A 144,179-nucleotide genomic window follows, 5' to 3' on the forward strand; every position below is an offset into this window, starting at 1 on the left:
TGTATGATTCGATGTAAGCAATAATGAACAAGATATACTTGGTTAAATAAAAGAAAATACGAAATCACTTTTTCCCCAACTTAAAATATTAAATAAATTCCAAACCGAATAATGATCCGGACCGTACCTATCATTCTTTCAAAAGGACAAAAGTTATATAAAAATGAAGTAAATCAATCATTTGGAAGAAAGGCCTTTTATATGTCATCAAACATTTGTTGTAATTGTCTTTTGAGGAATAATTAACATCTGTTTGAGAGTATGTAGTTTCCTTTGTATGCTATTTGTAATCTGTTTGTGTGCTTTATTGTAGTTTTTGTTTCTATTTTTAGAGTTTTTTTCCTCATAGTTTGAACATCATATCCTTCCTCCATCTAATGCAATACATTTACTATGTTTGTAAGTAAATATTTCCTTTATTCATTTTATAATATGGCTCTAGAAAATTGTACAGATGTACTTACACTATCTAAATCAATAGAAAAGTCTATGAAGGAAAGCAAATAAATAAAAGTTTGTTAGTGCAATATGATCAATAGACATAGATAATAGGCAACCTATTGTTGGCTAAGGACACATTTAATTATCTAGGAAATAAGTAATATTTAAAAAATACTAAAGATATTGATAAAATAATCGAATAACAATTTTAAATTGTCAAGAAGTACAATGTACATTTTATGACGTTGATATCCTTAGCCTTTTTAGTGTTCTGAGTGTTGATTTGTTAAAGTTGTAGGAAATCTTAAAAAATTGTGTACATCCTTAGTAATAAATAATGACTAGTCCAGCAGTTGATGATGTATACGTAATTGATAACTGTTAAATTTGAGCATTTTTTGTTCTTGGAAAAAAGTTTGAGAAAGTCAATGAACTTGCTGATAGAGTTATTTCCAGTCCAAATCTCACCTGGGTACCATTCCAAGTCACGCATCCATTAAGAGATGCGTTTATGAAAGAGTCTTTGAAAACAACCCCAGATATTTAATAAAAATACGTTTGGATCTTGTATTACCCCCGATCACCCTATTTTAAATAATGCAAAGTGTATTCAGGAAAATCCCTTCACAAAATCAAAATACAAGTGACTTCGCTATAAACTAGCTACACCCTCCTTATTTACAAATAATAAGACTTCGAATCCGCTAGGGAAATATTGTATCTTTTGTAAAATCGAAGTTGAGTCCTTTCGCCATCTATTCTATAGTTACCCTCCGTAGGGCAGAAGAAGGTTTAGGTTGTTTACGCTTTTAGGGTGATAATCTCGGAGAGCGACTGGCTCATAACGATGGATCGGGTAGTGGATGGAAATATGAAGTGGCATTGCATAATAACAGATTTTATGTTATCAGTTTATCAACATAAACAGAGCAGTAGTAGTCCTACGCCTTCGTTAGTGAAAACATTGAAAAAAAAGTATGAATTCAGACTCCTCGTGCAGATCCAGCTTTGCAATTGTAGGGGTAATGGACTTCTTCAGGGGCTCTACAGACGAATGATACTTGGCACAGGCTTCATGCTCAACCATCTCCTAGAGATATAAATCGCATGGGTCCAAGGCCAGACTGTTTGCAGGCCAAATCATCAAATCATTTTTTGCCCTTTCAGGCCGGTGGATTGTCTTCCTGGAAATTGGAATTTTTTACTTATGCTACTCCATCCATTCAAAAGTGCAGAACCGGAACCAGTACAATGACAAAGTTGGATCCACACAAGGCTGCCAAAGATCTTGGCGGCGTGTGTCCGAGGTTATCAAGAGAGGTAGATCTCATTATGAATAATTGAATAACTTTAGCTTTCAACTAAAATAAAATATAGTTCTATACTATCTAGTACGTTTGATGTAAGCCTTTAAATATTTTTCCAATTTATCTGAACCAGCCTGTACATCATACTTATGTTGAAAGTGACAGAATAGTGTACATTTCTAACAAAATATCCTATTTAAAATGAGAACCATTCAAAATCAACTAAGGAGCCAAAAGTCCCAGGACTGCACTTTTGAGTTCATATGATTCTGACTCTAAATCCAGTACGAGTTCTCATAATACAAAATCTATAAAAAAATGACTAGCACAGGGTGAGGAATCAAAAATTAGAATCCTTTTTGAGGTCGTCTAGGCTTAGTTCCAAAGTCTGACAATTTTGCTCTTGGTACCAATGGAAAGAACTGACAAAAAGCTACAATTTAATGTTTATTTTGTTTTGGTTTTTCGATCAAAAGTGAACAAGTAACAAGTAAATTAATAAAGGGAGTGAGATCTCCTCTTTACACAAGTCGATCTCTGACAAGAAGATCTTCGCATTGGACGCTGTTCTAAACAAGAGAAATGGTCGTTTCCTGGCTGAATCAAGATCTTAGATCTAGGGAACCTTCAGGACCAAATATCCAGCTCAGGTCATGGTCGTCGCTGTCTTGGCATCTGACGGCAGCAAGATGTCTCTTACTACTTCAAGGCCATCAAAAAAGTCAACACTGACGTCTACTAAAGGTCCTTAGATACAATGTCTTGCCATGGTTGAAGAACACGTTCTACAGGGAAAACTATGTGTTCACCCTAGACGGCGCCCGGTACACATGTCCAAGAAGGTGCAGCATTTCTGTGGGGAGAACATGGCTACCTTTTGGACGACAACGTGATCACTGAGGAGTGAAACAACTTTTCCACGGAGTCATCAAGGCCAGTTGTGCTCATGTTGCTTGTAGATGGTATAATAAAAAGCCATTACAGCTAAGTTCCTCTCCTCCTAAATATTATTCAAATTATTGGGAGTACCATGTGAATTTTCGGTTTCTTTTATTTTTACATACCGACAGGATTTATTTTATGCATCACTGAACATATATCGGATATTAGACAAAGAGTTGGCAAGCAGTTGATGAGAGTGTTGTCATTGGTTAACTAACAAATATGTTTGTTCTCTTATGGGAGGAAAGGTTGAGAGATACTAAACAAATCAGTAAACCTCTTTGACAATCAACATTATTAAATAAAAAAATAATTCATTAAGAGAAACTTCCCTCATAAGCTGGGAACACACTTCTTGAGATTCTTATCCATTATAAACAACTCCACCTTGGGAAGAAATAAATCGTGGATAAGATATTTAAGGAATTGATATACTATCATTCCTTCCAAAGCCCCAGAGTTTGTAGTACAAATAATGTATAAGAATCTGGAGATCTGTATTCCCCGCTTATGAGAGAGGTTTCTCTTTCTAATTTATTTTTATATTATAATAAGATAACGGGGGGGATTGATATATAAATGTTCAAGGTGTGGTTTGTCAAGCTACAATTATGTAAACAAAGCTCATCCCGAAATTGGCTAACTTTTTGTTGTATAATTTCCCTGTACCACTCTTTGAAGCCTCCATTACAAATTAATATAAGTAAAGAACGCTCATGCCCTATTTTTGAACTACCAGTTAACTTCTGACCCTTTTTCCTTCGTTTTTTTTTTTTTTTTGAAAAAAAAGTTGAGAGAGCCAACGAAAAAGATCTGATTGTGTTATTTTTGAAAGGAAAAATATCTCAGAAGAGCATTATCCTCGTAGATTAGTATAGAAACTACATATATAAACTGCATAGACTCTTGTTTCTAAATATAGACATGCATATCATATATGTACAGCGTACACAATACTTACAGCCATGACTCACAGGAACTTTTTATAATCAAATATCTAATAAAAGCTATTTGTCGAATAAAATGCCTCAGCATTCCTCATTTTGTGCAAGAGTATCTATTTCTGCATAGCTATATACAAATAATGTAACATATTCCCCTTTGTACAAAATAATGTGCTATTTACTTTTGTATGCTAAGCACAAAGGTATCATGTTGGAAAGGGAATGGGGAAGACCAAGGTACGCGAAGGAAATCCTCCAAATATCATCTTCGATCGTCCCGGGGACCTCTTTAGGGAGCGTAACGCCTGCCCAACAGGACTATTTATATATATAAGAAAATACCATCTATAATAGACCACCTCACTATAATAGAAACTCCTAAAAAAGCCTTTTCTCTCTATACCCCCTCTCACTCCCTTTCTTCCACAGCCTAAAAAAGAGACATTATTTGGAATACAGCGCACACTCTTTACCGCATTTTCATAAAATATAAAAGGACTATTACATATATATAACTCGAGGAATAATATATAAAATATTATAACGTAGCAGTAGTTGTGTCGAACTTTTCTGTATCAAAAATTGAATTCTTAACTTATATATAAAGAAGAAAAATTGGAAAAAATAAGCATAACTTTTCCCATCATCATTATTTGTATCAGCAGCAGAACGATCAACAGCACCAACAGGCCGTAGCAAGTGATATGTTTTAAAAGACAAGCATTAAAAAAATGGCAAAGGAGGTATGTCATTGCATTTATTAACAAATTATTTATGTAGATTTTGTAGACATTTCTTTTCTTTTTCTGTACGACAAATAAATATTTCTTTGGTTTTTTGGATTGTATTCTGATGTTGTATATAGATGCACATTTTTTCAAACAAACTGCAAAAAATATTATGTTATTGTGGTTTCTTTTTTTTCAAGAAAAAAAGAATGAAACACCATATTATCACATATTAAATTTCTTGTGTACATAAGCCTCTCTAATAAAAAATAACATTTTTTTCTTTTTTGGACTACATTCTAGATAATATAAGACCTTATTGACCATATGAAATCTGTTTTTTTATATCTTAAAAGGCTCAACAGGTTATTTGTTAATGTATGTATATAGTTTTATGTTTATTTTGAAGGCAAACTCTTTCGAAAATGAAAGCACAAATATAAACGATTATATTGCTTTTCATCTTATACGAGTTGAAACAATGTTATTACATACTCAATGACGGTATTTGTCACAATATTGCTTTGAAAGAGCGGCACAAAAAGTTGTGATATCGAAAGAAAATAACCTATCCAAAATTTCATTTTTCTACGATGTCATTTTTAGGGAGGACATCTTTTTCAAAGTTTGAAAGGAGACACAAGTTCTTTATTTTACCAATAAGGATAAAAATACAGCATTAATCATTATTTTGTATAAATTAATTATGATATACATTTTTCTAATCTATCAAAAACAGTAAACAAGTTTTTTTCTAAACCTACCAAATGGCGCAAAAACAGAAAATAAGGCCAAAAATTTATGAAATCGGTAAAAAGGATGTGCGTTATATGCGGATCATCAAATTTACCTAACTTTTTCTGTTTTGTTCCATTGACAATTATGGAAAACAACTTTTGTACACTTTTTTAGTTTAATCAATGTCTATTAATGTTATTTTATGCAAAAATAACTATCAAAAACCCTTCCAGTATCTTTATTGACCAGGTAAAAAGTTTTTTGGTTTTTTTTTCGAATTTTGATAGTGATGTACCTCACAGGGCAATGCAATTTTGCACATCTCATTTTTATATCATATGACAACTTTTCTGCACTAGGCCTAATCAATATTCAAAAAAAGTTGGAAATCAAACCGCTCTTTTACATATACTTTGGTAGCTTTAGAACTCAAAATAAGCACAAATATCTTAGCACAAAAATATTTTTGAACTTTGATATAGTAAATCTATAAAACTCTGTTGATGGATCATTCCAAGTGGAATTGTTACCTAAATTATCATTATTATAATTTGTTTTATTATTTCAAAAATGACATAAATGGGAAAGATTAATGCAGCATAAATATATTTTTTTACACTCTATAACTTTGCTAATTAATACTACGAAATATGTTTATTGTTGTAAAACAAACAAAAAAAGGTACTATTTTTGAACAATTTTCTAGCTCGTATTGAAGTTATAAAATATTAATCATTATTTTGTGGTAGTTATTTCGCAAATCTCCATTTTCATCACTTATCACTCACCACCGGATGATTAATTTTTATCTTTATAAATCTTGAAATATTATGAAGAGTTAATATTATTATATAAATTAATACATTGCCATAATAGTTTGAATTCTGTGGTTCAATGTATGTATATTTATACATACATACAAAGGTACTATTTATACAATCCTTAAGAATGACCACATGTTTAACAAAATACAACATTATTGTTTAAAGCTTGCAAATTCCTTTATTAATTATTAAAGTGGAACGACGTAGCTCAATGAACAACGTGTGATCGTGAGAAATTATTCTAGTCGCTCCTAGAGAGATATATATATATATACATTATATATATGGACTTCAAATACAACTTTTTGATCTCCCATTGGTCAGATGGAGTTTCATTGATTTTTGTATAATTAGGGATTTTTAGTAAATATCATCATCATATTTATTTATATCTAATTAATCTCAGTAAAAACGCCATTTGACGAATAGAAAAAAATTCAAAAATAATTATTAAGAGCATACTTTAAGGTACTGATTTTTTAATTTCAGTACGTAGAGTTGCGTTTATTTCTGTTATTAATATTCAATTGATATTAAATACCACCTGCAAAGGTTATATTATGTATTAAAGCATAAGGATTTCCAATCACCTGTGAACATTTGTCGAATCCATAAAATTAAGTATTCAATCGGCTTATTACGTTTTTTACAAAATATTAACTTGAATGGGCACTTTGTAGAGCGCAAAACCTCCATTTAAAATCAGATTGAGTTATATATATCAATTTGCTCCAAAGTTATAGTCGATTATGCATTTTTTACGTTTTGCAATGTATTGATCTCTCAAAATTGTTATACTGCTTATACTAAATTTGATCAAAATCAATATGTAACTTTTTATGTAATCGTGTTAACTAAACAAACAAAAAAAAAACAAAAAAACAGGGGTAAAAATTCAACTTCGTTTCATACCATTGTCATGATTGCAATCCAAGTATTTGATATGACTATAGTTAAAAGTAATTATTGAGCCCTTGCATAAATTTGAATTCTTTGTATTATTTATTATAACGTGAATTATAAATTAAATTTGATTTTGTAGTATTCAAGCATCATTGATCAAATATACTTCCACTTTATTTCCGGTATTTGACAGAGTTTCTTAATCCTTTTAAAAATAATTTTATATAAAGTGTGGTTTATTTAAACATTCACAAGCCGAGGAACAAAAAACAAAAAAAACATTGCTGCAACATTATTTCTTAACTGATTTGATTAAGATTTTAACGAAAATTAACTTTATAACATAAACTTGTAATTCAATAATGAAATCGCTTTTAGCTCAGACCAGACGCTGACAATGTTCTTAAAAAATACCTCTGCCTTCTTGACATTCCCACTGGGTAAAGCCCAGAATGTCCTTCTTATCCTATCTCAAGGATGTTATGCTGCTGTGGGGACCTTTCTTGGAAATCCCCAGAAAAAAATATTCTAAAGGGTTCAATTCCAGTTAGTTAGGAGCCCAAAAACTCGATGGGACGTGCATCACATTCTCAGAATCAAAAATCGAGTGTTCTTTTGTTGATGTGACGGGGTGCCCCGTCTTGTTGCCAGATCCAAAGTAAGTTTTTTATGATGCTGAGAATCCAAGGAAGACTTTGGTGCGCAGAATACTGATTTATAACTTGGAATTGACGTCCAGGCCCTGGTTGAATATGAAGGGTGGGATAAAGTAACCGTCGCTGCTAACAAATCCAATAACAATAACTTGGCGAGGGTACTTGCCTTTCATGATCCTAGGGACGTTAAAAGTATTTTTTGCCAAAATTATATTGTTCTTTAAGTTATTCTTCTGGGTTTGGCAGATATTTGTAGATACTTCATGAGAGGCTTCTGTTTTAGCTTGATCAAATTCTTGGTTAGGGTGACCCTTTTCTCCTTGTCATATGGGGTTAGAAGCTGCCCCTTACGAAGTGCATTGCTACTGGACCGTTTTGAAAGGTGATGCGACGAGGGCAGATAAAATTACAAACGACTCAAATAACTACTTTTTATGTAAGGGCTTGGACCACTTTTCAGTAAAGTACGAATCCTGTTTTTATTTCTAAGCATATCTTGCATAATAAATGTTTGATGACTTGTTACAAACATTTATGAGGAAAATGATACATAGAATACATATAGGCAGAAGATCAAAGAACAATGACTTTTTTTGTCTAACATTATTTGACTCCATCTCTTCTCATTATGTCTAAAACAAAAGAAAAAGGCGTTACGGACTACCGAATATCTTGAATTAGTCAGAAAGCTTAATAAAAAGCTAATTAAAAAAGATAAAACGTCATGCATGTTAATTTTAAGGCATATTAAATAATTATTATCTCTGAATTGAAGAATCAGTTTTTGTTCTCTTTCATAATGGAGTTGCTCGACATTAACATTATTAATCAAATGTTTCATGTTTTAAGCACCAATTCCATATATGGACACACATATAAATTACAGTAGGGAGACTGTGTTTATGAAAAACGTGATTTGTATGGAATTAAGAAAAGAAAACTCAAAGCTATACTTTTGAGATATATATGAATAATATTTAGCTATATTTCATAGGCCGTCCTTCACGTTCAACAATATCATGTACACATCAGTAAACCGAATATCAGGTTTTGACGATGAACACCATGTCCATTGCTTACCATGTTCTCATGATGGCAGCTCAGAGAAGTTCCAAATTTGGATGAGAGGTATAGCGTATACTTTTCTCCAAGGATACCAATACTGCAAAACCCGGGGGGTTGAGGACTGGAGGAGGCTCACATGAAGACAGGCAAGAAGTCAGCCAAAACTGTTGATCCAGATGTTTTGGTTCTTATTGACTTTAATGAGGTCTGGAATGGATTTCTTGATTATGTAGGTAATCCAAATGGAAATGCCAACAGTCTCTCTAGCATTCTCGGTACTGACACCGGCATAGAGAAGATCACACATTCGTTGGTTTTTTTGTTGTTGCTCTACAATTGTACACTTAGAGACATAGGAAAAAAGAAAACTTATTTATTTTTGTTTCAGCCGTCGTTTGGTTGCGTAACGAAAAGTCACAATTAAAAAAAGGAAGAATAAAATTTTAACAAAATGCTTCCCCAAGTTTTAAGTCCCCACTCTGAAAAAAAGGGACAAATCAATGCCAAATGTGTATTTGGCATGCAATGACTATGAATTGTGAAAATTAGTCAACAACATTGTCATTTAAAATTATGCCTTCAGCAGCGATGATTATTGCCATTTTGTTAAATATGTTATTCCATTATGACTACAACTTTATGAATCAAATAAATTTTATAAATTTTTTCAATACGAAAAAACCCCTGTTTTTTTTCCTTTTCCCCCTTTCCTAAAAAAGATTTTACTTTGAAATTAATCGACCTTATAAAAGTACGTTTAAATATATATTTATATGAATATATAATAAAATGTTCATAAAAGGTTTTATATTATATCCAGCCATACATCCTTATATAAAACTCTATAAAACTAAATTGCTCTTCATATATAATAGGGGATAAAATATAACTTCTACGACTTAAAATTATAAAAAGTATCAAAGTTAATAATATGCAGTGTATAATTAGCAGTTTGCTAATATATGTATTTATATGAGGAACATATATAAAAATGGAGTTTTAAATTTTCCGATAATACTGAGAACTCTACGGTAGTGTTGTGTCGACTCGACTCAAATTGTGAGTCGACTTTCTTATTGTAAAAACGTTGAAGGTTACTCTTTTTTCCTTTTTTTAACGATCCGACCCCATTTCTTTTTTTTTTACTTGTATAATGCATTAAATGATAATATGCATTGGTAATGGCTATGGAAATTAGGACACGCTTGCGAATGGTTAAAAATCGAGGTTGTGTGAACCAAATTCAAGGTTTGAAATTGAGTCAGAAACTGCTGAGTTTATCCTCAAGGTACGTCACCCTTACGGTAAAATGAGTACATAAATAGATGTGCAGATCAAGATCTCTGCCCTTCTCTACGCGAGAATAATCCTTTGGAAATTTCTGACAAATTCAAATGTGTCCCAAAAACTAGTCTACGCCTTTAAAGTCCGTTAACTTGTTCTCCAGCAAGATGCCGCTCTTTCCATTCGGCAAAAAAGATGTTCCTCTCTGAAAACATCAACATAAATATACGTTCAATTCCAGATATCTGCCCGTCTCCATGGAAAAATAACTCCTACAGAGATTTCTGACCAACTTAAGGTTTTCCAAAAACCTAGTTTACATCTTCAGAGATAATTTGATGTTCTTCTGTGAAAACAGCAACAGAAAGAGACATTAGAATCAAGATCTCTGTTCCTTTCCTGGCAATGATAACTCGCACTGAGATATCTGTCCAGCTCACGAGTCTACCTTGTCAAGCTGCGACTTGCAAGTAGTAAGAATGAAAAGGAAGCAAGCTCTTCGACGCAACACTCACTGACAGTGGGATTCCAGATTGACGTTTTCCCGGTTAGATGGGGCTCCTCTACAACCCAGACTTGAACTAGTTTGATTTTATTTTCTGACTGCACGTATGGTCAAGGTCCTGCACCATCTTCCACCAGAACATCTTCGCCCTTAAGACCTCTATCAATGAGCACTGGGAGGGCATGAAGGAGGACACTATTTGCAACGGGTGTGCAGATATCTGATATCGGGTCTGAAGGTCATTATTAACAACAAGGGGGATTGCATTGAGAAGTAATGGTTTTCAAGAAGAATGTTGAAGGAAATGGGAAAAAAATTATCTCTATCTCTTACTATTTATTATAGAAATTCCCCACTAATAGGGACTACCAAGATTAAATCTTTTTGCATCTCAACCCAAGCGAGTCCAATCAAGTTTTTATTGACCATGGTTCCTAAACTTTACAACAGATTTTATGTATATTATGAACTAAGTATAAGAGTATAAAGAAATACTATGTAGAAATTGGTTTATCATATTTGAATATCTCATTAAAACCAAACATCCTTCCTATTTGGAGTTAAAATATGCATACACCCGGGTTATTAAAACTAGGGGCACAAAAAATTCTGATGCATATCTTGTAAAAACTGCTGACGTGGCACCCTTTTGTGAATCTCCCTAACTCACAAGACTACGATAAATAGAAAAATTAAGAAATTTCTTCTCAAAAAAACAAAATCATAAAAACTGTAATTTATATTTTTTTCTCAACAAAAAAATCCCAAGGATTTTCAATTTCTTTTCTAACCAAATAAACAATTGACAACTACTTATTAATGCACGCATAATACTATTACTATTTTTACCTATCGTTCTGACTCTGTTGGTGAAAACTACACATCCATATTGTTCTTAAATTGGCAGTGGATCTATATGGCTCTTTTTTTTCTGGTTTATTAGATTGAGTTGACTTTAACGACTTGACTCGATTTACTTTAATTGACACAACTCTTCAACTAATGCTCTTTATTTTTTATTTGAGTTATTTGTAGACTCTCGTACTCTGGAGTCCAATAAATAAGTTACTTAAAATATATTTATTAAAGGAATTAATCAATGGAATTACTGTCCCATTTAAAGCAAAATTACGCATTAAATTTAAAAGCAAGATATTTTCAATAAAGTATGTCCCATGTGTATTTTTTTTTTGAAATTTGATCCAATGTAAAATAAGTATTTTTGTATTCAGTTTTTATAATGTAGAACACAAAATAATTTTCTTTTATAATTATTTTTATACTTATTCTTCATAAATATATATATATTAATTTATTAGTCTATTAAATTATATCCATTAGAAAGATGAAAAACAACTATTCTATTAAGTTCATATTAGAAAGTCTACTTCATATATTTTATAAGTAGTAGTTTCCATGATTTTATTTTGTAATAAAAAAAGTATATAAAATTAGATGGAATACATAATGAACTATTCTTATATACTCATTAACTAAGTAACAACCATCAGTTTAGTCATTCAGCCTGTTTAAATAAAATGTATGTTCATTTATTTTTGAATAAGATTCGTTGATTGGATAAATTTGTCAGACACAACCTAATCAAAGTAAAACACTTTCAATTCAGTATTTTATTAACTTTTTTATGTATTTACAAAACTGAATTTGTAAAAAAGACCATTTGATTTTCTTGTAACAAAATATGTATAGTTTTAATGATTTAAAAAAATTGCATTTGTTGCGTTTTTAATTTTTTTTTAAGGAATATTTTGGTGCATTTTTAAGAATATTACTTTTGAAATCATCCTTAATAAATGAAAGCAACAAAATATATTCATAATGAAGATTAGTCATATATTAAGTGTGCTTTTTAAATATTTCTACCAAAAGTGCATTTAACTCTGAAAAATTAAGGTATATAGAGTGACGCTTTGAAGTTTTTCCTTTTCCTTTTGTTATTAAAAATTTAATGGATTTAGGGTGTCAAATAAAAATAATGGAAAAATTTAAAAATAAAGTAGATATATCAGTTAATCAAGAATAATTATTCAAATTTGTAACCTTCGACAAGGACGCCTTTCTCTTGGCATGGACAGAAGTTCGATTCCGAATTAACTCAACGGAGGCCTTGAAGGTGTGAAATAAGTGGGAAGGGGTGGACTAAACAAGAATTCAGCTTGCTTATGCCCAAAAATAATTTAAAATAAAACAAATGTAAAGTTATCAACTACCAAAATATGTCCTTTTTCGCTACTTTTGACTATTGTTTAATTCGAGGATTACTTCATTACATAAATACAGATATAATGAGAAGCATTTCAGATTAAATTTTTAGCTTCAGGGAATAACTAACATCAGAATTCGATGTTTGTACATTTAAAAGTAAAATTTGGATAAAAATATGGAAGTCTATTAATTTGGAAAAATAGAATAAAATTCATATCACAATATAAAATTAAAATTTCAGTGACACATAAAAAAAGTAACCCTGAGGATTTGTTGTGGAGTCATAATCGTAAGTAATTGTTAGACTCAGAGTAGAATTGGGGATCGACATCGGATTAATTCTAGCAAATGCCCTTGTTTATATCTTTTTCTCCTTCTTCCCTTGTCACCGCTGATTGTAGCTGATTTAATGAGGAGTCATGCTCATTATTCTTTCTTCTCTCCAAAGCATTCTTCAAATTGTCAGGGTTACCATACTGATATTCGGTTTTTTTTTTTTTACATGTCCATTATACAAAGGATATAAGTATCCCATTCTCATCAAAACTCTCCATCATTAATATTGATCTTTTGATCTTCTTCTTCCTCCCTTGAGGTATTACCTTTATATTAGTTCTTGCTGCTTACATAACTGTCTCTATTTTCGCTATCAAGGTTTCTATTATGAAATTTTCTGGGTGATTTGACACCGTTGACACCAGCCAATCACTTTTCGTGAGTCTGCAGTTGCACCTTCCCCTCCATTCAAAGAATTAATCCCGCACGGACAAACCTAGAAATAAGATGTGCTCTGAATTTTCAATTGCCGAAAGTCGAGTATTTATTTTTCACAGCTGACTTGTGAGTGTAGAGTGATATCGGAATCACTTTTTTTTTCATAGGAAGACAAAGGTTTTTCTTTACTATTTTAGGATCCTCGTTAAAACCTTAAATATCTGGTCTACTGTAACAATTAATATACCACTGTCCAAGCTCTGCGCTTTTCCTATCTTCCATCCATCCCTAATTGTTTTTGAGGTCATTGTCTCAATTAGAAAAAGAGCTGGTGTGTAGATGAATGTTTTGCCATCATTCTATTAGTTCCCTCTCACCTTGAAATTGAGAATATAAGTTTTGATGGGACGATTCTCATATCACAAATTATATTTCCTATTGTCGTCGACTATTTTTTCAAAAAAGAAAAAGGTGGATCTTTTTACTATTTTTTCAGATTTTTATTGCCTATGTGGTACTCATGCCGCCGTCTTGGAAATTTATTCAGATCTCCGTTGTTTAAGTTGACTACCCCCAACTATAATCCAACATAACTTGTGACTTAAGATACTATATGGAAAGAGGCAACAATACGTTTGGAATAAAAATTAAAGAAAAAACGCCATCCATCAAAAAATGATTAAGGATTTGAATTTTGAAGAGTGCAAGAGAATAAAACTATTGTTCTTCTAGAATAGTTCTGACCATAATACTGACACGAGACAAAAGATGAACTTAGCGCGGTAAGCTCAAATTTTCTAAAGCCCATCAAAAATTCTACCAAATTTTTATTCTTTTCTGATGAAAAAAATTTCACCGTTGATATTAAGTTGAATAAGCAGAACAGCTGCTATATCATAACAAAACATTCAGACAATGTCTCAACTTCAGTGAGAAATGTCTTCAAAACAAAAAATCCAGCCGGAACCATAGTTTTGGGCTTTCTGGAGTCTGCCCTATTATTTATTATTTGGAGTAGATGGAGTGGCTCATTGCAAAAGTTTTACTTTGGGTCAGAAAAAATGTTTATGGACAACTTTGTATTCACTCAAGACGGACCTACGTACCATTACGCCGCTAAGATTCCGCCCTTCCTGACAGACTACTTTCTGGACTTTTGGTAACTCGACATGTTACCACTCTCCTCTCCAGCCACAAACCCTTTGGAGTACTCATTCTGGGCGTGCCTGTAGAAGTGGATGTGTGCCATTCCTCACAGGAGTGTTCAGTCTCTGAAGGCTTCTATCAAGAAGGAGTGGACGTAGCTCGAGTCTGGCTACATAGTCAAGGTCTGCATGGGAAACAGAATATAATATTAGTTTAACTTTTATACATACTAGTCAGGCCTATTTGAATCCAGCAAACCAAATTGAGCAAAATATATACTTTGTAATTCATTCCCATATTTAACTATGGTCTAACGCTATGGTTAGTAATAATCCAGTGTCTAATATATATCCATATGAGTATGCAAAAATAGAACAAAACAAAACAACGTCTTTTTATTACTTATCTTCTGTTATCTCTTTCAAGTAATGCATGATTTTGAAGTAAATCTGCCTGAGTTAAAGAAGAATAAATTGTATCATATTTATATAAATAATCTACAGTACACTATATTCATAATTTAAAATTGGTATCACGGGAACTAAAAAATGAGCTTTCACATGTTTAGGTAACACAAAAATTGCCCATGTAAATGTAAATCATTGTATTAAAATGAATTTACAAACACTTCTCATAATGTTAACGGAAACAATCAAAGATACGTATACATTTTATCAACTTTATAACTAGAGTATAGATAAGGCAATTTACAACAAATTCTTAGTATCAAATTTGAAATATATCGTAGATTTAGAAATAGTAATAATGATAGATTAAGGAAAAATTATGAAGACTTAATATTTATGCAGTCCACATTATTATGTATTATATAGAATTAAAAATACCATTTTAGCTTAATTTTTTCCTTTTCATGAGTTATTTTTAAATTTTTTCGTCTATTTTTTTATTAAATACAGGGGCACATAACGTTCATAGTGCTCTAAAAGTGACATATTTAACTTTAGGAATTCGTTACATAAACAGCAAAGTCATTTTTTTTTAAATAAATAAAAACTTTCTAATTTATGACAAAAAAAGTTTACTTTATAAGGATATATTCTTTATTTCATACATAAATTTACAAATGACAGCTTTTGAGATGCCTAAATACGTGAAAGCTGTCATTCCCCTTTTTTCTTTGCTAAATATCGTTCAATGGGACTAGTGTTTATTATCTTCCTCCCATAGCAGTTTGCAGATAATCCAATTATACGTCCTTCCAATAATTATTTAAATTGCAGGTTTTCCAACTCATTTATGGGTTCCTTAGAATATACAATTTCATTGAGATAAGGTAGACATTTATTCGAAAAATCCTGCTGTATAATTGGGGAATAAAAGTTTTCTATAAAAGTTTTATATTTCTCTGAATACAAAGTTACTTTTTGAATTCGCATATTTTTATACGGGGCTGTCCAGATAAATTGGAAATTTTTTTAAAGCCTTATAACGAAAGAACTAGATGGCGTAAAACCATAAATTTATTATTATTTGAAGGCTGCATTGCATAATTTATAATAGGATAAGCCTTTCTACATAACCTCGTCAACATGGTGCCGGAAGCCTTGGCAGGGCAGTGGGATCTCGTGTGTTTCTTGTTCTTAATTTAAATTTACATTTACTGTATGAATGGAGTAGCCAAAGGAAGAAATTACACTTTCCAAACATGACAGTGCGCTGCTCATAAGGTCAGAAGCGTGCATGGTGTCTTGGCTGCAAAATGTCCTCACTTTTGTAACCTGTATTTTTGGCCTGAAAACAGCATAAATCTGAAACCATGCAATTTCTATCTCTAGGGGAGGGTAGAGCACCAGACCATTGCTTGGTAGCCTTGAAGCAATACCCTTACAATATCAAAGCTGGATCTGCACGAGGTGGAGAACCTGCCAAAGCATCAGGCGCTGTGTGGCCGAGGTTATCAAGAAAGTCGGATTTTATTATTAATTATCAAATGCCATTAAATTTAGCTTATAAATAATCAAAAAAATATGGTTCTACCATATCGAGTTTGTTCGTTATAAGCTTTTAAATATTTTACCAATTTATCTGGATCACTCTGTAGGTAAAGAAAGCCTATCAAATTAAGGTATACTTTAGTATACATTTACTTATATGTAATATACAAATATATTTTGATGTTGTCTCGAAAGGCTTTTAATATCAAAAGAAACAAATACATTCACTCTAATATAAGCAAAGGCTTTGTATTTATTCCAACATGTTTAATGGTGTGTGAAAAAAGGACATGACCACTTTTTCTTACATGAATATTCTTTAGATTTACATGTAATGGTTTTATATATAAAAAACCATAAAATATACAACATCATGAATGGGCGGATTTAAGTGCTGAGGGACCTTGAATCTTTTCTATCCATTTTCTAACTTATGCATAGATATTTTGTAAGGGATGTGCTGGATGCCAAACCTACCTACGTGAGTATTTAAAAAATTATGGAAGGAAAGCAAGACAAATCGTTTTATCACGAGTTTTACTATGTATATGTTTACTGAAAAAATAGTTTGTAGAAATTTTCCCAATTAACCCTCCGTTAGTGAAGTGGCTAAAAAAAAACCCAACATAAAACGTTTAATTAAATGATACACACAATTAAACCACCAAAATAATTACGTCATTTCAAATATGTCTAATTTTTTTAGCTATTCCATCCATTTAGCACTTGTAAAAATCAATTCGGTACAATATAAAAATATTTGTATAAATACAAAAAATCGAGAAAAAATATGTCTTGTCTTAAAATAATCTAAACATGATTTTGGAATTTTAGCAAGATATAATTTGTTATTCTTATAGTAAAAAACATTAAATTTTTGAAAAAAAAAGAATCTACAAGCCAAAGGGAAAAACAAAGGAACGGCTTTTTTGTAATTCCAAAATAGGGAGGGGAAAAAAGTTTCAGGTTGCCAAACAATATATGTATATATTTTTTAAATTACGCTCGACGAGGTTTCGCCCCTTTTAACATCTCTAAATATGATATGATTTGATTAAATTAAAAACTTGTCATTTGAACATCATTCCCATAATTGAATAACCTCTGCGCTATAGATCCAATTATACTTTTTTATTTATCGTTGAAAGAGAGGGATAAAGTTTATAAATAATTTCACTCGACACTTCAACCTTCCGTAGTGACATCTTTGTCTAGTTCGATCATACCCAACAAATCTCTCCTGAGTTTATTAAACTCATACTCTCAAAGGAGCTCTTAAGGGCATCAAATTAAGGTGATGGACTAAAAAATAATTCAATTTGATTTTTCCTCGAAAATTATATATAAAATGTAACAAAGCATAAATTTTCAAATAAAAATGATTTCATTTTTAACTACATGTAATTAGTGTTAGATTCGAGTATTACTGAAACTTGAATAAAAATAAACACACAACTTACCTAAAGGCAACAATTTCCTAAAAAATTAATACTTAAACTCACCTCAAATATATATATATATATATATATTTAATTTGACTGATCTTCAACTCGAAACTTTCATGTAATGATTAGGGATCGGTCATAAGACACGTGTTTTTTGTTTTACTTGATTTTGAAATCTGACTTGGAACTGAAATAAATAAGGTAAAAGAGTGTTTAAATTTGCAATGGTTTCTTGAAATACATATTTTTTACACTTTTTGTATAAATGAAATTAAAAAATGAACTTAATCTCACACAATTAGCTTAACTACAAACTTTTAGAGTTCCTACAACTTACTTGTCCGTGTCTGTTATAATTGAAATGTAAAAGAGTATTTGCTTTCAAAAAAATCCATTAAACTTGGATTCGGTTTCTGAAAATGTATTTTATAGCTTAAATGAAACCCTTTAATTAGACTCGAAGAAAATATTTTAGTACTTGAACATAGAAAGATTATTTATAGACTATATAGTAACAACCATATATATATATAAAGTGCTATTGGTAGAGAGGCCTATACGAAACAAAACAAAACCTACATAGTTACGGTATAATAAAATTTATTGCACATATAGTTCAAAAGATAATCTTTAATAAAGTACCACTAAATACTCAATAAAATACGTAACCAATGTTTTGCAATGTTTACTTATCCATTTTCCCTTCAATTATCATCATTTATGACACATACTTATTTGTTTCTTAAATAACATGGATTTTCCAATAGCTTGTGCCCTAAAAAAGGGTAAAAATCATCGTTATCGAGTTTACATACGAAAGTAATACCCAGTTAAATTTTAAATTTCATATATGCATAATTTAATTTAAAGAATTCCTGGAAAAATTGATGTGTGGCTTTTAATCATCCGCATAAAAAGCACCTCTCACTTGTCTCTAATAAACTTGGCTCCCACTTCAAGAGTTCCAGAAAGTTCTCCATATATGAACTATTTCTCTGCCAACACTAACAACATACCTAAGACTCTTCTTAAACTTCCAATAAAGAAGCTTTCTCTTACACCCTTAAGTAAACAATTGTAGTTAATAGTTTTTTAATATAAAATGAAGTATGATATTCAATCTGATCAAATACATTTTTAAATTGATTATAATCGATATGACTTCTAACGAATTATAATAATACATCTCTCTATATAATTATTAAAATGATCAGAATATAATCCAAAACCAAGAATATATTTTTATATTAATTTCTTATGTGTATATATATATATATAAATAAAATCACTCCAATAAAAAGGATTTGTGAATAATGCTTTATCTCTAAACATATTTCAGCTCAGAATAATCGCACAAAAACTTTAATTCTAGTAGTGTATGTATAAATATCACTAAAATAAATTAATGTATACAGAATTCAGGACACGACTAATTACTTAAAATTTAATACAAAGAATCAGAGCATCTATAGCTTTAACCGCGCTGACATCTTCTTCTTCGTCAATAATTAAATTTTCAAGGAAACATTAAGTAAAAAAAATTGGAATTCATGGCGAAGGTAAAGATTATTTATTTATAAGTCATTAGTTTCATTTATTGCATGTTTATATATGTATATGTTGGTCTAATCATTATGTTATAAAGGGCCTTTAATATGAAATAAATCAAAATAAATATTAATTTAATAAATAACTTTTTTCTTACTAAATTCCTTGATAACATTACATTATAATATTAGTATAATGGGTTATTCCACAAATAAATTGCTTCAATTCAAAGGCTAGTTGCTAGATATGAAACTAAAATTTATTTAAAATACTTTAGCAGCTCTCTAAGAGCAGAGTAAACAGAAGCTGTATCTCTTTCTGAACTACAGAAATAACGATAAGGATTAACCTGATAAACCTGTAACCTGATAGCTTTAGTGTTTCTGTCACAACTCGATACACGAAATATTTCTTATACATCAAACATCTCTAAATTAAGAAGTAATTTGTTTACATTCAAATGGACGGATTGAGAATATATATAAAATCTAACCCTAGGGAAACACTGTCAAATTGCAGATCAAATCTACAAGTCATAAATAATTGAATAGTCTGGGACAATGAAAATATTTCTTTAAAACAATTAACATAATTGATTAAACATATAGTTATTTGCAAAAGTTTAAGACCCCCCCTGTGATATTTCCTTATTTTTAGGAGAATAGGTCTGTATTTCAGAAATTTATTTTTAAGTTGAATTCTTTGATCAAACGACATGAAATAGTGCTGACACTTACATTGCAGCCTGTTCGAGTCAAATTAACTAATTTTTGTAAAGGAACTATTCGGAGATCTTGAAATACTCAACTTCATCATGGCGTGATTGCTCGTGGACGTTTTCCTTGGACGGCCTGTTCTCTTTTTGTCCTTATAAATCCCAAATTTTGAAAAAAGAAAAGAAGAGATGGCAGTCTAAACAGCTGTCTGGCTACAGCAAATCTTTACGGCAATTTCGCTCTCTTCTTCGTTGTCATTATTTTAGCCCTTTGAACATCAAAAAAGGTAGCTTTTATGGGCAATTTTTGAAGAAAATCAGTTAAAGCTAATATGCATAATTAGCTACATGATGATAAACACACTCACTACATACCCCGTACCATACTTGTATAATACGAGTTCATAAACGTCAAGAACACGATTATTATTGAATGAGGTGAAATATCACATAATGATTTTGTACTTTTGAAAATTACTGTTTATTGCCATTTAAAAAAACAGTTAATTAGCACGGTGAGTCAAACGATAATTAAAAAATTCTGTAGTAGTTTATCACGTTTCATAAAAATCTTCAATAAAATTAGTAAAATGATCAGGTAGAAAACAAATGCATAAAAATTATCATAATCATACAACTAAAAAAAAAAAAGTAGGATGGAGACAAAAAGACAACAGTTAAGCATTTGATGCACTAAACCTTTTTAAACCGTTTGTGGATGCGTATTAGACGGCGAAGAAACGTCATATTGTCTTTCGAGCCATTTGGGTAGTAGCGTATCAAATCCCCCGTGTACTTCCACGTTAGATTAAAAGAATCCGGAATTTTAATGGCAAAGACAGAGTATCTTGCAGCAGTTGAAATAAAAATAGCTCTAAATTCTTCATTTTGGAGAGTGACACCTTCTGTCAGCTTCTTTGCTATCCTACTTCTACAGCTCGAGAGAGCTAACTTTATGGCGCGAGTTTTTGTAGGATCACTCGACATATTTGAAGTGAGCCCGAATAAAAGAATAGCAGTCACGAATTTATCACTTATTCCTCCTATGTTAAGCAATATGAATTTTTTCAGTATATGTAGTGAAGGGCAGTACGCAAAAGCATGAATAATTGTATTAAACAATTCTCCACAGTCCTTGCAAGGAGCATTGAAGAATATACATCCTGAAGATATTTGAAGTTGCGTAGTGAATCCCTTTCCATTTTTTACTTTTAAAATTGATCCCATGATTTTCTTCTTCCACGTCATCGGCAGGCCAAAGATTTTCAAAAACTTGTCACAAATTTTGTCAGCTTCCTCCTTATAATTAAATTCAAAAGACATTCTCAAATGCCATGGATTAGTCATCATGTGAATGTCTGCAGCTCTCTTTAGTGGATAAAAACATTTTCCACACTTGAACATTGAGTCGTTGCTCAAATCGTGATAGGAGATAATGCCCCTTGATAAGGCTAAATATTCTAACTGTTTTGGTTCCACGAGGTTTTTAAAATAAAATTTCTTTTTAGAATTCTGTTGCACCACATTAATGGTGGAAGTGGATGAAAAGGACGGTGTACCTTCCCAAATAATCTTATGTGCTGCCGCTAAAGATGGAGATAATTCCCCCAAGTGATCATTTATAAAATTCTTTCCCAGCATAACCCATGTGTACATCGGGTGAGAGGACATAGTGGCTCACCACTCAGTCTCTGGATGTCTTGAAAGGTCAATTAGAACTGTTTGATAGACTTTAGGTAGTATTCTTGAGAGCAAAGATGATCTCCCACCCATAAGGGATCTAGGTCGTTTGATTGAGGGTAAATAGATCCTATGAAGAACATATTAAGCCAGGAGTCTTCTTCTTCAATTGCTCTCTCAGCGAGCCAGGGAATAGCTGTTGCCTTTTTATAGGACATTAGGAATAATTAAGAAATCATATAGGTCAATCCTCTTTTGAAGATTGAAACTTCTCCATTGGTAAATGGAAGAACGCACATACTTTTTTTAGGAATGTCCAGTTTGAATAAGAGGCACCTTTTGAATCCCATAAAATTCCCAATATCTCCACTATGCTCTTAATTGAACAGTTGACAATTTGAATAGCCTTACTTGGGCTCCATTTACCAATAGGAAGAACAACCGTCTTTTTATAGTTGATTTTCAAACCGGACCTCATTTTATACTTCTTGAAATAGTTCAGAACTACTTCAATTCGTCTAGTTAATTGAGCCTCAGAGTTTTTTTTTAAAACTAATTGTGTATGCATTAATATAAAGAAATATGAACTAATTTCAATCACACAAACTTCATTAATTATTGAATTAGTAAATGTTCAGATTTCGATAGACCATGCGTGAATATATATTTATATTTTATTTTTTAAATTTTCAATAACTTTATTCATGATTTTTTTCCCATAGGCAGTTGTATGTTTTTGTAAAGAAAATACACTTTTTTTAATGAATAATTTCTCTTCATCAATTAATTTCATTTGATCATAAATATCCAATATTAAGTAAAAGGTTAAGAACTCCTTCTGTAATGCAGTTAAATAGAAATTGACTGCTCTTGAAACAATAGAATATAACTTAATACAATGCATTTATATGTTTAATTGGTTAAAAGGTTATAAAAATAATGTTATTATAACTAAAAGGGAGCAGCTAAAGGCATTTATGCGTATCTAAAGTTTTATGATTAATATATATTTTATAAAAATGTAAGAATATACATACATATATTTTACATGATTAATATGTCAAATAAGAAAATATAAATTCTACATTCAATAAAGTTTTTTATGTAAAAATGAAATGAGGGAAATGTTGTAGTAAAAGTATGGTTGAATAAATTATATGTATACATACCTCAAGTATTATTTATGATGATGATAAATTTGAATTACTTGTTTACAAGATATATAGACATGTATGCATATTTCATAAGTTAAATCAATTCAAAAAAAAAAAAAAACCTTTCAAAACACTCAATTTTAAACTTCAAGTCGTAATATATATATTTCAAAGAAACTTCTTCAATGTTCACTAATGTTGTTTACAATGTTTAAATGTAAAAAAATGGAATTATTGCGACGGTATGTGACAATAGATGGAACATAGATCGATTACTTCACTCCAGAACCAAATGGATCATCATTTGAGTGGGCAGCAACTGCTGAACCTCGTTCAAAGCGTCCGAAGGCACAACAATTAGCTGGAAAGGTTATGGCCTCAATACTTCGGGATGCGCTTGTCATAATATTCATAGACTATCTTTAGCAGGAAAATACTATCAACAGTCAAAATTATATAGTATTATTAGACCGTTAGAAGGACGAAATCACGGGAAAACGACCCCATTTTATGAAGAAAAAAGTGATGTTTTAGCAGAATAACTCACAGTGTCAAAAGTAAATAAAAACAAAATAGTAAAACTACATGAATTGAATTCGAATTGTTTCTTCATCCCCCTCCCTTTACAGATTTGGCTCCCAGTGACAATTGCCTATTTGCAAACATTATTTTTTGACATTGAACGATGAAATTTAAAAAAAAAAGAACAAAAGAAACAGATGAATATTGAATGATATACACAAAACCTCTTAACCAATTGTGAATTTCTATTCAATTCAGAAATTATTAATGGGTAATAGAATTATTAATAGAAGATTAGCATAAAATATATAAGATACAGAGTAAAAAAATGGACAAAGTGTCGATATTCATAAATTATCTGGAATATCCTCGATATATTTTTTTAAAAATCGGCCATACTTTAGAAGAATGGAAAATAAGAAAAAGGGACATATTTCCCTCATTAGTAGTTAACTTTTTAGGCTAACAAAGTCTCCTCCAATTAATAAATTACTTTTTTATTTTTGTTAGTTAACCTCCTAGATAAACCCTACCACATCAGAACTCAATCTGGTATCAGCCAGTAGATGCTCAGATATGAGTTTCCAACTTCATTATTATGAAATAACTCATAATTATAGAACATAATAAAAATACTCAAAAGTTGCTTCTCCATTGATCTTTTTTTTTCCACAGACTCCATAGCAAGCTCAGTCATTTCCTGGATTATATACCCACAGTCATGAATAAGATAAGTTCCTCATGTTTTTCACAAATTTGAGAAATCAGGCTCAGGGGTTACCCAGTTTAAAAGATTTGTATTAAGTTATATGTCTAACCATGGCCACTATACTTGAAATTTTATGCCCCTTGTGTTTGTAAACTTTTATTCCTATGTACGACTCAACGATAAACTACTTAGATTGTTGCAAGACAGTACGTTCCTCATTCCAAGGTGTTTTTCTTAGAGGTTTCTTATCCTGACACATGCAATTAGGGACTGGTGCACCTACTTCTGCACCCTCCTTAGCTAAATCATCGGCAAACTCGTTCCCTGTGCTATTATTAGGACCCTTGATTCATCCAACTGTGATATCGTACTTTGAATTATCGAGAGAATATTTACAATAATAAATTTCTTCTTCTAAGAGGGTCCCTGGTTTTACATTTAAATTATTTATAGCGGATAGGCTATGAGATATAGTAATATCCTCCTGCCATTCGTTTTTTCACATGACAGATTACTTGCTAGATTTCTGATAGCTTCGAATTCAGCTTCGAATACTATGCTTGGATCATCAAGTCTTAATGAACATTCCCTAATAACGGTGCCATGTTCTGTTAATGCCCATCCAACACCTTTATAACCATTTAATCTTGATCCGTCAGTATATCCAACAAGATCTTATTCTTTTATACTTCATATACTTGTCATTTTGTGCACTCGTCTATATGACAAGACCGGTGTACATTGACTCAGGGTTCGGTCTGTACCTCGCTAGGTAGCCATCAAGTTTTTATAGATGCCCTTTACCTGAATGATCCAACCATTTCAGTGGGCTACCTACTTTTTTTTCGTAGTCTTGTTAGGCTGGCACGTTCCATTTCATAAAGATGTAAAGGAATAAATACACATTAAACTTCCATGGTTAGGAGAGACCGGTGAGGGTTGGACGAGTGGGAGAGTTGGGCCATGTGCTGTTTACAGTAATTAGTTAATCACATGACTTTTGTTTACAGTCAATTATGTAAAATATATATTCCTTTCTTTCTGGTTAGCCAAGTATGAGAGACAAAGATAAGCTGCGCAATCTACAAAATTCTAAAATTCTTGATGAAAAGTAAATTTTGTAACAGAGCAACAAAATTTGACATACAGTTGAATTGGTATGGTGATAATTTTATTAGCTTGAAACAAAACTGGTTGCCTTAAGATTAAAATCTAAGCCATACATTGTTTTTAATGATCTGTGTTTAATATTATACTTTCAAACAGGAAATAGGGAGAGTTGGGCCATTTAAAATAGGAGAGTTGGGCTAGATATGTAAGCATGTCATTTATATGTCACATATAAATAATCTCTTCTATATCTCTATATATAAATACAAGTTTTCTCCACAAGATGTATATAATGTAGATGAAACAGGCATTACAACTGTCCAGGCTCCATCTACAGTGGTTAGTCAGGTTGGAAGTAACAAGTTGGGCTGTTTCTTCTGGGGAGAGAGGACAACTGGTCATTGTTTTGTTCGCCATCAATGCTGGTGGTTAAGCTCTTCCTCCGTTCTATGTGTTTCAACGCGTAAAAGTCAACCCAGCCTTCCTAAATGGAGCCTTGCCCTGAGTAGAGGTTGTAGTTAACAAATCTACTTGGATGAACAGCGACATATAAACTACATTAAATATAATTTTGAGAGTAATAAAGCTTTTTTTATTACTGTGTATCAGCACGTACTCAAAAGGTTTGTTGGGAGGGGAATAACTTTAAACTAAAAATTTTATTTATGTTATCTATAACTCAATTTCTCTCCCTACATATTTTATATAATAAAATAAGGATTGGTGAGCTTTAATAGAAAATTGGAGCCAAAAGTCGGCGAGATGAATTCGTCAAAATTATTTTGGAGCTATTTCAGCTTTTTTTTTTTTCGAAGTGCAACACGGAACCAAGTCCTGCTGCACATGTAAGGTCTCCCTTTGCCAACCATGTCGATCCAGGGCTTCACCTTTGTCTCCAAAATGTCCAAGTTGCCATAGGTGTTGAATTTAAAGCCTTTCGGGAACACTTGAAAAGTCAGTTCGACCTTTCACCTCAATCCGTAATACCGATGCTTCAAAATCCCCTTTAGAGACCTAAAATTTCCTGATAAACTTATGAACAAATATCTCACTGAGTCCCAGAATTCCAGCAATTTGTTATGTTGTCGCTCTCAGTGTAGATTCCAAAGAGGGTTCCATGCCTTTTACAACTATTTGAAAAAACTAGGCCATCAATTGATTCCATTTTTTCCAACTGCGTGCAAGTTTGAACAAACTATATAAAAAACAAAAATAATCTCTCTAAGCTCCCGTTTTTACCCAAGACAGTGCACTAAAATGGTGGTACATATAGCTTGCGTACCCTGAATATATATTTTGGATAATACCCCCCCCCCCTACCCCCAAAATTGGGAGGGAGTCCCAATTATCAATGGTAGCAAGTTATTGCTCCATTTAATTTCTATTGATTGTAAAAAGTGTATTACCACCTCCCTTGCTTTTTCGATAAATCAATACTAATCAATGCACCAAACAATGTACATATATATGTAAATCAAAATGAAAGCCCTGTTTTATTATTTATGAAGGCCTATTATGGATTTACTTTCAATGCTCAAACAAATTTGCATTATAAAATAAAGTGTAAATCATATAAATATTTTTTCAATTTCAATTCTAATACGAGGGTTTCAATCAATGCAGAATACACATATATTTAATACACACTCCTATAGATAGATATACACACATAAAACAGCGGAAATCAAAATGGGATGGCATATATTAGGTTGGGGAAAAAGTAATTTCGTATTTTTAATTCAGCATATATTATTTATTATTGGCCACATTGGATTATACGATATAGCGTAGTAAATGTGTTACTGTATACTTAGAAACACTTTTTGGACAGTATTGCGCTTGGGAAGCTCATTTCTGAATTGTCGTGCTTCGAGTATGGAGGTCTCAAAGGAAGGAAAGGATCTTTATTTTTCATTTTTACTTCCTGAAAGGGAGAAATGCGTCATTTCTGAAGTGGATTGTGACTGGTGACGAAGAATGATTATTTACATCAATGTCAAGTGACAGAGATTGTGTTCAAAAGCCAACGAAGCACTCCGGACCCTGGCCAAGCCAATAAGGTGTTACTGTGTGTTTGGTGGGATTGACACGAGATAATCTAGTGTAAGCTGCTCCCCTATGATCAAACGCTCAATTCTGCCAATAAATGTGAACAACTCAACCTTTTGAAACGGACAATATTGGTGTACAGCAGAGGAATTGTGTTTGATCACGACAGCACCAGGACGTACACATCTTTGATGACGCGCCAGAAGCTCCGGGAGCTTGGATGGGAAGTTATTATGCATCCACCCAACAGTCCCAGACCTAGGACCTTGTGATTACCACCTTTTTCTATCTATGACTTACGCGCTTGGGGTTACAAATTTGTCCTCCATAGAGGCGTCTGAAAATTGGTTTCCAAGTTTTTTGACAATGGGGTAATGGCTTTTACGAAAAGAGCATTATGAAGTTGTGTTTCTGATGGCAAAAAGTTATGGAACAGAACAGGGCATGCTTGGATTAAATGAGATGATTGTAACATTTATTAAGAAACATTGAAATAAAGCGAAAAATACGAAATGACTTTTTCTCCAACCTATTATATGTTACTATCTATGTATACGATGGAAAAATGAGATCAAAATGGGGGAAATATAAATTAATGGGCCGTAAATATCTTCGTTATTCATACCAAACACACTCATCCTTTCACAACATGAAAGTATACAGAGTGGTTATGAATTATATTTCCAAAAAAAAAAAAAAAATTAAGTGACTCATGGACGATAGTTTGTGATAATTTAAAGAATTTTTGGTAGAAGAACAGTATAGCTGTCACGACATTTCATTTAATCAATTGCAAGCAGGGTATGAGATGAAGGAAATAAACACAAAATCCACTCTGTATCTATCAGTAATATAGCTACGAAGCACTCGAATGCCGAACCTCAATTCTACTTCAAGTTCAACGAGGACTTACTCTTATAACTCTGTCAAAATTTATGAGTGGGACTCTTTGTCTTTCATCAACTATTGATTACCGTTTACTTATATGTTCTCTTTTCAAAAAGAAAAGAAAAATGATTGCAGTTTTGGAAAAGAAAAACATATATTCAGGTAGAAACTATACAAAGCTACATCCTCTTCTATTATCATATTTTTCTGAATCTCTTGTCATGTTTTTTCTTGTTTATTGGTCTGCCGTACGTCAAAGTTTAAAGACGTGTTGATACATCTAATCGTCCTTGATTTCCAGGTGATTAAACACAGTGTAGATTGCCTTCGAAAAGGGGTACAATTTAGTCAAAATTCTCCTTTCTTGGCAACCCTATGCGGAGGAGTGGAAATGAAAAAAAAAAATTTATTGCATTGCCATTTCTGGATAAATTATGCAATTTTAGCGCAATACAGATACCTAAATATTAGTTCTACTAGTTTTTTTTTAAACTCATTTTATGCAAAAGAACTAGAAATGTATTTTCAGTATCTATATTTACTAAGTAAAGAGCTTTCGTTTTTTTAAACGATATATGCGACCTAAAGATGACCTCAAAGGAAAATTTATTTTTGCATGGTAATTTTCATACGATATCACAACTTTATCGCAAAATCCGTAATTGAAATTCGAAAAAACAGTTTATAACTCAAATAAATTAGTTAGAAGCAAAATAATGATTTAAGAAATCCAAAACGCTAGTTAATTAAAACTTCTAAATAATTTCTTGTTATACTTAAAATATATGCAGTCATTTAGGTTTTATTTCCTTTGACTGCATACAAATAATACAATAGTTTTACGACCACTGCAAGGTGGTTTAGTTTACTTTTTGATGTGATGACAAAGAAATCCTCCCTTTCCGATGGGTTTCCAACACTTATCCCGAAATCTGCTCCCAGTGTATGATATATTGGCCATATTTTTTTACAATAAGTTAATAGGTGTAATATTGCTTTCTTTTCTGTATTCAAAAATAGCAAATTTTGAGTCATGTTGGTATAATCTTGATTTTTATGTTCTCAATAAATTAAAAGCACCAAGAAGTTATATTGAATTAATAACTTGTATTAAAAAAGAATGAGGTTTTTTTGTTCTTCCAGCTCTCTAATGGCTTTCTCCAATTATTTTAAGTAAAACCATATCCTAAATAGGACCATGTACCAAATTATTGGGAGACCATTAAATTTGTTGATGTGAGAATAAATGGTCAATAATTTTACATAATTAAGTTTGGTTTACCTGTTAAATCTTAATTTATAGCTGCAGAAAATATGATATTTTGTTGACGGTAGGGAATATATTATTTCTAAACGAATAAATTATTAAAATATCAATAGTTAGTTAATTCCATAAGTTATTAATGACTTAGAAACTAATAAAGAGTATCCTAAAATATAGAATTTGAGGCACAGAAACACCTTAGGGAAGTAGTAGAAGGTCAATGGACAAATTTTCTTTAATCTGAAGAAAACTTCATCAAATGTCCTCAAACAAAAAAAAAACAAAAAACAAGCTTTTACAAAGAGAATCCATAAATAACTTTAGATCTCTAAAAAATTTTTATTGAAAATTTATGTTACATCAGTATTAGTACAGTGCTACATTTTTGATTGACTAAAAATTTCTCAAACTTTGAGATGTTGTTGACTTATTAAAAGCTCAAAGATTTTTTTTGAGTTATTAATAAAAAAAGAAAAATAATTCAACATAAAATATTGATTTCCTCAAAAGAGGCAGATAATATTTTTTAAAACACTGAAAATTGGTAAATATAGACCAGGGGTGTCCACATGGGGTGAGCTTTAGAAATAGTAGCTCCTCCCCCCGAAAAATAATAATAATTAGGAACTTTTGCTTTTTTCTACAAAATTTAGTATTTTAATTTTCTTTTCAAGAAATTTAATTTTCTGTGAATAACTATAACCCATAACTTTTTTGTTTTTGTAAGAACAAAAAAAACTTGGTAGGTTTGTGTCTCTCTTTACAATTCCAATAAATGCTATTTACCTTTTTTTTTTGCAAATTTACTGCCAGAAAGTTTTTTGCAATTATATTCGTGAATTTTGATTTAAAACTTTTTGCAAAAAATAAAAAATGAACTTCTCATCATATGTTGCATACACATATATTTTGGTATGTTATTTAAAGTTAACAACACAATTTTTTTTCTTCATAATAATACATGTATTATAATGTTGACCCAACCGAACGGGTCTAAACATTAAGAAGAAATAATATTGACCTTTAACATGTGATTTTCCACTCTCTTCCTATCACAAGCAACGCTGGGTAACCCTTTGCTAGTATATTTATCTATACCTTATATGCTCAGCGTATAAACATTACTATATTTTAAAAGGGTTTAAGTAATATTTTAATTTATGCAAATTGAAGATTAATTTATAAGGGATTCTAAATATATTATGTAGATTCTTTGAAAATAAAGAAATAAATCAAGATTAATAATATCTCCCGTTTAGGATATTTGAATAATATGTAATTTATAGAATTTCTTTTGTTTTAATTTTAAACTTACTAAATATTTTGGTATAATATTTCAGTTAGACAGAGTTCTATTATTTTCAAGATAGGTTTATTTGCAACAAAGTATATCCTGACGTCACAGATTTCTTAAATAACCAAAAGCAACGCCATGATGGAAACGAAACGTTAAGGAACAATAGAGAAAGAAAACCCAAAAATGTTATGAACATTTATTCTTCAAAGATTCATTTAATTTATATCTTTAAAAGGCCCTACCTGAAGAATATAATTGGTACTCTAATTTAATATTTAAATAATATTTATTTCTAATGTGGACATTAATATATTCATTAATTGAATGATAGGAAATAGGAGTTAAAATACAAAATTGATCTTATCTAGTGGTACATATTTTTTTTCCAATTTTTCAAGATTAAAATTTAAATGGGAGGTTTTGAGAGGACATTTAGTTAACCAATCGTACAAAAATAGTACTTGACACAACTTTTATTCCATATGTGATATGTCCCTTGCAGAACTTGACTATGTAGATCAACCCTGTGTTATTTTATGAACTAAGTTATTCATAATTATTTATATTTCATATTAAATATATTATTAGTGATGAATTATTCCTTAGAACTTTCATATTTATAGTCTAGTATGTAATTTTGCTTGTATTTTCTCCATGCTATCAAATATTATGTGTATTTAGTAATGGGGTGTATATCCATTAGAAAATGTGCGCATTACTTTCTATGTCTGACAGTTCAACACTTTTAACATTGATTGGTGAGTACAAGTTGCAGACATTTAAGAATATATACGCAGTACACTTCTGGCTATATTTCTTTTGAACAATTTTTAAAGTGATTCATGAAATTACTTAAACTAATGGAAAAGTCAGGGGATGGATAAACTTTAAACTATTGAATCCCTAAACATTAAAATACCCTATGTATTTTGTTTTCAACTTTCGAATAACTCATCTCACTTCATGGATATTTCATAATCTATTCTTTTTGATTTATAAACGAAGTAATAATTTATACATTACTTATTCTCCATTTCAAAAAGGACTGTAGTATAATTTTCTGCTGATCCCTCGCAGTCGTTGTATGTATATTAGTCATTTTATTATTTCTATGAATAAATTTTGGCTATCATATAGAATTACAAATTTATAGCTACGCTTTTAATAAAATACTACAAAGAAATATTATATAAAGTAACGAATAAATATCATGTAGGGTATTAATATTAATAGGAGTAATTATCTTCTGGGAGTACTCAGGGGATAATTAGCAGTTGGTGTGATTCACTTATTTGGCTATCTACCAGATGATCTTGGGCCTTTCCCCCTCGTTCTTTTTGAATGAAAGGTTGCGTGATACATTAAAGGTAACGACATGATAAATATTTACAATTCTTTCGATTGGTATATTATATATACGTCAGTGATTTGAAAATTAAAAGACGAGTCTTGTGAGACTAAAAATAACTCAAAGCTTTCTTGTTCCATGTTTACACCATTTTTGTCCAATTTGAGCATTTAATTAAGCCTTGTAGGCTTGTTAAAACATTATACGTATAAGCTCTTGGAAAATGATTGTCTGGCGAGGACTTTTAGTCATAGTTGATGTAGTGAAAGAGTTCGTTTTGGAGAATGAGAAGGAGATGTTATCTTTATAATTAACTATTACATAAAAGTACAATTTAGATTTTCTCAATTAATAGTTAAATAAATAACTAGAGGAATTACATTATAAAAATATAAATGAACATTTTATTTTAAAGTTAGACCTCCAGAGATAGAGCAGTTCTTCCTTGCTCTTGTTTTATCTCAATTTTAGAAAATGAAAAAAAAAGTATGTACTATTTGCATAGCAATATTAAAAAAAAAGTAATAATAAATAACATAATCCATAACTTTTATGGAAAAACATTCATATAAATGTTTAAAAAATGGATACAAATATAATGAAAACGTAAATAGTTCTAATTAAAATACAGTAATAAAATCTTCACAAAGGAAAATAATGTTTTCTAAAAATAATCACAATATTAAATTTTTCAAATGACATACTGATTCTGAGGGTATGAACCTCACAATCTCAGAGGCAAAATCTCATAACTGCCCATAAAGTCTTGGTATTTTTGATACTAAAAGCACGTATCTTGATGTTGTATCTATTAAAATGGCTCTAAAGTTTTGTAATCTGATCGGCTCATTCTTAGGGAGTTTCTTTGTAATATATGTCATTGAATTTAGGAGTACAAAGTAAAGTACCTTGCTTTTTGGAGGCAAATTCCTCCTCACATGTAACCCATAAAAATTTGATCTTTTCAAGACCCTCTTTATAGGGGTTGTAACAGAAATTGCATCCTGATGTAATCTATAACTGAGTTTTAAATTTACGATCTTCTAATATACCGTATGTTGATCTTAATATTTGTTGGATCTATATTTTGGGTAATTTTATTTTTTATGGGCACCCAAATGAGTTCTTTTATTATAACTTCTCCGAATTTTAATTTCACTAGGAAATGTGTAGGGACTGGGTAGTGCTTGATGCTTCTTACGGATAAATTAACTTTCCCTTTGATCAGCTATTGTCCAAGACAGCATCAAAGACAAAGAGAATAGTTTTCTTTACCACTTCTCACTCCAAAACCGCTGCATCTTCCTGTTGCTTGAAAAGTCTTTCTTTTTGTAATTTTGGTGAAAGATGTTCACTTTAGAACTCGATTAATAAGCTGGGGAAACTATTTATCATTTCAAGCCTATCCTTGCTTAGTATTCTGAAAATAATCCTTTGTTCATTTAGTGTTACTATTTAATAATACTTATATGAAATTTAAGATATTAGTTGTAACTTATGAACTTTGAATTATCATTCTTCTAGAAGTAAATTATTAGTATGTCAAACTTTTGTGTTATTAAAGACTCAAATATCAAAAAGGAAAGAAAAACAAAGTATTACCTAGTGCATAAAAATGTATACTTAGGGATTGCATGTTAGATATCTTAGGGACAACGCTATAAATAAAGCTACAAAACGCTTCAGTTAGCCTTGAGCATATTTCTTTCGCTACAATAAAACCTTGTCCTTTCTATAATCAACAACAACTACTGGTGTTTCATAATTTATCCTTGGAATTAAAGCTTTAAAACAAAATGGTCAAATACACCTGTTAGCTCAAATAGGTTCATGGTCTTTGAGAAATCATTTCTTCGGCGCAAGGTTTCGCTTTTATGATATCGCAGATGAAGTCAATATGCCATTTTTCATTATGTTGTATACAACTTTTTTCTCATTTGCAGAATGAAACCTGTTTATTTAGCTAAAAGGCTGAGATTATGGAGGTAGTTATGTTAGTTATAGAATATAGGGTAATATTCAGGGCTATTAGCGAACAAAAAAATATTTAGTACAAATAGTGATCACGTGGACTTTATTTATAGCTTTAAAAAAAGGTTATTTTAAATTTTCAAATCTGTTTTAGTTTAAATGTATTTCTGACATAATTTTTATCAAATTACATTTTAAATCTCTAGAGATCAACCATTATGAATGAATTTCAACTTTCCATTGTTGCCGTCTCCAATTTTGTTGAGATAGAAAGGGAAAGTATGGCGTGTGGGTAAACTTATACAGTATACCTTACATATTGTGTAAAGAAAACACAATGGGAGTTGTGTAAGTAATCTAACATGCGTTTCAGTCAACTCATATTTTATACAACGCTATACTCTATGAGTCGAGACTTATTTTTAACAACACGTGTGTATGTAGTTAATTCCCATTTTAAAAAGCAAAAAAAAAAAAAAAAAGAGAAGTACATTGTATAAAATAAAAAAATGATGAAAGTAACTTTACATGAGCCTTACCAACCAATGTGTGCACCTTCTGCCCCTCATGTTCAGGTAGAAAAGAAAAAGACTAGAAGTTATATGTTGGGTTGTAAATCCGAAACATTTTTTTGCTGGCTGGTTTTGTTGCTACTGTCAACTTGAACAATGATTGTTCATTGTCTCAAGCTGTTATGATTATTATTTCACTCTTGAAGAGATAATATCTCATTTTGAAATAACTACGTATAATTTCTGCATACACAAAACGTAGAGTAACACTAAAAATTTCTTGGGAGTTATTTTCAGTATTAATAAAGCAACATTTGTCTGTGAGTCAACGCTTAATAACTCGGGGTAATGTGGAGTACTACTGCTAGTTATTTTGATTTGGGGAAATAGTTGTCTAATTATCTTTTTGTTATAAAATTATTATGATCCAATTTGAGTTTTAGTTGAATTTTTTGAATCGAAAAGTTTCGACAATTTTGAAAGAGTAATCGTTACAAAAAATATTCGTCTTGTGGCAAAAGTAATATATACTCATTTGTAGGTTTAATGATTTTACATAATGCATTATGTTCAAATGATAAATATGAAATATTGATAGTAATTCTAATTACTTCTGGAATTGAACTGCGATTTGTGAAAATTAGGAAGGTAATCAATGAGATGAGCAACGCCTTTTGGGTCTTTTATTATTATTATATGAACGTTCTTTAAATCTAGTTTTTTAGTTGTGTATGTTACTCGGTTATATGTGTATTTTTGATATTAGAAAGTAATTTTAACCATTACATGTTTGTTTTTAGCTATTTCAATGTTTGCATATTTTTTATAAAAATTGTTTTTCCGTCTTTAATGTTCCAAAGAAATACGAATGGGATGGTAGGCTATGATTGTGGGGAGAATTTTAAACTAGAATGTTTTTTATGATTTTTATGTTTGTATTCCCTCTTCATTTTTGTATGATGTCATGTATGTTTGACATATATTTTTGTCAACTAAAGCCCATAAAAATTATTTAAAAAAACCTCCTTTTCACATGTTCAAAAGATTTGTGAAAAATTTCCGGAGAAATGTTATTATATCAATGGTAAAAACATATGTATTTTATATGATATATACTAAATATTGTTTTCTTCATCTCCATCTATGTTTGAAAAAATATATTTTTTTATCTGCTCAACAATGGGAGAAGAAAAATGATTATTTGACCATTAAATCTAAGACTGTGGTATTAGAAGATATGGCATTAAAAAGAACGTGATAAAATATAGTATCTTCGTATGTTATTTATTAGTATTTTCAGAAGATGCTTTCATGCTCATTATTGTGAGGCGTAGAAAATCTATATACAACACATATAATAAGCATACAAATGTTTGTCCAAAGCCTTTTTTATGCCTTTTTTTAATAAATAAGTATTAAAAACAGTTAGTAAACATCCTTTTTATAGCGCAGTTAGTAAACTGGGTAAAAAATAACCAAAAACTAATGATAAACAGTTGAACAATTATAATAATTACGTGATATAAATGTTTTATCAATTATTTTATTATTTCATTCTTTTTGTAATTAAGATGCTTAAAATAGTTATATTAATATATGCTATAAATACTAAAACAATATGGAAGGGAAGGCTGTCGAGGAGAACTACATTAAGAAATCTGAGTAGAAGCAAGAAATAAAAACGAGGAGAAAAGATAGAAGCTTGAATAATGTATCTGTAGATAGTGTGTAAAGTGTAAATAAATATCTCGGCAGTTTGGTCCTCTAACTTATTGACTAATTCGATGGATCTCCTGGTATATGGACTTGAATCAACCCATTCCTCCTTTGAATCTATATATTTTCATTTGGATCTCCAAGACACACCCCTCAAGCCTAAAACTTGATGTTCAAGGATATCATCTTTTCATGAAGAGAATCACACGTCTTATTATAGTGATGACTTTTAGGATCAAGGTCTGTGACAATGACTTCTAACTTAGTGGAACATTACTCAGTACTCATTAAAAATTATCAATAACATCAGTCAGAGTTCATCCTCTATCCACATCTCGTTAATGAAAAATCAGAGTGATTTCTCCTTCTGTCAATTCCTCTTCGTCTCCCATTATGAGGAATATATTATTGATTCGAGTTCTTTAGTGTCCTTGACAAACAAATGTATCATTTCAAGCAATCGCTGATTGTAATTCCATTTATGATAATGAACTCGTGCTGTAAACTCCGTACGGACTATTAATTACTCCACATCCTAGATCTTTAAGTCTTACTCTCGAGTTCCTTACTATTTGCAAGATCTTTCTGCCATTGGACAATATGATTACTAAATTGTTTATCACCATATTGAAATGTTACCATTGTCAAGACTAAATTCTCCACACAAATAAATTGATAACATATTTTAATAAATGTTTATCACAATATTTTACTTCTATTAAGAGGCATTTATGGTGACGGCGGTGATCATCATCACATTCTGATTCCAGAATGTCAAAAGCATGCTAATATTATTTTTTTTTTTACATATTTTGAAGAATTGATATCTTTTAAAATAACACATTTTTGCACCTAAAATGAAAAAATCCTAAATTCTTAAGCGCAAAAGTAATTTTAATTGTTAAATCCCTTACCAAATTTGAATCGAAAATTTAAAATCGACTTTGATACTAAATCCCACAAATACAATAGTGCTCTTGCATCTTTTTCTGACTATGTTAGGATTTTTACTTTGAAATTTGTTTGTATCCTGAGATTCAAGTTTATAAACAGACAATAAAAAATGGATTTCACAAAAGGCAGAATATTTTGAAGGTTCCTAATTTTGTCAAAGTCTGGCTTGAGTCCAAAGTTTTATTAGTGAATCATCCTTAAGAAACATTTGAAAAGGAGGTTTTATTATGTTTCCGGGCCCAGTTTCGATACTTTTGGACTTAGTTACTCTGTAGTCACTTCAGCAACTTGGTTCAATATATAACTTTCCCATGGTTAAATATTAAAATAAACCGAACTCTGTAGTTTTTTTTAAATTATCACGCTTCCTTCTTACTACTGTGTTACTCATTATAATTAGATATTTATTTAATCATATATATTATTACTTGTGTTTTGAATCTTTTTGAGTCATTGAGGGAGGAGAGGTTGAGTTCTTAGGTTTTTAGTTTTTAAGTTATTAATGATATGAGACATCGAAAAAAATAATCCTTATTTTAAAATGATCTTACCAAAATAAATTTGGTGCAGAAACACTATAAATAACTTATTATTCTTATTGTAAAAACATTTAACATTTAAATATTGATTAGTATATGTAAATTTCGGGAATTAAATGATTACGCTTCTTTTTTAGATGAGATTGTGTGTATTATACCCCTCAGCCTCAATAAAGGCCTCCACCCTCTTAATGAAGGCTGGACAATTTTTTTGGCTGTATTCTTCTAACAACTCAGCCCATTTGGCCTTGTCGGCGGACTCCAAAGATCTCACTTACCCGTGAGCCTTGTTTCTGTAATCTATTTCGACCTTTGCATAAAAGGGAATAATTCAAAAGATTAAGAACTGAGGGGGGCACCCTTTTTGTGCATATTCAAAAGAAGGTTGGCTCTAGACCACATCTTCTCTTTCATCTTTAATGATCATTTAGAGTGTAAACTCGCTAAAATTCATTTTCTGGGCTATTCCCCGAATAGTCCTCAGTGTATTTATAGCAAGGATTTTGACAGGCATAATCATAGCTCTTGTTCTTACTATTCGTTTCCGACCTTGCTAAGGCATTTTTTGAACTGTTTCTTGGATTTCAAACCAATTTTAATTCATATACGGCCGTTCAGTTGACTTTATCTTCTTGGCAATCTCTGTTGGTGTCTTCTGACGCACGAGCATTTCCAGCACGATAATTCTTTTGGATTCCACTTTGCCGTCTTTGAAGATACATCCAATATTTATAATTATAAATAATTGCAAATCACTTTTAGTATACAAAGCAACTTCATTTTAAAAAAAATCCAATCAAAAGGTGAGGTCTAAGCATTCCTTTAAGTGTAAGTTTTTATATAACGCATGACCTACATCAAATAATAGCTACAAAATTATAACTACCGTTGTACGCCTCAGTCCAAAGATTGAAAAAAAAAAAATCGAAAGTAGAAACATAAGAACAAATTTTAAGCTAAATATGTCTAAATATACGAATAAATCCTAATCAATATAAATAAATAATTGTAAATATTATTAAATTTGATATTTCAGCACCATACAGAGAAGTATTGCAAAAAAAAAAAAAAATGTAGATTGAAAGAAATAAGATATTTTCAACATGTTCCCACTTAACTACAGACATAAAAAGTATTGTTTGTGTAACGTGACAATAATACAAACAAAGTCCTTGAAAACAATATTTTTTTGTTTTGTTTAATAGACTTTATAGTCCTACGTAATTCATTTATTGCTATTACTTGTAAAAATTAATATTCTAAATACATGTTATATACAGTGTACATATATGTGCAAACAGCAAAGTTATCTAATATATTTTATAATAGTTTTATTTCTTTGAATCAAAGTCTAAAAAGCCCTATAAAAAAGGAAAAAAAGTTTCTTAAAAATTGCAAATACCACATATATATAGTCATATTCTCGAGTGGTCCATTAAAGTCTAACACTTTGAATTTTAAACTTCAACAAGATATAATTAATTAATTAATAATAGAATTTAAAAAAAATTAATACTATAAATAGATGTGTGTCTGAGCTCTCCAGATGACGGAAGACCTGGAACCCGCTGTGAAAGTAGTGCTCTGTCATGGCGTCCCAGTGCTAGCTGACAGTGGCTTTGAGATCTTCGATGTTGGATGAAAGACACTGGAAACCTTCCCCTTGACATGTATCCAAAAGTTGTAGTCAAGTAGGTTGCCATCAGGGATGTACGGGGCCAAAAGTGTCGTAAAAGAGTTCAAAAGAATCTTGTAACGGAGGAGTTGGGGTTCTTTCATTGTTGGTGTCCAAAATTCCTTGTAGACCCTCACAAGGCTATTTTCATCCTCATTTTTGATAGCTTTCTGGACAGTTTGGAATGAAATCCCGAAATCTCTTGTATGGGCCATCATGGACTTGAGGGGATAGGCCTGGCAATTTTTTTTACTCCTCCAGATACATTTTGGCCTTTTTGAAGAGCACTTCTTCCTCTCCGACATTTGGACTTGCTGACGGCGTAAATGCTTGTTCTGGAGACGCCCAATTACTCGGAGTCTGCTAATGGAAATGTGTCGACCACGTTTAAGTGTCATTTTATCTTCTTGTACGTAAGCTAGAGACCTTTTGTTTTGTAACTAATTGTTTTTGCTTTAATATATCGAAATAAGAATTAATTTAAGTCACTCAACCTTCAACAATGATAGAATTAGTAGGTGTTCAGATTTCAATGGACCACTCAGTATATAAAACAAAATCACAGCTGAACAAAAAGTGTTTGCTTATAAAAAAAGATAACTTCATTGTTAGTCAAATTTTAGTATAAATTTTATTCCATTGTCACATGAATAGGAATTGCCTCTATTAGAATACTTTATAAGGCTATTTGAAAACGGAACTACAAATTATGTACGACATGAGTCTAACTTATAACTCTTATTTTTTTTGTTATGTATGCCTTTCCAACATACAATTCAAGGGCTTTTATATATATTACTAAAGCAAATACGACGTATTTTATTCATTGTGTTTGCTTATTACTATAAAAATAGTTAGGAAGTATATTTTATAGTACGACCTACTAGATAATAATTAATTATTAATATAAATTAGCACTTTATGTGAAGTAGAAAAACAAGAATTATAATAGTTTCTAGGTGTTTTTAGATTAACAAAATTTAGGTATTAATAAATCTATGTATATTTTATTAATGTATGCCTAAATTTTATGCTAAGGTTAGCCTTTAAACTGTTGTTTTGTTACTGAACATTGTCTGATTGACCGTGTGGACAGTCTTGAAGATCAGGGTGGCCGAGGAGAATGGAAAAGGAGTCAAAAGGAAAGCAGGATGTACAGGAAATGGTTTGAAGAGAGATGAAAAGATTCTCCAGTCTCTGGGGTCTAAGCTCTTGGAAAATTCGACAGAATCAATGCACCGCTTCGCTGAAGAGTTCACCATCAGGAGGGCAGTTCATTATGAACTAAGCCTTAAGAGCTTTGTTGGGACCCCAAGACATCTCCTTAACGATACAATGAAGGCCTTGAGGCTTGAGAGATGCAAAAAATAATTAATTACTTGAAGTGTCATCTGTCGACTGGGAAGGTATTCACAGTCGTCCAGGTTTTGAACCACAGACACAACAGATTTATAGCAGCATCACTCGAAGAATTCCAGAGCACTTTCATGACAAAACATACGGGCCAAAAATGTGCTGATACCTACTATTAGGTCCTGAGGGGGAAACTCTTTCCCTGGCTGAAGGTTAACTATCCTGAGAAAAAATTATACGTATACCCAAGACGGCACAGCCTTGAAGACACAGAACTTTTGCAAATAGTAATTATGTAACTTCAGGAACAAGACCTTCGAGCCCTCTTCCAGTCCTGATTTCAATCCCCTCGACTTCTGTGTGTGGAGAGTCTTATAGAGCAAGGTTGAGAAGATATCACATAGAAATGTGCAGTTACTCAAGGCCAGCATCAAGAAGTAATTGGGCAACATGTCCACCAATTATATTGTTGCAACCTGTGGCAAGTTCCAACTTTGTTTGGAGGGTGTGATAGAGGCTGGAGGGGGCCATATTAAATAATTCTTACCAAGATTGATAGCTAAAAAAATTTCATTCACATTTTTCATTATAATTTTCTAATAAAAAGTTATTAAGGTTTTGGTTTTGCTTCTTGATTGAGGAAAATTTCCCTGTCAAACCATTTAGATGGTATTTTAAGACAAAATTTATTGTAATTAGGTCTGGTATCATTCACTATAATTACCCTTGGTATTGATCACCAACTGTGCCATAAAGGCTAAAAATCATATGTTTCAAGGTCAGGGCAGTTGAAATGCCACTTATCAGCTTTGATAACGATGTGGAACTGGCTGTCAAGGTAATGCATGCCAGTTTTGGAAAGATGACTAGGATATTAGTCTTAAATCCACATGAACCTTGTATCTGGAGCTTCAAGGCATGGCATGCCAACATTCTAAAGAAAGTCCAAGTACACTAAGGAAATCAATATAAGACTGTTATCAAAAATGTAAGCCAACATGACATTCCTATCAATATTGATGAATCCAAACACAAATATCACAGAAAGAACATTAGTTATATCCTTTGCCAGCAAGCAGTCATTCTTTGGGTTGAAGTCCAAGGTGAAGTTTGACTCGTCACTAATATCTTAATAATGTCTGGATTAGATTTATAAATTAGGCTGAGTTTCTTGCCTCTTTCCAACCTGATGTCCTTCACCTTCTTTGTAGCCATTCTTAATGGTCTGGACGCCATCCTCCTACTGATTACCAATTCTGAGTAAGAGCAGTCCAGGGATGCCAGGATTTGCTTTGATGGACCTCTTGAGCGCAGTCAGGAATTGGTAGTATTCTTTTTAGCTTTGTGTGAATCACACGAGGAATTGGAAAGCCCCTTATCCACCTTCAGTCGCTTGCAGACGTTATGGACAGTGCTTTTGACATATTTTGTTACTTTTATTGTTACCTTAGCACGATTACCGACCTCAAACAATGACTTAACGTTTGTTCTCTTTGTCCCTCTTCTCTTGGTGAAACTGAACGGATTAAGAATAAAAACAAAAGTTGGTGTATAAGGAGAGTAATTTTACGTGAAGTTAGAGCTAATCAAATTAAACTAACTAGATTAAAAACAAAAGAATGACAATATGTCCAATACTTCTATTAGGACCTGTAAAAGGAAATTTTGAAAAATCGAATTTTCGATAATGTTCAATGAAAGAAAAACCAAACAAAATATACAATTTTGACGTATATACCAAATTTTAAGTTATATAATAGTGTTGTCACGAAATCTATTTTGTATCAAAATTAGTATATGTATTTAGGAAACTTACTTTAACGTCCACAAGATTTTTGTTCGAGGTAGTGGGAGGGGGCCAGCTCAGAAATTTGAAGACATTATTAAGAACCGTTTTCATGCTTACTTTCATTGTTTTTAAAGGACAATCTATACCTAAAAATTTCGACGATTGAAACAACTTTTCATAACATAATGGGATTGCAACAACCGTTTCTAATATCAATTTAGTATTGTACCAATTTAAATGTGTTAGTACAAAATATGAAAGGCTTAATTGGGGATTTTTACTAAAAAAATAGAAAAACATATTTAGTTATAACTTAGATGATTAATTACAGATTAATAAGCATTCTTCAATTCAATTACATGTACATATTTGATAACGAAGAAATAGGGCAAACTTTTGCAAGAATGAAAAGGAGCACAAAATCGAGGCTTTATCACAGACTTCTTTATTAATATATCTTTCTATTCTTCAGAATGATTTTCTTTGGCTGCTACCATGCCCTACAATGTGGTCAAAAAGCGCCACAGCACTTCTTGATGAAAACCTCGGACATGCTTACCCACTAGTACTCGATAGAGGTCCTGAATCTATCCAAATTTTGGTAAGGGGTAGGACAGGCTCTCTTCTCGCCCACATCATAAATGACATAGCCAAGGAGGGTGGCCTGTTTACCCATAATGCTTTATCCAAGTAAACAATTTCCACCTCTTTTGACCTGGTTAGCCTTGGGTACTATTTAAAGCAGTTGCCAATGGCGTCGTACATAAGAAGCCTTCCCCAAATCCTTTACACATCTCTTCACAGTCCAATCACTAACATTAAGATCCTTGGCATGCTGATTCATCGACTTGGCAGTGTCCACATCCTCTATGATCCTGATTTTTCGGCGTATACCACTGCCAGGGTACCTCTCAAGGCTCTGACTTGAAGCCACCACTATTTTAATCTTGTAAACAAGACTCTGGGATCCCCTTACGATCCTCATGATTTCCTCGACACTCACTTGGGCGTGGAATGCCTTTTAACTTCTATGGTGACAACTGTTGATTTTTGAAAGTTTTTTTCTCAGTGTTTATCAACCGGAATAGTCACTACATTAAATAATGCAACCTAATATTTTCAAATATTCATCCTTAAGTAATCCTCATTGATTGCTTAAGTCAAGTCCACAATTTTACCTTGCAGACTGTACACTTATCAATTGTTTATCAATCCAATATTCATTTTGGGTTTCTAGTCTTTAAACCTCCGTATAAGTTTACCTTATACATGATATTATTTTTTGTATATCATTACAATGAATATTCTGATGTGCATATGTATAAATATATACTCATTGTGTATATATACATAGGCATAGTACATGTTTATATGTAAGCCCTGACTGAAATGAATAATTACTTCCCTTATAAATTATGCATTACTGTTTCATCACTACTATTAAGGAGAACGGCATAACCATTTGATTATAACTATGTAATATCATCAAAGGAACTGAAACTTGCCTTGGTACGTTTGCTATACCCTATGTTAATGATATATATATATATATGTTCTGTACAAGTTGCAACTTGTATAAGAAAATTGGATATGTTTTAACTTAAAATCCATTAATTAAATACAACATTGATAATTCTGCTTACCAATTATTAATTGATACTATCATTTCATTTTTTCTATTAAAATGAAAGGATTATTAATACTTAAAATACTACAACTGTGGACATTTGAACTTTATAATTTTGCCATAGAATACTTATATTTGTATTAAAATAGTCAAAAAATTACCATTCATACTTCAATCATGTATGGAGTATTCAATTATTGCATTATCTTCATTCTAAGAAGTGAAAATTCTTCTTCTAATTTGCAGGTTGAAACTTGTACTTTGTACTTGTTCTGATACGAATTGCCTTCTTTTCTTGAAATAATTTATTTTTTTCTATGATACCCCTCCCTTTTCATAAACGTTTGTATGCATTTGTGTATAAAATCCCTATAGTGTATTCTAAAGCTTTAAAACAAAGTAACTAAACGTTACCCATTAGCTTGGGAAATACATGGTCGCGGAGTTATCCTTTTTCCTTATTCCAGATGTCCCTTTTTATGATACTATAGATAATATGACTAAATAATTTTTTATCATTTTACATTTTTAACTCATTAAAAGCCTTAATTCACGGAGGTAGGCTGTGTAGTTACTTAGTTATGCCGTTGTACTCAAGTATAATTGACCCCCCTAGCAGACAAATAAGAATTCGCTGCCGCCATGCCATACGTGTACAAATATTGCTCACGTGATCTTACAAACAAAAATATTTGTTTAAATGTGTTAGTGATATACAAAAGCAATACCAGGCAAGCACTGTATGGTCCATTGAAATCTGAACACTTACTAATTCAATAAATTATGAACCTTGAGTGCTTGAAATTAATTCATATTTTAATATATATTAAATCATAATCAATAGTTACAAAACAAAACATACATGAGCTCTCAGGCTTATGTACAAGTCGAAAAAATGACACTTGAATATCATCGACAAATTTCCATTCGCGCACTCCAAGGAGTTAGGAGTCTCCAGGACACCCGTCTAAGCCGTCAAGAAGTCCAAAACGTTAGAGAGAAAGACGGGCTCCCTCAAAAAGGGAAAACTGGATCCGAAGGAGTTAAAGAAAACATCCCGGGCCAATCCCCTCAAGTCCATTAGGGTACATACAAGAGATCTCGGGGTTTCACACCAGATATCCATTATTTTTAATGGATTTAAATTGAGTGTAAACCGATTGCACTTACACCACTCATTCATTATATCTCATTAATAAATCCATCTATTGAAAAAATGATGGATTTTTTTACTAAATTTATGCTATAGGCGCGTATAGACTATTTGTGGTTTTTATGCAAATGAGGCGGAACGTTTATAAAAATGGGTGTGTGGTCAAAAGGAAAAGGACTAACTACGTCATTTTAGTTATTGAAATTTCATCATTAAAACTTTCTAAGGACAAGATGCCTTAAGCTTAAAGTAGGAGGTGTGGGACTAGAACCTACGATTACACGTTTTAGTTAATCTTCATAAATTTTTTTCATTTTTATATTTTTCAATCCTAGCTCAGAGGAAAAAAAAATAAAAAGATAGCTAGGCCGGTAGGTCCAAAGAACCAATCAATCGGTCCTTAGGACCGTTGAATGGTAAAAATGATCGGACCAATAAAAAGTAAGACTGAAAGGGGTTTACTGTGACTGGTTAAAAAATCAGTTCCAGGACCGATCCAAACTAAGTAGGACACAGCAAATTTAAATAATAATAAAAATTATCAATCCCTAACCAAAAACTCAAAAATTTATAATCTTTAACTTTGACCGATTTAAAAAAAAAAATCAAAAACATTGTTTATTCGAAAATTATGAGGACACATTAACATAGTTGGAGTGATGGGTTTAGCAGGATCACTGATCATTAGGTAATGTTACATAGAACAAAATAGTTGCAACTTGAAATATAAAAATCAAAGACGTTTTATGATTGCTTTTGCTTTCCCTTAGTAAATCCGGTTTTTTTGTTTTTTTTTGTTAAAAGGGTGCCTTATAAATCATTTTGAGTTAAACTAAATCCATGTTAAATACAATAACGTCAAAAGAGAATGGGATAACCTCTGCAGTAAAAAGAAATAAAACCCATTAATGTAAATGGGGAGAAAATCCGTCTTTAGTCAGTACATTTTCTTTCAACATTTTGTCCATTCAAGAACTAATAAATAGATGTACTAGCATATGCGTTGCGTCAACATAAACACAATCTTAAACAAAAATCAAGACAAAAGAAGAGAAAATCATTAGACAGGGCAAGGCTAAGATAAATAAAATGTTATACCATAATGCGTGTACGACTGATATGTGACTTCCATCACGCTTTTTAATATTTACGTCATAGTGTATAGGTGGCTACGAGTTTTGCCAAAATCTGTCTTTCTTTCCTAGCAGTCGGTACGATACATCAAGCAATAGATACGTGATGGCGTGTTCTGTCAAAATCTGTCTATCTTGTCGAGCAGTTTGGTATGCTAAATCAAATTTAAAGTTTTAACATGCCCTATTACATGAAAGTCTAACCTTGTATTTCTATTGTCCTTGAGACAGTGCTATTATTCATATTTGCGGGAAAATATTCAATGCCGAAGCATTTTATCTATGGTTTAGTGCCCTTTATGATTATTCCCTTATTATTTAAAATTTTAAATCAATGAAGCACATCAATAATAATAATAATAAAAACATCATTAATTCAAACACATCCATAATTGTTACTATATAAAATTTAAAAAAATAGTTATAAAACCAAAATGAACAGAATCAATGAAGAGTTCGGGTTAGAAAATCTAAAACTTCTGAGGATTGACTTTAGTAGCTTCTTATGTTGGAGCCTTAATTTGATTTGGCTCCAACAGTTTGCTCGAATATTGGGTTTCCAATAAAATATATCATTTGCTAATTATTTTATTTTGAAAATCAACTTGAGTTAGTTTAAGTTCAATTTGCAACGAATCCAATGGTTAAATAGATATAAAATGTTCATTGAAATTGAGGATTTGTTGCCAAAAAATACAAATGATATCCACTTTCAATTTTGAGAAAATCATTCTAGCTTGCTTTTGTATTGACGAGCCACAATTAAATGATATTTCATATTAAGTAGGGTTGTGTAAGTCCTTATTTAGGACTGAAGACTCCACTCCTCTCCAGTTCACACTCACTCTGGTCCAGTTAATTTTGGAAAATCTGACATAAAAATGTAAAAAGTTGGGTCCTTGATGACGTCATTCAAACTAATTTCTTCTTTTTTAAATCAATTATAATACAGACTTCAGGGGAGTGTACATGGTTATATCTTGGGGAGGGCTTGGTTGTTGGAATTGTTTTGAAAAAAATTTCAAAAAAAAAAAATTTATTAAAAAAATTTCAAAAATAAAAATAAAAAATTTATTAAAAAAATTTCAAAAATCCATAGGTATTCACAGAAAATTACACTTTTTCTTATTTTTTTGTTTGGAAAAAAAAATCAAAAATCTATAGTTACACACAAAAATTACATTTTTTGGAAATTAAAAATTAAGCTTTTTGAAAAAAAAATCAATTTGATCATTTTCAATATTAAATTTTTTGAAAAAAATTTCAAAAAATCAACAGTTATTTCTTAAAAAATTGTAAACATTAAATTTTTGTGAAAATTTTCAAAAATCTATATTTATTTCTCGGAAAATTAAATTTTTTGTCATAAAAAATTTGAAAAATTTAATTTTTAGGAAAAAAAAATTCTAGAAACAGGCAAAAATTCCATTATTATTTTATTTTTTTTGGGGGGGGGTGCTACAGCTTTCCCCTGTGGACACCCTTCGTGAGTCCAAATGACTGACAGTCTTAAGGATTTGTCCCAAGTACTGATTAGACTGATTCTAAGACTCGACTGAACCAAATATAATAAATTATATTACATTTTTTGTATGCATAGCCATTTCTATACAAGTAACCTTCCTTTTTATGAGATTTATTAACGTATTAATATATATTATCTCTATATAATTCCTTTCAGCTAACAAAATCCACTTCTAATTTAAATGATGTTATACATACTGGAAGACCTCGAAACGAAGAGCCTCATGTTAAAAGAACTACGAAGAAAAAAGCCGACAAAATTGAATATATCGTGAGAGTGAACTTGGTAAATATGATAATATGCTAAGATATGTTAAAGTGGTCCAAATCCTAATGAACTTACATTTTATAAATGTAGGACTGCAATTCAACTTAGAGGACTGAGATTTTGTGATTCTGATTTAAACATGAAAATATCCTTAGAGCCCAAAGTCTCTGTTTTTCTTTTTTAAGGAGAGCAATATTGAATATATGTTAATGAACTATCAATGAGCCTTGATACCTTAATACCTACACAAAAATATTTTTTCAAGCAACACACCATAAACAACTTTTAAAATAATATTTTTTTAAGATGCTTTTTTTTATTATGAAGTTCTATATCGTTTCTTCATGACAAAATTATGATTTATGTCATTGTAATAACAAATGAGGAGTTTATTAGACTTTCAAAGAAATGGGCCTACTTTTGTCATTCTTTTTTCTGGACTCGCAAGGCATTTTCTTCTATTCAGAATAATATACAATCATAATCAAAATATTTTTTGAGCCTTTAAACATGTAGCTATAAACTACATTCTAATATATTTTCATCTATTTAAATTGTGAAAAGCGAATAATATACTTAATCATGTAGATGTTGGGGGAAAATAATTTTTCAAAAAACACTAGTTAGGCCACAATACCAGAAATTTGGGGTTATATAAATCATGTTCACATTTTTTGGAATAAAAAAGTCAGACGGAATCCATTTCTATCTCTTCACAATTTTTAAAATGAATTACTTATATATGTATATTTTCTTTTTGTAAGAATATAAATCCTATATAGTTTATTATTCGATACTGTAATATACTATTGTATAGTAATATTTTATATTAAGCATAGCTATACATTTGTATTTGTGTATGATTGCCAAAAAATAATAAAACGTCCAATATAAACATTTTGGGGTATCAATTTAGACCTATTCAAAAATATACTTTTTTGAATTTTGAAATGTTTCTGCATTTTTTTCAATGCAAAGGTGCTCGAAAATTATTTTGAAGGATCTAAGTATATCCTGTCTCATCGGCCTTGAAGTTTTTCCAAATGCCTTTTTGATGATTTTGTGTAGCTTTTGGACAAAAATTATAGATAAAAAACACTATTGAATGCCGAAAAAGATATTAAACTAAAATATAACCCTTTTTGAATTATACCTTTTATCATCCAAGTATCAAGATTACCCAGTACAATGAAGGTAAAAAGAAACATTTTCTAAAATTGTAAAATCTTTCGAAAATATTGATATGCTTTCCCCCCAAAAAATGGCTAAACATAAAAGAAAATAACATGCGGTGCGTGCACTTGAATATTTCTTTACCTTTATTGTACTGGGTAATCTTTGCTGAAAGACATAAATTTGCTTACACCGAAAAACACCCCTCGATAGACAAAAAATTAGACGAGAAAGAGAGAGAGTAAGAAAAATTCATGTGAAATCTCCTAAGTCAGTTTCATACAAATTTAATGTATCGGCTTCTATTCAAGGATTGATTCAACAAATGTAATTAAATATATAGATGTGTGTTAAAAAGAAACGGGAGCTGTTCAAAGACTAAAAAAATGTATTATCTACTGAAAAAGAAGAATATGTCGTTATTATTCAAGGTAGACTGACATAATTTGTTGCATTATAATTCTTCTCAAAAGTTAAAAAAGATCAAAGTTCGAAATCAATAAATAATTGCTTAATTTTATTATTTTAATGTAAGTCTTGACAGTCTACCTATTAAGAGCCAGACCATATATACATCGACCATGTTTCACCGAAAAGTGAAAAGCTGAATATCAATCAAGAGAAATACTTTCAGTAATAGAAGAACATGAAAGCTTTTAGTCGTTAATTGCAGTTGTATGTGATGATTGCAATAAAAACGTTGGCACTTTGTCGAGAATCATTCGAAGATTGGAGCTCTCGATTGGAAGACCAGTACAATGGTTCATATGCAAACTTGTGCCCGGTTCAGGTTCAACAGTTCTATCGGTCCAAGTCTCGGTTCTTTAATTTCAATTGTTTCGGTCTAGGTTCGGCTTTATTGATCTCAGTTCCAGTCTTTGGTCTCGGTTCTTTTTTATAAATGCTCAGTTTGGTAACAGGCACATAAAAAAGGGGTGTTACTAGAAAATTCCGGCCCGCAATATTATATTAGATACACACAGGGCCGTAGCTACCTTATACGCAGAGTGCATAGTGCCTTAAGTTCCAGCAAGGGCCTTAAAAACTAAGATTACTTAAAACAATGGTTTTCTATGTGTGGCCGTGAGGGGAGGCTAGGGGAGGGGATGCAGGAAGATGGAGAATTAAGGATGTTTTCAGTCGTATTAAGGGGCCTCAGCTAAAAATGAATTAGTGTAGGGGGTCCTTGGTATATTAAAGTTTGGGAACCCCTGGCTTAAGAAATATTATAGTTATCATATTGTAGGGCCCCGACAAGCTTAGAAGCGGACCTGGATCCATAATCTACATCACACTTTCCCTCTTTTATTTCCATCGTCTGGTGCTTAAACCCACTCTTCCAGATCCATAAGAAGCCCTTATCAATTTGAAACTCAGATACAACTGTATCACCCTAGCGACGTAAAAAACACATTGTAAAACGCTGCAATTGCACAAAAAAACAACTCAAAAAATTGACTTATCTATTAAAGTTAATTATTTAGTATATTGTATTTTCTTTTTATATTATATATAAGAACAGAAGCCCAAGAACCGAGACCGATAAGCAATATATTGCAGTCTCAGTTCGACTTTGTCAGTTCCGGTTCAATTGGTTCTTAAACCGATAAACGCACAACCTTGTTCATATGCCTTCGACATATGAACGAATTACCCTTCAGATAAATATTGAAATACTTACATGGACCATAGAAAGGACCAGGAACTTATAAGGGACCAATGGGAAAGGCCATCTACAATGATGTATCAAAAAGACCAATAGTTGGATTCAATCCCATTCAAGGAAAACAAATTTTAATTTCTATTGATTTACAGAAAAATTTAAGTTCAGATCAGCAATACCTTTATGTAATCGATTTAGCTATTCAATCTGGAAAGACTTCCTCAAATTCTTATATACTCCACAAGTCATCTGGAAAATTACATGAAGCAAGGTAGGTTACTAAAGCAAATAGAGTAAGATTTGACATATCTGAGTCAAGTCCAGCTAATAAACTTTTGAAAATTGTAAGAACTATTTTAAACTTCTATGCTTGGATGTGGTTTAAGATAAAATTTAATCCAACATATAGTGAAAGTATAATGCATTTACAAAATGCGATAACTTTATTGAAATATTTATACAAGGATCTCATTCCGATTGTCCAAAAAGTTCATAGAAGAAAATCCTGAAAATATATTAATAACTGATTTGGCTGATAGTGATTCCACAGTTAGAAAATATATGTTGGAAAAAGTTTTAACTGGAAGGATAATATATGAGTCCACATAGAAAATTTAAAGTTCCTGATTAAATAAACTTACAGTACAATAGTTTTTTTAAATATGATTTATTCGTCAAAATCAAGTATTTCTGTTCCCCCATTTTGCAATAATGGTAGGTTGAAGATATTAAAAAAGCTGTAAATGAACCTTTACAGTTTAATAATTTCCTTGTTATTCTCAGTTCGTAGAAAGAGCTGTAAGGCTAGTTTTTGACGCTTCTGTTTAAGTTTACAGATACAATTACAGTCATGGATATATTTTGACGACTCTAGAATAATAATAAAATACAACGAATCAATATGTAGTATAAATGCTGTTTTATGAATTTATTGTAAAAAATAATTGTGTCCTTAAAAAGTTTATATTCTTGAAAATTACACTATCCTACCAAATCTCACTTTTCTTATGCACAAGAACAGCATATTAAGAAGAGATAAAAACAAAGAGAGAGAAAAATAAAAAGGAGAAAAAGAAAAAATATATATTATGCAATTTATTATAAAATCAAGCCCCATGTCTCAAACTGTATAAATAAGTTATTTCAAGCTTCATGAACACAAGATGACTCGTAGCATACCCGTAGTGAGTGAGGGATTTAAAAAACCGTACATTCAAAGGAGTCTTCCGAGCAAATTCTTTTTTTCTTTCTCTCTCTTTGTTTCTATCTCTTTTCTTCTTCTCTCACTTTGTTTCTATGTATTCTACCTGGGGCATACGAATACTTATACACTTTCATTATGAGATCAATTCAAAAATGAGTTTTGTCCTTGAAATGATGTCGTGGCCTTATCTCAAATTGACAACGATATAGAGTGCTTTTGGAGAGGCTCTTTTTAAAAAAAATATTAAAGATCACATTTTTAGCTATCCAATGCAATACTTTTAAACTTTTTGAATCTATTCGTCTTGAATCTAGGAGCCTCTGAATAAAAATCATCTATTTTATATTAATATAATTATCCCTATCTTCAACATTGAGGGCTTAAAACAGCTTCGAACCTTAAAAATACCCAAAAATAGTAATAAATGTAAATGTTGGAAAATTTCATTTATTTGCAAGAGTTCCTTTTATCAATATACAACTTTTGAGAAAAAAGGAATGACGTATCTCACTTTTGTATTCTTATAATAAATATACATTGAATATTATATAAACGACCAGGGATCAGCAAGAAATTGTTTTCCTGTCCTTTTGGTGTATCAAGGAAAACAAAGGAATCAACAGCTAACACAAAAATACTTAGGATATTTTTGTGTTAGCGAGGTAACGCTGGGCCGTTTATTAATCTTCCCTAATCTTATGAGTGTTTTGCCTCGAAGATATTTAAGTGCATGACATATTTGCTGCCTTTTCCTTTTTTATACTATGTGTATCAGTTCGAACTTTACTGTTCAAGAACAAAAAGGGAAAATACAATCATATTATTTATTAACCATTAATTAATAAGTTTTATATTCAGCCTTATTCTTCTTTGATTTTGAACTGTATAAATTCAGTCAATCCAACGTTTCTTGGGATTTCACATATTATCGAAAAATGGAAGAGCTGCTTAAAAAATCCCATGATGTTTATATAAAATGACAACTGCGAAAAAATGGTATAGCTTTATAATTGTAGGAAGTTTCTACAAGTTGACCAACATGGATTTTTCAGCTGAACTGATGTTTTTCATCACAGGAGGTTGTGTGATTGGAGCATGTGCTCCTCCAGATAGTATTAGATCTCAATGACTTTTTATAAATATATATTAATTATTTCATCAAGATTTCCTTTTTTCTTCTTTTCCAAAGCTAAAAAATATTGTAATCGAGATATAACCTTTATTATGTCACGCAAACTTTCTTACAAAAAGAAACAGGAAATAAGGCCCGAAATCATCTGGTAGATAGTCAAATATATCAATCATACCAACTGCTATATATCTCTTATTACTCCTAGACTATCACCATCATATTACTTCTTCACCATTTTTTAAATGAATTATATATATATTTTGTAATATTAAAATATACTTAGTAGATTATTCGATACTGTGTTATAATATTGCTTAGTAATATTCTATTAAAAGCGTTGCTGTAAATTTGTATTTCTATGTGATAGCCAACATTTCTTCATATAAATAATAAAATGACCAATATGTCTTCTATCGATAATAAATTCTTTTTGTATAATTTACACTCGCGTGGCTTTCGACCATTTTACATCTCTATTAATATATATATATATATACCCTAAAATTTGTTATCTTTTTTAGGACAAACTAAAGATTGATGATGATGAATTCGATGATTTGCAAAGCCTGTACATGCTGTTTGATCTAGATCGAGATGGATGTTTGAACTTTAAAGAATTTGAAAAGCTCCTTCGATGTCTTGGATACCGTTGTACAGGTATATACATAATATAATATATTGTACATACATAAATACAATGAATATTTTTCCAAGTAGGTACATTCATACTTTATGAGTTTGAGCACGCATGAAAATTTATGCTCTTATGATAGATAACCTGCATTGCTATAAATAATTATGAAAGACTTGGCTTAGGAGGTTTTTTTTCTTTTTGTAATTTATGGTTGTATATTATATATACAATGTGATATCATGTTTTATTAGTTCATAATGTTGTATATTAGTGATAGGACGATTCCAAAAAAAACAAACCACGGGCGATTCCGATGTGATTCGCATAAATATTCAAATTCTTTAATATTTTAAATTATAGTTAAATAATAAAATTTTGCTATCAGGGGTGTCCACAGGATTATTTTAGGGGAAGCTTGGTTTTTGGAATTTTTTTGAAAGAATTTTGAAAAACTAGAACTTTTGTACAAAAATTCAAATATTTAATTTTTTGCAAAAAAAAAATCAAATATACAATTTGATGTTTAAAATTTCTTCAAAATCCACAAGTGTTCACAAAAAATAAAATTTTGTTGAAAAAAATTTCTAATATAAAATTTTGTTGAAAAAAATTTCAAATATAAAATTTTTGGGTATAAAAATTCAAAGTTGTCCAAAAAAACCAAAGTCAAATTTTTAATATAAAATTTTTTGAAAAAAATCAAATATTAAATTTTTTGGTGAAAAGTTTCAAAAATACATCGTTATTCACATAGTAATATTAATTCACATACATTTTTTGGAAAAAAATTGGAAAATAAAATCTTTTGAAAAAAAAAATTGAAAAGAAAATTCTTTTGGGAAAAAAAATTGAAAAAATAAAATAATTTTAAAGTATTAAATTTTTTGAAAAAATATTTAAATATTTTATTTTCTAGTAAAAAGCAAATATTATTTAATTTTTTTTCATCTCTTAAAAAAATAATAAACATTTAAATACCAATAATAATTAAGAATTGGAATCACAAATTAAACATTATTTTCCCAAATCTGATTCCGATTAATCGTCCCATCACTATTGTATATATCAACTTTATATGTAAGACATTTTTCAAGGATATTCCTAAATGAGGCATATAATTACTCACATCTTCTTTTTTCTTACAATTAATTATACGTCAAAAAACAATTGGCATTCATCCCCGACTTTCATTTTCAATGAAAGACTAATATAAAATGTTAATGTTAAATATACTTTTTTGTATTTTTAGAGGAACAGGCCCAAGAGATGGCCACAACAGTTTCTGTGGACACAACAATGTTCAGTGTATCTTTCAACGAATTCCTCACGTTCATGTCCAAACAACAAGAGACCGAACCAGATGAAGAGACTCTGATCGATATTTTCACGTAACTTTTTCCTATAATTACCTGATTAAAGTGAGGGGAAGCAAATCCTGTAAATTTTCAACCGTGATATACTTTTTCTAGTATCCCAAAAGTACAGACGTTAAACTTTGAAACTTCTTACATTTATTTATACACATTTAAGTTTAGAATAATTATTTGAAATTGTCTTTATCGGCTCTAATCAAAGTCTCAATCTGCCTTACACGTATTTTTGACGAAGTCTACTGAAATATCCACCCATTCCTTTTCAAGTTTTCAACACTTTTGTATGTAGTCCCACAGGCCTTCTTCTCGATGGCATCATAGATTCTCTAGTCCAAGTGCTTACGGTCAGGGATGGAGGGTGGCAACATTGTTCGAGACCAAAAATTGGCCAAGTTGTTGATAATCCGTGTCTGGGTTGTCTTGGCTTTGTGTCCAAGTGCCAAGACCTGCTGACAAGCGTAGTTGCCCTGGGGATAGTTTGACTTCAACTAAGTCAATACCAACATTATGAAGACTCCAAGTACTCTTTAGCGCCGATATTGATGCCTTAGGAAACAAATATTGCGGGATTCTTTATCTATAAAATGAATCGTCCCCGAGTATCATGACAAATGTTTTGTGACATTGATAGGAGGCACCTCATTTGGTGTTTCTGGACAGATCCATAGTCCAGAGCAATTTCAGAGTATCCCAATGTGGTCACAAGAATAGGAGATACCTTACTTCTTTTGACTTCCATTTTGGAAATGGTTTTTCAAATTAATTGATTTTTACTAAAGTTTTAATTTTTTAAATAACTCCTGATCAAAATTATTTTTCGGAGTGTTTTAATTACTCATTCTAGAAAACTTTACTAACTAATTTTGAACTTTTGTCTCCTCCCACTGTAATCCTCAATTTTATTAGCAAAACTTTATTTTGACACCATTCATAGATCCTTGGATAAAGATAATACTGGGAAAATATCAGAGTCCTCTTTTCGACAAATTATGAAAGGGAAGGATGACTGTAGTGAAGAGGATATTGATGATATGTTAAAGGAATTCTATCGTCTTTTGGATCTTAAAGGCTTGACTGACAGTATGAGTGCTCCTCCAACTCCTGCCAAGTCTATAAAACAAGAAGAAGAGGAAAATGAAGAGCCAAAAACACCATCCAAAAAAAAGAAAGGTGGCAAAACTCCATTGACACCTGAACCAGAGCCAGAAATTGACGTGAATGAACGTTGGATAGACTATAGAGGTGGGTAGAAATAACCAATAATGTATTTCCAAATTATTCTGTCAAAATTAATTGTATGTTTATAATTTCAGAATTTGCCGCTATGCTACAAAACTAATTTGTGCTACCCTCAAATGGTAAATGTTGATTAAAGTAAATGTCAGGTAAAATAAATGTTGCGTAAAGTTGCAACTTGTATAAAGAAGATGTACAAGTTGCAACCAAAAAATGAGATGAACAATTTTAAATGAAGGATTTAGAGTACTTGGGATGAGGATAGTGCAGTAATTGAATATTATGTACATGGATGATCGAAATATTAATAGTGTGAATTTCAACTATTTTAATACGAATTACTAAAATATAAGCATTCCGTAGCACATAAGAAGTTCAAATGTTCACAGTTACATTACTCCTAAATACATAATAACCATTTAAATTTATTTAATCAAAATGAAAGGATTGTATTGATTAATAGTTGGTTATTAGAATGACCAATGTTTTAATTGAATAATGCATTTAAGAGAAAGAAGTTGTAAATTGTACAATTTCCTTATACAAGTTATAACTTTTACAGACATAGCAAAATTTTACACAAGAATTACACCCCTATTTCTAATTATATTCAAAATACCTACTATAAGATTTAAATTTCCCCTCACAAAGATAGCAAATGCTCACATTGTACCTTGCCTTTAGCATTTTAAAGAGAAAATTTCCTATACATCAAAAGTGCGGGGAGGGGGAAGTTGATGATCATATGAAGCTTTTAGGGATCCCATAAATATGGACAAAAAGGAAATTAAATTATTTGAGAGGAGTAAAAGATGTCCGAAGGTGAATTGATTAATTACAGGGTGAGGACTCAAAAATTTAAAAGCCATTTTCACTTTTACATATTTTTATTTTGTGCCATTATTATGATAAACTTTTGAAGCAAAAGTTAGTAATTCAACAATTTTGTACACTTTTTTTTCCATTCTGAATTATGGCTTCAATAACGATAAGAAGGACAACTGGCCTTGATGAAGTCCGAGGACAAGTTATTTCACTTCTCTGTAATCAAGGCCTTCAGGGAATTGAAATTCGAGTGAGAAGTCTTGTTCGCCTTGCCCTCCAAGACAAACGTAACAGCAAAGTCCACGGGGTTCACATCGGATGAGAACGGAGGCAAGAAGTCTGCAGTTCAGAAGGCAGCCATGTTCTCCCTGCAGAAATGTTGCACCTGCTTGGATGTGTATACTGGAGAGACGTCTTGGGTAAACACATAGTTGCCACTAGAGAACGTGTTCTTTTTCCGTGGCAATACATGGTACCTGAAGACTTTGTAATAGACGTCTGTCTTGACTTTCTCGTTGCCCTTGAAGAAGTAGGGAGGCATCTTAAAGCCCTCGGGCACCACGACGCCTCAGCTTTTAATTCAGTCAAGAAGCGATCCTTTCTTCTGTTCAGAAGAGCGTCCACTGTTAAGGTCTTCTTGTTGGAGATCAATTTCGGCATGGAGGAGATCGCACTCCCTCTCGCCGTTTTGCTTGTTGATCAGAATTTTTCGATCGCACAAAAACAAAACAAACATCAAATTGTAGCTTTTTTTTAATTCTCTTGAATGGCGCCAAGTATAAAATTGTCAGACCGTTAGAACTGAGGCTAGAAGGTATCAAAGGGGACTCTAATTTTGAGTTTTTGCCCTGCACTAATCCCGCCTGAAATAATTAAGTGAACAATAGTTAACAAGTGTTGCTAACTAAAATTCAGATTTTGCACAATCCATATCTGCTTTTACATGCAAATCGTCTTTTTCCTGGCAATATTTTAAAAATCAACATCAACCCTAGATATGCTATGATACGTATGATTGTTATCAAAAATGAAAAAAAAAATATAAGTCTAGTAATAAAATGGCTCATTTTTATACATTCTGAAAACTTTTTTCATATTCAGAAAAGTATAGACAGCTGATTAACATATTTTTTAGAATCTAAAAGCTTATATATGCATAAAAGATTAATTTAATATTCTAATCTTGTTTCATTTTGAAATTTACACTTTTATCTCAAAGTGAATGAAAATAAGTTAAGAAGTTCAATGTGTAGGCTAAAAAAGCACATACTCCAGGAGATACATAATATTCACTTCTCGTTCGAATGAAAATGGTTGTTCGACTTTTGTGGGCTCGCAAACTGCTACAGAAAATTTAAGACACGGTAAAATACCAAGGTTCTCCTCCTCGGTCAGTGAATGAATATTCTACAAAATATTACTGTCAGTACTAGTAAATTTTTATATCTTCTTCACCCAATAGAGAACTATCATTTTTAACAAAAAATTTTATTATTAATACGCTTTAATTGTTAAATAGACATGATTTTGTTTTCGTGGAGATAGTCATTTTGATTATTCCAGGTGTCAGAAATTAAAATTTTTTGAAGAATAAAAAAACACATATAATTTGAAGTAAGAACAATAATAAACATACCATCTAAAATTGATGTTTTCCTATAAATTATATGTAACAAAATTTATAGGTTTTGAAAGTATTAATATATAATTTATAATATGATGTCAATTTTGAAATAATAAGAGTATAATTATGTATTTTTTTCGTTAGTTTCTGTCTTGTTTTAAAATTTTTGTTGAAATGAAATGGTGATACTGGGAGATCCTGGTACACTTCCATAGAATATGCAACCATTTACTTGCTATAATGTTGAAAGATCACATAATCGAAGGATATCGTAGTTTTATTAATCAGAGAAGTATATTTTCGTTTCATAGTGATAGTATACATTTAAAATTTTGTTATACACTATTTTAAAAATCACTAGAGTAAGGTAGCCCGGCCTTGCCGTGGACATTATGAAATTAAAATTATTTGAGAATTCTTCTCCTTAATATAAAGCAAAAAATAATTACAGTCAAATTTTAATAATTATTATCGATGGATTTATTTATGTACACTTTTTTATAAGAAAATAGAGTAGGTTTATCCGGCGTTGACCGGAAATTCCCTGGAAATTAAGTAATTAAGGCTGTAAAATTTTATGAATTATTCTCGGTACATGTTGTCCTTCTTTTCTTGACAAGACTCAGTGTTCTTTGTCTCCATGGAACGCAATGAGGAAGTGGTTTTTTTATTTAGACGCCAAACTCACAGTCACGCAGCCACTTTCCTCAGCATCAAAGAACCCTCCTGATATTGCAAAATACTCGCCGGCTCTCCAGTTGTACAGGTGAAGTATTTGGCTATAATAAAGTTTAAACTTTTGTGTAGGTAATGAGGAACCCTTCTAATATGCCATAATACACTCGAGCCCACTGGTTGTGCAGTTGAATTGTGGAAATATGGAAGGGATGTTATTAGGTATTACTCCTCGATGTTGGCAAAATATTTAGACTAATTAAAGTTGAATATAAGACCTTATAAGGCTTTTAAAAGAAAATACTCTTACTATGGAAACTGTTGGTACTTTTAATGGTGAATTGCTTTTTATATTTTATTCTTTTTGATCATGTTTCGGTTTTTGGTATATGCCTGAATGCTTGTTCCGAATTCTGTATGTTGACGGATTTTATTTAGTTGCTTTTGATCCTTAATATGGTTATTATTATTTGGTAATTTTTTTAGGAGAGGGATAGTTATATGCTAAAATGTTTATTTACGTTATTTTTTACATGATCTTTCTCCTTCATTTATTTCTTATGTAACTTGTGCATATCAAATGGAAACCTGAATAAGGGAAGGAAGTTACTTAGCTGTTCACTGTTGTTATAAAATATTTTTAGAGCATTTCCCTACTGCACTGTCCTTAACTTAGTAACATTTTTACCTTCATCTAGATTGGATTCGGGCAAATATCATTTACATATATGTCTAAATAGATTATCTTCTTTTTAGATTCATCATTTCATCAACATACGTACGCACATGGGTTAAGAGTACTTCTGCATGCGGAAAAACCTTCACAAAATGCCTTTTACAATAACAATTATGATTATACTTTTTATCAAAATCGTTTAGAGCTCCTTTTCTCAACTTTCCAATCCTTTTCTAAAAATACAAATATTTTCAAAATGATTCATTACATCTACTTTTATTACTTTTGAGAGCTGATTGTCCCCCCCTCCCCCACCTCTCTCTCTCTCTCTTTCTCTCCAAGTATGTATATATTAACTCAATATATTTCCCAACTTCTATTATATATTTTTTAATTTTACTTCTTGTATCTTTATTTGAAGAAACTGAATATTTATATTTACATATATTGCTACATATCTCATTATGAAATAACGTGAAATAAAATTATTTCTTAATAAATCAAATAAAAATATGTATAAAATCATTTAATATTACATCTATTAACACGTTTTTATGTATTTTTTAGCTACCTGTTGATTTACCTATCCCTTATCAATGTTGTGAAGGTTGATTAGTTGGACTATTTTTTGGTTAATATGTAGTAAAGATGTATTTGCTGAGTTATAAGAGATAACACCAGAATTAAAGAAAGGACAAATTCGCATTTTCTTGGGTTCGGATTAGTTTTGATCTTTATATGTAAATATTTGTGTAAATTTCGAGTAATTTTATAACATAGTTAAGTTTTGTTAAAAAGTGATAAATCACAAACGTGCAGACAGGGTCTTATCCCATCGTCCATTGTGATTTAATTTATCAATCGTGGAGCCATGGAAAGACAAAAATTTGATCAGAAAATTTCATTTTTTGAGGGTTTAGTTGCAAAGAGTGATTCAAAAGCAACTTTCAAGTATGTTTCAATTTGGTGAAAGAAAGTGCTAATTTTTTATATATAGAATTTTCGACTATTAATTTCATAACTAACTTCTAATCTCATATTTCTTTTATTAGTGAGTAGTGAGGAAGGACCTTTTATTAATCAAAGGAAGACATTTTTTGAGCGAGTATCCATGATATAGTTGTTATATTGTCAATTCCTTCGTAGTTTATCATATTTCGCTTGTTATAGAGAAGAGCGTCTCTTAATCAACCTTTTTTTATGTATAGATTACTTTATATTTATTAATTTATATCTTACCTAAACAATAAAATATAAAAAAGTAATGGTAACAGTGGAAAGGTTGTGTGATTTTAAAAGTGAATACTGTATCCAAATGTTAAGTGATCCATGTACCTGTAAGGTTATGTTTTTATTATAGAAAAATACATTTTTCAACATAGAATAAATTAATTTTATAGCTTATTATATGTATGTTGTTTACAAAATTAAATCTTAATTTTCTGTCGTCCTATGTGATATGTTTAAAATTGATTTTGAAAATTTATGTAAGAAATAACTGGAAGCAACTTTTGAATATTATTGGTATCATTGCTTTGCTTAATTTTACTTGTTTAATATATGTTAAAATATATATACATATATTAGTATTAATATTTTGTAATTAACTTATAAACAAATTTTAAGCAAAAATAAATAAGTTTAATTATATTTTTTTAATGTTTTTATCTCTAGGTTTAATGAACAAAATTATCTCTAATATTCAGAAGCTTTTTTATCAAAGTATTAATTACAGCCCATACAAAAATAACATCACTTTAATAAACGTAATTATATATTTTGAAACCTATGGACGTTTTAGCCTTAAACCTTAATTATGACACTCCTTCATTAAATTATGTATATGTATTTTTCAGAAGTGGGATATCTGATTACTTCTCTAATTAATAGTCTGAAAAAATTTGCAGAATATCAAAATTATAGAAATACTAATTGCTAACTTTTATTTTTTCAAATCTCAGTACTTTGAGTTATTTATGTCCAATTGAAAAGTCTCGTTTTACTTTGCTCCTATTGAAAAAAGTTAGCCCAACGAAATATGAACTATTTTAAGAGAATAAGAAAATGAATAACTCCCAAAATATGCTATTAATTTTATATAGTCATCAATACTAAAGCTATGTCAGCATTTATGAGAAATTATTCTGTGAATCAGTATCACGTAACCTAAATTCTGATTAAGATGCACTTCAAAATATACTGGTAGTGAAAACTTCATATTTTAGTCTGTAGTGTCTCTCAGTTTCTGTACTAACCAAAGAGTAGCTTATAAATGAACAAATTTTAACATTGTAGCTTCGGTCAAGTCGGCTTGCTAGAGTCGCCTTGTAAAGACTGAGAGAGAACTGATTTGATAGCCTAGTGTGTAAGATGATAATTTCAAAATTAGAGATGATATTAGGTTCATCAAGAGCCGTCCCTCTTCTCAGATACATCTGGGAATATTGACTGCAACAAAATAACCGACAATTCAATAGCACAAATACAAATAATATATAAAATCCTTTCTTCGTGAAAACATTTCATCCATTAGTTTGATAAAAAGTAAGGCCACTATATACAACAATACAGAAATTCTGAGATTAGACAAGTATATCCAAAAGTAATATAATGAAATTTGATCTTCAAATTAAGGTTCCCTTCTATCAAATTTATTCATACTTGATTATGATCAAGCCATTGGAGTTATTCCCAGAAAATTTAATTTATTGGGGGAAAAAAATGAAAAATTATTGTCTTTCTAGATGTTTAGTATTTTATAGGAAATGCCGTCACATATAGAAAAAAAAAAGGGAATTTATATAATTTATTTAATCTTCATTCTACATAAATTAATTATAATTATGTGTTTCTGAAATTAAATATCCTGGTAAAATATTAATTCGGAATGAGTTGGAATTCATTCGTGAAAATTTAAAATCAATGGAGTTTATTTATTTAAAGCTTTATATGTAGCTTTAACAAATGGAACTAAATAATTGGAGTACATATCATAAAATAATTTCCATTGAACAATATTGAGAGAATACATCAATATAATAATTAAAACATACATAGATAATTTTTAATAAATTTATTTAATGTGTGGTAGGAAAGTGTGAAAGTTAGGAAATATTTACACAATTATACGACATGACCATATTCGACAACAGAATCAACAACAGAAAATCATGGTTCAAATATATTTGTCAGAGGTAGGAAAAAGTCCATTTGTTGTCTCAAGTCTTTGCTCAGAAGTCCAAGTCCTTGATTATTTTTATTTACTCATATTCATGCCATTGAACAGTTTTAACTTTTGTTTGTATTTATTCTGACGTATAGAGTGCCTAGAAAAGTATTTTGCATGTGCCTCTTCAAAAAAAATTTCAAGTCCAAGTGGAGTCGCGAGTCTTTAGCTTCTCCACCTTTATTATTTATACATTTTCCGTAGTGGATATTTCATAATATCTACGGAGGTTGCATTTCTTAACACGATTAGTTCGTCTATAAATACATATTTTATCGTCATACTGCACCACAATTGCATAGAAAGCATATATATGAACTGTATTTTATGTTGTTAAGAGTATCAACCCTTATTGCAAGGAAAAAACATTTCCAAAAGAGGAAACACTTAAATCTATCATCTCATTGTAAAAAGTATTCTCCACATATATTTCATTTTTTTGCCTAGTCTACACAGAATATATGATGTTTTCCCAATTATTTTGCTTTGATAAATCAATTATGTATTCCCTTGTTAGAAAACAAAGTATGTTTGATCATAGATACGTTATTGTATCACAATGCATAAAAATTATGTGACAAGTGTGTGATTGAAATATATATTTAGGTTAACTGAGGAACTAATTAGTGTGGTTTAAGTCAATGTAAAATGATTGCTAACAAAGGAGTATATAATTGATTTATCAAAGTAAGAAAATGTAGAACATATTTATTTTGTAGAGGGTAGCCAAAAACATTTCGATAACAGGTTTTACAAACAGAGGGAAGAAATGAAGTCTAATAATACGAGAGTAGTCTGAAAAGTTTCCAACCTCAACCTGTAAATGGCATGACTCATAAATAAAAGCTAGTCATATATATTTAGCATCTGTTGATAGTTATACACAAAAAGTGTCAGTCATTTTGAACGGTCAGTTGTTTTGTAACAATCGTTTGTGTGAGTGGATGTGGGTATTTTGATGAAAAAAAATTCTGACTTCTGATTTTTCAACATAGTCTCCTAGTAATTCTATACACTTTTCCCAGTGATGCTCTTATCTCTGTAACCCGTTCCGTCTATAACTTCATTCGGAGAAGTTACAAGGAGTCTATGTTGAAAAATAAAATAACATTAAGAAATATTTTCACAAATACACTCAATTGAACTCTTCCGAAATGGCTGAAATTTTGGTTGAGTGAATGTCAATAGATCATAGATAGATGTGACTAGTTGTTATTTATTTTGTACTGCCATCTTCATTTTGAGGTTAGAAACTTTTCAGTCCACTCTCGTATACCTATTCAAATTCTGAACGACATTCATCTCTGGATACACATATAAGTAGGTATTCAAAAGAAATTATGAATTTTTCAATACAGTTGAAGCGAATCTAAGGATCCTCTTCTTCCAAAACTTCATATTCATAGTCGATATGATTCAAAGACTTTGCAAAGGCTGTGCCCATATCCTTTAAATGAATTGTTGATATTTGCATTCCCTGAAAAAGCCAAACATAATAATTATAATATTTTGTCTTGATAAACTCATATTAAATAAAAAAGATACAACATGTATGTATATTGGGATTCAACTCACCTTATGTGTTCCTTTATTACAACCACAAAAAGTACTTTCCATCGTATATGATCTATTCACTCCAAATTCTTTCCAAACCACAACTCGAGCTGTAGTTTCACGACACTTTTCAACATTATATTTACAGGACTTTGGGTCAAAGTAGGGTGCCATTTCTCCTAAAACCTTTTCCAATTCCTAAAAAGATCCATTGCCATTATTAAGACATGAATGAAGGTTAAATGTTAATTTATATTTACAAGAAAGTCTTCGTATATTTCATCATTTTTCTCGTTATTTTGAGCCATGTTCTCTAATATGACTTTTGGATGATGGGGCGAGCAGCCGTAGAGAAATACATTTTTCTTTCGGGAATGTCCATGATAATCACAAAATAGGTATAAAGGTTTCTCTAATACGCGGTGGCAAAAATCAATGAGTCCTTTGGAATGAAATATTGATGGATGTCTTTCAAATGAAGGACTCATCCATTGGCGGTTTAAATCTTCTCCTGTTAGGCCACAGCGGTGTCTAAAACATATAAAGGAATTAACCTGTCATTATTTCTGAAAAAAAATCAGTATCCGTTAAACCACTCACGATCCATGAATCACTCCTTCTACATTTAACATTGGAATAATTTTAAAAATGTAGTTATTTCTCAATTCAATAGCCTCGGGTTTAGAACTGAGTATAAAACAAAGAGTTCCTTCCATTATCCATGATGCATTAGTTTCTCCAGGATGAACTCTTGCAGTTAGAAAAATTATTTCTTTTTCTTCTGGTAAAATAGTGGAGGAAGTTATGGTCAGCACAGGGACCTCATTATAACAAAGAGAATGACAAAGAATATCCTCTCTGTAGTAAATAGAAGAGTCTTTTTCTTGTTTCCATTTGAGTTTATCTAGCATGACCTAAAAATATATCAACTATTAATTACCAAGGTAGGAAACTAATTCAAGGATACGAATAAGCCAAAGTAAGTTGTAACTTAGAATTGCAACACATATTTTTTTAAAAGGTAGAAGGATGTTATTCTATATAAATTAAAGTGTCTACCACAACAAAAATGTAAAAACAACGAAGCATGCTAATAGCTTTAAATCATATGTTAATTAATCTTTCACTGTCCACACTCCCAAATACCATTTTATACTAGTGGGTAAGTTTGTACATCATAAGACAGAATAATAATTTTGTTATTGTAACTTTTTCAATTTAAAATTAAAAAAATATGCAAAATTAGACATAACGGAAAAATTAGCAACTAGCCATTAGGACTATTCATTTTTTTTTTACTAGCCCTGTGAAACATTTACTACCTTAAAATACCACTAATATAAAGGTTTTAAATTTTGTTTTAAAATAAGTCAATTTTTGGGAGTACAAAATGAAACTAATACATTTTTTGTGAAACACATTTATACTTAGTAACAAGTACAACTAAAAATTGAATTTGTAATATAACAGTTAGTAGTCATGTTCCATAGAAAGTAAGTCATTCATCAAACTTTTTTTAATTATACCCTATATTTCATGAATAAAGCTACAAATATTAACGTTAAAATACTACGATACTATAGAGATAGTTTGATCTAGAAGTGTCTGTCCACTTAATTTAAATTTTAATAAATAGAAAATTTATTCGTCAATTGTTTTCAAACTTGGGTTTTGTAACTCAAGATTCCTTATGTAAAGTTTCGAAAAAATTCATGGAGATATTTAAAGTTGAAACTAGTTTAAATACTCAAGTGTTTAAATAACCTATCAGTACTAATGGGTACTACCGCACTATGTAGCCAAATTGGCCCGATACAAGCCACCCTACTTTAGCGCAACTGGGTTTTTTACTAGCCATGATCTAGAAAAATAGCCTGGTTGTCGATCCCTGGGGTATGGGCACCAACAAAACATTAATAAGCGGCACTCTTTTGAGCACCACTCAAAATTCTTGAGCAAGAGCGTGAGCGCACTCATTGTTTTGAATAACGAGTGAAAGCCTGAGTGCGCTCGCCATTTCGGAAGAGAAAAAAATGGAGCAAATTTTCAATTATTTATATAAATTTGTATTACTTTTTCAGTTTTCTGTATCTTATGAGATAACATTGAAAAGTTTGAGAGTCAAGGATTGACTTTAAAGATTACAAGAAAAGACGGTTAAAGTATGTCTCAATATTAGCTAAAATATTTTTTTCGATGGTGTGTCTGTGGCTCTCTGCTGTCTTCAGTTGATGAATTTGCCTCTTATGTAGTTGGCCTCTTTATGAAGGCTCAGCCATCAGTTCCCTCAGACACTGCCATCTCCTACGTGTGTAAAAAAATTACATTGCAAGATAAATCGCATTTTCCCAACCAAAATACGATTTTTTTATATTAGTCTTGTATAATGACATAAGATCTCAAAATCTAACGTAAGCCGTAGTTAAAAAAACTTGAGAACCCCGTGTTTAATCTCAAAATAATTATCAGGCTTAACTGGAGAATATTCCACGATACCTTGCAAATTACATGTTTCCTAAGACAGTGGTTCCCAAAATTTTTGTGCCCAATGCTCACAAAAAGGCAAATAAACATATCTTTACACACGTATTTCAATTAAATCAATCATATGTATCATTATAAGCTATTGCAAATAATATATGGTTGTCATAATTCGTAAAGTACACTTGAACTTGCTTCAAGATACACCGTTTGGGAACTTCTGCCCATTAGCACTTGATATTATCAGATTTGCTTATTGAAATGTTAATTCTATCAATTTAATAATTGTTCTAAATAGTAATTTGAATATTTGGCAGAATTACTGTTAGATCTAATCAAACAAAAATGTTCCTTTCTGATTTATACATATATTCGTTTAGATAATAATCTAGTTTATTTATTATCGTTTAAGGTTAGAAAATATCTTACGAAACTGATATTAGAATAAAATCTAATTCATATAAGCGTTTTCGATTTTTAAACGTATTTTCCATGAACATCCTTATACATCCTTGGCCATTTGGAAGGGAAGAAAAGCAACTACACAACTTATACATTAATATGAGAATATACTGGATACATTGTCCATCACTTTTTACAAAATTAAACATATAATATGGTTACATCATTTTATGAATAAAGGAGACAATTATTTATAATTACTGTAGAATGTACTCTAATTCATCAAAAAAGGAACAAATACTAGATCATACCTCCCTACTGGACTATCGACAGAAGCTACAACGTCCAGAATGACAGATGGCTTCCCAAGGAGAGAGAAGAGGTCCCTGCGGTCTTCACCACAAAGTTCCGGCCTCCGTAATGACCCTGGGTGGAATATGCAGCACCGGTGAGGTGATGCCTCCTTTCTTCTTCAATCCCAAGGAAAGGGTTAACGCGATAAGGTACTGCGAAGTCATGGAGAAGTTCGTCATCCCCTGGATGAAGGATACGGCCGCTGGGAGGGAGTTCATATTCCAACAAGACTCAGTGCCCGCACACATCGCCATGAGGACCACTAACCTCTTCAACTCCCACGACATCACTTTCTGGGAGTGCAACACCTGGCCCTCCAACTCACCCGACCTCAATAGGTGTGATTACTACTGGTAGGGAAAGTTGGAGAGGGAGGGGTGCAAGGTCAGCCACTAGAGCATCGCGGCCCTGAAGAGCTCCATTATGAGGGAGTGGAATGCTGTCGATTCCGCGGAAGTCATTAGGGCATGCAAATCCTTTAGGGGCAGGATGGAGAAGATGGTGGCTGCTGAGGGAGGACATGTTGAATAAATTTATTGTTTCACTTTTTCATATTAACAAATACACTCCAAATTCCATTTTTATCAAGCAGGTTGAATTTTAAGATAGTTCCAATTTATCTTGGACACCCTGTATATTGAAACAATGAAGTACTTTATGAAGAGGGAAGAATAATTACCAATAAATATACTCAAATTCAACTCAAGCCGTAAAGGAAAAAACGCAATATTTGGCTAATTATTCTTCCATTTTACAAAAGTACTTTATAAATGGAAGAAATCAATCTAGAACAAAACTACACAAGAGTGTGATCGATCTTAACATTAATAACACACCTTCAGCCAAAAAGACTAATTTTAATGTTGCACTTTAAAAAATACACTCGTCTATATAGAGTTAAATTTTAGTATTAATTTGAGGACATTTTGAAAAATGATGATAAAATCTATTGAAAATGGAAGCAAAGAAATAATCTGGGAAATGTGATTGGAACTTTAAAAACTTTTTTTTCTTTTTTACGTGTTTAGAAAAAAAGTTTTTATTTTCCAAAATGTGGGAAAGAGGAAACTGAGACTGAAAGAACGAAATTCAATTTACGTCATTTAGAGTTTCGCCATGGTACAAAAGTCCTTGAAAAATTCGAAAAAATCATTCAATCTGATAAAAGGAAGAATAAGTTGAAAGTATTTTTACATTCTCAATCCTCAATCTAATCTTTTTTTGAAATTAAAAGTTCAAGTTCTGGAGCTCACATTTCTTAAAACTGTTTAAATTCGTTAAAAACAGAATTTATCGTTAAATGTATGTCATCTCAACCGCCAACTTTAGTGAGGGATGAACATTTCAAGACTCATTCATGAAATGTTTCCATGCATAAAAGTCCTTTCTTATGAAACACTTATGAAAAATATTAATTATTAATTCATTAACATGAAGGAAAAAATGAAACAAACTTTCTCAAATTGTTTTTGTTTGACAGCTGATTGTCGGTCAGCTGCAAAGCGTGGCTATATTATTGTAACTTGCCATTGGATAAAACTGGATTTTTCTTATGGTCAATTAGTATTAGCATGCTCTAGAATAAAAGGCACCCCCACTCACGATAAAATTGCCGAAGCCTTAAAACCATTATTTTCGACTATGCCTTACAAAATAAGTGTGATGGAGGAATCTTTACCAACAATGCAAGAAATTTCATTAAGTGTTTTGAAAATTATGGAATCCAAGAAAGATGAAGAAGGAGAAGAAAATTATTTCCTGGAAGAAGATATTCAATGTTTTGAATTAACACCTGTCCTTATTAAAGATTTAGAATTTCGCTTACTAAATCATTTCAGAGATACTGCTCACTGTATGTATTTGATTGTACAGAAAGACATAGATTCAGCTGTCAAGATGTTTGAAAAATTATTTTACAAAGATTTTGGTAATTGTAAATCACTTAGGAACAAGCAAAGTAGCAGTATTATTGCAGCTGAAACTATCAAATATACTATAGGGAAACTTCTGAGAGTCCCAAATGAGAAAAAGTGGAACGAAAAATTTGATGGTGTTTTGAACATTTCCAAAGCGCTTAAAAAAAGAATTTATGAACTATATGATTTATTTGACAATCCTGGATAGATGTATTTCACCAAAGCAGAGATAGACTTAATTAATGAATACTTTTTATGTTTTAAGGATTTTGAAGCTGAGCTAGATATCTTGCAAGTGTTAAATAAACAACTCAAAATTGTGATGCCCAGTCTTAAATTTTGCAAGGCTCTAGTGGAAGCTTTATTAGCTGGAATCGAAAAAAGATTTGGGCACCTTTTTAAAGATTAGATGCACTTGTTAACTGTTATAGTAATTCTCCAGAATTACATGAATATATGAAAAAAGTCTTAGTGGATAAATTTAGCCTTATTGTCCAAACTGGGATTGCTTGTGACAATCCCGAGGATTAAGTAGAAATTGAGTCAACATCAAGTTTTTTACCAATTAAAAAAAAATTCAAAAGAAATCAGACCCCCACTGAAATTGTAAAAATTTTTATATATTTAGAAAACACCTCTTTGGATCTTTTAATTTTTTTTTTCCAAAATTCAAAAGATAGTTATACAAAATAATACAACTTAGTACACTACGCACTCTGCATATAAGGTAGCTGTGCTCCTGTTTGTATCTAATATAATTTCTTAGGCTCGCCTTTTTTAGAGAAGCCCCTTGTTTTAACTACCTGTTACCAAAATAAGCCGGTATAAAAATGAACCGAGACCGATAAAGCTGAACCTATACCAATAGAACCCCTGAACAGGGACAACCTTGCGTATAGGCTTACAGATAACTATTGTTTACTACACCTAACATTGAAAGACCATGTGTTTAATGTTCGTAATTCTTTTGAATCTGTCTGAAAAGTTTTTAAACTTTTTTTAACACTAGGTACTGTTTGTGGAGATTTAAGTTTCAATATCAAGTTAGCTCGAACAATTGACATATAAATGAAAAAAAATAATTACATAGGTGAAATAAAACGCCAATGTGGCAGTTTTAGTGGTATTGTCTTTTTGCTATATTAGGGTGGCCAAATATTTTCTTTTCCGTAGACATGTTTTGGCACATTGTCTGGGTGTATGATGACTATTTTAAAACAACACATAATGTCCCCTCTTTTGTGGGACAAATAGTTGAAGATAGATAATTTTACTAGAATCGAAATAGATTCAATAGATTCCAAAAATATAAAAATAATAATAATAAATTTTTTTTTTTATTCATTTCAAACTATTAACCTCCTTCCTTCATAAGACTGATATGTTTAAAGCCAATAATTTTATTTCTTGGCAATCCAAACATGGTCGCCAAAAACTAGATTAGAGGATTTTTCTCAGTCAAAAAAATATGTGTGAAGAAAAACGTATGTAGGAATTTACCCCTATTAATTAGTTGCAATTTTAAATCGTAGTAATTACATTCATATTCTTTGTTTACTATTGAAAATAAAATATTTTTGTTAGTATGACTGGTGGGTAAATTTATTATTTTTTTTCAATAGTATTTTGATGATGTATTATACTTGCATATCATTGCTTTTGGTTATGAAAATGCTAATTTTTGAATCTTTAAGGCTCAATAACTCAAAGTTGGATCGAGCGACAAATCAAAAATTTCATTTCTAAGTTAGTCTTTTATCAATAATACCCCAAATTAAATTGTATTCAAATCCCATATACATATATTTCACAATATGAAAATCCTTGTATTTGTGTATGATAGCCAAAAGTTCTTCAAAGTAAAAATAAGATGCCCAATATACCTATTGTACGACAAAGGATCAACAAGAAATTGTATTCCTATCCTTTCACTAAGGAGTATAAGTTTTAGTGATGGGCAGAGCTTTAGTCCACTCAAGAAATCATACAAACACTCCTACCCAGTTGCTAATTTTGTGAGCGCGCTCCTGCTCAATGAAATTTGAGCGGCACTCACTTTTTTGCTCGCATTTGAACTTGACAACACTTTATGTAGGTATGTTACAAAAAATTTCAAATTCATTTTTTCCCCTTTAAACCTGTTTTATCCAATAGATAAGGGTAAAAAATACATTTGGATAGCAAAATAATGTATCTAGCTTCAAAATTAAGGAAGTTATAACCAATTTATCAACGGAATTTTACACCTATTTTTCGTAGTGTTAAATCTGTTAATGTTATAACCTTCACAAAAATCTGTGATCTATTAAAATATGATATTTCAATACACAAACACAATTTTCTTAAACATCTAGAAAATTGAATGAAACTTTAATGAATTACAGAATACATTATTATGCAAAAGATGATATTTTTAAATACCTGCAATTGAATTGTATAATATGAAGTTCGAGTATATTCCCATGCTCTAAAGACAATTAATGATTTTTATTGAAAAAAAGAAAAAAAAAGAAGAGATTTTAAATATTAAGACAAGGTACTTTCATATGACGCAGTAATACAGATTGAAGATGCTAATGTTGGAATAAAATTGATACACGTCGCATAAACATGTTTTTTAAAACTTTACAAGATACTAAAATAGTAAATGTAATAAAATACATTATAACCTTTTTTCATCCAATACACTTTATTTGTGATTTTGAAGGCTATTTGTAGATGACTTATTTTCTAGCGAATGTAAGGATGTTCATGGAAAATACGTTTAAAAACCATAAGGGAAAACCTTTATATAAATTAGATTTTATTTTGATATCAGTTTTCTAAATTATTTTCTAACCTTAAAATGATATGATTTTTTTAAAATCATTGAATCAATGAGAAAATGAATTTAGAATTAACAGAGGGGCAAATTGTAATTTATTAGTTCTTTAATCTCGGAGAACCTGAGCGTTTTGTATTCTTAAAAACATTGAGTTATCAAGGCGCGAGTCACTTATTTCAAGGTAGTCCAATGCCTTCCTTGCTTATTAATAAGTCAACAAATAGAACATGAATCTTCTAACTAAGTTAATGAAGCCTTTCTCAACAATTTTTTCTTAGTTTTTTCTTTATACACATCCCCTCTTTACTTATTAAATAATGAACAAAAAAGAAAAAAAAGAAAAAAACATCGACTGTTTTTCCTTTTCTAATCAGTAAACTTAGTTTTTTCTTTACACAGACCCCTTCTATATGAATAATGTATCAGCCATAAAAACGAAGTGGTATGGAAGATCAAATGTACTTACGAAATGTGTGCAATAATTTTGCTACCCATTTCTTACCCTGAGTCTAGTATAGGTATATGGATAATGGTATGCCAAGTAGACCACATCATTATCATATGGAAATTCAATTGTAAATGAAGCTGTCATGTAAACATCTTTTCCGTTGCTGTCATCAGAATTCGGAGATGATACAGTATATTGGTTCTTTCCATAACCAACATCCGTGCCAATTCTACGCCAAAATGGGGATCCATAATGAAGGGCAGCAATTGAAGAAAAAAATACAGGCTGCATGCCTGTTTAGCAATTTAACAAGTAATTAATTATGGGAAATTAGTAAGTAAATATTAATAAAGCGTATTTGAAATGTCATGCAAAGTTTTGAATATGCATATGTATGTATGTGGCTTTAAAATTTAAGGAACAAGAAAGAAGTTTATAAAATTTATAAATTACTTAACATCTGTAAACCATATTTTATCAGATAATAAGTATTTTCAAGTCAGCTGTTCAACTTACTTGAAAAAGGTATTTTTGCGGGGATACATTTTTGTTCATAAACTACGTATAAAAATTATTATTTTAAAAAGATTTATTAATTAAATATATATATGTTACGGGCAATGTGGAAAATACTCGGGCAATCTTTACAATTTCCAATGAGGTAGTCAATGTTCATTCTAACTTCATTTATATTGTCATGGGAAATGATTGTGGGTAATTTGATTATTAAACAATTCATTGCGAGGAATTTGATAATAAAGGATTTGATTAGGATACTATTTCATTCCAAGCATTTTGATACTCTATTTTATTTTCCTTGAAATTTGTATTATATTCACACATTCAAACTATTGCAGGATAAGAAATTATCATACATCTGGTCCCTAAGGGGGATCAAAACCTATTGCCAACACTATCTTGAGTAAAAAAGACCCCTTCGAATTTATTATAATACACCCCAGCCCACGGGTTACGCGAGTGAACCGCTTGTCCACAATCGGGATCAGTACCCACCGCCACCCCTTCCCTGAAGATCAAATATCCCTTTTGATATCCTACAATAAATCCCTCCCATGGGTTGTGCAAAAGAGCCATAGGTTTAAGAAGTGAATCATTACCCTCCGCCACTGCTTCCCTGAGCATCAAGAAGCCCCTTCAATATCCTATAATACACCCAAACCATGGGTTGTGCAAGTGAACTGCTGATCGAAAAGGTTGGTCATTAGTCACCCCCAACGCTTCATTGAGCATCAATAACCATTGTTATTCACACAACTCAAGGGATTGAACTTTTTTGGTATTATACTTAGTGGGTTCTATAAAAGTATGTGTAACTTTGGGGGTGGAGTATAACTGTCATGCGGCTCTTCTGAAACCGGAGGGGTCAGGTGTTTTTTTAACAATAAAATGTAAGGCGAAAAGGCGAGCAATTTCAATGAACATGATAAAATGTGGGTATATCAGGATGACTAAAACAGTAAGTGACAATCTAATAAAATTGTTGATCCTATTGAATAATATTCGAGCTACACGGTTGAATATTTCCTATAAATTCTATTAATTTCTTCATAATAAACATAAAAAAACTCATTTAAATATACTTTTTAACATCCAATGTAATAATGACAAAAATCATCTTTTTGAACATACCTAACATAGCTAATGTTACTTAATTTTTTAACTAAATATTCTTACTTAGTTTATCCTAAACATAAACTACTTTTGCAGAATGTTGTTCTATTATGGCATTTGCTATCACAGAGGTATCTTCTTTTTTTTTTTTTTGGAGATGAACTTATTTATTTGGAGTCTGTACAATTGTGTTACTTGTTCATTTCCATCTAACTGAATTGATGTGATCAGTTGAAATGTAACTTCCTTCTCTTTGGAACTTAATTAAAACTGAGAAATGACTCCATCCAACAATCAAACTGCTTTCTCACATTGGCCTGTTTTAAGACATTATTTTTGACCCTAATCCATATTATCCGTTCTCTGCTACATTGTTCACAAAAGCTAAGACGTAGTTGGGATCAGTTTTCTGCTGTCGATACTTGGACCTTGGACTTTGAAGCTACTTCAATCTCCTTAAACTGTCTTGAGGAGAGTAGCATAATTTTGTTTGCTTGTTCTTCTTGCTTGTAATTTGCTCCTCTCTCTGGCACTTAGGTGTCATGATCAGATTGTCAATGTGAGCACTTTTGATTGGTCCAATCATCTTCATTCCCCCCATGGCAACGCCGGAAGGTTCTGAAGTGTTACATTTAAGGCTCCAGATGGAACAATTTTGTTCCATCTGGATACATATTATTGACAGAATATCCATTTCTTGTCATCAACAGGTGTTCTCTTTATAACGTCTACTTCGGGTCTTTCCTTGTCTATATTTCTGCACATCTCTAATAGATGCTACTACGTGTTTATATAACACTCTTTAGACAAATGTAAGTCCTCAAGTCCAACCTTTATCGGATGGCCATACCTACCTTGGTATGAAGTTCGCCTAATACTAGATTGAAAGCGGCAATTCTTGGCATACTGAACAAACTACTGTCAATCAATCAAATTATTTGTCTTGTTCTCACGTTGCCGCAATGTCTCCATTTGCTCTCTCATATGGTTCCTGAGATTGCGAGGGATGGCAGTGCCGGTGGGTAATGATTCATCTCTTGAGCCTGAAGTTCTTTTGTACAACCCATGTGTGGGGGTGTATTAGAGGATAGTAAAAGGGATCTTTGATGCTCAGGGAAGTGGTGTCGGTGGGTAATTAGCCAACTTTTGGATCCGTAGTTAACCTGCACAACCCGTGGGCTGGAGTGTATCTTAGGGTATAAGAAGGGGCCCTTGAGAATCAAGATAGCAGTGGCGATAGGGGTTGTCCCACCTTAAGGAACAGCTGTCCATTAGCACAACCTGTTGGCCGAGATATTTGCAAAATAAAATGGAGTCTCTTGTGATAATTTTCCATCATACTATAGCTTATTTTCCGAATAAAATACAAGTTTATATCAAAATGAACTAGACCATTTAATATAGTGGGCCGCATTGCCACTTGAAATATTCTAACCTATAAGGTTAAATTTCTTGAAAAATGGATATACATATAAAACAAAACTATAAAATACTATTTTATATTCAATTATAGACCAAGTATAAAAAAAGGCAAAATCTAATTTGTTAAGGCCAAACTGCTTCAAATAATCTAGTTGAGTCTCAGAAAATACGAGATACCGTCCAATGTGTTTCAATGTTTGTATGTATTATGAGCGTTCTATGGGTTTTGATAGTATTATGACAATTTTGCTAGAAAATACTAGTTTAATTGAGAAATATGTAGTAGGCCTCGCCTAAAGATTAGGCAGATTGCAATCTGGCACGCAGTCCACAGGTTGGACATCTGTGCACTACATTATCAAATTGATTGTAATGAAATTGTATCTTAATCAAATCCTTAATAATCAAATTGATTGCAATGAATTGTTTAATAATCAAATTACCCACAATTATTTCACCTGACAATGTAAAATGAAGTTAAAATGAACATTGACTACTCCATTGAAAATTGTATAGATTGCCCGGGCATTTAGCAAAATACCCGAAACATATTCATGCTTTGTACGAATTGATATTTTATACAGGTTGCATTAAAAAAATAACATGAATAATTTTAAATAAAGGATTTAAAGTACTTGGGATGAAGATAATGCAATGAATGAATATTTCATGTATCATTGACATAATAGTGGTTTAAACTTTGACGTTTTTAATATAAACGACAAGATGCTAGTACTATGTGGCACATTATAAAGCTCAAATACCCACAGTAATTTTACTCATAAATTTATAGTAACTATGTAATTTTAATACAGCAAAATAAAATGATATTACCAGTTAATAGACAAAAAAATGGTGACTGTTATAACTTGCTGATATAAGTTGCAACTTGTACAGATATCCCAACTTGTACACAATATATATTATATTTAAATAGATTTTTATTTTCAAATAGTCATTCTTAAATAAAACCACGTTACTCAATGGACAACGCATACAAGAGAAATGATTCTCTTGAACTCAATGTGTGTAGGTTTCGCGTCTCGGTTAAATTCCTAGAAAAGGAATATACTTTATATTTATGGACTTGAAAGACATTTTCTTGACCAGATAGAGTAAATGTAATATATACTATAATGTTTACTTAAATGTACTTAACCAATGTAACTCCATCTGACCAATGAAAGAACATATATATATATAAAAGATTCTGTGGATGGTATTTTAAAGAATAAAAAATTATTTTTTCATTACATAATTCAGATTTTATGCAGATTCTTCAGTCATATTTTGACATTTTTAATAAGTTAATAGCCTCAGTCCCATACATACATTGTCTATTCAGTTTCTTATCAAATAAAGCAAGTATAAAATAACGGACTAACACTTACCAAAATTAAATTGAGAATTTTTTTTTTCATAATTGATTATATTGAAATCGTAGGGAATCCCTGCCTTGGTATTTGAAACAGAAAAATAAAACCATTGGCAATGATTATTTGTATTGATGTCTGGAGTAATTATGAGATTATACTCAAGCCTATTGACTTGAACCACTTTTCGTAGATTCCCAGACTCAAATCTTGACTCAAATACTAAATCCTCATTTCCACGAATGATATTTCCAAGTATTGGAATGCCTTCGTCCGAGGAGAGTTCTTCGTTGTAAGATGAAGGAGAGTTGATAAGGTCATCAAGATCATAAATAACTCTTGGAAAACCGGAGCGGACTTCCTCATTGAACATGTTTCTGACACATTTCATAAGTTTAGATCTATTAAGAACATTTTATAAATCAATGACATCCTATTAGGCGTTTAACTCCTATAAATCTTTCTTTGACTTTATATATGTATGTATATGTTATTATGTGATTAATTGCTTTTAAATACATACATTCTTATTGAAGAGAACGTGACATAAACAAGATACTACGTAGTACATAAAATTAAATGACCATGGAAAATTCATATAAAAAACAAACTATTTCTTTTTCAACTTCGTATATTAAAACAATTTATTTCAAAATTTGGATGGCTTTGATGTCATTAAGCTTTATTTTATGTATATACAACAAAAAACTTAAAGATATAAGAAGTTTACCTTTGAGATTTGCGATTCTTTTGCAGGAGTGGTTCAGAAAAATCTTTCGGACTTTCGGCTAAAAGCAAATCAGGTAGAGCAATCTTTTCAAAGGAATAAACACTCTCTACTGATTTGGATCGCTCTTTGAAGTGGAAAGTTGATGAGGTTTTGGGTAGGGAGTAAAGTCCATTCGTCTAATTATAAATAAAAAGTCAAATCAAGTTGAACAAATATGGAAATCCTTAAATTGAAATCATATATTATACAGTTCACGAGCAAAATAAATATATGTTAGGGTTCCACAAATACATTAGCCAATTTCAGGGTCTTTTTGATTACTAGGCAATTGGGAAAAGTTACCGATATTTTTTCCCCTAAAGAACAAGTTCCAATTTATTTATATAAAATTGAAATGAACAATTTTTCTTCATCAAAACAGATTAAGTAAATAAGCTGTTATTTACTTAATAATTCAAAATCCAAACGTTGCCGCTAAAACCAAATTAGAAAGTGGCTTTCAAACTTAATTATTATATTTGATCTTGACAGCCATTATACATTAAGGTATTTAACATCACCTAAAACTGTCATAACTTTAACGACTCTTTGAAAATTAATAATATTTTATTGTCAAAATGTTAAAAACTCGAATCATCAAATTTTATGTTTGGCTGCATCGGCCGTGAATAAAAAGTAACTTACACAATACCTTAAAATTTATCTTAAAAAAAAAAGAAAAAAAAAAAGATGTTATTTCGTAATATCTTGCTGGAAGATCTTCTGAAGAAAATTATAACGTTGTCTAAATGGACATTCTTGGACTTTAATTTGATTATATTTTTACTGGGTTATCAAAACTTACTTTGGGAAAAAACAACTGATAAATCTCCACATAATCCAAATATTCTACATCGGCTCAAAAATCCATATTAACCATATTTTAATAAATGTAGAGTCTATCTTACCTCTTTCAGAAACCCCGTTGAATCGTGAAAGTGGGATCCCTTAAATTCCTTAAAAATACGTCCGTAGTTATTTTGAAGTTCCTCCGTTGATTTTTTAGATTTATGAGAGAATGATTCTGAGTTTTGATACGAACTTTCGTTATTTACATCCTGATTATCTTGCTCTTGATTATCTTCAGAGTCCGAATTGTCAGATTCGGAGTCTGAATCGTCTTCGGACTCTGGAGTGGAACCTCTTGAACTATCTATTAATCATATGATTTGTAAATTAATGAGGTATATAGGCCATTCACCATTACTGAGTTTTCTATAAAAATCTGAACACTTTGAATTTTAAACTTCAACAAGATATCATCTTTTAATTAATAATAGAATTTCAACTAAATTAATACTATAAATAGATTTATGTTTAAGCTCTCTTAATTATTAATGTAGCCCCCGTTGGCGGCAAGGATAGCTTATACGCGGTGGTGGAAGGCCTTTCACTCACTGCAGATGTAGTCCTCTGGCATGGCCCATGGCGTTCCATTGCTGGCTGAAAGTGTCATTGAGGACCTTGGTGTTTGGATGACAGACACTGCAGGCCTTCCCCTCGAAGTGTCAAAAAATAGTTTAAAAAAAAATATAAATAACAGTATTTATTTGAATTTTTAAATTATTTGACAGACAAAAACATGGACTTACACCACTAGCATTTTGTGTCCTAATGCCCCACTCCCCTGCGTCTGAGGAACGGACAGGCTCATACTTGTCTAATATACATTAATATAAACGTTATAAACACAATTTCATATTTGGTATTTGAATGACTGACGGCGTAGACGGTGGTCCTGGATACGGCCAACTGCTTGGAGTGCGCGAATGGAAATTCGTGGATCAATTTCAAGTGCCCTTTTCTCAACTTGTACGTAAGCTACAGAGCTAATTTTTTTTGTTTGTAACTAATTGCTTAAGTTTTAATATATCGAAATATGACTTAATTTTAAGCGCTCAACCTTAATTGATTATTGAATTTCTAAGTGTTCAGATTTCAATGGACAAACAGTATATGTATTCATGCCTATTACTTTGCCTATTTGTTAATTTCTGTCCAGGGATTGTAAATTCTAACGGACAAAAGGTTTCATCATGCGACATCAACACTTTCTTCTGGCAACAATGACTTATGATATCCGATGCTTTGAGAATACATTTATTCCAGCGGCGCTCTTCATTATGTTCTATTTTGAATATAAACTCATTTATGGCCTCTAGGCCCTTTCGTTCGAGAAAATGAAGTCTTCCCAACTCTACAAATGGATAACATATTTATTATTATTTATTTTTTCGGTAGGATATCATAGCTTTAGCATGTACATAAAAATTTAAGATGTTAAATTTTATAATTACAAAAATATACGATTAAAGATGGAATTAATTATAAGCCTCTCTCGATTTATAAATTGTGACAAAATTATAAAAATTTCGGTCATAATAAAACCATAACTTTGTAGACTTATTTCTTGTCGAATTACTTGTACTTTATAAACTTAAATAAAATATTAATATGTGAATTTATTGTCATATTAAAGGCAATAACAAGTGTAGAGGACTAGTGTTGTCTCAGTCCTTATTTACGACTGAAGACTGAAGTTCCCTACAATTCAGTATCGGTCCTGTTCAGTCCTGCATATCAGTTATAAAGTCCGATTTTTGATGATGTCACTCAATTTTCTTTCTTCTTTTCTTATCAGTTTTAAGAACCTGTCCCAAATGGGATTGGTCCTAGGACTGGACTTGACCAAATAAATAAGGACTGATAAAACACTAAATATCCTAATAAGAAATAACTTATTTTTGAAGATAAATAGACAACATGTTGTTGCTGCAATAATATATAATAAGTATTTTTCTTACTAATTGTAACCAAATTGAGTAAAATGCTCAATATAGTATGAAGAAACTTTGCTTTTGTACTTTCTATGCTTTTGGATTGGAATATTTCTAGTATCTTAGCGACAATATTAACACCTCCAAAAGTTAGTCCATACTTTGTCATTAAAAGTAAATTTGACTCTGGAATAAAACAAAAAATTATGTATACATTGAAAAGGTTAGAAATCTTTAACTTGACTAATAATGACTTACTGGCTTTAGTTAAATGATGCAAGCACTCAAGAGATGATTTTAATTTCGGAATATGTTTTTTGGCAGATTCATCATAAACAAAGTTATCATCAATGATACAAACAATCATTGGAATAACACCGTCCTTCCCAAGAGCACCTCCAGTTACAATATTTCGTGAAATGGATTTGATTACCTACGAGGTATTACATGTAATTATTTTTCTTTCAATACATCATTGAGATTAAAACTTACTTGAACAATAGGATAAATAAGCTTTTGTTTATTTAGAGTGAACCGCAAAATGGAGGAAATCGGTTTTACGGCATCACACAAACGTATCTTAATGCTAAACTTTGTATCTGAAAGAAAACGTATGCAAGATATAAAATCATAGTTAGTTTTTCCTATGCAATAATTTATTTTTATCTTACCCTTGGTGGATAAAGCGGATAGTATCCAAAAAATACAACCAACCGAATGATCATTTAACTCTTGATTTTTATATAGATTTACAAAGGATTTTATTATGGAAATTGATAAATTCATTGACACTAACTGCGGGAGTACAGTGGTTCTCAGACTAGTTTTGATAGATAAAAGCTCTCTAAGAAGACAAATTACATTTCTGATGACTTTGTTATCCTCACTTGTCTTTTATTTATCGAAAGAGACAAGAATTTACTTAAAACATGTTATTTTTGGTTAAATCTTACGTTCACTTACTTCTAAAAGGTGTATAAATCCTTGAAGGACGGCTTTGTCCTTTGATATTGCATTTAGAAGGTCCTTTCGTTCGGCTTCAATTGTTTGTTATGAGGAAAAAAATACATAATTACAACAAATTTATATGAACAAAAAACATGCTAGTCATTGTGTTCATCAACATAATTCATTACATTATTGTACCCATGAATAAATATAAATGTAAATTCGATATATGTGATTCGACTACACTAAATAAAGCAAGAATATTTAAAAAAAAAAAACTGAATCTAGATTACATTTGTAATTTTCAACGATAACGAGTTATAATTTATTAATTAAGAATAAAATTTCAACAAAATTAAATTATAAATACCAGCATTCAAAACTTTTGGAAAATGTACTTAACTACGTTTGGAGAGGTTTTGTTTAATTTTAATGCAAAAGTTACGAACGGTTTCCGGTAAAATGATTGTATCAAACCTGAGTATCAATGTACCTTTATTGTATCCCAAAATACACCCCTGCCCATAAGTTATACATGTGAAGTGCAGTGCCCCAAGGCAGTTTAAACTCCAACGCCGTCGCGTTTCTAAGTTCCAAGGAACCCTTTCAACATGCTATAATATATGCTGGTCTACAAGTTGTACTTCCCCTCTATAACATGCAGGCCAGTGTGTATTTTGGGATATTAGACTTGTACATCATCAAGAGAACTTAGGTTTGTTTTCTTTTCTTTTGTAACTAATAATTTTTGCTTTAATATGTCGAGTGTTCAGGTTGCAATGTACTATTCGCTATAGTTATCTTTTATTTCTTTTAATAAAATATTCTGATATATTTATCGGAAGTTGCGCAATTTATATTTAAAAATCGTGAAAATGCACTCATAATTCAAGAAAAAATGATATAAATTATATTTGAAAGACCATTTCCGTGCCAATGGAAGTACTATAACTGGGGTCAAGGGTAAAGATAAACTTTTTTTTTTATATAAATTTGATTTTGATCTTTATTTTATTTTTTTTGAATCCTCGTTTTATTAGATAATAAAATACTGGGCCCTTTTTAAACTTATTTTATTTCTAAGCCTTTTTTTATATATAAGACATTTCCTATCCTCATTTAATGAATATCTTATATCCATATAGATCTTGTTAAATTTGGAAATTTTTTGAACAATTATCGAATAATAAATCCATAGTTGGTAAGAATTGGCTAAGAATTAGGAAAATCCCAATTAATTTTCGGGGTTTCTCATGTTTCTTTTCATACGAAAGGTTGCAAGATACCATAGATGTAACAATGTGTATTATGTTTAAATCAGGAAGAAAAAAAATCCGTTTATTAAATTGATGGCTGTTTGAGTAAATACTATCATTTAAACATACCAAAGTTAACAGATGAAGTCAATGAAACATTCTTTTGCATAACTGGTCATCTCTATAATATAATAATTAGAATTGAAATTTTTGTATGAAAAAAAGAGAACGAGTAGAAGGCAGGAGTGAGACAAATAGAACTTATATACTTATTTTATTATTCATTTTTAAAACAATTTACACTAAAAATAGGCCATAATGTTTACTTCAGAGAAATAAGTTAACACAACGAAAACCAATTAAATAATGAATAAAAAATAAGAAAGAGCACACTAAACAGCCGTTTTTCCTTTTCTAATTTGTAAAGGTAGTTTTTTCATTTCAAACTACTCAACTCTAATCATAATAAAAGATAATAAGAATTTCAAAGTGGCAGAGCCTGAGACAAGTACTCACATTGCTCTCTTCAACCGCCCTTGGCTGTGATAAAGCGTCACCCCTCTACAGATAATTGAAATAAATAGGAATTCAAAATGATTTGAAGCCTGTTTGTAAGTAATGCTTAGGAACCGTTTGTTTATTTAGGAGTTTTCAAGGTAAAGAATAGCTCAATAGCTTTGTATATAGTATGTTGAAGACGTTATTTGCTTAATGTTGTTATTGGTAAACTAATAAATCATAATTTAAAAGCTTAAAGTAAATATTTACAAAACCTTGAAAGAAAGGCCTTTAATGGAGCGGATTGTATTTACTTTAGTTTAGGCAAAAACGTCATATGTTACATAAAACAAATTATGGATATTGTAAATGACTTGACTCCTACCTGACTTTTTATCCTTGTTGATATGCGTGTGCAGAACGAGTTTTCCTATGGCTACTTTTAATCCTTCTGATATTCTTGAAGAAGGAATAAAGTCCGATATATCTTGTAAATGAATGGCCCATGGCTGAATTGAAGGAGATGATTGTGTGGACATATGTCAAGTAGTTTCTTTTTAGAACCTTAAATTTGAAGACTCATTCTAAAAACAAAAATATTTTAAAAATCATAGTTTTGTATATATTTTTATGAATCAATATATTAATCGAAAATACGAAGATTTACACGTTATGAAATTCGAGAAGACGTAATATAATGGATATGGCTATAATACGAGGAGTTAAATGCTTGAAATCAATTATAATAACAACCAGTAAATGTCAAAATCAACAATGATAATTAATATTTTGTGAACAAATTCACAAGAAAATTATTCAATTATTTATAATATAAAAGGTTCATTGTTAATCTACCAAATGTTCCGTGTATTTTAAAAGTAGAGGTTTATCATGGAATCATTCATCAGAAAGATGGGGTTTTTTTAAGGTCTTTATTTATATTATTCATATATTTACAAAATAAATACAGAAATATACTACAAAAAAATTGGAGGAATTGTAGTATTACTCAAAATATACATAAACATTATAGTTTAAAATTAGACCACCTACCCAAAGACCTAACAACAATTAAAATATAAAAATACAATTAATTAAATAAAATTCAGGGTAAAATTTCTAAAGTAAAAGATGGAAAGCGATTTACTTCGCAATTTCAAATATCTTCAGGATGTATATTCTTCAATACTCCTTGCAAGGACTGTGGAGAATTGTTTAATACAGTTATTCATGCTTTTGCGTACTGCCCTTCACTACATATACTGAAAAAAATTCATATTGCTTAACATAGGAGGAATAAGTGATAAATTCGTGATTGCTATTCTTTTATTCGGGCTCACTTCAAATATTTGGAGTGCTCCTACAAAAACTCGCGCCATAGAGTTAGCTCTCTCGAGCTGTAGAAGTAGAATCGCAGAGAAGCTGACAAAAGACGACCCTATCCAAAATGAAGAATTTAGAGCTATTTTTATTTCGACTGCTGCAAGATACTCTGTCTTTGCCATTAAAATTCCGGATTCTTCTAATCTAACGTGGAAGTACACGGAGGATTTGATACGCTACTACCCATATGGTTCGAAAGACAATATGACGATTCTTCGCCGTCTAATACGCATCCACAGACGGTTTAAAAAGTTTTGTTCATGTAATGCTTAAATGTTGTTCTTTTTGTCTCCATTCTACTTTTGTTTTTAGTTGTATGATTTTAATAATTTTTATTCATTTGTTTTCTACCAGATTATTTTACTAATTTTATTGATGATTTTTATGAAATGTGATAAACGACTACGGAGTATTTTAATTATCTTTTGACTCACCGTGCTGGTTATTTTTTGCTAGTTGTATTGACTTTAGTATAGAGATTTAAAAATAAACTAAAATGTTTATTTATATATGTAACTTCTCTAAACGAATAAAGTCTCTATGTGAGGAAAAAAAAAAAAAATTCAACACGGATAGAATAATGTAAAAACACCGCAGTAAAATAAGAATACAACTCCAATCTAGGACTCACTTTCTTTATGAAAATTTAATATTGCCGGACAACCCCCCCTCAACGTTGAATGGTAACGAAGAGAATCGGATATCTGATATCGTATTAGATCCAGGGCATAGTCCCAGAAGCTAACTAGCATGCTATGAATTTTGAGAGAAAAAACAGCATATCTCGCACATGGAGATATAATTATTGCCCTAAGATCTTACCTGCAAACTGATTCAAAATTAGTCAGCTTTACAGCGATGAAAGTTTTTGCCACTTAACAGGTCAAAATGCATTGCTTGACTTACCTGTTATTGTTTTTTCGAAAAACCAAATAAAATTGTGGCTTTAATTTCTCCATTATCGTGCTTTGTTATATATATATATTTTTTTCAAATAGAATGCTGGTAAATTTTTTTTATCTTCCTAAATTATAAGAATTAATTTTTTTTTCAGGAAGACATTTTTTTATTGTTAGAACTATAAAAATTCTGGAAAACTGGGGAGGCCAATGACCCCTTGCCGCTATGGTTCCAGTGCCATTGTCATTGATTCACAATTAATCACTTATAAACAGTGTTGCCCAATACTACTTAGTTGACTAATAAGTTACTTATTACATATTGCCATGTGGAAAATTAACGTAGTTTCATTACTCATTACTTAGAATCAAGAGTAATAATGTTACTTTAATGTATATTACTTTTTTTTTATATTCTTTTATGAGAGAAAACGATTAATATTATTTGTAATTTTATATACATTCCTACTCTTTAGAAAATAATTTCTACAACATTTTCTGTATTAGTATTTTTCCATATCATTGATTACTTTTGATCCTAGATCCTCTGAATAAAACCACAAAATATAGTTTTTTTCATATAAATTAAGAAAAAGTAATTTTTATGGAATCATGACAAAACAACTCAAACTTAATTTATGAAATATTAAAAACAGGTTTGCGGAAAATGTCCATAAAATGCCCGACTCCGACTCCAGTATTTTGAATGACATCAACTCCATCTCCAACACACAATTTTTTAACAATATATTTTATAGCTTATATAATTACTATTGAGTCGTTCGAGTTAATAGACTATAAAGATAGATTTAATATATAGCTGTAGGTTGTTATTAGTAATAACTAATTAATACTATATAAAATAAATTATTAGTTGGATTTAGTAAATTTTTGCGCCAGGTATAAAAAAAATATTTGGAATATAAGATATATAACAAGATGAACAACAGTCAATGAATAAAATGAATCACAATCTACCGATTGCTTAAACATTCATAAGTTTCTGAACATATTTATGTACTCGTAACCGAGGAAAAACAATACAAACAACCTCTCATTGCAACATTACTCTTTACTCTGATGACATTGACTATTCAGTAGACCAAGTAATGAACTAGCATACCTATTGACTATCCTCTTCCCAATATAATAATTTAGACTTTAGAGATCTTCAGTAATTGTGATTGTATAGACTACAAAGGACGTTTAATATTTCCGAAATAAACCTATAGATGAGTCAACTGTTATGTTTCATAAATTAATAGTAATAAACCTATAATTTATAAGCATTTGGAAAAATAAAAAAACGTAACGAATATTCAATGAAACTCCTGACTCCGACTTCACCAAAAAACAACAAACTAACAAACGGGTTAGAACCTACTGCGAATTCATCTAATATCATCAGAGACGCCATCCATTTTAGACAGAGTTAATATCCCAAGCCACGGGTTGTTTTGTGTGTCAGCAAAACAAACAAACGGGTTGGAACACACTGCCAATTCATGAAATATCATCAGAGACGTGTCAATTTGTGTTTGTGAATAGGGTCCTGGAAGACGATGTGTAATTTATGATTTTGTACATTAACAGTCTTTTTCAGCTATCATGCACATTACCTAGTTATTTTGCATATTAACACATTGATTACTTTACTGTGATATATGCATTATATTCTTAATTGAAGATATTTATTATAATTATTATTTTTTCTTCAGTAATAAAATACAAATAGGATTATAAGTAAAACTGAACGTTGTAAAACATGGAGTAACATATTTTTTTTTCTTAACTAAAGTTTATTGACGGATAAATTGTTAAATGACAAATATTCCCATGAGACATAAATACGTAGAATATATGTACATATAAGAGAAAAAATATTTTAATGCGCTGACAAGTTACTGACGGAATGACATTTACTGTTGATTATATATGAACATATCATATTTTATACATAATTGGCATTGTAAAAACTATATTCTTCGTTACGAATTTTTATTGTTTCTTGCAATGCATATTAAACTTATTACTATTTATTTTAACGTCTGTTCTTCAAGGCGGAGAGAATACTGAGGCTTTTAATATGTTTTTAAGTAGTTGTTAATATTCAGGGGCGTCCCTAGGAATATGTATATAAATATATTTTTTTGGGGGATGGGGGAGGGGTTTGAGGGAGCTTGGGTTTTGATGTTTTTATTTTAAAAAAATATTTTTTTGGAAAAAAAATTTCTAAAATTAAAATATAAAATTTTTGAAAAAAAATGTTAAAATTCCACAGTCGTTTTGCAAAAAAAAATTAAAAATGTAAAAAAAGAAAAAGTGTAAATATAAAATTTTATAGTAAAACGCCAAAATTCCTTAATTTGGGGTGGAAGCTCCAGCCCCTCCAGCCCACATCTTGCAGATGCCCCTGATATTCGGAAGTTATACCAAGGAGATTTCAATGATATGCGATTTGCCGGTAATTTACTTCCCTGTAAAATAACTCCCTGTCTTTCTATTCTTTGTGATTTCATTCCCAGTAAATCAATTCCCTGTAAAATTCCTCCTAGGATAATTTCATTCTTACCTTGAAGGGGGATATTTAATGACGTCAAACGGTTAAAACTAGTAAGTAGTTTTTGTGTAGACCTTTAATGGAAGGGCAGGCTGTATTCGCTGCAGATGAATGATGACTAGGGATAGATGGACGACGGATATGAGTGATTTATGGTGATTTTTCGATTAGAAATGACGTCTTGATAAATATTTAATGGTGAGTAGGGATGGAATCCTGTTCCGAAGATATTGTTCATACCTTAGGAATCCTGTCATTACTTTTCCACGGCTATCGGCTTTCACTAATCCTACTCCCTTTCATCAATTTCATCATCCCCTTTTATCTTCCTTTCTTCTTCTCTCAGTTCAGATCTACGTAAATAATTAGCAAATTTACTCAGGCCCCTCTCTCCCTTCTCCAGGATCACTTAACTAGCTAGCGCAAAAATACACTATGTATTTTGTTGTTAGCTGTCGATCATCTCATCTCACTTGATACTTCATGGCTATTTGTCATTTATTCCCTTGGATAAATAAACGAAGTAATAAGTTTTACCATATGTACATATGCTCCGTTTCCAAAAGGACAGGAATACAATTTAAGTTGATCCCATGTCGTTTATATAATATATATATTGGTCATTTTATTATTTCTATAAAGAAATTTTGGCTATAATATAGAAATACAAATGTGTAACTACGTTTTTAATAAAATATTAGGAAGCAATATTATAATACAATATCAAGTAAAATACTATTTAGGATTACAATATGAATAGGACTAATGATAGTCTGGAAGTTCTTAAGAGATACACAGCAGTTGGTGTGACTTATTTGGCTAGCTACTTGATGATTTTGTGCCCTTTTTTGTTTCTTTTTGGAGGAAAGGTTGCATGATATGATAAAGTTACTATTCCTGTACCTGATTTAAATTGTACAAGTTAATTGTACACTCTATAATCTTTACGTCTCATATCATCTTTTTTTAATTACAACATACTTTATTTTAATTACCAACATTATGCTGATGCTCTCATTTTATTTTGATATTTTCAAATGTTACATTTACGAGTAATATAATTACTGCGGGCATTTGAGCTTGACAATGTGGCAAAGAATATATAAGATATATTACCGACAATTTGTATAATTAGACATTTTATAGAATAATGAGGTAAATTATATAATTGCCTGATGGTGTCAGGCAAACTATATAACAATTGATTTTTTTTTAATACTTTTCCTAGGTATTATATATAATGACCAGTAACTGTTTAGGCAAAGTATTAAATGTTGACCATGTGGGATTAAAAACTTAATTATGAATGAGGTATTTGAAATAATAAACTTGAAAAACATATATTATTTTCAGAAAAAATTATAACAAAACTGAGACTGAAATGGAAAAGCTGTAAAATCTCTAGTTATTATATTATTCACAAAAAACTATCCTGACTCTCTGATGTTACAGACACATACATCTTTCGATAAAAAAATCTTCTTACTTTCAGATAAACTTACTTATATATATATATTACTTAGTGCAGTAGGAAACACTTGAATGACATTTTGAATTGTCCTTAACTTTCTTTTATAAGCAAAGGCACTCATTATTTTGCCATTTTGTATTGCACATACATTTGGCAAATATTTACCCCTTTCCTGTAGACTGAGAAATATCTGCTGATCGAAGAAGGATTTCACACTCAGGGGTATTTTCAATTATCACCAAATTCTTTTTGCATTTTTGCATATAGTGAACTGTGATCGCGTATATAGTTGTTTTAAGATTACTTCTATAGTTCCAGGCATGTAAAATCCATCTTCCGTCACTTTCATAACAACAGCTGTTACGCGATTCACCTCACCCTTTGTCTACACTGGGTATCGGAGCTTGTACCATTACATTCCAAGATGCAAGATAATAAAAATTTCCGACTCTTTTTTCATTTTTTGTACCTGCATCTCGAGGTTCTTTTTTGATTCCATTTTATTATTGATGACCTTCTCAATATTGAAGCAAACATTGCATAAAATATTAACTACACCAACTTTGACTTCTCCCCAAGCATTGCATCGAAGATAATGTCCACACATGGGCTGCACGTTTTGGTCGCACTTTTGATATGCGTTTGACGTTTGACCTTTGTTTTTTTTAACATACGCAGCAAATGTCAGTAGAAATGAGGTTTTTAGTATCCACAGAAGTGGAAGGCTTTTCAATACTAAAAGAATAAAGACTGATCTGGTTTCCTCCGTCATAGGTTGAATTATTTATGAATTCTATTGGGGACTGTACCTCTTGCATTGGCTTATCTGCTATTTCTTTTTCTCCCCTGTAATTCGAATGCTGGTTATTATATTTTCGAGTTCTTCCTCGTTTCTAAATCTTGAAAAATGTCATCTTGTAGAAATGACGTCAAAAGACAAAATTGTTGCCTTGCAGCCGAATATATTTTTTTTTTTATATTAATGACTTGAGAACCACAAACTTAGTAAAATGGTCTTGATACACCATTATAACTTTGTATCTTTGGTCACGATGGACTTGGAAATTGATAAGATCTACTTGACAACGAGAGTTAAACTCAGAAGACACTATTGGCTTAACCACAATATCTCTTTTGGGAACTTTTTTTTCTGGTAGGGCTCACATAGTTGAAGAAATTGTTCAACATCATAATATGTAATGTTGTTTTGTATTTTTGAGCAAGTTCAAACGGGAGCTAGAAACTACGGGGGAAAATGTTGAGCAAATACTTTTTCAATAAATGATGAAAATAAATATATATCGTATGCCAAATAAACAGAGCTGTACTGTGTTAAACGCAATCTTACCATCAAATACTAGTATCTGGTTTCTTTGTCTTATTTTCTAACAAAAGAAAGATTTATTTATACTTGATCCGTAATTTCGAGTGATTAAATATGATATAATACTATCACAATGATACTCATCATTTTAAAACTCATCAAATATTACTTCATTATTTTGAAGTCATCAAAAGTTATGTTTATAAGTTTTAACTTATAAGGATATAAAGCAGATTCAAGCCCGAATTATCTAGGTTGGCCATATAAAAACTTCAATTTGTGCGGTAAAACCTCCTACTTATATCTTCGAATTTATATAGATCTTAAGGTTGGGGGGCAATTGTTATTATATTTGAAAGTAATCCCCCCCTTTGTCCAAATCAAATCCTTTAGTTCGTGCCAGCTCGATAAAAGGTAATCGAAATATGTTGTTGATTACATGAAATAAGTTAACGTGCACAAAACACAAGTACCTTTGCACTATGCTTGACTTTGTATTGTTATTTACAGTCTGTAACTTATATGTATTATATACATTGCCGACATGTGACCCCAGGATTATGTATAATACCTAGGCAATGTTCAAAATGTCGTTTATTATATAGTTTGCCTGAGACCATCAGGTATTATATACATTAACTGGGTATTTTATATAATCCCGGACTTTCATACCGATAACATATATATGAACAATTTTTAGTTAAAAAACCCTGTGTTAATGAAATGGAATAACAGTCACTCTGAGATTTATAAAAAAATTCTTATTCATTTTTAATCTACATTTTATTGCCAATTATTTTTAGTATGCTACTGAAACATTCAATTAGATTATATTCCATTCATTATTTATCTTGATAGCACCTTCTTATGGATTTAATCATATAATCGAGGTTTCGTGAATTTAATTAACCTTTTGTTTAAAAGTTTTTATTTTCTATTTTTCCTTTTGAATTCTTGGATTATTTTATTTTCAATGTGAGGCATATAACAGTAGCTACAAAATTTAAAAAAATGTAGTAATCATTTTAACAACCTCATACAAAAACTGATTTGCACTAATTTGATTACAAAAGTTTGCATTAAGTTAACAATATTGTAAAGAAATTAAAGGTTTTTATTTTACGATTAACAAGATTATTTCAAAATTCGGAATATTTTTTTAATGTCATTTATTTACAAAAATATTTTTAGTATTTTAATTCATATTTTAGAGTGCCAAATGGATGGAATAGTGAACAAATCATTCAAAATTTAGTTGCTGTAAATATTATAATCGTTCAATTGTTTATTTTGTAATTAAATACGTTTTATTTTTGAAATTTATTTTTTACTTAGTTCACTAATCACGTTATATATGCAAAGAAATGTTCACTATTGTAGAGTTAATTAATAGAAACTGAACAATAAATAGCAAATTATATATATATATATATAATTTACAAATAATTACAATCAATTTATTTATGCTACAAATATTAACACAAAAGTCATAATGGATAAATAATAATATAAAAATTGTTATTAAATAATGTAATATGAGCTGAGGTTGATATTTAAGTAAATATCTGTCACAATATGTGAGAAATTGCTTTTTTTACACAATTATTGTAGCATATTTTTTTAAACGTTCAAAACATGGAGGAAAAAAGCAACATTTTGTAATTGATAGTAGTTGGCCTAGTGAGGCTTTAGTAAGCATACACAACAATTCGTGTGAGTTGAATTAACCTTTATTAAATTGCAGTACTTCGTCAGATAATGAAAATAACTAAAATGGTAAGGATGCAAATAAAATATGTTTCATATGATCACATACAATTTCATACATTTGGTTGATGTAATCGGTTCTCCAAAATGCTCAAAACAATATGTCAGTCCAACCAAAAGAAGATTAAAAGATCATATAAGTGATCTCATGAAATATGTCGATAAATATATGAAAGGTACTGGAGAATACTTCAATTCGAGAGGACATAATAGATCAGATTTGAAAATACAGGTGCTAGAACAAGTCCGGCCTATAAAATCCGATGCTGATGCTTATGGCTAAAGAAAAATGGTGGATTAATAAATTTCAGTGAGAAACTCCCACTGGAATTAATAGACATTTAATTGGACGTTTGTTAAATTTACTGTAAAACAGTTTTGTTAAAAAAAAATCACTTTTTTTGTAATATCATTATGAATTTATGTGAGGTTACAATCCTGTATAAGGAAAATATTTCGATATTTTATTATTGATATATTAATGTACTCGTATATATTATTTTAAATATTCCTAGTTGCATCATTTAATGTTTTTTGTATGTTTGGGAAATTAAGTATTTATTATATATTATTATTTAATCGAAGAGGTCTCCAATGGAGACGACATCGATTAAATGTTACTGATCCTCTAAACCTCTTTGTTTTATTGTGTTGGTTGAGTCAAGTACGTTTTTTTTTAAATAATTAAGTTACTTAAATTGACTTTTGTAACATTGTTGTAATTATATTCAATAATATTTTCATATTCACGATAAAAACGTGGTGCTTACAAACTTGAATCGAATTCTTTTTAAATGATGTATTTTCTAATACAGAGATTCCTTTTCGGTCAACTACCATCATCTCTTAGTTAGGCTGGTTACTTCGAGGACCGCCTTCATTTATCAAAGTTTAAGAGGAACATTTAAGCAATATATTTATTAGAATCATTATTTAAATTTGTTTCATATTTGAAAAAATAAATTCCTTCAAATACTTTATGAAATGCTTATCCAAATATCAAAAGTATTTTAATTGTATACAAAAACGCCAATGGTTCATTCTAACGCTAGGCAAGTGCTTTGGTTAATCTACATTATATATCTTTTGATATTCTTCATAATATCTAGTGAAACAGATATTTCAAAGAGAAACGAATGAAAATAACAAAAGGAAAGTAAAGATAAACATACTTCCTACAACCTATACCGTAAGTTTTTATTCTTTTTTGGCCTTACTTTGTTTTAAGAGAAACATAAATCGATACTGATGTTATAAAGAGTTCACTCCAAGTATGTGCCCGGTTCAGGTTCTGTGGTTCTATCGTTCCCGATATCGGTTCTTTCATTATAACAGTCTCGGTTCAGCTTTAGAGGTCTCAGTTCCAGTCCTTGGTCTCGATTCATTTTTATACAGGCTCAGTTTGATAACAGGCACTTAAAACAAGAGGCGTCACGAGAAAACTTGGGCCCAGCAAATGATATTAGATACAAACAGGGCCGTAGCTACCTTATACGCAGATTGTGTAGTGCCCCAAGTTCCAGCAGGGTCCCCAAAGGGACCTCAGTTCAAAACTTATTAGTGGAGGGGGGAAATGGGTATAGTGAAGTTTGGGAAACGTTGGCTTAAGAAATATTATAATTATCATATTATAGTACCCCGACAAGTTTAGTAGCGGACCTTGATCCATAATCTACCCAACCTCTTCCCTCTTGTTTTTACACTGTCATGTGCCTAAAACCATCACTTTACCAGATCCATAAGAAGCCCACAGCTACATATTTGGAACTCAGATTTAACTGTATCACCCTGACGACGTAAAAAAAATCATTGGAAAAGCTGCAATTGCACTAAAAAAGTCAAAAGTTGAATTATTGATTAAAGATAATTAACTTTTTATAAAATATATTTTATTTTCTTTGCATATTCTATACAGGAACAGAAGCACAAGAACCAAGACCGATAAGCAATACATAGCGGTTTCGGTTTGACTTTGTCGTTTACAGTTCCAGCGGTTCAAGAAACGGAACCACTTGAACCGAAAGACTGCTAAGGGCAAAACCTTGTTGTTCTCCATTTGAATTACGATTATCTTAAATAAATATATCTCCTTAAAACAAATAAACAAAGGCTCAATGGAAAAGAAGGAGATTAACATTGTCAAATGCTGGAAAAAGGGGCATTCGACAATCTTGGGTACGGAGATTATATTTTGATTTAAAAAAAGTACTAAAAGTAGCCCAATCAGTTCAGTGTTATGGGGGAGGAGTTGTTTGTTAATATTTCGGAATTAAAAATACAATATATCATAATTTTAAAAGCATTTTTTTAAATCTAAATTTTGAGGCTTTTTAATTACATTTATATTTTTAGTCTATTTACACAAATTAAGCACTAATAAATATTATATTATATATATAAAAAGATTTATGACTCAAGACTCAAGTGGGGAGGAAAGGGGAAAACGATCATGTCAATAGTTCTTTATACCTAGAATTACATGACTTTATAATCCAAGAATCAAAAATTATTTCAATTTCCTCGAATAATAAATACAAATAGATTAAAATGAAATATTAGTATTTCTTAATTATAACTAATTAAAATGGCGTTTGTTACTTAAATAAAATTTTATGCAGCAAACAAATTGTAACTTGTATTAGTTACAGCAGTATTCGATTTAATACTTAATTTGCTTTCACTTTTATGCATTTTTTATATTTTTAATTCATCAAACTATACGTTACTACACAATTAAAAAAAGATACTTATTTGGAAGGAATACAATAAACAAAAAAATAAACGAATTAATCTGCAGATTGAAGTCATCCTCTCAATACTTCACTACATGTATATAATTTTTAATAATATTGCATTAAGTGTAAGCACTTAATGCATTAACTCTATATTGTGCAATGCAAATGCACAAATATATAAGAATGAAATGGTAACTATGTTAGATTCAATTAAAGTTAAAATAATAATATGCTAATTAATTATTAAACATTAGATACAATGAATAATAAATATATAAAATTATTGGAATGGTGAAGGATAGTAAATAATAAATGCCTTAAGATATGCATGGTCAACATTTTATTCAATTAATAACTGTCAAGTTATTTGAAATATCTTATAAGCCTATTTAAGGGGAAAATTCGTTTAAGACTATCCTTGTGTCTTTTATTTGTGATACACATGTCTTATTTATCCAAATATAATTACAGTTTTTTTTACTTAATAACAAACCAAAATGTCATAGTTTACTTTAGACGTCATTCTATTAAAAAAAATAATAAAAAGCTTGGATGTAAACCAGTGCGGATTGCAAATCCGTAACAAGTTTATATCTTAATATCTTGACAATCTTAGAATTTATGATTATGAAAATGCGTTCATCAAATTTAACTAACAAGATTGTATAAGAAAAAATACAAGAGGAGAAAGGTCGCCAATAACTCCATAGATCCTAATACTAGAGAGCTTTAATTAATGTTGACAGATCTTGTTGTATTTTAGAATTTTAAATTGCTGCCTTTTATTCAAATCAAGTAATTGGAACCCGATTTATTCAGGAAAAACCAAGAATTTATGTTTTGAGCTAAGAAAAAGTGGGTTTTTAGCTCACTGTATCTGAAGCCCTTGGACTACTATGTGTGAGGAGGCATGGAGAGAGAGAGCCCAATAAATCCGTACATAAAACTCTCAGGGTTCTATTCTCGAGACAGTGCCCAACATGGACAAGAAGTTCATCATCAAGATCTGTTCTAGGTTCAGGGCCGAATTGGATGCAGTAATTGAAGCTGGATAGGGTCGATTTGAGTGATTGACTTCACTATCATGTATAATATTTGTGGATTGCTGAATTAATTTTGGAAAATAATTCTTAATTACATTATCCTTCAATTTTCAGGATTTAAAATCACCCACTTGTATATTGTACAAGTTACTATTGGTACGTCTTGTGAAGTCTTATTTAATTATAACTCTACCCATTTTACTTTACAACAATTGAATAACGCTGTAATTCCAGTTAGATCCCTTAATCTACAACTTTACGATTGAAAGAGTCGCAGATCCTAGAACTATCTAATGTACCACTGATTACTTATCAAATAATAATTTTAATCAGAAAATGAAAAAAGTTTCCATCATGATATAATACCTATGAAAACTAATTAGTGCTATAATATTTTTTGGTTAACACTGGTATATTTTGCTTTTAACTTGTATTTATCACAATACACTCCTTTAAAAACCATGATTATAATTGAGGAGATCGTTTAGTATTTTTTGAAAGCTGTTTAATTTTCCTTGACATCTATATATAACGATTTTGATAGTTTCAAAATCGAGCCATTTTTGAAGAAATTTAAAAATATGTACAGGGCAAGGACTCAAGGGTGACATCATATAGCTTCAGTCCTAAAAGTCTGACAATTAAGTACTTGGCACCATTCCAAAGAACTTACAAAAAGCTACAATTTGAGGGTTATTTAGTTTTTGTACGCTCAAAAATGTCCGAGCAACAAACAAAACGGCAGAGGGTCTGCAATCTCCTCTGCGCAGAAGTCGATCTCCGACAATACGATCTTCACAGTGGACGCATTTCTGAACAGGAGAAATGATTGGTTTTTGTCTGAATCAAGAGCTTAGGTCGAGCACGCAGCATAGTGGCCTCCGATGGCAGCAAGATGCCTCCCTTTCTTCAAGGCAAACGAAAAAGTCAACACGGAGGTCTACTACAAGATCAATATCTTTCCATAGTTGAGAAACACGTTCCCGACAACTATGTGTTTACCTAAGACAGCTCTTCGGCACACGTCCAAGAAGGTGAAACATTTTTACAGTGAGGACATGACATACTTATGACCGGCAGACTTCATGCCTTCGTCCAGACCCTACAAGAACCCCCTGGACTTCGTTGTTTGGTGCATCTTTGAGGGTAAGACAAACAAGATTTCTCACTCGAATGTCGATTTCCTGAAGACTGTGATCACAGAGGAGTGGAACAACTTGTCCTTGGACTTCATCAAGTCCAGCTGTTCTTCACCGTATTGAAACCATAATTCGGAATGGAGGGGGAAATATTGAATAAAAAGTGTAGAAAACTGTTAAATTACTAATTTTTGCTTGAAAAGTCTGCAATAATAATGACACAAAATAAAAATACGTAGAAGTGAAACTGGTTTTAAAATTTTCTAATTTTTGAGTCCTTACACTTTAAGTTTTCACTGTATTAAATAAATTGAACAAATATGTATAAAATTAATAGTGCATTAATAATAAATGATACTAATGTTGCGATAAATAATGTTTAGAAATGTAAATTTAATTATTTTTTTTTTCTAGGTGAAATTAGTTACTTTTTTTAAATAGTAATTTTATTAAAAGGACAATGAAATTAAATTGACTTTTTGAAATAATAAGCTTTTTAGAAAGACCAAATTAATATTTATGTCATCCTGAATAAATATATATTTTTTAATTTTCATAATTAAGGATGAAAATTATGCAGACTCTACACGAGTTAGCACTTAAAGTTTGCACAGATTTAAAGATTCCCATTAAATAACAGTACAATTTTCGAATTATATATATATTTTTATAAACCAGTTATGAAGTTAAAAAACAATTAAATTATGCTATTACTTCAGGGTGGTACGATATCTAATTTTTCGACAGCAGCACGATGTTTAACAGAGTACTACATCTGCAAAGGCTACCAGGGCCTTCATCACCACCTGGAAGTAATCATAGTGTTCTAAAAGTGGCTACATTAATGATAAAGAGATCAGCCTCCATATTATACAAAATGGAATATTCCATGTTCTAACAAAAAGCAAACAAAAAAAAGGAAACATTTTATCTTACTTTTTATTTTTGTCTCTGTTATTTTTTTGTTTAAAAAGATACATTTTTGATGTTGTTTTTGTAGTAAATGAAAAAGAAATAATTAGTTTCCTTTTAAAGGTAAGGAAAAATTCGTCGACCACTAGAACAACAGAAAAAATTATTATAAAATGTGACGCAATAAAATATTGTAACACCCCATCAATTAGATAATAACATTTATTTTTTGGTCATAGGGGGAAAAAATCAATAAATTAGTTGAAAAGCTTCTATACGGCATTTCAATTGACCTTCATTTTACGAGTAGAATTACTTCCAGGAATACTTTGTACCGGAGTCGAAGTGCGCAAATTCGTACTGGCATTTTTCTTCTTGGGCATCGATGAACTCGGATAAAAGTGAATTCAAGCCTAATTGAAGTATTTTTGACCTTAGATTACAGTCTTTAATCATTTGTTTCCTAATAATAGGTATTAATATTATATTACATTCATTAACATTTGATTTTGTGATGCTTTTATCGATCACAATTGTTCGAATACGTCTTTACATTTTACCAAGAACAATTGTCGTTTCTGACAATTAGGCAGCCTTTTGCAACTTTGGGAGTGAGTTATATATGGCACACTTTACTGATGTGCATACTGATGTGCATACTTTGTGAATCTATTAACTGGAGCTCTTACTCAGACGATTGAGTCTTTGTGGAGTCATTTCAAGGATATGCTCAGACGGTTAGAAGTAATGAATGCCTCAACAAGAGTTTTTTTTAGCCATATCTCAAGGAGTATATGTACATAGAGAAAGTGTCTCAAAGATATTTGTACTTTTTATATAATTCTTATTATGAGCCAATATCTGATATGAGGTTCTTTCATATTTTTCATTTAAAAAAAAATCATTTATGCTCCACCTTTTTTTTCTGTTTCCTGACTTAGTTGATCTGATGACATATTTGTACTTCACAATAATACCCTTCACTTTCATCTAAGAAGAAGTAAATTTGAAATATCTATCCTAAATTAGACTTGTTCCGTAGCTTTGGATAAAAACATTTTCTTTTGGAAGGATTGTAAATTAAACGAATAGGAAAATTGGGGTGCTTAAATTTGATGTTTTTAGTTTATTTTGGTCAATCCCCTCCAGCCTGTGAGGCCCAATGCAAGGGAGATCTTGGGGGTTCACATACTTATAGTCAACCTGAAGTTATATACTTATCAAAGTGTTCAGATTTGAATGGACCACTCCGTATAATTATCAAATTGACCAAAAAATGATTATATTTCTTTGTTGTCCTTTTATTATTTTTTATATGTTTACATAGTGTAGCTTTTTTGATGCAAGATTACCTACACATACATGTACAATTCAGTAACAAACTTTCCTCTATTTTTTTTAGTATTTTTTTCCTTTAACTCAAGGGCAAATAAATACACAGTATTTCATATATGTCATTAAAAAACCCCTTAATTAAAAATGTTTTGTATGACCTTGAGCAAGCAAAATTACCTTTATCACATTTACCTTCTAGAAAAAGATAGGAAAATTATTTTAAATTCAGATAGTTACTTTGGATTGAATACAAATCACGAATTTATTCAACAGTATTTAAATATTCCCCTCATTTTGTATATTGACCTTTCTCGATCTTTTTATGATGCGATACATCTATGTTATAAGTGTATTATTATTTTGTTGCTCCCACGTATCCTTGAAAATAAATTATAGTAGTCATAACGATTTGATGAATGCTTATTTGGATTTTAACATCGTTTCGTAGAAATGTACTTTACGTATTATCTTTTAATGTATGAACATATAGGTCGTTCAGGCAAATCCGGGCCACCTTTAACTGCATCTTGATCAATAAGGGATGCATACAGAGGTTTTTAAATTTTATTTACAAATTCTAGTAATAAAGTGTGTCCGCCATCTTTGCCAATCATTCGCTTAAGACAAGGTGTAAAGGATTTGCTGATAATCTCTGGACTACGTCTATATGGAAGACTTTATCCCATTTCTTGATGATGGAGACCTTCAAGGAGTAAATGTTGTTGTGTGAATTGGAAGACACTTTACTTCCCACTAAATCCCACTAAAATAAGTAATCCATTGGATTCATTTCAATGGAGTTCAAGGGCCAGGTCTGGGGGACCCAAAATGACACTTTCTTTTCTTTCAAAAAGTTTTGGGTCTTGCAGGACTTGTGAGAAGGAGCCGAGTCTTGTTGAAACACGAACTCGACACCATTAGTCTTAGCTTTAATCCAAGGTACCACATGGTAAGGCAAGAGTTCACAGTACCTGTCAGCAACCACCCTCTACATTAGCTCTAAGGAGACAGGGGGGGGGGATGACACTCCCATGGCTCCTAAAACACGCTGGCAGCCAACTTGATTAAAAAGGTGTGGGGGTATTAGATCTCTCCCTTTGTCCAATTATCTGTTGTTCTGGGGTGTGTCGACAGTCTATTGTTTCTCATCCGAATAAAATATGATTCGGTTACCAGGGGACTTCAAATCGTTCAGCAATTTTATTCCGTGGGCTCAGGTGGCCCTCATTTTGTGTATAAGGATATGTCTTTTGTAGAAAAAGTATGACTTCCTCCTCAAGTCAGTATTTATGCCCCTGGAGACTATTACTCGGCTTATTTAGAGATTTTTGACACGAACGTTAATTGGAGTCCCATGAAATACCTTCATGGTTAATTCAGGCCTACGATGAATCTGGAAGTGCGTTTTTTAACACTTCAAACATCTTCTTGATGACACTTGGCTGTATCCTGTCCAAGCCAATTGGATGATGGTGTTCCTTCGAGTCTTCTCTATCATAAATACTTGTTTTGAATAAAAAGTTGCGCAACTAACTTAAAGCTAACCCTTAATTCTCACTTTAAAATTGAAATAATCTCGTTAAATGCTTTCCTTATTGTTCAGAATGTAGTTAAAGGTGGTCCGGATTTACGTGAGCGACCTGTATGTATTAAATGTAGGACATCTGTAGAATGTAAATACAAAATAAAGCTAAAATTCTTTTTCTTAAAATTGTGTGAGGATTGTATTTGTACTCTTTGAGGAATTGTCGTCAATTTTATCAACATTATTCTTATTAATCCGTGGGGTGTGTCAAAAGTTCCACATACAGTTGTCGAAAGAATGATAAATTGACAGATTTTTTTTAAAAAGTCCTCTTCAGAGCCAATATAAGTGCTGTGTACAAGTTGCACTTTCTTTGTCTTTAAATACATTATTATTAACAACATTCCTCCTTCTAATTACCATCCATAAATTCATACATTCATTTAATTTTTTATCTATTAAAATTGCATAGTTATAATGTATTTATGTGCAATAAAACTGTGTGCATTTGAACTTTATAATGTCATATGAAATACATTTACATATTTTAGTAATTTTATTATAATAGTAAAAAAACAAAAAAAAACCATATATATATGATCGTTATAATCATTTATCGGTTTATTCTCATCCCAATAGCTGTAACTCTTTCATTTTACATTGTACATATATATTAAATATAGGATATATGCTGCCCACCAACATAAAAGCAAGATAGAATGATTTTTTCCCCTGATTTTATTTTACTTCTATGACAAATTGTCGTCAAATTATTCTTATTAATTTTTTGAACGCAGCAGAAATTGTAACTAAAGGAGCCAAAACAGACAATCTCAATAAAATAATGAGGAAAGGACAAATTTTATTTAAAAGGCCATATCCGGGTGAATATACATAAAAATTCTTAATAATAGTTAAAATTTTTTGAGGATTTTAACTCAAACCACGAAGTTGAATATAAAGCATATAATCGGATCAAATATGTCTATAAAACTGTGGGCTGTATGTATTTACCAAATGGTCCATTAAAATCAAAACACTTTGAATTTTAAACTTCAATAACATATAAAATATTAATTAATAATATAATTTCAACAAAATTAATACTTTAAATAAATGTGTGTATGAGCTCTCTTAATAATTAATGCAGCCACTTTTTGCGGCAATGATGGCTTCTTGGTGGAAGGATTGGCATCCATTGCAGATATTTGGATGAGGAACACTGCAGATCTTCCTTACATATGTATCCAAAAGGTGTAATTCAGGTGCGAAGGGGTACCAAAAAACTCAAAAAAACTTATTCAAAACTCATTCAAAATAGTCTTGGAACGGAGGAGATGGTTTTTTTTCAGTGCTGGCGTCTAAAGTTGCCTCTCTTCTCCATCCTCACATGGCTCTTTCCACCATCCTTTTTGATAGCTATCTGACCAGTCACATTTCGATGCCCTACCCTATATATACCTTTTTAAATGGTAATTTCTTTATGAGGAGTCTTTCGAATTTGTTGGACATTGGAACAAAAAATAGTCAAATAATCTTTGTTTCGGGAAATCTTTTGCAAAACTCTTTGACATCAATTGCAATTATGTATTAATTAATTGAAAAGATTGTGTGATTTTAATATTATAATAGTTAATTCAGACTATTGACACTCCGAAATCTATGGGATCTTATAGGAATAACCGGTTAACAGGTTGTTTGTTGTTCTCAGGCATCATGAGATTTATTAAGTTTGATAAATTCACTTTAAAAGTTCTTCTTGATGAAAATGTATTTCTGTCCATGATGCATTGGAACTTAACATTTTACAAACTTTAAAGGAGCTATATATCTAAAAAGTTAATAATTATATATTTATTTGTTTAAATTTTAGAAACAATTATATAATTAAAAAAGGGTGTAACCTCTGCTTTAAATTAATACAACCTTGAAATCAATATTTCAGAGTTTTTGCAAAACATTTTTCTAAGCAAAAATTGTTTTAACAAATTTTATTTCAATATCACTCAAAATCTTGTGGCTTACAAAGAAATAATCATTTAAAAAAACTAGGATCGCCCTAAATGTAAATACTTTAATTGATAAGTATCACTCGTATTTCAAAAAAAATATTTTTTCTACTTGATAGAAACAAAAATTTAGATTGTCATAAAGAATCTAAGTAGGTATTTTATTGCAATAAATGTATTTATCGTAGTAATAATTTAAGGAATTTTTATGAAATCTTGCTTGAACTATTTCGTATGACACAATTCAAGTCGGATAACTGGAATTTCATGACATTTTGAAGATAAGAATCATGTAGCATTCAGCTGTATCTCTCAACCAGAAAAGAGAAAGGCCCAATATTAACCAATTTTATAATAGTGTGAAGAACTCCTCCCTCACATTTCAAATCAAATAAGAAGTTTACGACACAATTATGGGGTTACGGACTAAGGTCATTCTTTTTGTTCGATTAATAAAATAGAAATGTTCATTGCCATGCGACTAATAATTGGAATATGACAAATGAGTGTGCATACTACGAATATTATTTATTAACTAAAGTGACATCCGACAAAAATGCATATGAGCTGTTGATGGAGGGTGGAAGGTCATTCTATTATGCCCCAAATTGACGCAAAATATCTTCACTTACCGTGTGGTCCTTTAAAATCTGAACACTTTGACAACATATTACGCTTTTAATTTATTGTTCTCAGCATTCACCATTTTTTTTAAAACAAAAGCTATAGATAGTCACACAATCTTGCAGATAATATCCTTTTTCTTGTACTGTAATAATTAATTTTATTATTGAAAATAAAAAGAAAGAAATTTCCTATATTGCAAGACTCTAAAAAAGGGTTTTTGAAAAAGTCTTTTGATTTTTTTTTTTTGACACTTTTGGTCTCCCTTACAATACTGATGCCAACCCCCTCGACAACACCTTTTGGGTGCATGATGAGGTAAGGCCATCAGTGTCCGTTATCCTAAACACCAAGGTGCTCAAAACCAATGTCAGCCAGGATTGGGATGCTATGACAGAATAATGCATCCGAAAGAGGTGCCAGGCCTTCTGCCGGTACCTGGAAGCCATGATTTCCTCTAAGGGAGGCTACATTAATGATTAAGAGAGCTCAGACAAATATTATATTATTTATAGTATAAATTTTGTAGAAATTATATTCTTAATTAATAAATTATATCTTGTGACCAATATTTTATATCAAATAATTTTGCAAACCAGGGAGTTGTATTATTTTGCTGTAAGACTCTCTCTGTCCAATTGTTTTTCTAAACTAATATTAGTAAATAAAGCTCTATTGTTAATTCAAACATATAAATTTGTTCAAACTTACTTAGAGAGTGGTTACCCAAAACATTCGGTACCGTCTTTAAATTATGGAAAACGTCAGCTCAAACCCAATTTGTTATATATTTTTAAACATTATATATAGTTACATATTTTTTTATTCAATATTTCTCCCTTCACAAGCAATAGCAGCCTCGATTAACAGATTGAAAGGTCTTGATGAAGGCCGTCCCAATGGCGTATCTGACTATCATCATAATATATCGGAGCAAATTCAAATATTGATGGGAGGTGTAGCAGACATTCTTCTCCAGGACGTCCCAAACGACAAAGTCAAGGGGTTGAGGTCAGAGCTGGAGAAGAGCAACATGGAGGCAAGCCAGAAGTCAGACATATTGATGCTGTCGAAGTTATAGGTTCCTTTTGGCTACATTCTGGGCTGCAGATGCCCAGTGTCTCTATAACCTTTATAGCCAATGACACTAGCGTGGAGGGGATAACGCACGCTTTTCGTTGTTTGTTATTGCTACGACATTTTTACCTTAGAGACATGGTCTAAAAACAAAGCTGTTTTATTTTTGTTTCATCTGACATTTGGTTGTATACTAAACTTTGCCATCATATGCTACAGCAAGAATTGGGTTTCCACTCTGTATGTAAGATACAATTCATTTTTATTTTAAATTATCCTTGAAATTACTTCCCTAAATCTGTATGACAATGTTGAAATATCATAAATTGTTCTTTTATAAGGATGAAATGAAAGATTATCTAATAAAAAATATGAGAAAAGAAGGATAGCACATTATTAAATACCTCAGTAACATGCCTTCACCCATTATTATACTAAATATTGTAGAATCTCAATTATATCATATCCCCAGACATATTGTTATATGTCAGTAGAACGCAACTGATTTGTCTAACCTACCTATGTATGTAGATTATGTGACAAACTTTTTTTTTTGCCTAGATGAAAAGTATTTACACTATACTACTACATGCTGCATTTTAGTAACAGTTAAATGAAGATTTAAAATGTTAGATGCCAAGATTTTTTTTTGTTTTTTGTGTGTGTAGAAATCTGTGACAGGTACATTTTATACTAATAAGAATATCAAAAATAATTATGATTGTGCATTTTTGATTTTTTGTTGAAGTTCAAGCGGGAGTACTCTGGATTGCTTGGAGTTATTAAGCGTCGACCAGAAACAAACAGACAGACAAACTTTGTTTTAATAATATACAGTGTAGAGCAGCAAAACGTGGACAGTTAATTATTGTTTATTTTCTAATGACTATGAAAAGGTTTAGTGATTATTTTTTGATATTCTGTTTCTGTTCTCCTTTTTACATAAACAAAATTAACTAATCTTTAGCCATTTCTTTATCATGAGCGAGCAACAAGCAAACAGTGAGCGCATTTAAGATCTCCTAGATGCTGGAATTGATGTGATGAAGATTACAAACATTATGAAGTGTTCTGGAAGCCTAGTTTTTAAGTTGGTTGATAAAAAAATGGAGAAAACCTTTCCAGGATGTCAGTAAGTGGAGGGCATAATTTAAAGAGGCAGACGAAGTTCTTGTTAAATTTGGAAGATAATATAAAGGAGGATCCCAATAAGTCGACGAATTGCCTCGCAAACGACATCTCTGTTGCTCCTAGAACGCTCAGGAGAGCTGTAAAGCACAACTTGGGATTAGTTTATTTTACAAGGATCCCACCCACACCACCTTCTGATAGAGGGCATGAAAGCCAAGAGGATCTAAAGGTGCAAGAAAAGCCTCACATGGATCAAGGCTAATGGGTCAATTGTGAAAAAAAATCGGACAAGAAGATTTTCAGAGTTGATCAATTCCACAACCACCGGAATAACTGCTGCCTTGCAGAAACAAAAAAAGAGGTCCAAAGGGTTTACCCGGTGAATATATTTATATACATTATAAAAATGGACTGGTGAGAGTACCTGACATTGGTCAGAGTTATATAGTGTCGATAAAAGACAAACATAGTTTGAATAATATAGATGTGAATTCTCTATTTCGTTCTTCTTTAAAAGACGCGCTGTGCTGTAGCTAAACACGCTTGTTGCTGAACTTAATCTAAAGTAACCTTCATTATTTTTTATTTTATATACCGGGTGGAAACTTGAAACTTACAAACTTGTATTGTATTGATGTGAGAAGTTATGTGTGAGGATATCAGAACTATAAGTTATTATATAAGATACACTGCGTATCTCAAACACCTGCTGCTTTTAGAGCTTTTTAAATCAGGTGAAAAATGTCATTGCAGTAAGATTCAAGGCTTACAGAATCAACTCTTCTTTGTACGGGTAACACTTCAACAGATGTATCCAGGTTGATGGAAATGTCTCGTAAGAACATTTACAATGTTAAGGAGAGGCTAGAATACAACGAGACTTTAGAAAGGAAGGAGGCTCCAGAAAAATGCCAATTGTTGCCTCCAACGGTATTGTGGCGCCCCTGATCCAGTTTGCAGAGGGTGAAAGGCTCATGAGCAACCATGTATATCGACGTTTTCAAAGTCAACCTTCTCCCCTGGGTTCAGCCAAATTTCCCCAAAGGCAATGTCGTCTTTCAGCAAGATGTAGCTCCCTTTCACACTAGGAAAATTACTAAGACCTTCTTAACTAATAATATCGCTTTCTGGGACAAGAGAATGAAGCCACCATACAGTCTGGATGTCAATCCTCTCGACTTTTATTTCTGTTCGAGCCTGTAGCATCCATCCTCCGAAAGTTAAAGCCATAGATTGGGCTGGTATAGACCCTAACTTCATTTGCAATACTTGCAACTCTTTTCACTATAGACTTGTCGCCATTTGTGAGGGCAAGGGCGACCGAATAGAAAAACCCAATTTTACACTGCTATGTATCAGAAAAAGATAAAAAATATTCATGTTAAAAGCTTAAATAATGAATGGCAGGATTAAATCAAAAAGACAAACCTTTCATTACGCAAATTTATTAGGTGTCGACAACAGACACACTTTGTACTCCATTTTTTTTTAATGGCACACTAGGCTTTAGCTCTACACGCATGATGTTATATTGTTATTTTCTTAGAATTAATCAAGATGTCCTGAAAACGGTTGTTGTATCCCAGACGAAGACTGTGGTTCCTGGCAGGCCTTATACAATCCAGCAAGATACTGCATACGACTACAATCTTGAAGAAAGGTTGATGAATGTTCATACTTTTTAGAAGTCTGTTCTGTATCATTTTAAAAAGTATTTCCCAGAAGATAGTGCTCCACAAAAACATAACTGGATACGCCCCTTATACCACCACAGCTAATCATCTCTTGTCTTATATTTATGATGCACTTATCGAACTTTCATGTGACCAAACACTAAAAATAGATTTTTATTCTAAAACACTTGATGAATTCTGGATTTTTGTGATTCATGAGTACCAACTGCTAGCTAAAGCAGCTTTAGATTTATTTTTACCATTTGGTACATCTTATTTATATGAGAAGACTTTTTCCTTATTAAGTTATATCCAAAATAAATACAGATTGTGGCTTCGAGTAGCTATGTCCAAAATTTAAAAAGTATATATGGCTTATATTGAACATCAATACCACAATAACTCACAAAATAAACAACAGATTGTCATGAAATTTTGACAGCTGTCTTTTGAAGGTTGGTACTAACTGAAAATGAAGTGAGTTTTAAATAATAATGCCATCAATTTGTGAAGTGGGGTACTTTTAAGCCCATGTACAATATCGATGATTTTATATTTACAATATATTGGTTTGTTTGGTGGTTGTATTTTTTTTCATTATATGTGGAGTTAAAATCTTTATTTTTGATCAATATTGTCAATTACTTATATAAGGAAATCATTTTGAAAAATAGAAAGATATATAAATAAAAACTCGGTAATAAAGCCTCAATGTCAGTCTTGCAAAAAGATTTGTTCCTTTTCAAACAAATCCAAGATTGTACCTGGCACACTGTATATATCAAGTAAAAATTCGGTCAGTCACATAAAATTCTTTAAATCCAGATTTTACTGTTCTTAAATTTAGAGTTTTTTTATTTACTCCAAGGATCCTGCTCAAAGACAAACCCGTATATGCACTATTCATATAAGAGAGAAATATCATTTAATTCATAAAAACACACTTGATAGTTTATAAGTAAACAGTGAGAAAAAACATGTTCACAATAAATAATAACAGAAAATTTTTTGAGAACTTTAAATCATAATTATAATAATTCTAAGCATGCAACTAAATAAATCAAAACGCAATGGTATTCAATATAAAACTTTTTGTACAAATTTATGACTATTACTTTGTTAATATGTATAATTTTATTATTCTGCTATAGCAACTATTGCGAAATTTTTATATATGTGTGTGGCTGTAATTACTCAATTTCATTGAAGGTCAACAATCTTGTAGAAATTTAAAATTATCATTGTATACTGCAGTTGCTCTTTTTTTTCTCTCTCTATTTCAATCTTAATATTATTGTAAGTATTAAAGGTAATACAATTAATTGAAATAATAATATCTTCAACTCCTACATATAAAGATATATTATGTATATTCTTTGTCTTCACATATAAAGGCATATAGAAATTTTAATGATTGTTTGCATGTATATATATATTGTAACAAAGTTTCAACTATTACAAACATAAAACACATGACATACCATTACAACTGTAATGTATTTTTTTTAAACAAGAGGAATTTCATTATTTTTTCCATTCAATATCATATAGTATAATTATGAATTTAAACAATATTAAAAGGCTTTTCATAGTTGTATATATGTCTATAAAAATATAGACATAAATTTAGTTATAAAATAGCCACATTATCATAAAAAATATTCATAATGTCATCACTTAAAATATTTCAAACTTCATAAATTTATTATACTTTATGAGTGCAAATCAACAGAAAGAAGTTCTATTTCTTTATGATATTACGTAATGATGTAGAAATGGCAAGTTTAATTAGGTAAATAATTTTGTATAAGTGATTTCATTTACGTTATAAAATGTATTATAATTGTTGGATACGTCATCTTAGGGGTTAAAAGCTGATATTTTTACAGCATACATTGTGCAGCAACGAATCCTGCAGCAGGATTTAAACTAGTTTAAATCTCGTACCCCTTATTTTAAAATATTTTAAGTTACATGAGCTTATTCTTTAATCCAATTAGAGCAATTTTTTGTTAAAAAAAATTCGTATTACGATCGGGAGCAACGGTAGAGGTTCAAAGAAACTAGGATATCCGACTTGCTTGATGTCAAGTTGGCAGAAACTGTCAGGATCGTCAGCTACTCGGAGAGGCTCGACTTCAAGGTGAAAAAGCTGAAAAAGGACGGTTTGAGCCTCTCATGGAGTCCTGGGAGCGGTAGTCTCAATTAAATTCGGTATCCAGCCATTTTGGACTCAGTGAAGGAGAAGATAGGCAGGAGCCCAAACAAGAATATGAGAAAGATGGACAAGAACCTCGAGGTCTGTGAGAAGACACTCAGGAGGGCAAAGAAAGTGAGCAGGATCGAGAAAGGGACGAATCTACTCAGCTATTTATGATCGGAGTCTTCTCGTCAGAGAAGACTTGGAACGTTGACCAGGCGGTGGACACCAGGAATGACATGTACCTCGCTTACCACATTAATAAGGTCCCTGCCATTCACCCAGCAAAACATCCTGCTTTGATCATGATGTTCGGATTGGTGTGCTCCGACAGGAAGAGCATGAAGCATAACTGGTTCGAAAAGGGACTGAGGATGGGCACACAAAAAGGGCTGCGTGTTTCAGTAGAATAGTTCCCCCTCCCTCAAATCCAAAAAGACACAAGATTGCTACAAATAAAAACGTTGCCAATTTCTGGTATATGTGGCCCCGAGCTCGCTGGATCTGAACCCCGTCCAAGGACTATGGGGTGGATCACCGTTGAGGAGAAGGCTTGTGCGACCTCTATTCCTAATGTGGAGTGCCTGGGGGAACACATTGTAAGGAAGTTTATCAATTATAGAAATATTTGCTGCCACACACTGTAAAATGAATATATTTCCATGAAATCTTTTTTAAACTATGTGATGTGGGTTTTTTCATTAATAAATATTAATGAAAAAAGACATAACATATGTATTGAAATATAATTGATGCAAATGATGAAGACTGATATTATAATAAAATGAAAGAAATGTATATTTAAAGTCCCTATGAAATCTATAATATTTTCACAATTTTTTTTGTTGAAAAGTAGAGTAATTAGAGAAAAATATATTTATATTGTAGTAGTTACTTTTTATCTACAATAGAAAACTAAGATTGTATAACGATTTAATAACATTTAAAAAAAATAATATTAGGATAAGACATACCGAAAGATTCTTAAAAAATCGTAACACTTTTAATTTTAAACTTCAGCAAGATATAATTGATTAATTAACAAGAGTTTCTACAAAATAACTACTATAAATAGATATGTATCTAAGCTTTCTTATTAATTAATGATCAGCCCCTAGTGACAATGATGGCTGTAAATGTAGTCCTCTGTCATGGTGTCCGAGTGCTGGTTGACAGTAGCTTTGATGGTCTTGGTGTTTAGATGACACACATTGCAGGCATTGAGTGTAGTTGAAGGGTTAACATTAGGTCTTTAGGGGGCCAAAACTGTAATTCAAAAGAGTCTTGCAACGGAGGAAATGGGGTTCTTTCATTGCTGGTGTGAAAAGTGGCCTTTCCACCTTCACAACTTTTGATAGCTTTCTGGTTAGTCTGGTTTGAAAACCTAAGATCTCTTGTATGGGACTTAATGGACTTGAGGCAATTGGTCAAAGCTGTTTTCTTTAATTCTATTACAGAATTTGGGACTGGACTCGAGACTAGAGACTCTATTTCAATTTTAATCCATATATTAAAGAAATTGCAAATCGACTTGGACTCGAAATCTATTTCATAATCAACTCGAAAAACCTTAAAGACTATACAGGGATGTAGTAGTACACATTTAATCCTTTTCAATCCGGAATTAGATTTGTGAAAAATAACGGAGAAGGACGACAGGACATTTTATACCTTAAAAGTGCAGGCTGAGACGGTTGGAAAGATTAAAGAAGATTCTAAATTTTCTCCAAGCCAACCAAAAATTCGGCAAAGTTTTTCTCTTTTCTGACCAAAAAAGTTTCATTGTTGATACCACTCTGAATAAGCAGAACAGTCGCTACATCACACCGGAACATCCAGATAATATCTCAGCTTCAGTGAGCCATGTCCTCAGAACAGACAATCCAGCCGGAACCATGGTCTTGAATGTTTTGTAGTTTGCCATTAATTTTTTTTGAAAAGGAAGGAGCGGTTCAATGCAGATGCTTACATCAAACTTCATGATAAGAAACTGCTATCTTGGGCCGGAGAAAAATTCGTAGACAAATTTATTTTAATTCAAAACGGAGCTCCGTGTCATCATACTGCTAAGATCTAGGACTTCTTTGAGAAACCAGTTTCACGACTTTAGAGACGTCAACGAGTGGCTACACTCCTCTCCAGACTACTCTATCTAGGTCTGTCTGAGGAGAAGGTGTATGCTACTCCTCTCATGAGTGTCTAGTCTCTATTTCTTTCATTCATGAAGGTGTTGACCAAGCTCGATTCTGACCAGATAGTGTAGCCCTGCAAGGGATTTAGGCCTCGTATTGAGGCAATTACTATAGCTGAGGGCTTAAATATTGAAAAAAAGTTGTGACAATGACTATTTTCACATGATTTTGTTAAATAAATGTCCTCACAAAACCTTTCGATTAAATTTAATTGATGAAAAAAACTAATATGAAAAAATTTACTACTAGATAAGATCAACCCTTAAATAATAATTATGGACTTAATATCAGCTCAAAAAAATAAAAATAAATAAATAAGCATATATATATAAACTGGGGCTGGACTCCATCAAAATATTAAAGGACTCGGATTGACTCGATGAAAATATTCATTGACTCGTAAATACTAGATGAAAATATCCATTGACTCGTAAATACTAGTTGAAAATATTCAAAGACATTGACTTATGAGCAAAGACATGATAATCGACTTGTACTTATACTTATTCTTTATAATGTAAGAACTTTAATATATACAGTTCAAGAAATCATAATTTTTTCAAATCTAAAAAAAAGACTGCATCTCCAATATCTAAATAGTGTTACTTGAAAATAAATAAATGTCGTCGGTTTGGATGCATTAATGATTAATCAGTCAAAAGATTGGGAATGTAAAGATTTGCAGTTAAAGGAGATCGATTTTATATGAATTATCAAATTTTTCATTTCAAAATTAGCTATGTTTAACTATATACTAGATTACGCTTAACCTCAAAATACTAGTACAATATGAATTGACTTATAAATATTAACTATTTAAATTTATATAAACTATTAGTTTTTTAGCATATTTTCTGTTGTAAAATATTGATTATTATATGTATTTTTAATATATAATTGCTAATATAAAATAAAATATTTTAGGGTACAGTAGTTTCAAAGATTCACAGACGAGTGGGTCCTGTACTCAATAGTTTGATATATTCATATCAGATACACTGAAATAACTTTGTCAAGTGAATTGTAGAATATAAGTATTATTTGAGCTGGACATCAACATTTTGGGGAAAGTAGATGGAAGATCTCATAACTTGGAGGAGATCGTGAGTTGTATCTTATGGAGTATTGGAGCGGGAAGAGACTCTTAGTTGATCCTTGGGAAAAGGACAGAGGAAATTACATCCGATTATAGATGATATAACAACTTCTTATTGTTGGTATAATCCCTTAATCTACGGATCGACTCTGAGTCCCTGACCCCGAATTTCCTAAGAGACAAATTCACAACAATCTTCAAAGAATGAGGCCATTCATAATCCTCCAAAGTGCTAATTGTCCGAATATCTCGAAAATGTCGAGAACCTTCTTCTCCAACTCCAATAATATATTTTTTGCGTCGCTTTGCTTTACTTAGCAAAGTTTTTTTCTTTATTATTAAAAAGTTTACGATAATTGAAATTCAACTTACCACTTATGCAGACTCCAACTTAGAATTTACATATATAATATGACAAGCGGGTAAACTTATACAGTGTACCCATCAAATCTATCCAACTCGTATGTGAGGAAAATTTGGCTAAAATCAACATTTTTACAAAAACAAATTTTTCGTTAATAAACGATTTCGCAAATGAGCAAAAAATAATAGCTAATAAAGCTAATCTTACATACCACATACAAATTTCTAAAAATATCTACATAAAAAAAATTAGTTTTTTATAACATAATCCTGCAATAAATCTCTATTTGTTTACTGCCTATAATAAATAAGAGTATATATCCCCATAAATCCACTGCTGGATGATATAAGCAAAGAAATGGTACATTAAACTTTATTTATAAACAAAAGACTGATTTCCTAAATTGAATAATAAGCAAAGAATATTTCTATGAACTAAGAATAAGTAACTCAATATTTATGTATTTTATTAAATCAAATTTGATATAGTAACAACATCCAGAAAAGGGTAACATTTTCCTTGAAACTGAAGCCTTTTTTAGATTTAGTCTATTTTGAAAAAAAAAAATAAAAAAATCTAAATATGTAAACGTGAACAAAACTCTTTTAAAACTGAACATATAAATTTCAAATAAATATGTACATACGGAAATTTATTTTTGTACAATTTCATGGAATTTATAAATCAATATTTGTGCATACATATCAAAAATTAATTACCTTCAGTAAGTATATACGTGCAATCAATTAAGATTAATTCTATGTTTAAGTTTTACTAATTATTCTTCATTAAAAAAAAATATTTTCTAAAATCAATTTATTTAATTAAGTGTCAATAACGATTAATTTGTTTAGTTACTTTTCCAGAATGGAAAACACTTTTGAACACATTAGGTAACTATACTTGTCATGAAAATATTAAAAAAACAGGAGAAGGAGTATTCAGATTTTATTTAAAATAGATCTTTATTCCATAAAGAAATTTTAAAAAAATCCATTAATTCATTTCTACTACAATTAATTAATATTATCTTTTATTAAGTTGCCAAATTGACTCATTTAATTAAATTTAAAGGCATAAAATAGAAAAAGTAGTAATGGTTCAAAAAACATAAGAAAAACCTCTTATAGGCAATGTGTTAACCATTATTAGAGTTGTTTATAAATATTCAAAATCTAGAAAAACTTGACTGTACTAAAGGCAACAATATTCTTATTAATATATGTACATACTTGTTCAAAATATCGATCAGAAAATTCAACTATTCTCTAACTCAAATGAAAAAAATAATACAATCATTTTAGTAATGATCCGTTAAATTTCTAATATTACTCTGAAGACCAGTAACAAAATACTGCGATGGAGCTTCTTATTAAAAAAAGTTATGATTTGAATACGAAAAAACCATATAATGTGGAAACTCTTATAAACTCAACTCGGACGAACTCAAAAAAGGCTATATTGTCTAACACAAACTATAATAGACGCATAATTTAAAAACTAGAACTTAAAATAGCTCAATTGTGTTGCCTTGAATCCAACGTAAAAGTTAAATGGCAGAGTCCAAAATTATATGATTCATTATTTAACCTTCGTAGTTAATTAATTAATTATTATAATTGTTGATTTATTCAATTAATAAAAGTAAAGAGATAATGAAGATTTATTTAATATTATTATAGATAACTTTGATGATTAAGATTTGTTTGCAACGCATCTAGTCAGTCAAATATTATATATTTAATCTATGATAAAGATCCAGTGGTCAAGATGTTACTTACCAGGTGGTCGGTCGATTGAAAACTGACCACATACTCATTCAATAATTTATGAAGGTTGAGTCGGTGAAATTAATTCATATTTCAATAAATTAAAACATAAACAATTAGTTAGAAAACAAAACATAAATGAGCTCTCTAGCTTACGTACAAGTCGAGAAAAAGACACATGATCGTCACCGACGAATTTCCATTCGCCCATTCCATGGCGTTAGAAGTATCCAGGACCACCGTCTACGCCACCAGCAAGTCAAAAACGTTAAAGAGGAAGAAGGGGTCTTTAAAAAAGGCTAAATTGGACACAGAGGTGTGAAAGAAAACAAACCAGGCCAATTGCTTCAAGTCCATGATGGCCTATGATAGAAGACTACATCCGTAGGGAGTGAAAGGCCTTCCCCACCGCCTGGAACCCATTATTGGTTAAGAGAGCTCAGACACACATCCGTTTAATTTATTAATTTTATTGTTAATTAATAAATTATGTCTTGTTAAAGTTTAAAACTCTAAGTGTTCAGATTTTAATGGACCACTCTGTATTTAGAAAAAGCTTGCACTGATAGATATTTGAGTATTTGCAGAATTTTGATTTCGAATAAAAATTTAGTGCATTTGTTACTAATTTTAAAGGGAATATACAGCAATGCTCTGTTTGTAGACCTTGTTTCATTCTAGTACGCCTTTCGATGCCATTATCTTTCAAGTTGAAATAAAATCAACCATTTTATGCACAAAAAAAAAAAAAAAAAAAAAAAAAAAGATTGTCATATAGTCCATTATATCGTGGAACCAATTGCCTGGCCCCTTTTCAAATACTGCTTTACAGCCTGTTTATATACTTTAAAAAAAAGTTTGATGTAGTGTTAGAATACATACAGGGTCCACATTTAAAATATATATATATAGACATTTGCTAATTGAAACCTGATAATCTAATATGCATATACACAGATAAGTTCATTTGAGAACGAAATACATAAATGAGAAGAAAATTTGGCGGGAAATATTATTTAAAAAAATTAATAGTCAAATTTTTTAATACGTTACCTCAGATGTTAATTATTGTATCAATTTCAAAGTGAGTTGAGGGTTTTGATTATTTGTTATTCAGTTGCTAGTTTAGTCGAGAAAATAAATCACACTTTTTATCGTTGATAAGCTTTTTTTATTTGTTAATATGCTTTCTATGCTTAAAAAGTGCTTATAATTGAGAAGGCTAATTGCAAAGGGTCACAAAGAGACGACTTTCCTTCCTTCGTCTTCACGTCTTGACTACTTGCAAGCAACTGTTTATTTCGTGTTTCTATAAAAGAAATACGAAGAAAAGAAAACAAAATACTACATTTTCTCCTCATATCATTTTGAACATTCGTATACTGCTTAATTTGCTCTCATATCTGGACTTATTCACAAATAAAATAATTCAAATATGTACATAATTCAACCACTATGAAAACATTGAGTAAAACATTTATGTATTTTTGAGGTCATTTTAGAAAATATTTTATTATTCTCAAACAACGATTTATCAAAACTTGTCTTAATGTGTACTAAAAAATTCTAAAAATTATGGCGCAAACTAGCCTTATTCTTAAAAAAATGTATCTAATAGTTTTTCATTAAAATAAACAAAAAAAAGATAACATTCCTGCAAATGTTAATGAACCATATACATAAATCAATGCTTTTTAGAAGTGTCAAATATTTAAAATTTATAAATAAAAATGTCCTTTCATTTTGTTAAAAAATCAATCAAAATGAGGTAATTGTTTTATTTGGAGCCAGCATACATTTGAGGGAAAATACAGACAGTATACAGATATATAAGAACAGATGCAACGGACACCCATTACGATAAAATTGTTTTCATCCTTAAAGAACTCTTTATTTAGGCAGATTTATCCAACAATGGTCGTTCAATCAGAATTTTAAATTTTGTGTTTTACTTTGTAATAAATATACTTTTTGTGTGAATGTTTTAGTTTTTACTCAGGAGTTCTCACGTTTTTTGTTGGGTATAAAAAAATATGATTTGAATTTTTTATGCGACAGTTTTTTAGAGGAAAAATAATTTCTAATATATTTATCTGTATTATAATTTTGAATATTTTAAATAAATAAAAAAACTGGAAGCCTAGCGTCTACATAAGTAAATAATTTTATTAACCAATTTCGTTTACAATATAATTATGTAGAAGCTGATATATGTATGTAAATGGGTAATTGAAGTATCCTTATTAAAAAATAAATCTGATTTGAGCATTTTTTGTACCTAAATGTGGTTAATACTTTTTTAGCATTAACAGACGTCTCATTGCAAACCATAAAGAACAATTATTTCACGTTTAAAGTACCAAAATGTCAATCATTTCAAACTTTGGAGGTTTAAAAGTGTTTCTTTTGATGAAAAAATAAGATTAACAAAATTTAAATTTTTTTTATGAATTTATAAAGGTAAAACGAAAAGCTTCGAAATTTAACAAGTTTATTTAATTATTTAATCATAAATTGAAAGTGTTTATTGATAATGAAACACGGTAAAAATTGTATGTACTCTGGGCCGGTTAAAAAATAGAAACTCAAAATCAACATGTTTACCCTGACAATTTGAAAGAGGAGGACAGCTTACATAGCTGTCATGACGTTTCATGAGATCAACTGTGCCAAGGAAGGAGGGGAATAAGGAATAAAATAACAACATTGGCTAGTTTTACTCCGATGCCGATCCTTAATTTTACTTTGATTCCAACAGAGAGTTACAATTATAACCCTGAAACACATTTTTAAGGTTACTACCGTCTTTTTATGTGCACGCATGAATGTTCATTCATTTTTTTTTTTCAAATAAAATTGAATGTAGTAGGAAAAAAAGTTCACTACTCTGGAGATAGACAATTATGACAATAGCTAAGGACAGAAATAATTCTTCAGTTTACCAATTCCTAATAGAACGGGCCTGATAAAAATATACACGATTTGCATCACTGCCAATGTGAATCTCTAATGACAAGACAAAAATATAGTTTAATAAAAATAAATAGTTTAAGTTCCCTTTTATCAAATGTAATCAGCGTTCTGTCCTTACTAAACAGAAGGAAAGTAGGGTAGTCAAAGGTACTCTAACAGGTTCAATGAGCTATCCCTAAATATTTATTTAATTTATTCAAATTTTGTCACTCGAATTTTTGTATGAAAAAACAGCCTTTTAAAGCTCTAAAGATTTACTTTTTCACAAAAATGAAATAATTGTCATTTTATAAAGTATATAGGAGATGTGGTAAAAAAATAAGGTGACTTTGTATTTTGTAGGAAAAAATATTTATTTATTCATGAATATTTAAGTTGACACCTTCAAAGTAATGCCCCTCAGATATAAAACACTTGTGCCAAGGCTTTTTCCAATCCGTGAAGCAATTCTCATAAGCACTTTTCGGTATAGCTTTTATCTCTTTCAGTAATACAGTATTTATCTCCCCAATCGTTGTAAATCTACATCCTGTCATAGGTTTCTTCAGTTTAAAGAAGAAGAAAAAGTTACATGATGCAAGATTGTGTTGTTGTTTTTAGCCAAAAACTGCAATGATTTTTGTAGTCAGAGTTAAACATTTTATGAACAAACTTCGCTGACATTCGTCTCATTCCCAAAAAGTTAAAAAAAAAATTATGGCATGAGCCAACTGATCTTTCAATATCCTTTTCAACTTCTCTGATATTTATTTGACGGATATCTAAAACAATTTTCTTCCCTGCTTCAACGTTTTTATCTGTCGTTGACGTGCTTGTGTGTCCAGAACGAGGTTCGTCATTGGCATTTTCCGGGCCATCCTGAAAGATCATCAACGTTTCAATTGTTTTGAATTACTTAGTTTCATTTTTTAAACAAAAAATTCATGCAAATTCTTTGTTCTATGTTTTTTAATTGTAAAATTTTTTTGAACAAGTAAATAATTCTGACTGCTATGCTTCTCACGATTAAACATATTATACTACTGAAAAAGTAAATATATGCTCGCGGTGAGCGTATTAGTATACAAAAAAAAAAAAAAAAAAAAAAAATTGGACATACCATTGCTCACAAAGTTTGAAAATTCCTCTAATTTTTTAAAAAAACACCTCGTATATCAAAATTATAGCTATAAAAGTGTTAAACTTTGACAATTTTTCATATAAGAAAGTACTTAAGCTAGTCAAAAAAGAATTAATTCCCAAAATTGATAAGTACTCTAAATTCAGTGCTGGTTTTAGAGAGTCACAATAAAAGAATGATAAATTTATGGATTTTATTAGAAATGGGCCAGCTCATAATATACTCAAATATCCCTATGACATATTAGCATGCACTGTAGACGTATATTAAGGCTAAGGCAGCAAAACGTGGACAGTACTATTAATGTTTATATTCTCAAAACTATGAAAAGGTTTAGTTATTATATTTTGATATTCTGTTTCTGTTTATATATGTAGCCTTATATAAAATTAAAGGTATTACTAAATTGTTATAAAAGTCAACTCTTTTTTTAAGGTTGAATCTTTTCCAAAAAGAAATTCTTTGGTTGACGGAGGTCCGAATTTAATTTCAGTTATCTTCCTGAATACCACTGCTATTCCATTTGATACCCAAAATTTCCACCATTCTTCTAACTTTACAACTTCCTACTTTAAGATCTTCGTCAGTATTCCAGGAGCCCAAAGGTAAAATAGAGGTCTTATTTTTAATCACAACCAATCCGGTTTTTTCTTGAAACTTCCGAAAATAATTAAGTAAGACTTTTATTCTGGTAATTAGCTCAGACTCAGAATTTGCCTCTACGGCTAAAGTTAATTAATATGCCTACAAATCAATAATATGCTGATATCCCTCAAAGCAAATCCCAAAGCCTCTGTTCCTCTTTGCAACACCTAAAACAAGTTCTTCGATTGCAGCTATGAAAAGAAGTAGAGCCGAGGGACATCCCTGACAACAGGTCTTTTCTAAAATGATTGGCTGGCTTTCTAGTCCATCCAATGAGGTCGTTCAAGCGCCGTTATATAGCAAGGCACGCACGGGGTTAAAAAAACAGTTTTGGAAGTACCTTTTTTACAGATCTAAGTATTTGCCTATGAGAAATAGAGTCGAAAGCTTTACAGAAGTCTATTGCTATTATTGCACCAAACTTTTTCCTACTTTCTAGTGTGTCAATAGCAGCTTGAATATTACGTCAAACATAGGAAATTTTCCTATTCTTTAAAAATCCTTTTTGTTCAATCCCTATTTTTTTGTTGAGAATTGGTTGCATCGGTTTATCCAATACTCCAGAGAGAATCCTATATGATTAATGGAGAACCGTAATTGGTCTCCAATGCCTATTGTTTGCCCAATCTCCTTTTTTCAGAATCAATACAATTCTTCCTTTTGTTTGAGATTTGGGTCGTCTTCCAAACTTTTCCATAAAACGTCCAATTTTTAAAAGATACAGAACGACTTCATCGCTAAAATTCGAATGGACTTTACCCGAAACTCCATATGGACGACAGGCTTTATCATCCTTATAATACTTTCCTAAAAAGTTAGATGTAATATCTTTGGAAAGATGTAATTTCCTTGAACAGTGGAAATTACATCTCTTTTCGGAAAGTGGCTTCTTTTTTGTGCCAACAATGTTTTGGAAATGGGAATGAAAGTAGTCTAACACATCTACAGGTTGAGTTATAATTTTTCCTTCATGAATAAATTTTTTAACAGGGGGGGGGGCAGAAAATGTGACTTTCTTAAAATATTTCTTAAGTCTTCTGTATGCAGACCCTTCCCACTCAGTTTTTTTTTCATTTCGGCCTCAGCAATTTCTGCAGTTCTAAAGAACTTAAGAGAATCCACAAAATACGTGCGTGCAAAAATTGATCCGTTATTGAGAACATTATCCATTTGAATGGCGTATAACCTTGTTTCTTTCCTATTTTCCGAAAGAAACCCTGAAGTCCTTGAAGGAATTATTTTTATGAACCTTCGAGTCGATTGGTTGGATGAAAATGAGTCATTAAAACTTCCTAGCCATTCGTTTTTTAATTTTTTTAATGTATTTATCGTCTTCTATCAACCATTTTGGTATACTTAATTGATAAATTTTATAAAGTGTATGTAATTCCAAGCAAATTTATTTATGATCAAAGGAAGGTTCAGGTTTATAAAATGCTTTTTTTTTTTACCATATGAGTGAATGAAGGAGAAATCAAAGCCAAGTCAATTTTGAAGACTGATTCCCTCTCCTACAAGAAATACTTTCTTCCGGACTGAATTTTTTTGATAAGTCAACATGATTGAACTTATGAATTATATTTTGTAGAGGAGTAAGGTTTGGATAGTGTGAATCAAATTTATGGAGATCAACATTGAAATCCCCAATTAGCGGGAACAGGATTGTACCTGAGGGCTATCGGGGAGTACACTGAGGCCTCGAAGAAGACGATTTATAATGTCTCGATCAGGCTGAAGGACGGGAAAGACCTTATACATTCTCCAAAAGTAGACAAGAAACCCTCTGTGCCCGTCAACCGTGTGAAGTTAGCCTTAAAAAAAACCTAATTCCTCAATTACCGACAGGAAAAATGTGTCTGCGGCGTCTTCCATGGCCTTTATTCACAGATCAGCATCGAAAAGTCCGTGTAGAGTGTGGAAGAAAGATCCTGAACCACCATAAGGAAACCTGTTGACTCATGGGTATATTTTCTGATGAGAAGATCTTTATTGTTGACTCTGTCTTCAACAGGCAGATTAGTGACATTTGGGGATGTAGCAGAAGAGCACATCCTCATCAAACAGTGGTTATGTTAGGTCTAGTGGCATCCAACAAGAAGGCCATTAATTCCGTTTGGATCCCTTTAGGATACAGGCTGAAGCCTGCAGAGTAAATCAAAATTCTGGACACCAAATTTCTCTCATGGATCAAATCCCTCGTTTGCTACTCTCCCTTGGTGCTCCAACAAGATGGAGCACCCGTCCACGCGGCTAAGAAAATTCAAGAGTGGGTTCAGGCTAAAATACACTCCTGGAAAAAAGTACTTCTGGACGAATGACTTCTCGCCACTGCAGAGCCAAGACCTCAACCCCCTCCAGACTATTCCATCTAGAGCACGTGGAGTCCAATGCCTGCATGAGACGCCACAACAGCACCAGTGCCCTGAAGATCTCATTCAACAAGGAATAGGCCTCCATGAGCGACAAATACATCCAGAGAGTCTGCAGTAGCTTCCACCATCAATTCTTAGGGCAAATACATTGACTAAACATGTTCTTTTGGTTTCAATTAATAGTTAATAAACTTTTTTTCTAATTCATCCAAGATACTGCCATAGACTTCAATACTTTGTGAGTTAAACTGGTTAAAAAATAACAGTTGGCTCACTTTTTTACGTGAAGTCATTCAATGTCAAGGAAATTTGATTAAAAAAAGTATAAGACTACTTTATTTGAGGAATATCTCAGAATTAATTTCTCAATTTGTTATATGGTCAAAGGACTATATTTGAAGCGTCATTAAATAAATTTGATGTATGTTTTAAATACTTTTTTTTTTTTTGGAATGTATGCGTGGTAAAATTAAAAGTTGTTTTTATCTGAAGAATTTATAATTTATTTTTGCTTTTATGTGAAGTTCTTTATTGAGAAAAAAAAAAATTTTTAACAAAGAAAAAGTATGTAAAATTTTGTCTCATTTTTTTGAATAATATTGTAACTTAGTGATGAAGAAATAAGTATACATATACAATAAATGAATAAACTTTCTATTGGCTATTTATTAATTTATCTTGACTGGAATGTCGTATATGTATATTTACGAAAGAATTCGAAATGATATTTTTTAATCTGAATAAAAACTGATTCGTCATTTATAAAAGCAAATTGATTTATTTCAAACGAAATAAAAACTGATTCGTCATTTATAAGAGCAAATTGATTTATTTCAAACGAAATAAAAACTGATTCGTCATTTATAAGAGCAAATTGATTTATTTAAAACGAAATATAAACTGAGTGAAAAAACTTATACAACATAACAATTTAAAATTTTCAGTGAGAATTTTAATTTTGACAATCTTTTTTATTATTAATTTTTGCTAAAATTAAATACATGTATATTCAACTTATAACGTCAATTTAACGCTATATAAACTGTTTTTTGTGTTTTTTTTGTGTAGTACTAATATCATAATTACCTTAAGTTTAAATGATAGATATTGGAATGAAAAAACGGGATACCTACATATTAGGGTGTTACGATATATATTAAAATATCAAATTTTTGAGATACAATCTAATAAGGCATTGAGTATCACAATTACCACGTGATGTGAAATTTCGTAAAAAAAAAAAAATTCCATTTTTTGAACATGTTTGTTATTTTATTTAGGTTATCATTTAATATGTACAGTGGACATAAAAAAAAATGAAAGAGAAGCCACCGCATAAAAATGTAACCAAAATAAACATTTTAGTTTATAATTATTCCTAGGGATGCCAATGGGTTGCATTATTTAGGTCGCCCGTTTTATTTTTTGAAGTTGAGAAACTGAAGAGAGAGTTTTCATTTACTGGACTGTTGTCATTATTGTTTAACTCCTTAGGAGTGAACTTCATTATCTACTACATACGAAACCGGATTGAACTTTGTGTGTGCACATAAACTACGAGTAACCTTGTGGATGAGTAATAATTGTAAGTTCTTGTTGGACTCAGAGTAGAATTGGAGTAGTTATTTCCAATGAATTTGTTATATCCTTCCCTCCTTACCCATCGTCACAGCTACTGGTAGCTAATCTAATGTAAAGTTTTGACGGATAAGCTGTTTTTCTTCAAGACATGTTAATTTTTTGTTCGTTTTTTTTTAACATCACTATAAGGGATAATTTATTCCTCTTCTTGGCGAATATAAAATTATAAAATACATTTTTTTTTCTTGGACCGGAATTTGGCCGGTTTATTATCCTCGGAGAACACACTTAGAAGTAACTACAACATGATTACATCCTAAAAAAAGCACTCAAAACAACTAACATACATATATTTAAAACACTATCAATTTTAAAATGCCGAAAGAAAGTATTTCCATATCTTAAACTAGTTTATCATTTAAAATAGACCATTCATTGTATATAAAACTTCCATCCAGGCCTTTGATTTATTTTCAATTGTAGACCCAAATTTCAGTAGAATAATATTATCTTTCATTAAGTCTGACGACAAATAGATATCTCCCTCATCAACAATTCCCAAATATTGTATAATTCTTATTCTTTTATTTTGTGAATAAGGACACTTCAGGAATAGATGATTAATTATCATCCTCTTCTTCCTCCTCACACAGTCTACCAATACTCGTACTGTTCTTTTTCAACCTTTTATTTGTAGGCAGCAAATTTTTAATGGTCCTATAATTTACTCACCATATTTACTGTGAATTCAGAGGGCTTTGAATGTTTTTTTAAAATCACTTTGGGACAATTTTTGATGCCCCATCCCTTCCCAAATTTTTCGATAAGCATCAAACCAGGTAAGGTAGCTGGATTTATGTGTTTCTTGTTCCTCTCCTTCGAAATACTTTTAGTGAATTGAAGTCTTTTAAGACAAAACAACGACACATTTTTCTTAAATATTCGTATACTTTTATAAAAATGCGACCATCATTTTTTAACTCCTCTAATTTTATATCTCCCGCCACTTTACATCCCCTTTCTGCCAATTTTCTCTGACTGTGCTTGCTAAATATTCGTAATACACTTAATTTCAAAACTATAGGTCCTGAAATCCCTTTCATACTTAATAAAACGTTCTCAAGTCACTTCGAACATGCAGCACCTATACCACACCAAAAGCTTCCCTTAATTTTAAATAGTTTCATAAGTTTGGCATTAAGAAGGTCATTCTATTATCGACCTTCTTTATCCTTGCCCATGTACTTTGATTCCCATCCAATCTTCTAAACCATCTTAAATTACTCATAATCAAGCCTTTCTTTGTGTCTACTAGTCCAAGACCCACACAAATACTAGTTAATCTAGTCTAGTGCATGCTATTGTGCCACGTATGTTCCAATCGAGGATGAATTGTCTCTTCATTTGGTCATTTACTTTTGCTTTTTCTTCAGTGTATGGAATAAAATACATTAAATCACAAATCTTGGACACAATCATTTGATTCCATATTATTATTTTTAGAGGCAGATCCAAACCATAATTTTGTAAGTGAAAGCATATTTTTTTATTCGACTTTCCATTTCTTCAAAGTTTCTGTAACTTGTTTTCCCGATATCTATACATAAAAGCTTAGTATGAGTAGTTTTTCTTGGTTGTTGAGAAATTTTTTCTTTTATTTCCCTCAACATAGTGATCACTTCAGTCTTCTTTACACTTATTTTCAATGCTTCCTTTTCTTGTGAAGTTACAAAGACAGTCATGTTGTCAGCATAAATTTATCTCTTCACTTTCATATCTTTGACCAATATCTCACATATTGGGTCAACTCTTATAGTGAAATTATAAAAAAAAAAATTGGCAGACAAAGGATCTCTTTGTCTAAAAGGACGTTGGATCTTGAAATCTCTTTAAATGATCTTGAAAGGAAATAATAAAAAAATCATTATAATACAGCAACAAAAAGTGGTAGTGTCCCTGGTTTATACAATTATTTTTTTAGAGACTTGTAAGAACGTAGGATTCCTTTTAACGACTCTAAATATTTTGCTGATATTGTGATGTATTACCTTATAACGGTGTCCCGTAATTATGTATTAAACTATTGATATTTTACCTTAATACATATAAATAAATGTGGATCATACATCGTCACATCAGTAAAAACCAAAATATAACATATTTTGATTTATAACAAACAGTAAATGTTTTTTTTTTTTTTGTTGGCATAATAATGAAATTATTTTTTGCCTCATATTATGCTTTGTCGTTAATCCATGAGTCATTTTAGTTTGAATAATTCATCATGTATAATGAGTATTACCAATGCTAGCAATAAATCTATTCCAATTGTTGGCATGTATATTTATTTTTGATTTTCTTACTAACTCTGGTTCGAATTCATTACATAGTGAGAATTTGTCGGTGTACGTATTGAAATTTTGGGGCATGATTTCATCGTTTTTCCAAGAGAAAACAACCTTTTAATGCGTTTTATAGTAATATACTTTACAGATTTTGTTTAGAAAAATTCCATATGAACATTAATTTTAACCAAAAAACTAACAACAAAACAATAACGACGTATGAACCTCATTTCTTTATATGTTAAGGCAAATATCAATACGCCCCAATGGTTTCTCGACAAAATATCCTTAGGCAAAACAAAAAAACAGACACCAGCTTTTTAAAATGGCAAAAGTACAATATATTAAATATATTTACAAGTTACAATATTTTGTAATATGAAAGCAAAATTCTTAGGTAGTAATGTTTCTCTGCATTTAAACTTATATATAATGATGTTATACGTTGGTAGTAATGCAATTATTTTTTTTTCTGGATTGGAGCCGGCGTAAAAATAAGAAAAATCCTTATGCCCAAGGCTCAATTTAAACTTGGCCAAAAAAGTATAAATTATTAACTACATGAGTACACCGGAAGAAAAATAGATGTCTCCAGTTATTATTTACAAAAAAAGAAATGCTTTTTCTTCGGATGATCTACCATATACACTACATAAGGTTAGTAATTTGGTAACCACTAAATACATTAACCAAAATATGGAAAAAATTAATGTTTTTCTTCAAAATATAATTTACAAACTAAACTTAAAAGTATATACAATTTTATCTTAAGTAAAACTAATCCACTATATTAAATCTTAATTAATATCAAAATGAAAACACTTATATGATTTTAGAAAAGCTTTAAGGTACCATAATCGAAGTTTAGAGATAGAAAACATAAGAAAAATGAGATGTAAATGCTATTTGGATAAGATATATGCTACCAAATACACTCAAACCTGAATAAGAGCGACATTTTGCTTAGAATGGAAATACGGGATTTAATTATTTAATTTATAATTAAAGTTTAACTACAGTAAATCTTTGTTTTTGTCAGTAAACAAGGGCGTCGAGATAGGGGGTTTGGCGACGGGTAGGGTGTGGTATATTCCTGTTCTCGCGAATTTGTCAGTCAAAAAGCTAAAGATAAATGGGAAAATTTATTGAATGGCAGTTAAATTTTCAAGTATTTTGCAAAAAGGATAATAATTATCAAAAATCTTATCAACGGCCTTACAATGAAAAATTTTCTATTCTGCACAACTGTAACCTTATGGAATCGTTCTTCTTGGATCAGGTAAATGCATATCAGGACACGTAAATGCAGAAAATACTTGGCACAAAAAAGTTCTAAATATTTTATATGAAGTCATATTTGTATGTTAACATTAAAAGTCTCTCTCACCCGGATAATTCTACTTAATAATGTACATTATTATTATGCAAAGTAGTTTCTCTTATAAAACATATTATTTCTAAGAAAAGTTGCTCTTTAATGAATTTTGCACACATTCAAAATTGATTATATATGAGGTGATGAAAATTTGATTTAACTTTTTGTAATTATGTAATACGATACAAATATTGTGTGGTATGATATTTCAAATTTTTATATTTCTTAATTAATAAAATTTAGCAATTTATCTTTATTGTTGCATGATATGTACATTGTACAGAGGTAAAAATTCTCAAAATCTACCTGGGCAAAAAAAAAAATATATATATATACGATTGTATGTTGGTAAGGGTGGGACAAGCCATATCTGCTGACGGGATCACTAAATAATCAAAATACATTGTACTTTCCAATCTCTCCTTGAATTTTGAAATAGAGAAGATTATTGAATAACTAACAAATATTTTGTAGGCTATCAACATATACCTTCATATTAAATGTATGTTTCCAGGATATCGTCAATTTTTACATCTCTAAATATACAATATGTACAAAATGTTATACAAATTGCAGCAAAAGTACTTTTTTCCCCTTCAAAAGTCAATATAACAAGCTTTTTAAATCAGTAAAGTATATTTGTTTGATAATGATGGAACAAATTTAAAGTTATATTAGTTGATGACCGAACTTCAGTAGTTTCATACTTGGTGATTTTTTTATTGTTTAGTATTTCTTTAAATAACTTTTCATTGATATATTTTAAAAGAATTGTTATTTTATACAAAAAGATGCAATATTTAATTAATCACTTTAAAAAAAATGTGGATGACAAATTTATTAGATAAATAGTAACTGAGAATTATACTAAGGGCTTCCAAATATTGGTTTCCAAAATAAATCTGTTTCCAATGACCCAATTTGGACAAACTGGACCAATTTGAAACTCTTGCGTAACATCTAATTTGATACCACTTATTTAGCTCTCTGACATTATTATCCGTTAAGTTATTTACGTTGAAAGAATTTTGTAAATTTTAATTAATGAAAATGAGTGGAAAAAAATGTTTTTTGTATATTATAAATTAGATTATTTCTATAAATCACTCCAATAAATACTCAGGAGCTAAATTGAAATTAGTTTAATTTAAAAAATATATTCTGGGAAACCATTTTTTTAGGAATGTTTATTTCAATGTCAAATGCATGTTCCTCAATACTCCAAGGAATGATAGACACTGGCTTCATTTCCAAGAAAATATTATAATCTCAACTCTATAATGAAATCCCTCACACACTGCAATTACGTCTACATCCTCATAAAAAATGAAGTTAATTTTCTCCATCCTGTATTTTATTTTAATTTATATAAATTAAAATAAACTACGCAACATTCAATAACATTCAACTCTCTCAACCTTGACTCGTCACAATTATTCCTTTTTTTTTTTTTTGTAAACTTTCAAAGTAATTTGATTTTAGATATATTTTCTATTCTGAGTATAACTTTCACACTGTCTGACATAAAATTAATTGTAATTTCTTATTATTTCAAAAATAACACTGTAATTCTGTTTCTGTTAGAGGAAAATGTTGTCCTTGACTTTTTCGAGATATTCGGAATATTAGCACTTTGGAGGATCGTGGAAGGAGTTATTACGTGGAAAAGGTTGTGAGTTTCTCTCATATGGAGTATACATGGAGGAAGGAAAGGAAAAGAGGGACTTGGAGTCGATCCATAGACTGAGGAAATAGGCCAAAGGAGATCACCTAGTTGAATAACTTTACATAATCAGATGTGATCTCCTCCGGCTTCATCCTCAGTGAACAGATTGGCTCGTATTCACTCTCCTTCTACTCCAATATTGTAGTTTTCGTTTCAAAGTTATTTCTTTATTATTAATAGGCTTTGATAATTGAATTTCAACTTTCCGTTGTCGCTGTCTCCAATTTTGAGATAGAAAGAGATAGTATGGCACGTAGGCAAACAGTGTACTCGAAAAAGTAATATAAAGTCAAATACATTTGTATACAAGACAAAATTTGAGATGCAACATAAATAACAAAAGATTTAAACCCAATTAATTGCATCCTATTACAGTTGAACAATTTTAATAATAACGTCATCTATATTTTCTATCATTTGTTAAACCTTTTACATCCATTTTTCAACCGTAAATCTCAATTAAAATATTAGAAATAATTGTATAAATATAAGTGAGTAAAAAAACAAAATCCTTATTGTAAAATGATCTGAAAAACATGAGTTTAAGGGGTTTAACAAGATATAATTTGTTATTTCTATAGTATATACATTAAATTAAAGACAATTTAAAAAAAGTAGATTCAAGAAATCAAAAGTAATAATAAAGAATGAATTTTAAGAAAAAACAGTTTAATAAATTCACTATACAGAGATTAAATATTGCTAAATAAATCCAAGAATTGTCACAATAAGAAAAGTTCATAAAATTATATTTAAGGTTCTCGGGAGCATACTGAATGTTGATTGAAAGGAATAAGATGTTTTATCATAAATATCGGGATAAAATATATCCCCGTTCACTAACAGAGGGTTAAATTGAATGGATATATGGTTAATATTTCGTACCCGTTCATACAATCCCATGAAAAAACATTATACAAGTCGAAAAACATTTGGACATATAACAAAATTAGAGGAAAAGAAAAAATAGATTAAATCCATAATAATGTACGTGGACCGCTTATTATTTTGCAAAAAATTTCTTATAGCCACTGGTGCTGCAATGTAAGGGGTCCTAATTTTATAGTGGTGACGTCACCAGGGCAAAAATGTTTTTGTTTATTAATAAATGCCAAATTGAACAAAAAATCTTTGTTAAATGTAACAAAAACTTTTTTTATAAATGTGCCTTTAATTGGTCGCATGGAGTTGCACTGATTAAGTTCAAGTAAACATTATGGTATTATAATTACTTCTATCTGTATCTATAATATTGGCAGTAGTAATTGATGTATACTTTTTTCTGTAAGAGCGACCTTAATTGAACTTACGTATATTGAGTTCGAAAGAATAATTTTTACAGGGCCTCCTAAAAAACACCGGATTTAAATAATTGCATTTTACTAACGAAGGGTTACCCGGTATTGCTTGGGCCAAGGAGGGAGCTGGAAATGTCATTGACTATTTCTTCTTAATATTTATTATTATGAATTGAAAAAAACAAAAAAATGGTGGTATAAACTCTAAATAACATAACACAAAAAAAAGAAGTTCTTGATGATAAGTCAGTCTTTTACTTTGCAAAAAAATTGTCAAAATAAATTACTGAAGAAAATTGCAAAAAAACTATTTTATATTAATTTTGCAAAAAGTAGTTTTTCGTACTTGCAAAACTATAAAATTATGGATAATAATAATCTCGTCGCAAAGATAAAGATAGATAACTTGGTCATTTTTTCAAATATTGCAAAATTACATCATTAAATGTTCCAGAAATTAAAAATACTATATTTTAATGTTAATTTTATAAGTTATTTTCCAAAATGCATAGTTTTGTTGGATTTCTTCAGAAAAATTGAAAATTGACGTTTAGATGGACAAAAAAAAAAAATAATATTCAGAATTGACAGATATTTCAGTGAAAAATCAATTTGTATGCGTCAAATTTAAATGAAAATAAATTTCCTGACAAATTTCTACAAATTTTATTTTTAGCTATGAATTCATTATTCCATTGGAAATTTATTTTTTTTACACCAGAAAAAAAGAAACTCAATTTTAATCGATTTCTTTTTTTACCAAATAATTTTTTTGATATTGAATAATTTCACAAAATGTCTTTATTCCTGTAGTTGTTTTTTGAGATACCAGTTAGTTTTTGATTTTTCACTCAACCTCCTATCTAGTCTTCTTGAGCTCCAAAAAAGTTAGAGCCTTATGGGCTCAATGACATGGGCGCCCATAAATGACACACACACTCAAACTCTAACATATAGATATATCTATATATTAGGGTGTACACAATTGACCGGATAAGTTTTATTTTGTATCTCATTCCTTTAAACAAGAAAATAACCATTAAATGTCCAAAAACATGGCTCATGGACGCGTTTTGGTTTGAAAATATCTGTAAATGGAAAAAAAAAAAAAATGTGGTTGTTTCATTAAAATTATCAATTTGAATCTAGTTTGAGGATTTTTATATTTTTAAGTATTATAAATGAAACATATATTTTGCTATAATATTTCTTTAACTTACCTCAAAGGATGAGTATTTTAGTCCCAAACATGCTGCCAATAAATAAATATTACCTTTTGTCGCGTATAACGTACCTTTATTTCGATGTTTCTCTTCATTTTTATTACTAAAATATTGTTTTTTGATACCAACTGTCTAATATATTATTATCAAATATACTTTTGTTGTTCATTTATCCCAAATAAATCTTTTACCAACTTATAATTTTGGACAACAAAAACTGTCAATTAAAATATTAAAAATAAGACCTTTTCATCTTTTTCGAGGTTTTAGAGATTTTCAAATCAAAATGTGTCCATGACGGACTTCTTTTTTGACATTTGATGGTTATTTTCTTGTTTAGAGAAATAGAATACAAAATACCTGGCGATACTAAATTCCTGACCTTTGTTATATCGGCACAGTCTAATTTATATCCAATAATGAAAACATGAATATTTTTTCCAAGATTTTTGTAAAGCTCATAATCAATTTCATATATTTTATTTGGCTTAATAAACCATAAAGATATTTAGGAAAAGTTAAAAGGAACGATAGTAAAGGACATATAGGACCGGTTCTAAGACTGGACATAACTGAATAAATACAGACCAACACAACAATCCACCTAGGCCTAAATTGTTGAAATGATTAAAAATTATAAAAATAATATCAATAAAATAACTGTTTAGTTGAACAATTTCAAAAATATCACATACAATAATAATTTTTAAATTGCATAACTCTATTTACTGAATAAACCTTTGTTTAAAATTTATTTAATAGCAAAAAGTAACACTAAAAATGGCTATTATTGAAATGTCATTATGATATAGCCCACATTCCATTCTAATGTTTACCTCAGCCAATAAGAAAAATTGTAATTTATATTCTACCCACCTACCCTTTCTCCAAAAAAACTCAATTAATAATTGCCTATAGGTTATTAATACAAATTATGTCATTGTTTCTTATTACAAAACAATTCATTTGTTCAAGCTCTCTAATTAAAGGTAATTAAATTATTTATTCATGCAGATCATTATGATAATTATGGGCACATTTAAATATACATATATGAGGTTATAATATGAATTACACCAAAGAGACTATTTGTGAAGGAAAGGGAGCCTTTGTTTGTAGCTATATTCATTAAAACATTCACGTAACCATACCTACGTACTGGGTGGTCCTTTGAAATCTGAACGCTTACTGATTCAATAATTAATTAAGGTTGATTATTTGAAATTAATTCATATTTCGTTATATTCAAGCACATGCTGTTACTTACAAAAAAAACAAATCTGAACTTTTTAAATAACGTACAAATCGAGAAAATGACAATTAAACATGATTAACAAATTCGAGTACTCCAAGTAGTTGGGCTTCTCCAGGACCACCTTCTACGCTGTCCACATGTCCAAAAGTTGAAGAGGTAGAAGTGGTCTGTCAAAAAGACCAAATTGGACGCGGAGGAGTTAAAGAAAATAGCCCGGGCAAAAAATATCAGGGTTTCACAACATACTTTCCACATGCCTATCAAAAAAAGTGAGTGGAAAGAGCCTTGTGAGGTCGGAGAGGCCACTTTTGGCACCAACAATGATAGAAAGGCATCTCCCCCTTGCAAAACTCATTTGAATTAGTCTTTCTACTCTTTTTTTGACACTTTTAGCCTCCCAACAGCCCTGATGCCAAGCCCCTCGAATAAACCTTTTGTGTGCATGCTGAGGAGAAGGCCTGCAGTGTCTGTCATACAAACACCGAGGTCCTCAAAGCTCCTGTCAGTCAGCACTGAGAATTCATGACATGAACTACATCTGCAACGGGTGCCATGCCTTTCATCGCAACCTATAAGCCATAATTGTCACTAAAGACAGCTAAGTTAATGATTAAGAGCGCTGAAACACATATCGACCGGGTCGTCAGAATGTCTTGGAACATGATGAACGTTGAACAACTAATTACACCTAGAGGCTTTAAATGAAATTCTAGAGATTTAAAAAAAAATGAAACTTGTTTATTGCTCATTAAAAAACATTATTTATGAATTTAAGAACCTTTGGCCTCAATGACACTCTCCATGCAACCCGAGAACCCATTGCATATATTGACATTGATTACCACTCTTTTGTGATATACGTGGATATGAGATATATGGAGTTTATATATATATATACTTTGTTCTACACGAGGAGAAAACAGAATTAATCTCATATTAATATATTATTCTACACAAAATACACACGGAACATTTATACTTAGGTCATCAAACTTATAGCTATGAAGATATATAACATCCCCTCTTTCCCCCAGGACAATGATTACAAAATATAAATCTAAGGTATATGAAATGAAATTCGCTTGTTCCCTTCTGTGGAATCCAAACGGATGAATCTCCTATAACAATGCCAAAGACGACCATTTTTCATACGTACGAGATATCGCCTATGTGATTCCTGTGTTACAATTGTACCTAGATGGGTCCATTTTTTGGTTATATGATCTTGTATCCGAACCGTTTCACCCATCTTCAATACAGATAACTTCTTCCCATCTCCTTTTTTTAGATTGGGTTTGCAACCTTTCAAAGTTCTTGACTTCTCTTTTGATGGAATTTAGGTAGCATAGGTATAATAGATCTAGTACTACGACCAAAGACGATTTTAGTTGGACTCAATCCATCTTCTATTCTGGGAGTATTTCTCATTTAAAAAACTAGGTAATAACTTCTGACATTCCTCACACTTTCTCACGATATCTTCGATATCCATATCTATTCCCGACCAATAAATTATCTCTCTGGCACGCTGCTTAGTCTTCACTATGCCTTGATGAGTTACATGCAGATTTTCCAATATTTATTTCCGAGCTACTCTTGGTATAACAATTCTTTTATTATTGACGATAATCAAACCTTCATAAATCAATAGACTATCTTTCAAATTCCAGTACAGTTTTAATTATTCAGGGAGATTTTTGAAATTATTTCTAAAACAGTCTTTAATAAAATTTATCAATTTTAGATAATTAACATCTTCTTGTGCTTAGTCTCTCAACTTTCTTAATCTTTGATCCTTTGACCATCTTTTAAACTTGAATCTTCCCCACGGAGTTATGAACGTTGTTAGGTCTTGGCTCTCATGGTGCAAAGGGATCTGCCAATATCCTTTAATTGCATCAAACATGGGAAAGTACTTATTTCCAGGTTTTATGTTTGAAATTATCTCCTTAGGATTAGTCATAGGATGTATAGGTCTTAATTTTGTTAGATCCACTGTTAGTCTAAACTTACCATTTTTCTTTCCCACCACAGACGAATGAGGTCAAGGTGGGGGGGTATTGAAGATTAAGAAAATTGAAAGACCAAGCACAAGAAGATGTTAATTATCTAAAATTGATAAACTTTATTAAAGACAATTTTTGTTGGACTCAATCCATCTTCTATTCTCGGAGTATTTCTGATTTCTATACCCATGAATGATCTTAAATTCGCTAGCTGTTTTACATGAGAGTAGCTATCAACTCCTGCTAGTTGCCTGTAGTCTTCAAAACTGGGTTTCCATTCAATAAACTCATTCAAATCCATGCTTCCTCTCAATGGTTCCGGTTCCTTATTTGCAATTTTTCCGTATACTTTACACGCTCCATCCTTTGAAGGCAGATGCTGATGCTCCTTTCTTGCCTCCATTTTTTTCGTGAGTTCCTTCATAATTTCTTCATCCATGCAATCTCTCTCTTCCATGAACACAAGGTATCCTCTTGTTGCTCCTTTGTTTCAGACTTGAACTCCATTAATTCTAAAATATCCTCTAAGACGTGTTATCTTCCACGGGCCCTTTGATGAGAAATTTCTACTAATTCCATTCTGTTTGAACACTTCAGTTCATTAATGCTCCTTGTGACATGACCTTTGTATGCCTTAACTTTTGATTTTATAAAGTCAAACTTCTTACTTTTAAGTTCTTCCATTATGTTTTTTAAGATTGGTTCTGGTTTATTGACTGCACCATATGATATACGTGGATATGAGATATATGAGGATATGGAGGTTATATATATACTTTATTCTGCACGAGGAGAATACAGAATGAATCTCATATTAATATATTATTATACAAAAAATACAAACGGAGCATTTATACATGGGTTACCAAACTTATAGCTATGAAGATATATTACACTTTACCAAGTGCTTTAAGGATTTAAGGACTAGGGTACTAGGCCTTTCGCTGACGCCTGGAAAACCATCACAGCCACTAAGGGTAGCCACATTGATGATTAAGAGAGCTCAGACATACATCTGTTTATATTATTAAATTTGTTCAAATTAGATTGTTATTTAATAAACCATATCTTGTTGAAGTTTAAAATTCAAAGTGTTCAGACTTCAATAGACCTCTCGGTATATCGAAGAAGAATCATTGTGTAAATTCTACAAAGGTCTAAGGACCATACTAGAGCTTTTTGTTGTGGGTACACTAGCTTGGTTTGATATTTTTATTTACTAATTCTTCAAAAATGGTCTTTATTTTTATAAAAGCTCAAAATTTGAAATTAGTATTTGCATAAAAATACGAAATGGGAAACCAAAACTTGCAGTAGAATATATTTATTTTTTTTGGTCTATTTGGGCGTATGGGCTGTAATGGATATCTCGATGTTTTAAGCAGTCCAGATGGAAACATTAAAGGTCTGTGCAGCCTTCTCAACAGTGACAGTGGTGCAGGGGAGATGGAAGACGCATTGCCTCTTCATTGTTGCTTCGACATATTTAAACTTAGTGACATAGGGTAAAAAAAAACATGTTTATTTTATTTCAGCTGTCGTTTGGTTGTATAATGAAACATCGAAATTAAAAATGAGAGCAACAAAATAGTAATGATATACTATTGCGAGTGTTGGGTCCCCACTCTGTTCAATATTTAACTTATTTATCAGAAGTAATAAGTCTTAAGGGCAGATAAATGAAAGTATGTTTATATTTCAATTTCAATTAGGGGTCACAAACATCGTGTTGTAGAAAAACTTTTCCTTTCCTTCCACCCCTCACTGTCACAAAATTTCTTTTTGTAACTTTTTATAGTGCTTTCATCATTTCTTTAAATTTTAAATGAGATAGAATAAATTTGAATAACTGTTTGTCATTCTTGTTCCTACATATAGTATTTAATTAATACGTAAACATACCAATTTAGGTTTACCTTTCTTTTAAGTTTTAATTACGTATGTATCATTCAGATATATGTATACAAAAAAACAATCTTCATTACTTCTCATCAAATCCCTACGCAAGTACTTCCCTCATAATATAATTAATATTTTTGCAACACATAGAGATGAAGACACAACAAACAACGCTCCTTAGATGGACGCTATTTGTCAACAGTTTGATTTAAAAAAATATATTTTGTGGCTGTTGGTGTACCTCCACCTGAGAAGGAGTCCATGATATTAATTAAGTTAGACACACCGCTTCGGATTCCGAGTGGTTGTAATATTTATTCGTATACTTCGGCATGTAGAGCACTTCGTGGACATTAGAAACAATGTTCTCATTTTGAGACAATCTTCATGTGATGGAGACATGACGACAAGACAATCCAGCTTGGCGAGTCTCGCTCCATAGTGGCCCCATACTGTGTCCTCCGCCACTCTCAAAGATATGAGATGATGTCTCCGTCTGCTTCTTACAGAATGAATACATTCTATCCTCCGAATTCGCTCTCGATTTATTGTTAAAAAGTGAGGATGTTACCAGCCTGTTCTTAAGCCACTTCTGGTGAGAATCACTGAAGGGGGTTTCAAAATTACTAATGGGTCTACTTCTTTGATGTTTCTTTCTACGTCCAGTCTCTTCATTCTTCTCTGAATTAGAGTTGAAGGGTGTTTCACAGCAAGATGTTAGAAAGGCTTATCTTATTAATTTACAAGAAACAGTTTCTAGTGCAATATGTCGGAGTTGGAGGACCAGAACCCTTCTTATTCCCTTTTTGAATCCAGAACAGTGTTTTGGCACTAGTGAAAGTATGAAACTATTCAAAATGATGCTTTTCGAGTGCAGCTGACTGACAGACCATGGTTTTTAAAATACTCATTACGACTTCTCAGACGAATGTTAAAGTTGTTTGGCTCATTGGGCCCCAAATGTAGCAATACGTAGTCCATAATTGATCTCCAAGATAAACCCATCCCTTTCACGTACTGTCCCCCTCTATTCATGGCTCTGAAAACATCCAGTGGACTGACAAAGATCCGCTCATTAAAATTTTATTCTGTAGTAAGCTTAAATATATATCAAATTCTTTTAGTTGCTGTTGTTACTGTTGCATTTTCATAATCTTTTTATCCATGATAGATTCAGCGTCTTCCAGATGGTTTCCACGTTGGCCTAACCGAGTCCCTAATCTTTTATAGGAGCGTTTATGTGGTTTCTTGAAGCGTATGAATGAGACTGTTCCCGTTTTATCTCTTCCCTTATAAGCTTTTTCACTCAATACCAGAGAATAAGGTACATACCTGATAACGTGAAAAACTTTAAGAAGGATACTTCTGTTCCAAACCTTCATCTTTTCAAAACGCCTGAGGGGGGGCTCTTTTATAAAATTGGACACTTCTCTCCAATTTTTCTTTCATATAGTCTTCATTTCTAATTTTACCGATCCTGGCCGTAGTGGATACTATAATTCCAAGAAGTGATATTGAGTGGGCGAATTCATTTTTTTTAATTGTATCAATATTCTCGTAACATTTTGTAGACTGTAGGGGATGAATAATTTCTAAATTATTATCACAACAATATTATTTTATGGGCTCCAGTTTTTTTTTTATCAGTCCGATTGCTTTTAACATGCAAAAATTCCTTTCGACTGCTTAGTCAGTTTTTCAGTCATGGTTCTCTTTTTATTTACTACACTTTTGACTATTATTGAAGAATATAAAACGAAAAAAAATTATGAAAGATAGCTAGAACATTTAATACTTGAAAATAATACGTTCTAGCTGCACACATCTGAGTGTAAAAATTAAGTATCTTGTCTCTTTGAAAAATGTTATGTTGAACAACTAAAGAAACATGCTTGGTAACTTCCTCATTTCAGCTACTGTAGATACCTCAAAAGACCAAAAAGGGTTACCTAAGAAGACTTGGTTCATTCGTATACATAATATGACATATTCCATCCCCCTTTAATTTCCTTTTTTCCATAGATAAGTATAGATTGTTTGAGGGCGCTGGTGTCAAGTAGGATAACATCCACTTTTGTATGGCCCCCATTTACTTGTATATTCTTTGGAAATTAAGAGAATTTTTTTTTAAGATTGTTCTACCACAAACACCCCCTGCATCAGTTGATGCCATTTTTAGTCGATAAAAACCTACTCAATATAAAGTCATTCTATCTACTGAGTACTCCATTAAAATTTATTAATTAACAATAGAGTTTCAACAAAATGAATACTTTAAATAGATGTGTGTCTGAGTTCTCTTAATCATTAATTTAGTTCTCTGTCATGGGGTCCCAGTATAGACTGATAGTGGAATTGAGGACCTCAACATGACCAAAACCTTGAGGTAAATACAACCCCATGAAGGTATCAGAATGTTAAAGAAGAAACAATAATATCCAATTACAGACAAACAGAATAATCTTGAGTAGTAAGGATTTGATCCTAGGTAAAACGTTCGTTATATTGTTAATAACAAAATTACTTGTCTTATCTTGAAGTTTATTATTGATAATGTCCATTACAAAATCTATAGCCATGACAGGGTTGCAGATTTGACCCCGGTTTCACTGCCAAAAGTGTGAAAAAAATATATCAAGTAGAAAATAAACATCGAAATTGTTAAATAAGTCTTTTCTAGGGTAAAAAGTCTGTAGATAATAATTTTTGAAGTTTCAATCCCTTATCTCGTGTTGTTTGGGCAAGAAAATTGAATTTTTTGACGATTTTCTCAAAAAATGACAGCCTTTGCGTGACAAAAAAATCCCAATTTCGTAGACCTACAGAATCCATAATGTACATAAAAAAATCATTATTGAGGTAATAAGAAACTTCGTATATAGCATATTCGTATAAAACATTTTCGTATAAGGAAATTTTGGATAAAAACAATTTTGTATAGGACCATACAACTTGAAGAAACTACTAAGAGCCCCTCACCATCCCCTAATTGGAGCTCAAACATCTAGGAGGAACATATAGAAGATTACTCTTAGTTATTTCTTCAAGTATTAGTGGTATGTTGAATCCCGTTTTGGGACCAGGCGGTACCCCAAAACACCCCCAACATTCGGGGTACAATTGGGGATGGTAGGAGGGCTCTTAGTAGTGACTTAAGTATAGGCAGTACTCCAAAACGCCCCTAACATTTGGAGTACAAAATTATTATTCATTAAGTTTTTGCCCCGTTTCCTCATAAATTTATACGAAGTTATTCGTTACCCTACACCCATTATTTATGTTCACATAATAGGTAATGCCCAGGACTTTAAAGTAAAACTGTTCATTTGTTTCATCCATAACCTTTATGCAATGGCAATTTAAAAAATATGTCTTAAGTGACAAACGGAATCGAACTTTAGATAGACCTGTCTACTGATATAAGAGGACGACAGTCTTGATTTAACTATCATTTTATTGGAAATTTAATAAGCTTTAAATTAAATTTAGAGATAAAAAACCTAATTTATACCATATCTTGTACAGGAACATTTAGAAAAAATAAAAATACTACACCTACTCACTAATTTTATTGACGTGTAAAAAAATACCGTCGGTCAATTAAATGGATAATGCATAAAAATGTTTGGAGCTAGACACTTGAAAATATGATTGTTTGTACCTGAAATAGTATATTTTAGGCTGATGTGTTTATTTTTCTCCTACTGATACTTATATTTTAGATTTTTCTTACGATTTACGCATTTAAAGTTTTATACCAAATTTCACATTATATACAGAATGATAAATATTTCGGAAAACTTAATCGATAATCCCCAGAATATACTTCTTTATGAAAATGATACCCAATTGAGTCAAACTACTTAGTACCACTGGAATTTGGTTTTGTTTACAAAGCAACAGAAACTCGATTTTTGAGCAAAATGTTCATTTTTCCGAATGCATGATATTGCACAATCATATGACCTGCAGCTACTTGATAATCTCTAAATCAAGGTCCAATTTGTCTCAAAATAACTACAGGCTTTCAAAACCACATTATTTGACTAACTGATTCAATTGTAGAACTTGAAAATTCTGAAGATATATTTTTATTTCTGTCAGATTATACATACATACCTTTACAAAAATGAGTTTATTTAAAAACCATTGCATATATTGTATTTTTGACTCTAATTTGAAGTCTACATAAAATTTTGGTTTAGAAAGCATGTATTATGTATTAAAATTCGATACTTGATATTTTCCCAATTCTGGCAGTGAATTGAGGGTCGAATTTCAAAACAATGTCTTATATGGTCGTAGCTCATTGACAACTCACTCGGAATAAGTTAGTTTTTTGAATTCAATGTGTGTAAGTTCGCACCCAAGTAATTCATAGCGAAAGAAATATGTATATTGATATCACCAAAAGATGGTCAGATGGAGTTAATGTAATGCTATAATGTTTACTTATAACTAATCTGTGCAACTCCATCTAACCAATTAAAGGACCATAAAAAAAAGAAAATATCCGTAGTTATGGAAGGAACTCAAACATGTAATCCACTCAAAGTTAATTACATATCGTTTATTCACGCAATTAGTGTCTTTGAACACCATCAATTATTCAAAGAAATAAATATTAAGGGCAAAGAGGAAACACTACAACAAGTTCACATTATCTGTCAGTTGGATCTCTCAACTGAGTTAAGAATGACGGCTAATAAGATTATGAGTGGTACTATGTTCCGAGCTAAGATTAGAGAAAGGAAACGCAACTCAAAAATTAAGCAAAAAGATAGCCTAGGTCTGTATATTTTTTAAGACTTGCTTTGATTTAATTCATTATAACACTCGACTCAGGTTCAAAGAATCCATTTTTAAGATTCCTGACCAATTATGCCGGAGTTTCAACTACTCATGGAATACACTATATTTTTGAGCCAGAAGGAAGTATATTTACTAGAATACTCTGGGCAATAATTGTCATAACATCAATAGTACTTAGTGCTATCATGTCAAAAGATGCATACCAAGCCTGGCAGGATGATCCCATTCTTACGACCGTAGCAACTACGGGTTTACCCATAAGAAAAATCAGATTTCCTGCAATTACGATATGTAATCAAGTAAGTATGAGTATTTCTTCAAGAATTTTTTCAACTGTGTTAAATTTCCTCTTTGAATCTGAATAATGCATATGTCAGATATTAAACATACATAATTAGTTATTTACTCTTCGTTAGTGAACTAGGATTTTCTGAACCCTAAATTTTATAAAATTGTTTGAAATCTCTTCAAAATAGATTTTATAGAAGTTTATATATGCTCGTTAAACATCCTTTAGAAAGAAATAAAAGCTCTTTGTTATTGCAAAAGTATATTTTATTGACGAATTACTGGTAAATTTTAATATTCTGAATATACTTTATGTAGATTTCCAATTTCCAATTTTTTTAAATTGAGATATTCTTCGTTGTTGCTGATATAATATCGGCTATTAATATTTATATCACGCTCAAGTTCATTAAAAATAATTAATACATTTTTAGTACCTAAAATTCGTTAAAGAGAATTCATATTTCATAGAAATTTTCATAAAAAAATAAAATGATCATTTTTTAACTATGATAATCACAAATTATATCTTATTATTCAGATTAATTTAATTTATGTAATTTTTTACCCCTGTTCACTAACTACTTAAAAATACTAACTAAAGGAGGCTTATCCAT

The 144,179-nt window shown here is 31.0% G+C and overlaps 3 protein-coding genes across 14 annotated transcripts in view; 2 read left to right on the top strand and 1 right to left on the bottom strand.

The window, feature by feature from the left end:
- The first annotated feature begins 3,986 nt into the window (after positions 1-3,986).
- Positions 3,987-61,047, top strand: LOC121116688 (uncharacterized). Of its 7 annotated transcripts, XM_040710977.2 has the most exons (9): positions 4,097-4,377; positions 19,163-19,199; positions 19,279-19,382; positions 48,211-48,339; positions 54,015-54,150; positions 55,377-55,515; positions 56,435-56,742; positions 56,814-56,885; positions 60,617-61,047. In XM_040710977.2, the coding sequence occupies exons 3-8, from the start codon at positions 19,374-19,376 to the stop codon at positions 56,837-56,839; spliced, it is 747 nt and encodes a 248-aa protein (XP_040566911.1). In that variant the 5' UTR covers positions 4,097-4,377; positions 19,163-19,199; positions 19,279-19,373; the 3' UTR covers positions 56,840-56,885; positions 60,617-61,047. The 7 variants fall into 7 exon arrangements, with proteins under 7 accessions (XP_040566908.1, XP_040566911.1, XP_040566910.1 ...); XM_040710976.2 differs by having other exon boundaries at positions 19,163-19,382; XM_040710978.2 differs by lacking the exon at positions 19,163-19,199 and having other exon boundaries at positions 4,099-4,377.
- Positions 61,048-63,448: 2,401 nt separating this feature from the next.
- Positions 63,449-118,055, bottom strand: LOC121116686 (cytosolic carboxypeptidase 1). Of its 5 annotated transcripts, XM_071887790.1 has the most exons (18): positions 117,698-117,920; positions 104,535-104,568; positions 103,617-103,960; positions 84,802-85,000; positions 82,678-82,751; positions 82,386-82,605; positions 82,207-82,313; positions 81,973-82,147; positions 81,742-81,900; positions 80,913-81,134; positions 79,846-80,090; positions 78,899-79,074; positions 78,187-78,569; positions 73,796-74,034; positions 65,917-66,230; positions 65,577-65,847; positions 65,338-65,514; positions 63,449-65,239 (listed from the first exon to the last, which is right to left on the bottom strand). In XM_071887790.1, the coding sequence occupies exons 4-18, from the start codon at positions 84,953-84,955 to the stop codon at positions 65,132-65,134; spliced, it is 3,024 nt and encodes a 1,007-aa protein (XP_071743891.1). In that variant the 5' UTR covers positions 84,956-85,000; positions 103,617-103,960; positions 104,535-104,568; positions 117,698-117,920; the 3' UTR covers positions 63,449-65,131. The 5 variants fall into 5 exon arrangements, 4 of the variants coding, with proteins under 4 accessions (XP_071743891.1, XP_071743890.1, XP_040566906.1 ...); XM_071887789.1 differs by having other exon boundaries at positions 103,617-104,568; positions 117,698-117,934; XR_011779758.1 differs by lacking the exons at positions 103,617-103,960; positions 104,535-104,568 and having other exon boundaries at positions 64,447-64,579; positions 65,039-65,239; positions 117,698-118,055.
- A 25,081-nt stretch (positions 118,056-143,136) lies between these two features.
- LOC121116246 (uncharacterized) overlaps positions 143,137-144,179 on the top strand; it is a 14,489-nt gene continuing 13,446 nt past the window's right edge. For both annotated transcript variants that reach the window (XM_040710492.2, XM_071887792.1), the window contains exons 1-2: positions 143,137-143,251; positions 143,308-143,573. In XM_040710492.2, coding sequence (XP_040566426.1) covers positions 143,158-143,251; positions 143,308-143,573 — 360 coding nt within the window. In that variant the 5' untranslated portion in view covers positions 143,137-143,157. The remainder of the gene's footprint in view (positions 143,252-143,307; positions 143,574-144,179) is intronic.

This window comes from Lepeophtheirus salmonis, chromosome 4 (genome assembly GCF_016086655.4).
Source record: "Lepeophtheirus salmonis chromosome 4, UVic_Lsal_1.4, whole genome shotgun sequence".
NCBI lineage: Eukaryota > Metazoa > Arthropoda > Copepoda > Siphonostomatoida > Caligidae > Lepeophtheirus > Lepeophtheirus salmonis.

What these genes read in the sequence shown, in the direction of transcription:
- LOC121116688 (XM_040710974.2), top strand. An exon ending in ATATCGTGAGAGTGAACTTG is followed by an intron (nt 48,340 to 54,014) that starts GTAAATATGATA and finishes TATCTTTTTTAG; the next exon opens with GACAAACTAAAGATTGATGA. An exon ending in ACGTTGGATAGACTATAGAG is followed by an intron (nt 56,743 to 56,813) that starts GTGGGTAGAAAT and finishes TTATAATTTCAG; the next exon opens with AATTTGCCGCTATGCTACAA.
- LOC121116686 (XM_040710972.2), bottom strand. Translation starts at nt 84,955, where the DNA reads ATGTCCACACAATCATCTCCTTCAATTCAGCCATGGGCCATTCATTTA. An exon ending in CAACGGGGTTTCTGAAAGAG is followed by an intron (nt 79,075 to 79,845) that starts GTAAGATAGACT and finishes ATTTATAATTAG; the next exon opens with ACGAATGGACTTTACTCCCT. An exon ending in ATACCTATACTAGACTCAGG is followed by an intron (nt 66,231 to 73,795) that starts GTAAGAAATGGG and finishes ATATATTTTTAG; the next exon opens with GTCATGCTAGATAAACTCAA.